The following is a 122155-nucleotide window of genomic DNA, read 5'->3' as shown; positions in this document are numbered from 1 at the left end:
CGTTGCGGACGACAACTAAGAGGATGTCTGTGTTCGCAGAGGCCCAGGCTTGGAGACCCTGGCGTTAAACCCGTACCTGTGAACCCAAGGCCGGGGACGGGTGGGAACTTGGACCGAGTTGGGCCGCTCACCTGCCTGCTGCTTCCCGGGGCCGGTTCTGCCCTCGCCTGACCCCTCAGACACGCTTGGCTCAGCTGGGACCCTCCATCTCTCAGTGCCCACTCCTTGCCCACGAAACGACACCCTGCTTGTGTCCTCCCGCCTCCGCGGCACCTTTCGTCATCTCCGCTCCTCCGTGGCCGAACTGTCCACCCGAGAGGTTGTCCGGGTCCGAAGCCGCTCGGGTTGGCGGACATTTCTCACGCGGGCGTGGGGCGGCCGCACGCACAGTTGCCTTCTAGCGTGGAGGGCTGCTGTGTGTCCTGTCCGCACCCGCGCGTCCTGTCCCACCTCCTGCACGTGCCGCGCCCTCGTGCACAGTCCTCCCTGGACGTTCCACGAGGCTCTCCGGTAGGTTCTGCAAACTAGTTATATTCAGAACCAACTCGTCATCTTTCTCCTCAGACCTGCCCTTCTTTTGCTGGAGCCGGCATGTGGCCTCCAGGAGTCCCCTTGGACGGTGTCTTCTCCCTCAACTCCCACGCCTGGTGCTCACGCCTCGTTGACTCTTCTTGCCAAATATTCCTCAAGTCTCACCAGCTTCTCTCTGTCTCGTACCGTCCCCCTTTTTTCCCATTTGGATAATTGCAGTAGAGTCCCAAAAGGCTGCCTCACTTAAGCTCTACACTGCCCGCCCCCTTTTAAGTTTATCAGTACCATTGGCAAGTATTGCACATACTAAATGTCATGTCCTGCCCCTTACTCACGTCACCTATCAAATCTTTTTAAGTAATCTCTACACCCAACGTGGGGCTTGAACTCACAGTCCCGAGATCAAGAGTCGCTTGCCCTACCAGCTGAGGCAGCCAGGTCCCCTGCCTTTAATTCCCTTTTAATCCATTCTCGGTGCAGCAGTTTGAATGATTTTTTTTTTTAAATTTCAAAGCAGATCACGTGTTTGCCAATTTGAAAAATCCCATGATGGCTTTTCTTGCAGAATTCAAATTTCTAAATATAGCTTACAAAGCCTTGGTTCCCCTATCTCTTTCTCTACTCCTATCTTGTGCCACTCTTTCCTTTCTGTACTTCAGCATTCTTAGCTTTTGAATATGCCAAACTCTTTCCCCAAACTCAGGACTTCTCACCAGCAGTTCTCCATTTGGAAAGCCTCCTGGAGCAACATCGGCTTTCCCCCAACCTTTTTTCTAGCTAACTCATCTTTTATGTCTTAGCTAGAAACTCAGCTTAAATGGCACTCCCCCAGGTAGGCACTCCACAGGCCAGCCTAGATTCGATCTTTTTTTTTTTTTAAGATTTTATTTATTTATTTGACAGAGAGAGAGAGAGACAGCAAGAGAGGGAACACAAGCAGGAGAGTGGGAGAGAGAGAAGCAGGCTTCCCGCTGAGCCGGGAGCCCAGTACAGACTCCATCCCAGGAACCTGGAGTCATAACCCAGCTGAAGGCAGACGCTGAATGACTGATCCCCCCAGGTGCTCCTAGACCCGATCTTATTGCGATGTACGCCCATCAGATAAGCCGGCTCCTTCAAGCAGATGGAACTTGACTCAAGCCTTGAAGAATAGGGCAAACTTGGGTAGGAAAAGGATCTAATTAATTTCCCACAGATATGCTTAAATGTGTTTCTATTGTAGTTTTTCTCTTCCCACAGCTATACATTCCTTCTGGTCACATACTCACCCTTACAAAGCCAGTACTGATCTGTGATAGCAATGACCCTTGGTACCAAAGTAGCTGCCTTCTGTAAGAAAAGATGCCAGGCCACCATAAAATGCCCTTCCCTCCTACTCACCTGCATTAAGGGCCCAGACAGTGTTTGAGAAAATCTGACTCCAAGAAAAGTCAGAACTTGTTATCAAGTTCTATGGATACCTCCTTCCCTCTGTCTCTATCCTCCTTTGTTGTACCGTCATTGACCATACTTTCCCGTAGCTCGCATCACTTCAGAACCGGAATGCTAGAGACCAGGGAGACTACCTTCCTCCATCCCTTTCCTCTCCACTGTATTTGCCAAATTAATTTCTCTAAAACCTTAACCCCATTGATACACTCAGTACCTGCTCAAGAGCCTTGACAACTCTCATTGCATTTATGATAAAAACAAACTCTGTCTGTGAGTCTGGGTCCTCCGCAGAATGCCCTTACCCTTCTCTCCAACCTTGTCTCCCACTGCCCCGTTACCTGACGAAACTCTATCCTCTGTTTTCCCTCCATCCCCAAGCTTTTCATTTCCCTGTTTCTGTCCCTTTGCTCGTACCACTGGCAAGCATTGCACATACTAAATGTCATGTCCTGCCCCTTACTCACTTCACCTATCAAATCTTGACCCAATCTTGTTAAAACTAAGCCCAAATCCTATATTCCCCTTCTGGAACCACCTCACCCCGTGATCATTAATCTTGTCTCTGAAATAATATGATACACAAGTGTCTCCATTTTTGTCAATAATCACCACACACTCCCTATATTATGGTTTTGAAAGTGTCCGAGCCTTATTCCCTCCAAGATTCCAAGTTCCAGGGGGGGGCAAGCTTATGTATTTTGTAAGTGTGTCTAACATACTGACCATTGGAAAAGCAATTCAATAAAAAACCAAACTGACAGAAAAACGAGAGATCCAGAAGTGAAAAACCCAAAATGTGTGAAGGCCCCCTTAGAACGGCCAGTTTAGGAAACTGTATTTCTATACCAACCGTGTCAACGTTGCAAAAGACACAAATCTGGAAAAAATAACTAACACCATGTTTGGTAGATTGTGTTATTTTTCCATTCTTTTTTCTTTCCCTTCCCACTCCTTGCCTCCGTTCACTCTGGCCACGCCATGGAATAGAAGCAGATGGGAGGTCCTCAGGTCTAACCAACCTGGGACTGCGAAGGTTCGGTGGATCCACTGGTCCCGTATGCTCCTTCTCTGCACTGGGAGAGGGCAGGCTCAAGCAGCCGCGGCTCCTCCAGCCTGAGTCCCAGAAGCAGAGATGTGAGGACCCCCCCCCAGCACCTACCCCCCCGGGACAGAACTGCTGCAGCCTACCCACACACCGTGAGTGAGAGGTGTTTGTTTGTGGTCAGTGCTGTAAGGCCCTGAGATTCCCCCCGCCGGCTGAAATAGCCCCCTAATTCACAGACGGAATCAAAAGTCTAAGTTATCGTCGGGTAGAATGGTGTTGTGTGGACACCAACTGGGTAATACTTAAGAGAGTAAATGCAAAGACCTGTATTTGGGTTAAAAAAAAAAAAAGGCAACAAAGGACAGGTACTCTCTGGTGCCAGTAACAGGCTTGGGAATACTTTTCAACAGTGTATGTGGTAAGTCACTAGCGCTCAGTCGGAGATGGCAGGTAAGACGAATACCCCTCGTCCGGTGTGTATTTAAAGGAGAGTCAGGATGGTGAGGAGGCTAGAAACCACATTTCATGATGAGAAGTTGAAAGCGCTGGAGTAACTCACCAGTTCGCATGATGTCACAGTTCTAGGAATCTTTCCATTCCTGGTTTTCTGCGTTTTCGATATTCATATGCTAGAATATGAACGTTATGCTTTCAAAGACTAGTTATTGGGAAATATCCACGTATAAAATTAAATTGAATGCAGGAAAGCAAACAATATCCTATTACTGTAAGGATATATAGAAATGTAGATCATGGAACACTCAGAAAGGGAAAGCGGGAGAGACAGGGAAAATATCTGAAAATGTTCACGTTTCTGGCGGTGGGTTACTATATAGTTTTCTTCTCCTGTTTTCACAAGTGCTTGTACGGAGCACATTTCACTTCATGGTCCGAACACCGTCGTGAGCACCTGCGGAGCGCGGCGCCCCAGGCGGCGGCCCCCGGGGAGGTGCAGGCTGTCCGCGGCTGGAAACGCCTCCGAGGCCGCCGGCCGGCGCGCGGCGGGAGGGGCGCCGCTGCTCGGAAGAGCCGCCCCACGTGCTTTCGGGGAAACGGCCCTGGAGCGAGAAGGAGCAGGATTGGGAGGAAACCGAAAAGCGAAAGTGAATAGAGTCGGGGCGCAGTGCGCAGGCGCGGGCCCGGGGATTTTCCCACGGACGGGCCGCGGGTCAGGGTCCCCCCCGGGCCGAGCCTGCGGGGGTGCGACGGGGGTCGGAGCCGGGGGCGGGACGCGAACGCCAGCGCCGGGCCGGCGGCACCTGCCTGCGCCCGCCAGCGGGCTGAGTCTGAGGGGGGAGGCCCGACGGGACGGAAGGCGGGGGCCGGGCCGGGCCGGGGTGGCGCCCGGTAACTTTGGAAGGAGCGAGGGGATGTGTTCTAACCCCTTAAGGCGCTGGAAACCGTAGCCGGCCCGCTTTCACCTTTTCTTTCTTCCTCGGCCCGGAGGCCGCCCTTGCCCTGCGTCGGGTCCGTCTCCGCCGTCGGTGGACGGGCTAACTCGTGCGGGCCCCGCGTCCTTCGGGTCGGACCCCCCCAGCTGCGGTGGAGGGGGAGGGCGGGGCTGGCTGCTGCCTCCGGGGCCCTTTTGCTGTATCTGTCAGAGGGGCTTTTCCCCTCCTGGAGTCGTCTTGCCCCCTGCCTTCCCCCTCGGGGTGCTTACACCGAGGAAGTGGGGGAGGGGCACAATGGGGGAGTGGTTTGGTCTCCGCACCGCGACTTCGGAATTTTGACGGACCCGGAGAGATAGTCTGGGTCCCGCCAGCCGTCTGTGCGGCTCACTGAATGGCTGTGGGAGGCACGGACGGGGCCGGCTCGGCTCCGTCACTAGCGAAGGACACCAGCGACTTGGGGTGACCGGGTCCCAACCTCGGACTCCAGTGTGCGAAGGGACCCATCGCGCCGTGCCACAGCCCTCGGCGTCATGTGAGAGTGAGCGCCGGTCCCGGGGCTGCGACAAACGCCCCAGCAAGTGCTCCTCACCTGATTCCCGCAACGCAAAGGGATGTTTGTTCTCCCGTTTGAAGGACAGGACAGGCTATATAATTGGCAGAGCCCAGTGCAAAATGAAAATATGGAGTCCTTTATTCGGAACTTACAAGAATTTCAAGAAGGCAAGGTAGGGCATTACACCAAGCATGGAGTCCTTGTGAATGCTGGCCCTGGGCAACTGCTCAGGTTGCACACTACTGAAGTTAGTGTGAAATTGAAGGAAAGGAGAGTTCTCCCATAGAAACATTGTTAGGTATTTACTTAAAACAAACAAACACTTAGATAATTAGGGAACAAAAAATAATAAAAATAATAACAAAAATAACCCAAAAAATAACAAAAATAATAACACCATTTTTTTCCTATAGCACTTGCAATAAAAACCTTCAGCTTTCCCTTTAGAGCCCTACACGATCTGGTCTTGCCCTTGTCTCCTACTGTGTTGTCCCAGTCACTCCATGCCTCACCACGTTTCCCTCCCTGTGGCCTCAAGCACTCAAGATTTTATCAGCCGGGGTCTCGTGTGTGTACTGTTCTTTTAGGATGCTGTGTTCCTGGCTGTGTCCATGGACCTGCTCCTTCTCATCCTTTAGGTCTCAGATCAAGTATCTCCCCAGAGAGACCTTCACTGACCACTCTATTCAACTACTCTATATAGTCTTCATAGTACTTATTAAATTTGTCATTTATTATTTGTCTGTTTCATCTCTCCTCACAACAGGAGGGACTTTGTGCTGTGACAGCCTGCTTCATCCCGGGTTTCATGAAAGGATTAAGCCTAGTGCCTGAGGCATCTGTGCATGAATTATGGTCTCTCTTCTATATATGGTGCTAGGTACCATCCTTGGGACAACTGAGAAAATAGTCAAGCAAATCACTGAGTGTGTCTTATGGTTCAGATGGGAAACCTGAGTTGAGAAAAGTAATCAGTCCCTGATACACAACGTGATTTTTTTTTACGAGTGAATCACACCATTGACCAATACTGGAATCAGGAGTCAAAGGTGAATTCAACCATCCAGACCTCAACACTGGCTCTAGACCTGTTGAGCTGGAATTGAGGGGCGGAGAATAACGAGCATGTGTATTCTGAAAAACTCCCCTAAGGATGTGAATGAGAGCACCACTCCTCCACACTCTTCCCGACCGACCACACTCCCATCCCCGCCCTGTCCAGACAGCCTCCAGGCTTCCTCCCATTGGCCGAGCTCCATGAGACATCTGAGGGAATGACTTTGGAGTCTAAGTAAGAGAGTGTTGTGTAAGGTTTCACCCAGGGAGGAGTATAAAGGCGGTGTTAATAAAGGCGGAGTTAATGGGAAATTTCAAGAGCCGTTGGTTCATCTGTGCACAGGCATATGTCTGGGATATTAGGCACATAGAAGGTATCTAAATAAAAGAGAAGTTAGAAGGAACTAATAATCAGACAATCTAATCCAGAGTATTTCTACAGAGTTTGGAGATTACGAGTGAGATGAAGGAGAGGGGAAACAGTGGCAGGCATGTCTGGTTAGTCAGTTTGCATGCAGCAAGTGACTGTCCCATAATTTTAGAATTTGGAGGACTGGAAAGAGAATTCTGGATTAGTCTTGCGGGCAGAAAACAACGAATTGCTGTCCTCTATGTGCTCAAGTATTAAATTATTGACAAATACTTCCCAAGGGGGCCGAGTGTGCTAGGTTTTAGGGCTAGAACTGTGAACAAAGCCTTCTTGGTCCCTGCATGTACAGAGCTTGCTTGGAGTCTAATGAAGACGACAGCTGACAGGCCTGTACGACAACGGTGGTAGGAATGGTGCCGGGGCACCTAGAGCGTCTGGAGGAGGCCCTGAGTCATACAGGTGTCCACATGAAGCGGGGGGGGGGGGGGGGAGAGGGTCAGGCAGAAGGCTTTCTAGAGCCTGAAGGGTGTGTGAATGTTATCCTGGTGGCAGGCCGGATGGGATGGGGCCGGAGAATTGAGAGGATGCGGTGGAGGGATGGGGGAGGGAGCCCGGGCCATCAAAGAAACTGAAAGTAGTTCAGTCTTGTGTGCGGATGTTTTGCAGGGTGAGAAGCCGTTGTTGGGGGAGGTGATGAGAGAGGCCCCGAAGACGAAGAAGAGATGAAAAAATGTCTGACTTCGGAAAGATCTGCTGAGAATTACGGTCACCATCCAGAGCTGGGATTCTTAAGTTTTGTGCCATGGACGCCTTTGGCAGTCTGAGGAAACCTATGAACTCCTTCAAAGAGTAATGTTTTTAGCTGAATAAAATAAAATACCAACTACATGGAAATGCGGATATCAAAATATTAAAACCCACTTTGTGGCATAGTGATAGAAGGGCCTCTTTGTTAAGGGCATTAACTAAGATCTAGCAGCGGGTCTGACGAATGCAATTTCAAAATTGTGCTTAGCATAAGCAGTAGTTTGAGGTAATTGTAACAACTGTAATGTGACAAAAATGTGTGCGTGTCGCCTTTATTCCTAATTGGAAGAAATTCTAAGTTTCAATTAGAAGTCTATGAAAATAGACTGATGTTTGCCATCCAGACTCAGGAACCTCCAGGCTTCTATCCATACAGGCGTGGTAGGAGCTGCTAATCCACAGCGCCGGAAGCCGAACGGAGATTATAAACAGGGTGAGAGGACGTGATTGGTGTTAACTAGAGCCTCTGTCCACATAGGAAGCCCCATAGAATTACTTGGTGTATTTGCTCTAGAGATGATGCAGAGCCTGTACCATCGTGTTTTTACAGCGTCCTCTTTGAGGACTCTGGTGGGCATGTTCTATGTCTTACAGTGCCGGTTGCACAACTGTGTGGGTTTGTCAGAGGAGGGTGAATTTATTATGTGTTTATTGTACTTCCTTCAGCCAGACTTTAAAAACCGTAAGCAGTCAGGGGTGCCTGGGTGGCTCAGACGGTTAAGTGGCCAACTTTTGGTTTCGGTTCAGGTCATGATCTCCCAGGTCCTGGGATGGAGCCTTGCGTCGGGCTCCACACTTGGTGAGGGGTCTGCGCGAAGATTCTTTCCCGCTGCTGCTCCCCCATTCACACACACGCGCGTGCACACACACACACACTCTCTCTCTCTCCTCTCTCTCTTTCTCTCTCTCTAATAAATAGATCTTTAAAAAATGCAGTCAGTCAAATCAATCAGAGCTCATGGTCAATTAGAAAAAAGAAAATTTTGTCAGAAATTGAAGGGTGTGCACAGAGGCATTGCTAAGTCTGACTACGGTTATCTGCTACAGTATAACCGTAACTGGTTTGACCTCTAATTCTGTTGTTCCTTCTTCTTCACGGAGCTCTTGGGCCTCCCGAACACGCAAGCTAAGAAAAATCCCGTGGGTATGCCAGAAGCATACTCATTCCTTATGGGTTTTGGAGAGGCCTTCCTCGCTACCTTAAGACTTTGAGGAATTTCACTGGAAACTGCCTTGTTTCAACATTTATTCCAGATAAAGGCATTGATATTCAGTACAGTTGGTCAAGGGGAGCCTATGTGAAAAAGAATTTGAAAAGGGATTAGCAAAATGGACGTTTTTGATTGGTCTGGGATAGGTGAGGGGAGGAGTGAAAATGTGATTAATATTTGAAAAATAAATCTACATTTTATTTCGTTAAATGCTACTTATTTGCTGCCAGTTGTAAGGAAAAAAAATATTCTGGGGGAGGATTTGGTGGAAATTTGGTGATTAAATTCCCTTCCCACTCACTGCACTTCATCTCATGTGGCACATCTTATCCTCAACTAAACAGGAGTCTCCAGGAATCCCCTGACAAAGTCCCATTACTCTCACAAAGATGATTTCTAGAATTCAAGACTCACACTCTTGGGAACTAACTCTATACTGCGATCAAGAACTTGGTTTCGATTTTCTGAATCTAAGTGCAAACAGCCACATACTGAACTCTTATTCTTACTGCATGGCCCCTGCCTCTCTTAGAGGGAGCGCATTGCAGATGTCCTACTATTGTCTGCCCTCAAATAACAATGGTGGTTGAGATTACACACGAAACCTTAGCATTCTGCTACCAGGCTCTATACTGAGAAGTTTTTAAACATTCTGCTGAATAAGAGTATATCATACTTTTAATACATTCCAGGGAATGAAAAGCTTCTGCAACCTTCTTTGCCTTCTAAATCCCATTATTTGAGTTATCCTGGTAGGAGATTACCTCTTTAAAGAAAAAACTATAATAATCACTTTATAATTCAAAATACCAATCAAGATATAATAACTTTAAACCAGGTTTATGGTTATTTCCTCTACTTTTGCTGCCAATTGATATATTTGAATTGCAGAAAATTGGGCATGTGGAGGAGGGCATTGGGAGAGCGCACCTCAAGTTAGCCTGGTGACAGCCACCTTGACCGTAAGGGTACTATCAGAAGGGCACCTGGGTGACTCAGTTGGTTAAGTGCCTGCCTTTGGCTCAGGTCATGATCTCAGGGTCCTGGGATCGAGCCCCACGTCAGGCTCTCTGCTCGGTGGGGAGTCTGCTTCTCCCTCTCTCTCCCCCTCTTGCTCTCTTTCTCAAATAAATAAAATCTTTAAAAAGAGAGAGAGAGAGAGAGAGAGAGAGAGAGAGAGAGAGAGAGACTACTATCAGGAGCTTGCAAAGGAATAAGGGAACTGGCCTTGGGACAGGTGCAGAGTTTGCCTCTGGGGGAACAACAGAGGATCCAGCTGGGCGCATGTGAGTGGGCATGGAAGATGCCATTGGTAAGATGGCATCTCTCTGAGAAAGCAGGTTATGTTAAGACCTTCTGTTCTTAGAAATCTTTCCCATTAAACATTAGCTTCTGTTTGGCTTGCTTCAGGGACAAAAGAGGGGTGGAGGGAGTTAGAGAGGGTTCTCCAGAGGGAAGAATGTCTGAAGCCCAGGGTGATGGCTTTCACCTGCTAGAACTCAGGATATTAGCTTATTTGGCTTTTCTCTCAGGTCTTCTTGCTGGGTTTCGAGTGATGTAGGTGTGACTTTGTCATTCATGATCTATTCTGAAATCTTAACACTTAATCCTTCTAGAGCCAAAATCATAAGTAACATGTGAGAAACAAAGTCAAGAATGAAACAAATACAAATGAATTTTTTGTTAATGTTATATTAACACTGGTTTCTTAAAGTGTCTTATCTTGCAAGTTTATCTGAAGCTTCGGTTTTTAGCATTTCAGTCAGGACATTCCCAGTTGGTGGTGTCATGCCAGTGAGAGGAGAGCTTCAGACTTAAACAATTTCCTGGAAACTGGTATGTACAAAGCTGAAGAAATAAGTACGATTGTTGGCAAAGATCAGTCTTTAAGCTTTTTCATTTGCTTCCTCCTTTTGAGTGTCCAGAATTTCTCCTGTCATTCAGCAGAATACGGAGACTTCATCTAAAATTGGAAAATGAAAATGACTTTTGAGGAAATTACTGGTTTTTGCAAATAAGTCATAGTTTTTTAGGTAAACACCTTTTTGTCTACTAAATACTTCACAATCTTTCTACCATTTAACTAGTCAGCATTCACAAATTTCATCCCACAAAAATGTGCTGAGAAAATGTGTGAAAAATATAGCAGAAGTTCTCTTATAACTAAATGATTTAAGACAACTAACATCGGAATGAGCTGTCAAAGGGGACTGTGTGTTTCCCCATCCCTGGAAACCTTTGCGAGGACTAAAACTTTATAATCTGTGTAGAGGAACAAAATTTGCCACCCCAAACGTGTCTTTTTAGCATGTAGATTATTTTAGGCTGATTATTTTTAAGAAATAAAAAGCTCAGGAAGAGATTTTGACCTTCCCCCTAATTGGCTAAAAGAATTTAGACAGAGAATCTGGCCCCAGGAAGGGAGTTATCTCCATAGATAACTACAGTATAATATGAATGAGGTGTGGTAGACAGGGAGGAACTCAAAGTTTGTTTGTTAAAATTCTTCTCTGTGCCCCATTGTTTCCGTATGGCCCGACAAACATTTGTTTATGAAATATTTACTCTTTTTCATCTTCCTGTGAATTGTCTTCAATCCCTTTGAAGCCCCAGATCCCAGCCCCTTCTTCTTAGCTCAGAGTGGCGTACAAGCCTCAATTGCTTGTCTGTGGGTGTCATATTCTTACGGCCTCCCTGTTAGTACTTTACTTAGTTATTAATTATTTGATTTTCTCTTATTAATCTGTCTCATGTCAATTTAAATCTTCGATCAGCCAAAGGAACCTTTAAGGGTAAAGTCAAAATTCTCCTCCCCCACACCCAACATACAAATTTCTTGGGGCTCAGGATTCTATTATTCTCATATGTTCATCTGAATGTAAACTGAATCACTTGATGGTATTGAGGAATAATAATAGATAGGATGTATCCTCATCACATTATTTCATTTAAGATTGTGATTAAGTTCTCAGGAGAGTAGTATTATGCTGCTACTGACTGTAATTCACGTGCTACTTGAAGAAGTTCCTGGGACAGGACTAATAATGCAAGTAAAAATTAATAAAGAAAAATTAGAATTTGTGATTCTCGAACTAAAATAAATATTGAACTTTATAGGCTTATAAATATTGACTGATGTATATTGTCTATTAACGTGGGAGAGTAGTGGGGAATGGTGCGGCCAATGGTAGAGGTAGAGACAAAGTGTACATGAGTGAGAAAGAGGAATTCTTTGCCCTTTGATGGAAAGAACTTAAAGCAGCCCAAGTGAATGAAGGTGTCTGTTTTCCATGCCCATATCAGTGACCCACAGGAACATACAGACACACCCAGTGTTATGCTCAGGGATTTGGTCCAACAAAAGCGTTTTTTCACTTCTCAGGCCGAACGTCAACCCCTTTGATGAACGGGGACCACGTGTGCTTGTTAGGGCTGCCCCAGACGAGCAACGGAAAGGAAAGGGAACATACCGCCGTTTCGATTGTGGTGGGACTCAGGTTTTCTCTCAGCACGGCGTAGACGCTTGGAGACATGGGAAGAAGATCTGATGGAGAATGTGGTTCAGTTGAATCACTTCGGCTTAAAGAGATAACAAAGTACATGTTGAAAAGGATTAAAAATGACAGCTTCTGAGAACACTGTCAGGAACTCATTTCTAGGGCTTCATCTATTTGCTTCTTTGAGATGCCTAATTCATTGTTTGAAACCAGATCATTCAGCATACTCTGGGATATACGACATCTAAAAAGGCAACTTTATAATTCCAGTCATGGTAGATCATGGTGCTTCCTGAAAGACTAGCTGTATGTATTAGAGCAAATGGGACACTGAGCATTAAATTGCTTTATCATCAGGTATATCGGTACTCGGCTCTATCCTAACATTTCATGTACAAGTGCTTTTTTTAAAAAAGAAACATTCACTAAGAGATATTTTACATGTGGCTAAGGTTACTTACATTGTTGAGATGGGTATAAAAACAGATGGAACATAACCTTTGTCCCCTCTTTCTGTTGGTCTTGAAACTGGAAAAGAAAGACAGGAAAAATGTTACCAATATTACTCGTAAATTTTTTAAAGTCTAGAAAAATATAAGTAATGTTAAAAAGAAGAGGGAGATTATGATTGTTTAGTGACTCACAAAAATGTGTAGTTGAATAGATGAAACAGTATTTGAGATGAACATAAAATGTGTAAGAAGAGAAAAATCTCCTGGTAGGCCTAACCTGACTTTACACATTATTGTCTCCAAAATGCATGAGAAAAAGTGGGAGTCAACTATATTACCTGTGTTCAATGTTATTTAAGTTTGATTATATTTGATTGATTTGCGTATTGGGGGATTTATTGTAACTCAGTAGAGTAGCAGCAGGTCAGCGTCTCTGAGTGACAATTGTAGGCTATTCCGCGAGATGGGCTCATAGATTTAGTTGCTATGGATGAGCATTTTTAACGGATGATGCACACTTGCATTGGAGATACAGAATGGTAAACTTACATGACAATTATGTAGCTAATTTTAGTTATATTCTTCATGTATTTAACGAATATTTACCAAATGCTTCTTTTGGTCGGATATTATTTTAGCCCCTTAGGATACAACCAGGAAAGGCAGGTGTGTCCAGACTTATGGGCAGGCCAGCAGGTGGGGAAAGAAGCGCTGAGCCCCTCGCCCCCTCCGTGGCAAGCAAACCGCCCAAGCGCAATCGTGAGACTACAGTAAGGCAAAAAATGTAAAGCTTATAAACCTCCGGTTTCCTTTGCAGAAAACAGACTCCCATAAGTCTTTTTTTTTTTTTTTTAGGTTTTATTTATTTATCTGACAGACAGAGATCCCAAGCAGGCAGAGAGGCAGGCAGAGAGAGAGGAGGAAGCTGAGCAGAGAGCCCGATGCGGGGCTCGATCCCGGGAGCCCGGGATGATGACCTGAGCCGAAGGCAGAGGCGTCACCCACGGAGCCCCCCAGGCGCCCCTCCCGGAACTCTCAACAGCTTTCTAATCGTCACCTCCTCCTCCGTTCCCGCTCCCAGTCACGGGTGGGAAGTCAGCCCCGCTCCCGTTCTAGGAGGAGGACGCGGGAGCTCTGCGGGCAGCCGCGAGTGGGCGCCGCGGCCCTGCGACGTCCGGGCACAGCGGCGGGGCCTGACCGCTCGGGGCGGACCGCCCTCCGCCCGTCTTCGGGAACTGTGACACCCCCCTCCGTCGAAGGCCTTGACGGCCACAGACGCCCTATGCCTTAGGACATCAAGTGAACATGCAAAGGGGACCTCCGTTTGCTGCTCTAGGAGGCGGTTTGCCGCGAGCGGACGAAAACCGCAAGAACCTGACCTTCGCAGGGCTGCGAGCTGTAGTGTTTGCCGAAGGCTTTGTCTTTGGGAATGTCAGGATAAAGGTACTTCAGCGGGTTTTCGGGGATGTTTTCAGCCATGATGACCTTGTAGTCCCGGAGGATGTCGGCGAACGGCAGAGCGGACAACCGGCCTTTGTTGTAGGGCTCCACGGAGTGGAATCGCACCTCCCCTGGAGAAACGGAGACGGGGGTCGGGGGGGGGCCGGGGGGGTCGGGCCGGGGGGGGCGGGGGCCGGGGGGACCGGGGGGGGGCGCGCTCAGGCTCCGGCGGGCGTCGGCGGCCGCTCCTCCCGCCCGCACCGCCCGCACGTCCCCGGCACCCAACAAGGCCCGCCCTTCCCTGCCGTGCGGGCGCGCTGCGGGCCACGCGACACGACACGCGCACGGGCCCGGAGAAAGCCGTGGGACTCTCTTCTGGGACACCTGGGACAACCAGCGTTCAGCCCCCTGGACGCGTGAAGAGCAGAACACCAGGCGACACACTTCTGAAAACTGAAACACCCAGAGCCGAACCCAGCACAAATGTCCCAGTGTGAACGGTGCGCAGGTACCGTTCTCCGAATGGTCCACCCAGGTGAAAGTTATCCCTCCGAGGTGGCTTTCACTGAATCGTAACAAAAAGGTTCCAGGCATTTTGTCCTTCAACAAGAGGCGCTCCTTCTCTTTGCTAACAAAGCCCATGACATACCTAAAAGGGGAACAACGCTCAGTTGTATCTGACCGAACACTGTAATTTATTACATTTGCATTTATTTCATTTACAAAGAACAGACCTAAATTCATTCTGAATATGATAAAAAGTCAATGAAATACTCCTGTAAGATTAAAGTAAATATCAGTACTCTGTGAGGAATGTAAAAAACTGAACTATTCCCCACCTCCCATCAATAAACATGCTTAAAAAGAAAAAGAAAGGGAAAAAACCCAACAGCTTAAAAATAAGAACCTAAGGAACTCATACGGAAAATATAGCCTGTAACTCACCCATCTATCCAAAGAGGAAGAATGTGTTTCTTAATTAGATCTAATATTGCTTCAAGCCATGTCCAAAAGGTAAATGATTTACCAGGTAAGTGTTCCTATTGTAATAAACAAACATGTCAGGACAATGATTATTTTAACAGTAATGTTGATACAGTAATTCAAGTTCCACTTTTCTTTTCTTTCTTTCTTTTAAGATTTTATTTATTTATTTGACAGAAATCACAAGTAGGCAGAGAGGCAGGCGGAAGGGGGTGGGGGAAGCAGGCTCCCCGCTGAGCAGAGAGCCAGATGGGGGGCCTGATCCCAGGACTCTGGGATCATGACCCGAGCCAAAGGCAGAGGCTTAACCCACTGAGCTACCCAGGCGCCCCCCAAGTTCCACTTTTCAATGAAATACTTCCTTTAAACTTTTAAAAAATGTTTACGTATTTTAGAGAAAGAAACCCAGAGTGGGGAGGGGCAGAGGGAGAGAGAAAATCCTGAAGCAGACTCCCCACTGAATAGGGAGCCTGATTTGATGCAGGGCTCTATCCCAGGACCCTAAGCTCATGATCGGAGCAAAAACCAAGAGTTGGCTGCCCAACTGACTGAGCCACTCAGGCACCCCAAAATACTTCCTTTAAACATAAGATAATAGTTTAGAGTTTAAAAAAAAAATAACTGTATCCAGGAAACCCTCAAAATCCCAGATTATGATGTGGAGGCTGAAAAGAAACACTACTTAAAAAAATTTTTCGGAATAATATTTTTGTTCCCCTATTTGTACCTTGCAGAACTTGGCCCAGGTGAGATGACCATCATTGTAGCTAGACTGGACTAAAAGAAAAGAAAAGAATGAGATTTTTATTAAACAATTAAGACTTTTCACTTTGGTGCTCAATTTATTTACTTATTTTTAAAATATTTTATTTATGTATTTGACAGAGAAATAGAGAGCACAAGTAGGCAGAGAGGCAGGTAGAGGGAGTGGGAGAAGCAGACTCCCAGCCTAGCAGGGAGCCCAGTGTGGGGCTAGATCCCAGGACCCTGGGATCATGACCTGAGCTGAAGGCAGACGTTTAATCAACTGAGCCACCCAGGCGCCCCAAGGTGCACAATTAGGACTTTACCCAGTCCCTTTCAAAAATTTCTTAAGCACCTGTTATGGGTTTGCAGTGTACTTAATGCTAGCAACAGTAAAAACGTGAAGATACCATGAAATGTATTTTCTAAGAAGAAATTCTTTTCAATGGAGGAGCTAAGATAACTTTGAAAGAGGGTGAGTGTCTAGGGCCAGGCCCCCATGAATAGATATGATATAAATTATCAGAGGAGAAGGAAGAGGAAACCACACTCTAGTAAGAATAATGAAGGATGAAACGTAGTGGACATGAACATAGCTTATATAGGAAACAGCAAGAGCTGCCTCATGTTGGTAAATAAAATAAAATAAATTTATATAAGTTAGATATAGCCAGATCACCAGGAGTCCTAATTACTAATAGAAAAAGAATGAACTCGAGATCCATTGGGCAATAAGAAGCCATTGACTACTTTGATTCAGGGTGACGAAAGGAGTTTCTATCTAAATTTTTAAGGAAATTATACTCATAAGGATAATCTCATAAGGATCTGGAAGGACATAGCTGCTATCTATACTACATATTAAAAAAACTTATATTAAACATATTAAAAACATATTAAAAATATTTAAAAACATATTAAAAAAACTTTATTCACTCAACAAATATGCCTACCATTGCAGTATAAACTAAATAAGTTCAAAGAGCATATTTACATTAACTAAATTTTTTAATATTCCCCAAAGATCTGATTTCTTTAAATACCTGTTGAGCAGGTAGTGGATCCAAGTGGCAACCCAGCCTCACTTGCCAAATTGCACACGAGTTCACTACGGATGCGCAAATGCATCTGTGGCCCTACTTTGTATACAATTCTAGTATATAAATATGCTAGCATACGAATGCCATCTTAACTCTTTTTTGGTGGTAAATATGTTCATCCCAGACTTGTCAAAATACAGATATCTTTTGAAATTCTTTTAGAAAAATCTTACACTATAGTCACTACAGGAAGTACCAATGATTCTATTTTGCAAACTTTAAACATGTTAGTCAAAACTGAAATTTTCTTGATATGGGGAATTAACTATTATCCGGGTGGCTTTTAATTTCTATTAAATTCCCTGGTCCTGGAATCAGCTATTGTGGAGTTGGTTAAGGACCATTGTGATATTAGTAGGAAAGTCAAAGCACCATTAAGGCTTCACATCACACTCAGTGGAAATGGCATCAAACACCCCGGAGACTGGAAAGCGGAATGGAAAGGAAGGGGCTTTGGAACTGGACAGGCCTGGTCTGTGTCTTGGCTTTGCTATGTACTAGCCACGCAGGCATGGTAAGTCACTTGACCTCTGAATTTCAGTATCCCCATCTATAAAATGGATGGAATAATGAGTTACCCTTTCCCAAGAAAGACGACATAACATTTAGCTCTGTGTGTGGCAATACAGTGGGCACTCAATAAGTTGTGACTATCATTATTATTATTAATAGTAGTAATATCACCTGGCTCTTTAAAATGCTTGAGGACCCCAAACAGAGGGCAGTCTCCCGTATCTACCCACTCTCACCTGTAAGTTTCTCTGCTAACATATTGAGCTGATCTGAGTTAAGGCCACGGCCCACGTACGATGAAAACTGCCAGCTCATCACTTCCAGGAGCTGACTCAAAGTGGCAGATGGAGGGTTACTAAAGAAGACCAAGTTCTGAAACAGAGTTGTAACGATGATCATAGTCATTAATCACATTGAACACACTATAATTCAGTATCCAAAATGCCTGTTTTAAACTCTTTAGGCCAATCTAAGTTAATATACGGAATATCACTTCGTCTGTGGTGTGCTTTTTAACGGACTGATTTTGTCTTTTCCTAAAGAGTTCTTAACCCTTGGGTCCAATAAAATATATGGCTTCATCTTATCCTTGAAAGAATCATTGGGCATTTCTTAACTTTCCTTGGATTGTGGGCAATCAATCAATTCATACAAGTACTTAATACTGTCCAACAAATCACTGGGCAAATATTCTTTTCTGAACTATATCAATCTTAAGCAAAACCTAGATTGAGTTATTTAAGTAGTTTATCATGGACTGGCACAAGTTATACTTTGACCAAACAAAGAATCCCAAAGCACAAAACGCTAAGCCTCGGGCTAACGTAGGTGACCCTGCAATGTGCGTTCGTAATTAACCTGACCCTGTTTTACGAACAGTACAGTCGTCTTTCTCTTCTGATCTGGACAAGAGAAGCTTCTGTATGACTAACTGCAGACAAGATTGCTGGCACCAGAAACTGGGTCAACAACAGGGAAAGAGAAGACTTCATTTTAGATTACTGGAAAGCAGAAGGTGTGAAAGCCAAGAAAGAGGTTTTAAAGACAGAGGAGGGAAGAACTGAGTAACGTAGTGCAGTACAGGGAGAAGCATAAGCTACACTGGGCAGCAAGAAAAGGAACCAATCCACGAGATTTCAGGTGGGAGATAGGAAGGGAGGAATGGAGAGAATTTCTACAGAAGCTGTTTCCCCTGAACCAGAGAACTGTGTCTGGATAATGACCAAACGGCCCAGAACCCAACTGAGGTCTGGGGACTTAGGTCTTGAAGCAGAGGAGCGTGAAGAAGAGAAACGAGAGTTCGCTGTTATGTTGGACGCTGTGCATCTCCTCTGTAAGCTGTGCATGGCCTGCTGCCCACATTCCTCATCCGGGAGCAGAGTCTGGGATGGCTCGGTGACAACTCCGGTGGCTTTCTGACAGAAGAAGGATGCTGAGGAAAGCTAAGTGCAACACGGCTGTACTCGGAGGACAGAGAAGTGGCCCATCTTTCCTCCTCCACCTTGAAGGTGAATGAAAAGCTCTGAATATGTGTAGCTCCTGATGGGGAATGGCATTTCATTCCAGGGCTGTAGGCTTTTCTTGGTTTTAAGGCAGGACAACTTCTCTAGCGAGCCCCGCACTCACTGCCGCCTGCGAGGAAGTGACACACCACGCACCCTATGCAGCCTTCCTCTCTGCAATTCATCTGTCTCGGGTGCCAGGTAAGGGGGGATGAGAAGGAATCAGGCCAAGTCATCTTCCATGTTGTTTCCTTATTGGGCACATTTTCAAAGAAGGAAAAACACTCAGACCTAACTCATCATGTCTGTTCTTATTTTGCTAGGACCTAAAGTAAAAAAACATTCCTCCCTGAAGAGTGAATATTTGCTTTGAATTAAGAAGAAATGTTATTTGTATTTGACCTATTTTCTCTAGGTCTTGTGTTTCCAAGACAACGAGATGTTGTAAGAGGAAACAAGGGGAAGGGCTGACTCATCTTTTCTTGTCACTCTCTTCCCCGGGTGTCTTTTGAGAAGAGCATCTGTTTTCAGCTTTGTAACTTGAGGCCAATTTCTGGTCAATGTCTCAAATAACCACCAGATGGCATTAAAACTCAATTTGGGCCTAGAACGGATTAAATCTATAACCAACTTGAGAATTTGCATAGTCAGAGGGTAGTTAGGCAACATTGGGTGATATTCTGGTCATTTATTTGGAAACTAATTTTCTACCTTTGTAGAAAAGTCTGTGTGGAGGTGTGGCCAGAAGTAGTTAAGGAGGTGAACACAGCAGTCAGACGTTGAATTCCAGACCAAGAAGTCTCCCTACAGTCCCGTTAACAGAGCCACCGGGTGGGGCTAGAACTCTCTGTGAGGCACATTGCTGGGAGCAGATCAGACCCACAGAAGTAACAAATACCCGCCTGGCCGTCAGTTTTGCTAGCCGGAATTCTTCCGGCGTCCAAGTACATCAAAACACATCACTTTAAATATAACATGAGAGAGGATTCATGCAACTAAATATTAAATATATTGGAGTTCTGGAAGAAAACAACCTACAAAGACATGCCAAATTTCATACACACACACACACACACACACACACATAAAATATGTATTCAAGATCATATATATATATGTCTTTTGATTCAGATGGGTTTTTTGACAATAAAACAAATCAAATAGAATTAAAGGAGGAGAAATAGGAACAGAGACTCTACCTGCGAATCGCTGGTTGACACATTGTACCAAATGATGGATGCCCAAGCATTAGGTAACTGACTGACATTGGAAATCATCACCACAGGTAATGAGCTGGTCTGGTTTAAAAAAAAAAAAAAAGCACCGTTACTACAGGTAGTTCACCTTGCGCTGACTTTATTCTTGATCCTGTCCCCTAAAGGGCCAGCTCAAGCCAGCTCTACGCCTTTAATCCTGGTGTCTTCCCTGCCCTGGTTACTAAAATGACTTGTGAAGGAACGGGAGTTTTCTGAGCACATGTGAATCAAGGTGTAGGGATGGAAGAAGCCATAAAAACGGGAATCCTCTCTGGGCGCTTGGTCACTTAGCTTCTCCAGTATTTTCCCTCGACATCACACAAATGTTTATACTTATATCACATAGAGCAACTAATTAGACCTTGTATTGATTTTGTGGCTGTACTCTTAATAAGTTACTATAAGGAATTTAATTTTAAATTTATCTATGAAATGGATCAACATATTCAATTTATGATCTGACATCTAATGAACGTCAGTGGTAGACATGGGTGTTTTCACCGCAGAAGATGGGGAGGGAAGCAATGTCGGACGCTTTATGAGAAAGACAGAGGCCTGGTCTGCTATGGAACTCAGCTTAGCAGGGCTGGTACTGTTGTCCTCAGCCTCAGGGAACAAACAGGCTTTCAAAGACCAGGGCGCAAATGCAATCAACCTACGTTAGTCCCTTTCTCAGTAACAGTGGCTGGATTTCTGCGGACAGCGAGATCCCTCAGTTAACAGCTCACGGAAACAGAACACAAGTGTGGGAAGAAGTGATGAGGAAGGCATTTATGGGCAATTTTTACATATTTCCACTCATTACGATGAGAAAGGAAAAGCAGAACTCTAAATAAAACAATACATCCCACAAATAGTATCATATTCAGGGCATGTAAACTCTTCCTTCACGCACGCATCCCTTCACTGATTTAACCTGTGTTGACCCTCTGCTACGGGCCAGGCACCACGTCACGGCTAATGGAGTGACAAAGTCATGATGCCTTGCCTTCAAGGAGCTCATAGTCAGTCATGTTCAATTTAATCCTCAAAATGGCTTTATTCTTCCTTTGAGTACAATGGTGACTGTTACGAGAGGATCAAAACAGTGTATCGTTAATGTTCCTATCATTTGTCTTTACTCATTACATTAAAAAAAGCTTTCCTTCTGAGGGATTTCATGTACAAGTTAAATTTTTGGAAAATATATCGTTAAGTGATGTGGCTTAAGGATACTTATTTCTCTTTAGGCTTTCCACTAACTACTCATGACTCAGAAGATCCCAGAAAATGAACCAACAAACATGCACTCTGGGCAACCAATTATTCAATAGATCTTCAATTGATAATGTCCATGAGATTTGATCATTGTATTTAACCAGAATAGTATACATTCTAATAGTAGAATGTTGACTAATTAGTAACTATCTGACATATCGGTTTCCTAAACTAAAGTTTCTAAACAAAATTCTAAACAAAAATGTTAAATAGGGAATGTACTAAAACCCAGAAAAGACTCAGCTTTCATCTATAAATGCCAGCCAATGACTGAATATATTATTAGTAAATACTTGATTGACGCCTACCTCCAAATCTATGGTCAGGCCATAGAGGCAGATCTGTGTTTCGAAGGTTATAGAATGAAGCTCTTCAGTCACCATGTGACAACCCTAAGAAAGAAAGAAATCAATTGTTATCTTACAAATGTACTCCTGCTATCTATTATTAGGCCTGCTTCTATAAAAATTAACAAAGTCTTAAAGTAAATACCCCAAATATTCTCTATTATGAAATATTCCCTCTTATTATTTAAAAAAGTTATTTAGAGTATATACAGAGTGAGAAATCTTATTTCCACAAAAGAATGATTTTTGTCTCCCTAACAAGGTAATTTCTGGCTTTTAAAATTCCTGCATATTTTCATCAGTTTAAATGCAGACCAATAATTCTTTATTTTTAATTTTAAAAATTAGGCCTTCTGGATTACAGACTATTCATAAAAGCAAGGCATATGTATATGATATAACAGAAACAAGTCAGTGTGATAATGAATTTGTTTAAAAGGTGAAAGGAAGTATTTTTTAAGAACTAAAAAATAAAAAAATAATAATTGTGCAACAGAATCAGAGGCGATCAACCCAAACTATAGGAAGAGACGCAGGGTTCCTAGGGGTTTGTTGCCAAGAAAAAAGGGAAAAACAAAAAACTCAGATTGACCTGTTTGACCATATTGCAAGATGTTTCCAAGTTTCAGGGTGCCTGGGTAGCGCAGCCAGTTAAACATCTGACTCTTGATTTCAGTTCAGGTCATGATCTTAGAGTTGTGAGACTGAGCCCCACACTGGGCTCCCTGCTCAGCACAGAGTCTGATTGTCTCTCTCCCTCTCTTCCTCCCCTCACCGTGCACTCTCTCTTAAATAAATAAATAAATATTTTTAAAAAATCTTATTAAAAAGAAAGAAGAAATTTTCAAGTTTTGAAGAAAAGTTTTGAGCTACATTAGTGACAGTTACATAAAATAAATTGATTGAATAAAATGAAATTAAGGCAACTAATAAATCCAGGGAAAATTGGAAATAATACGAGAATGGAAATGCAATTATACTATGATATAGGGTTCAGCTGTTAATAATTTTTATAAATTCATACTAACATTAACGCTGAATATATTGACTAAACCAAAATATGTTCTATAATTATATTGTGAAGATGGGGGAAATTTATATGTACAGAAAGCTGGTATAAAAGAGCCACAGTTTTCTTTTATAGAAAGAATTCAGGAGCTAAAGATATAAACTTTTTAAAAATCAAGAAACATTAGTGTGATATTAGCATAATATTAGCATGTAAGGCTCAAAAAATGATCATCTCTGGAAAGTAGGTTTGGGATGGGAAGGAGAGGGACAGAAATTGCTGTTTTTCTCTAATGAAGTCTTGCGGCACCTTGCTATGTGCCCAGGACCAGCAGCATTATCAGCATCTAAAAACTGGGTAGAAAAATAGGATCTCTGGTCTCATCCTAAGCCAAGAATGAGTCTGCATTTTAAGAAGAGCTTCGGGTGGAATTTGGAGACAATGAGTGTCCCTGTGCTTTATCCACATTGTGTTTAGTTTCAAAAAAGATGTGGAAAATTTGGAGATGATGCAGAAGAATTAAACAATTTTATTTTTAAATTTATTTATATATAATTTTAAGTAGTCTCCTTGCCCAACAGAGAGCCCAACGTGGGGTTTGAACTAACAACCCTGAGATCAAGATCTGAAATCAAGAGCTGGACACTTAACCAACTGAGCCACCCAGGCACCCTGAAGGCTTAGACAGTGTTAAAAAATAAGGCCTGTGGGAATATATAAATGGAAGAATTATTGAGACTAGAAAAGTCAGTGTGGCATTGGGGGCAACAGAGTCAACCCTAGGAGAAATGATCCAATATTGAGCATGCATTAATATTAAGTTGGAATCTACTTGTATTAAATTTTAAATGATAAAATTGGTTCTAATATGATGATATGAAGGACAATCGTATGAGGACGACTTCGCTGACAATGAGGAATGTTAAACTTAGGGTTTGTTACTGAGAAGGAAGGAGAGAATTAATGAGTCCTCTCTCCCTTGGGTTAGATCACTGTTGGTGTCTTACATTGACTTGAGGTAGCTAGAGTCACTAGAGTGGTAATGCTTCTTACTGGGTTAGTAGAAAGTTATGCTAATGGAAATTTTGCTTGAAATTCCCTTAGACCACCCCTAAAATTATTCCCAGTACATCCAACACATAAAACATCAGGCCCCCCAATGCCTCCCATACTGAAATAAATAAATTGCTGTTTCTTCAGTTAAGCATGAGATGAAGTAGTCAGCTTGGGTTTAGGCACCAAGTTGAGCAAAACCCACATTTTTTAAACAGAAAATCGCACCGCCCTATAGGATGCTTCCACTATGCAAACCCTGAGACAAATGAAGAATCCATAATTTCACGTTCACTAATGAGTGTCTTTCACATTCCCACTAAGTTCGATGGTGCACAGGATGATATAAGTCTGCACAGAATGTTTAAGAGGCCCGAGACAAGCACACAGATGGAAACCTACATACCACGTGTCTAAACATGTAACCATTATAAATCAAGTTAACAATTGTTAAAGTATGGTATAGTCTCCTGCCTTGACATCTAAGCTTTCATATGACCTAACTGGCCAGGTTTTAACTACTCAAAGTTCCAATGGAGCATGGTGGCTTGGAGAGATCAGGGCCATTCTGGACCATTGCCCACCCCCTGTCCTCCACCTCTGTGAGGGGCCTCACTGACCAGTGTGGCCCAGAGGCTTCTGCTTGTGCCTGGAAATGTTTGCATTGATGGTGCTGTGTGTGCTTGGGACTCTGGGAAAGCACACTGCCTTGACCCTACAGACATCACCCTCCGTGGGGAAGTCCACAGCTGGAGGACAGTTGAAGGGAGTCTTTTTGAGTGTGAGGTCCCAGCCATCCCCCATACGAGCCTCTATGGTTCAATTTATACAAATAACAAACATGTAATTATTCATGATGGATAATTTCCTTAGATCTTTGTGTCAGGGCATCTGTGTGTTCCCCACCAAAGTGTGAGAAACCAGGACTCCACAGACAGAGCAATGGCACTCAGAGTTGTCCCTTAACTTTGGAAGAAGACTACGCGCTTTAGTTACACGTCACTGAACTGGACTGTGGATGGGGAGAGGTCTCCTCAATGACACAAACTAATTTCTTTTGTATTTTTAAGATTTTTTATTTATTTGAGAGAGAGCAGGGGAAGGGGCAGAGGGAGAGAATCTTTAAGCAAACTCCCCACTGAGTGTGAAGCCCAATGCGGGGCTCAATCCCAGGACCCCGAGATCATGACCTGAGTGGAAGTCAGATGTCTGACCACCTGAGCCACCCCAGGCGCCCCTCAAACTAATACCTAATGGTTACCTAAAGCCCCTGGTGCAGTTGTGAGGCACATTTAGAATGAACTCCAGCAAGGACGCTGACTATGATACTCATGCCTGGAGAAAAGCAGCTCTGACAAAAGGAAGCGCCATTAACCTTCAAAGCTCACATGGCCATAGGTCGTGGTCTTTATTACTTTTTGAGTGCGGTCCAAGCCAGGGACAATATTCAATTTCTCATTCCCAGGATCCATTCTTTGTAGACTGGGGAAAACATCACAGATAAGATGCACCATTCATGGCTGCGTTTAAAAGCCATCATGTGAGATGATTATGGATTTAAAATACCCATATTTATGATATTTTTATTATATGCCACTGAATAATGTAAATGGATTGACTTCATTATACTTGTAAAGAAAAATGCACATGGGATACTATGCTAAGGAACTGGAAAACTGGCAGAACTACTTGACCAGGCTCCTGGAAAAAAAATGTACACAGTCTTTAAAAGGTAGGTATAGATGTCACCATTCTTTTTTCTTTCCTCTGCTCAATGCCTAATAATATACCCTGGAAATCTAGAATATGTTAACAAATAGTTATGGCTTTTGACTTCAGAGGGAACCTCTGTTAAGAAAATACAACTAGGGGGGGTGCCTGGGTGGCTCAGTGGGTTAAAGCCCCTGCCTTTGGCTCAGGTCATGATCTCGGGTCCTGGGATCAAGCCCCGCATGGGATTCTCTGCTCAGCAGGGAGCCTGCTTCCCCCTCTCTCTCTGCCTGCCTCTCTGCCTACTTGTAATCTCTCTCTGTCAAATAAATAAATAAAATCTTAAAAAAAAAAAAGAAAATACAACTAGGGGGTGGTATCGGGATCAAGCCCCACCTCGGGCTCCCTGCTCCACCGGGAGTCTGCTTCTCCCTCTGACTTTCTCTCCTCTCATGCTCTCCCTTTCTCTCTCTCTCATATAAATGAATAAAACCTTACCAAAAAAGTCTGTTTCCTGGGTTATCTCTCTAAAAAAAAAGAAAAGAAAATACGACCGGGATAAGGCTAATTTTCATCTAAGTTCTTTGCTCACTTTTAATAAAATTAAAAAAAAATATTTATTTATTTGAGAGAGGCGCACACACAAGTGAGGGGAGGAGCAGAGGGAGAGGAACAAGCAGGCTCCCCGCTGAGCGCAGGGCCCCGAGCAGGGCTGGCTCCCAGGACCCCGAGATCATGACCTGAGCTGAAGCCCAGAGCTGGACACTTAATCACCAGAGCCACCCAGGCGCCCCTCCTCGCTCATCTCTTAACAAGCCGGAATCTCTGATAATGTTGCACGGAGTAGAAAACAACTAACAATAGTAACCCAGTCACTGAATGAATATTTGTTGAATACCTATCACGTGCTAGACACTGGGTTAGATGCTGGGAAACAGTGATAAAAGAGGGAAATAGTGGTACAGTCCCATGAGAGATAGACCTCAATCACAGAATCACAGGAAATAAACGGAGATTGACAACGAATTCTCGGAATGAGGGGACCCCATGGGGGGTGTCTCATAAATAGTCTACATTTTTAGTGTTATTCTCGTATCAACATCTCTTTTTAAAGGCACTGCCACTACTTGAACTGTTCAGAAGGAAATCAACTTTCTGCGAAAACGCCTGGGCTAGTCGGCACGTGAGTAGCGTATGTGTGTTTGAGAACAGCGAACCTGGAAAGAACATCTGTTTGGCTATTTTGTTCCGTGAAACCCAAGTCGCCCAGGCTTTACTAATAGCTCCTTTGTGCTTTCATGACTTTCCACCACGTAAGCAAAATTACCCAACCCCGCCGTCTGTGGCGAGAACCGTCGCTGGCCAGTGACCGCCCACTGCCGAGGAGTGAACTCCAGGGGCTGCCGTACCAGTCCGCCTGTTCAAACAGTTTCCACATTTCAACGATGACTCTCCAGCCACCTTTTTGCCAGAGAAGGACCTCTGGGAAAGCCTGCTTCCTGGGAATGTTTATTTTATAGGGACCGCCTGACGCCTTCCAGGTTTGGCCATTTACTAGTGATGGGATTGTGTCTTCGCGGTGGCTCTTTCAAGGAAAGGACAAAGGTGGAACAAAGAGGCAGTAGTGGCTAACCTTGGTTTTGTGACAGCACGTTGACAGATCTCCACGTTGACAACCTCCCATGGGGGGTTGTAAAATGCCAAAGCAAATTATTAGAATTAAATGCCTTAAAAAAAAAAAAGAAGCAAAGAGCATACTCTATGTTGCACTTTCACAGATTACAGAACCTTAGTCAAAAAAGCTTCAGAAACGGTCTAAATCCAGCGGTTTACATATGTTTTTAAACCTTGAAACATATTCTTGAAAAGAAATTCATCACCTGGGTTCCAATCTGTAAAATATATAAAATAAAGCTATCTTGACTGAAACAGGGGTGGGGGGCCCAGAGCTCCACCTTTCACCAACCTCCCGCCCCCAAATCCAGAGACGGCTCCTAGGGCAGATGGGTGGTGGTTCTGGGACAGAATGGGTCTAATGCAACTTCCTGCCTTCATCCAGCCCTACAGCCAGGACTCCCTGCACATCCTGACCGACCACCTCTTTGTGGGTAATGTGAGTCAAACAGCCAGTGCTGTTTGACTCACGTGCTAGGGAGTGCTAGGGAGATTCAAGGAGGTGCCCCTAGGGAAACTATCATTCATGAGATTTTTGTATGTTCTCAATCATCTAGTAAGTATCCAGTCCGAGCTCTGACAGCCACAAAAGCAGAACTAAGCAGGCCAATGTGTGTGTGTGTGTGTGTGTGTGTGTGTGTGTGTGTGTGTGTAACAGATGCGGGTGGGTGGGTGGTAGTAGGAACCCAAGACATGTGATCCTATAAAAAGGGCCTACACATACGTACATGGTGCTTGGAGGTCTCAGGGACCCGGAGCCAGAGGAGGACGTGCTCAGGGGCCCTGGAAAGGGACCACCTCCAGCCAAGCGCTTTGGCAGGTGGGTAGAGAAGGGGGAGCATCAGCACTTTGTCCTACGTCAGGGATCTTTACCGATCTTTCCCCACCTGTGTGAACATGTTTCTTTACGAAGGGTCAGCCCTGGGAAGTGGAGCCACAGCAGACGCCTGCACCGCGCCGCGCGGCCAACTCTCCCACGTACCGTCTCGTCTGATCCTCTAAACGAGGCTGTAAGAGCAGGTCAACCCCATCCCCATTTTGGGGAGTTAGTGAGGGTAAGCGGCTTGCACGAGGTCAGCTGCCTGCAAGAGGCAGCCCCCAACACGGTGCTATTTCCAACCCCCAACTGACACACAGAGGAGACAAGGGAGGGGTCAACAAATTCTCCCGAGAAAGCATTATTTTCAATTTCTCTGGACTCCGTAAGGCTTCTGGTGTGGGAGGGCAACGGGATCTCTGAGTCGGGGGCAAAGTGGTAACAGTACGAGCAGCAGCTGGAGGGCGGGAGAAAGGACAAGACGCCACCCGCACAGTCGCAAAGACCCCCCTTCCAGGAATCCCCGCAAACCGAGGGAGCGCACTGAGGCACGGGGCAGGAGGAGGTCGGGCCCGCGGCTCCCCGCACGGGTTTTATGGTCCCAGACGCAGCACCGCACAGTGGCCAAGAGCACGGACGTGGGAGCGAGACTGCCATGGTTGGAGTCTTGGCCTGACCAGCCTGTGCCTCAGTTTCCCTACCTAAAATAAGCGCACGAACAGTCCCTACTGCATAGCCCTGTCACAAGAATTCCACGTACCAGGGTCAGTGAAGCTCCTGGTGCCCAGCATATGGTTAGTGCCACGGGGGATTTGTTAAATCCATTCGTATTGGGCTGTGAACTCCCGCGGCGGGTGCTCAGATAAGCGACGACGACCATTTGAAATCTGAAAATGAGCTACCACGACCCGGCTTCCTGTTCTGACATTTTGGTTACTACCATCTGTGGCCCCGTGACTTCAGGAACTCTACCTTATCGCTAGATCTTCCCCGAGCTTTTTCTGGACTTTTTTGGATCGCTCCTACTGCCTGGCCAAGCCCCTGATTTCCTTGCTATCTTTCTGAGCCCACTTCATACGTTTTTTGAAACAACTCTCCGGCCTGTGGTGTGTTTTCCGTGTACCTACGCATCATACTACGATTCTATCAGTAGGGGGAGCTCAAGGAACAGCTTAAGATAAAATCGAGCTGGCCAACTTAGGGGGAAAAGGGAAGAATAAAATCATTCTGACACGACTGCACCATTTTGTTATTAATCAGAAAGTAAGAGGAAATACATTCAGAGTAATATAAGCAGACACTGTCGATGAGACATTGCTTGGTTATCATATAGTGGAAGGTGATTTACGGAGAGCTCTGCCCTAGGGAAGCCCCAGTAAAGACTCTGGTTTTACATTCATAAAGAGGACAACGTGTTGGAGAAGCCGAGCTCTTTACATTTATTCCCATTTGATCTGTTTTACTGAGGAACGGCTCAGAAGCACCGTGTTTAGTCTATTCAGACTTAGCAAATATTGTTCGGGGACATGACACTGCATGAAATGTTCGCAGCTCTGGCCAAAATTGCAGTGAGATGCATGAAATGACTTTTTATTTATAATGCGCTAATGTTTCCATTAGGAAATTGGGAAAATCTTTATGGATTTCTATGAGGTGGGAACAGCAATTCCTACTTTTCTGGTTTACGAAAATTTCCTTAAACTCAAAAGCTCTGCCTCCGTGATATTGGGCGGTAGAGACCTGTTTGCTGCTTGGCCCTAAACCAAGGCTGTACCCTGAAAGGAAGGCTTAGCTCATCTTTGCTGCGGCTGTGATATTTGGCAAATGCCCTTTAAGATACAATTAAGGGAATCAAGGATTCTTGGAAGGGGAAATGTAAAGCATTAAATGTTGTGGTTTATCTTTGTGGTTTTGTGGGGGAGGGCTAGATTGATTGCAGTTGAATGCTGGGTTTATAAAGTGCTTTCTCCTTCCAGGTAATTCAAAGAGATTTCTCTTAGCAGCAGTGACTGTAAAGCCAGGAGAATGAATCCATACCAACCACACCAGAAGTAAGTCTCCCTGCTTTATAACAGCCTTGTGTAGATGACCTTACACATACAGCATCTCTGAGCAGAGAGCGTTTGGGCGCTACTACCCTGATCTGTTAGAGGGAAAACATGCAATATTTCTCCAGCAGATCATTTGCAAAGGATCACAATTTCAGTCACTGTCAGAATGGACTCAAACCCAGGTTTTCTAATTCCAAACAGGTCCTAGCTATCTAGGCCAATGAAACATGATCTCCAAGGCCACTTTCCATCCAGGATCTGACTGTTCTATCATTTACTGACTCAAATGCAAACACCTGGACCACATCCGTGTGTGCTATTAAGCAGTTCATCCAGTGGGAGGCAAACCTTACGTATATGGGCAAAGTGATACCATAAATTAATAGGGCTGTTTTTCACCTGCGATTTTCACATCATAGGTCATGAAGGTGCCTCAGATGAGCGATTTTAAGGTGTCTTGTAATAGTGGAGGACTTAAGACTTATGGCACACCTGTAAAATGCAATATGGGCACCACTTTGAGTGCTGCTCTCCAAGAGTATTAAGGTTATGGAAAACTGTTCACCTTACATTGTTATGAGGGGAAAAAAGCAGGTTATGAAACAATCTGTATATATGTATATATAAAAGTAATATATACATAGAAAAAGGTCTAGAATGATGTGAACCAAGATGTTAATAGTTGTTCTTTTAAGAGGGTGTTATTATTATTATTTTTTTTCATTTATTTGAGACAGACAGAGAAACAGAGCATTAAAGCGGGAGGGGGCAGAGGGAGAGGAAGACTCAGACTCCCTCCTCTCCCCCCTGAAGCAGGGAGTCTGATGTGGGGCTCGATCCCAGGAGCCTGGGATCACGACCCAAGCTGAAGGCAGACGCCCAACAACTGAGCCACCCAGGTGCTCCAAGAAGGTCTTTTTATATGCAATTTCTGGTTTTCTCCTTTTTAAGACAAAATTTCTTATCCTGTCTGCAATTCTCAAGCTTTAATTTGTAACCAGAGAAACACAAATGCGACTTTCTATAAAACTATAAAGGGCAGCTTTAAAGCTTTAAAAAAATAAGAGATTATAAGGCTATTTCCTTAAAAAATGATCTTGTAGAAAACTTTCTGTACCTCATTTCCTTTGCCTCCAGCACTGGACTTCATTTCCTTCGGTTGCTTTGCAAAAAAAGAATAACACTGTTTAGACGGAGAAGCGTTATCAGTCCAATATCAAGTTGGTCATACCTATTATAGTGATTTTCTGGGCCACAATTTTGTCTTTTAGAACAGTAACCCGATGTCTTCTAATTCATGGAAACCTAACATAGTTGCCCAGATTCAACAGAAAGAAGCTCTCTGTTTCAGCTCATGGGACGCCCTGCAGAAACTTTCACGGAGGTAAATGAACAAGTTGGAACACTCTTAAGACTATGTTTTTCAGCCAACATTTTGGAAAGAGGAAATCATGCTGCGATGTTTATCATCTACTTAGTGCTCCTTTGTACCTGGAAGGTAGCGTCTGAGCTAAGCTGTGATGATTCTCAGTCCCTGTGAAACCGAGTCCCACACAGAGGACTGAGAAAACCAATGATGGGATAATGCATAAATGCATTAGAGACTTAGTGACACAAGAATGTTCAGGATATAGATTACTTCATTTAAAGAAAAAGGCAGACAACAAGTGTGTATAGTGTGTACAGCCTGATCCCACTTGACAAGTACATACACATGTAGGTATGTAAAAGAATAAACACAAAAATAGTTAATAGTGTTACAAGGTAGTGAGATACAGATGATTCTTAATTTTTAAATTTTTGCCTCTCTGATTTTCTGCATTTAGTTTTGTAAGAAAAATCAATTAAAGTTATTATGCAAAAGATAATACATTTAAAAATGCTTTGCAACTAGAAGAGGACTGTAAAAAGTAAGATTTTGTTAATTTATATATTATACCTGCTGGAAGAAAGACCTAACCACTTTTTCACATGTCCCTTGTTCTTTTCCGCATGACTTTTTTTGAAAGACAGACATCTCTAAGTTAAGGGTCTCTTGCAGCTCTACTTATTAGCAAACATTGCCCATTACTGAAATTTTCTCAAGGATAGAAATGGAATGTAAGCAAAAAGAGAGCTAGTTATAAGGATGTATAACACAGGACTTGTCACGACACTTTATCCGTCTCACACTGGAGGGATTCGGTTAAAAAGAAATGTACTCTTCAATACTAAAGATGAAACAAAAACAAAATCAAAACCAAAAACCAGCATAAATTGGTATATGCAGCTACCTACTAACCTGCATTTTATCTTATAGAAAGACCCTTTCGGGCTGATTCAGTGGTGCCCCGGCACTCAGGTGAGGTACTTCCTAAGTGCTAATAAACCAGAAGTAACATGCATCTGGCAAGAAAGCGGTAGAGGCTTTGGAAATCTAAGAACCATACAAAGAATTAGAAAGAAAGCAGGAAGGGAACTCTAGGTTAAGAGGAAGTGGTAAAAACAAGAGGCAACAGGGTGAGGCTGGGTTAGAAGCTTTCTAGACATGCCAAAGCAGACCGTATGCGACTGCCATACCCAGGAACATCCTACTTCCTCAAGCTACTCCTAAAATGAAAGCACTTTCGGCCAGACACATTGTTGCTGGATATCACGTCTTGAGGAGATTTTAAAAAGTAAAAAATAAATCAGGAATGCCTATCTATTATAAGACCAATTATCTCTGTCATCTTTATCAAAATATACGGACCAATTGTTGTCTAGATACTAGGTCAAGGCACTATATCACCGATGTGGAGAGCTCAGACTTCTGAGTTAAGGTTCCATGTTCTTTCTGCCATTTTTAATTCTTCAGTGATGGCGTGTTTTATTTCTCAATATGGCCCTTAATCACATATAAGAAACCCCCCAGACCCCAAATACATTGAATTATAAGGCCTATTTGTAAAGATGTATCTGATGTGGGGAGGGGGAGAAGCTGGTGTAATTGGAACTCACCAAATGTCGAAATTCTACTGAGAGACTCCCATTGGAAGATTCTTCAATGGACATGGCTTTGACATGAGTTCCACAAAGGACAAATCTTCGATTGCTGCGGGAAAATCTTAGCTATTTACATGGTCTCAGATAAAATATATTTATGAGACCAGCAAAAAAATTCTAAAATAAATTTCTTACCTTAGAGTTGAAACGTTCCTGTAAAACCAAGAAGATTCCTTAAAATAAGCTATTTTATAGATCTAATAAAAACAGTCTTTGATACTTTAGAGGGTAGTATAATAAAGTCACAAATTTTCAAGACTTTATAGTAAAATTTTTTAAAGTAAGTCTTCATTGGAGTTCTGTTAAATGTTTGAACTTCAAAGTCAAATATTTGAAGTACATTGATATGTAATGTTAGAGAAATACATTGAAAAGTTCGAAATCATTCTATAAAAATGAAGTTCTTTTTAAAAAGTCTCACATTTTCATGTTTCAAAATGAAATTAGAAACTTACTTGTCAATTGATGCTTTCACCTTTACCTGATAGTTTAGTTCTGGCAATTTTATTAGTAGTCTGAAAAGACACATAAATAAAGAATCAGAGGCAAAAATGAATAATGTGAAGAGCCTTTTTATATTTAAATATTTAAATATATTTATGTCATATATATAAATAAAGTTTAGGTTATTTTTAGTTATATGTTATTGTGTTTTAAAAATGTCCGACTCATTGTTGCATCACTATGTTGCACACCTGAAACTAATATAACACCGTATACTATCCTGGAATTAAAATACAATGAAAATAATTAAGAACAAAAATGTCCAATCCTTTTTTAGTTTGTCACGTTACTGATACTGACACCAGCCACTTAATATCATCCTGACAGACATCTGAAAAGTATTTTCGGTTGATGTGCGTTGGATAATACATTGGCTAGGTCAGAAAAATAGCTATACATTTTGGTTAAAGCCCACATTTGGGTTAAAGGTAAAAATATAAGAAAAATTCTTTGCAAATTTATTAATATGGCTACATTTTATTCTCATATCATAAAAAATTGTAAGTTTCGAAAAACTAAATATTTTGATGATCACTGTTTTATGGTAAAAATACTGAGAAAGACCAGACCTCTTGCGGAAGGTGAAAAATTCCAATTCAAATGCATTTGCAATCTTTAAATACACAATGAAAGTAACAGCAAAAATGTTCATAACTAAAAAAGATCCAACTTCAAACAAAGAAGTGCCTAAAGATCAGAATAACAATCCCTTAATTTCTTCTTCTGGTGAATAAAGCTCCTCCTTTATTCTTTCGCTTTCCCAGCTCCTTTGATTTGTAGCCTTTGATATACCCTCTTTCTGGGTTCAGTCCAGTTTCAGAGATATTCTTTCAATCACTCATTCACTCATCCCAAGTCTCATTCATTCACTCAGCATGTGTGAGATGCAATTATAGAGGAGAGCCCAAACAAAAGTGTGGGTAGAACGCGACAAAGGTTCCTTAAAAATCCTATACGAAGCACAGGATTGGTTTTAGGGTTTGGAATACCAGGTGTGTAGCTGTTAGCAGTGAGGGGTGAAGAGGTCACATGATTTAGGGCAGGAAGGGTCGTACTTCAGGATCCGAGTCACCAGAAGATGCTGTTGACTAAAGGGAGTTCCGTATCACCCCTCCCTTTGAAATAGGAGATGGAATGCTGTGGTAGGAAGGGGTTTTAGGGGAAATCTGGAATACTGAGTCATCTATCAATGAATACTAAGATCATCTATCAAGACAGTGGAGAACAAGGTACAGAGAAGAAGGACAGAGACCCCACAGACAGGTGGAAGAGGAGAGCAGGAGCACTAAAACGGGGACTAATGGTCAATGCCCCTGGTCATCAGTTCGAAGAACATGCAAGGTGATGCCCATTTGGGGGCCTCTTCCACTCTGAACTCCTGGCTGTTGCAATCTCTGCTCATCTCCTCTTTTATCCCGGAGAGCATCTTAGACTTATTCTATCACCAATGGGGGTGCCTCCAGGAAAAGTAGGATGCCCACCACCCCTCTATCCTATTTCCCTTTAGTGTTACTATCTTCTGGGTTATAGAAAGATGTGGGGATAAAGAATGAACAACTCTTAAAAATCACGAAATTTTAAAAGGGAACCTGGCCTCTGGCTTTTGTTCCTGGTTCTTAAGTCTTGCTGCAGAATTCATGCCAAGGAAATGATTAAGGATTTCATGTGACGTATTTAAAATGCAAACTGAAGGAAAATGCTTTCCCTTTAAAAATGGAGTTCTGAGGTGACGGATGGTAACTGAACTTTTTGTAGTAATCATTTTGCAGTTTATATAAGCCAAGTCATTCCTCTGTACAGCTTTAATTTCTATAGTCCTGTATGTCAATTACATCTCAATAAAATGGAAATGAATAAAATAAAATAAAATAAAAATAAAGTTCTGATAGTGATAGGGGATCAGGATCAGGAACCTATCGTGGGGCCCTAAATCACTATCTACCACAGCATCATCACCTCTTGTCTTGGTCAAAGGTGACTCAGTGATTAGGAATTTAAAGCTTGAGGGCCTTAGAGATTGATGTATGATGAAAATCTTTGAAAGTTCAAGCTCAAATTCATGATTTTGAGTGTCATTAGGGAAAATGATGTGTTTTGGTTACTCATGCTAATGAAAAGGATCAAATGCATAGACAAAGCAACAATCGCACAAAAGTCATAGGTCTTTAAATCCTAGTAGGATACATGGAACATTACAGCATTGAGAGTTTTCATAGAAAATCCTATAAACTAGTTGCTGGGCAATCACAGGCGAAGAATGTGCCACTTTTATTTCCTGCGTGAGACATTCAAAGCCTTCCACATTCTGTCCCCCGTTTACTCAATTCTACTTCGCCCTGTTTCACATCTTGCAAAACAGACCCAGGAAGTCATTATTTCTGTAGTCTCACTCTCCTACAGTCCCACTCCCCTTCCCCTCTCTGTTCCTCCCCGAAGGTCCTTCCTCCCAGGGACCACAAAGACTTCTCCAGACTCTCTAGCCTTCTCCCAAGTTAGTCTTTCCAGCAACTGATCCCATGATGCCCGACACTGCGATTCCATCGTCTCATGCTAATGTCCCTCGTGTCCTCATCTTTACTGTCACATTCTTTACAAGCAGGGCCCTCCGATGAACGTTTCTGAGGGTATCTACCATAGCTCAGCGATGGGCACGCAGGGGGCGCTTAACACAGAAGAGCGGAGTGAAAGGCGCCTCTGTGAGAAACGGGTCTTATTTACGCAGTGGCTGCGGCTCCGCAAAGGAAAGAGAGAGCACATTCCGCCTACCTTAGCTTTACAGTGAACTGAATAAGAGTTTTAAGTACCATCGGTCTCTGGGGGTGGGTTGGCATGCATGGCTGTCGTTCAACCACAAATGAGCTAGATTAAAAGGAAATAAAGCACGTCATTTGAAAGCATTGAAAATATCGACAGGCTGAAAACCACAGAGAAACAGGATGCTGTCCTCTTAAAAAATCCAAATTTTCTACACTTATAAGATACTCAAACCTCCATTAAGCTCAAATCTTCCTAAAGATTTCTCATAAATAATTACCAGGAGATGGAAAAAATGCCTAAAGGTTGTCCCTTAATAAACGACAGTAAGTAATTCTTAATTGTTATACTTGAGCCGAGAATAAAATCTATTTTTATCATACTAAACAGAAAGTAAAAAGTTAATTTCATGCCATCTTTGAACTGGATATTAGAATTTCTGGTACGTGGTACTGTTCTTTTATTTTATTTTTTTTCTTTAGCTGAGCTTATACACATAAACAAGGCCTCTACCCTTCCTTTCTTGGATATGTACTTAAGAAGAAATCACTGAAATCTTCTTTTCTAAAATGTGAAAAATGAACTCCAGCTGGATGTCATCCTTGGCGCATAGAAAACTGAGTCGGTTTTTGGGAGAAGTGCTGAATAAACAGTGAAGAGCAGAAATGTTTCTGGAACTCTCTGAAGCTTTAGTCACTCTGCCGTGAGGCTCACTGTTCAACACGTCCCCACCTTCCTTCCCCTCGACACCGAAACCCCCAAACCCCCGCCAGCGCATCCTTGCAGCTCCGCGGGAACTGAGGCTGCCTTGACGCATTTCAATGGACTTACTTCTTAAAAAGGTTGTAGATCAAGAAGGTGACTCTTTCTAGCAGGTGTGCTCTTTGCATGGGAATGGGGTCCCCTTCGTATGTCATTTTAGTCGACTGTTCCTCTAGTTTCTCCAGTTGCCTTCTGAGCTGAAACAGACTTTCTGCCAACAGTGTAAAGCTATCGAACAGCAAAGAACCATTAGCGGACAGCTTTCCCCCTGACCAACCTACCATTTTAACTGTTAACCACATTAGCAAGCAATACATTATGAAATAATTATTCGATTAAGAGAATCATTCACTTCATTTCATTAAAGGTTAGGGGCAGTTCTGTATGTTTGCTTCCCTAATCCATTTTTCCCTCTAAGATGTATGGCACATAGGAAATGGAAAATATTTCCAATGTTTTGTCATTTATACCCGTAGTTATAGACATCATTCATAAAATTTTGTCAACATCAGGAACCGATCCCTTCTAATGTTTGTTTAAAAGTCTGTTAAGCATATAGATGTTAACGACGTGGTACTTGTTAATTAATGTGACCCTCATTAATGGGTAAAAAAGAACAAATTTAAAACTTTAAAGGTACATGATATGAAGAGTGTTAGGTATAAGAATACTAAAGAAAAAAACCAATAAGAAATGGACTCCCTCCTCCAATGTGTGTTTTACAAATCCTAAGTATTAACCAAAAATGATCTGTCTGGAGAAACGTTTGGGCTCAGAATCTGACTCACTATGTGGTGATATCACCTCAGAAATGGAGGTGGGGGGGCACCTGGGTGGCTCAGTGGGTTAAGCCTCTGCCTTCGGCTCAGGTCCTGATCCCAGGGTCCTGGGATCGAGCCCCGCATCGGGCTCTCTGCTCAGCAGGGAGCCAGCCTCCCCCTCTCTCTCTGTCTGCCTCTCTGCCTACTTGTGATCTCTGTCAAATAAATAAATAAAATCTTTAAAAAAAAAAAAGAAAGAAACGGAGGTGGGGACTTGGGCCCAAAGTCTAGGGAAGAGACAGTCTGTAACGGACACCCAAGCAACCGTCAACCAGAGAGGCGGTGGGATGTCTGGACAGACTTGGTAAGCCCATCGGGCCCTGACAGCAGCTCTTTCTACTTAAAAGTTTACTCTCCACATAGTCCCGTGGGAAGACCTGTCCACTGCCCACTGCCCACTGCTTTTGGTACAAGCACTTTCATAGGCCAAGTTCTTGATTGCTTCCTTCGTTGTTTATTATTTTGATTATTTTATTTTTAGTAGTATATTTTATTTTTATTATGTATATTACTGCTTATTATTACAGTGAGGTTAGAGAATCAAAGCATCTCCCCAAACACAATCAGTAGGTTTTAGGAAGAGCCCAGGTCCTTACTGTTCTAGAGAAGCAGGCCCTGTAGGGCAGAGCTCACATCGCAAGCGGCCCCAGTTGGGACAGATTTCCACCATTGACTTGTACCCTTTGAAAGCATTTTAGATCTCAACTGAACGTTTTCCTTCTTTTTCATTATTTTTCTTCTAAGTGTTCTTCCAATCAAATACTTTTATTTTGCATTGATGAGGAAAACCCTACCCACATTTTCTCTTGCAATACAAGGGATAGTAACCATAGGATTGCACACGTGCACGCATAGGGGATGTCATGAAGTAGAAGCCACTTGAGATTTTTCATTTAAATACAAAAATAAATCACTCTACTGAAAACACAAAACTAATGTTTAACTCCAACTTCTTAAGATACGCCTTTAAAAAAGGAGATATCTTTTCTCAAGCTTTTGGAGCTAGTGTTTCTTATGTCCTTATAGAAAGCTGTGTTCATTGCTGGTTTCAAAAATTCACTGGACTCTTTTAAGGTTAATATATTATGCGAGAGAATTAAGCAATTCGCATGCATGCTATAGATTACTAGAGATGCTTTATTTTTGGCCCCAAGGGAATAAAAGTAAAAATACATGTGCATCTCTTTGTTCTCAACGTAGTTCCCAGCTGCTAATCAACCATGGATAAGCTGAATGAATTGATGTTTTGGTCTCAGCCTGCCTTCTCTGGCTGAGCGACACTGAAGCTTTGTACTTCCTGTGGTTTTCACGAGAAACTAAAGTCAGTTCGTTGTACCAGTTCTGAAGCTGGTCGAGCCCGTTGTGCAGCGGCCCCCCGATGCAGGCGATCTGCTGCCGCCTCTGCCAGTCCTGCAGCTCCTCCAACAGCGCGCTGCTCATCAAAGCGTCGGTCTCGTTGACTATTTGTGTCATCTTACTGAGGGCTTCCTAAAAACAAAGGTGACTACTGAAAAGATTTTCATGAGATGCAACCAAAGTCACTCATAATTCAACCCACGAAACTATTTGTCAGACCTAGGTTAACATTCTCACCAAATATGTTATCAAATACTACCTTCTATTTATCAGAGCACTGCCTTTTCCAACTTTCAACTTGAAATTTTTTTTAAAAGATTTTATTTATTTATTTGATGGACAGAGATCACAAGTAGGCAGAGAGGCAGGCAGAGAGAGAGGGGGAAACAGGCTCCCTGCTGAGCAGAGAGCCTGATGCAGGGCTAGATCACAGGACCCTGAGATCATGACCTGGGCCAAAGGCAGAGGCTTCACCCACTGAGCCACCCAGGCGCCCGTCAATTTGAAATTATTATAATTAAATAATATTATTAAAGGAAGCCGCATGATCACAGCTAACAATCTCATACTATCCCATAATATCATTTAATATCATCTAATGTAAGTTCAAATACATTGAATTTATAACTCCTGTGACAATATTGAATCTTCTAGTCATACAGCCATATCTCCACTTTCCAAAAAGACATAAATTAAATTTATATTCTTAGAAATATATGCATTTATTCTAAAATGTACTGATTAAAATTTGAGCCTTTCTATGTTAGTTTTTTAAGGACTTTATCTGGGAGTGCCTGGGTGACACAGTCGATAAGCATCTGCCTTCAGCTCGGATCATGATCCCAGGGTCCTTGATAGAGCCCCACATCGGGATCCCTACACAGCAAGAAGCCTGCTTCTCCCTCTCCCACTCCCCCTGCTTCTGTTTCCTCTCTCACTGTCTCTCTTTCAAATAAATACATAAAATCCTTTAAAAAAGTAATTTATCTGGGTTGAGGAAGGCATAGTGGAGAAGTTTAATTTGTAAAGGCCTAAGGATTAGAAGGTGTTAATTCTTATCCAGTTTTGTGACAAGCTGTGTGAATTGGGATAAACCACTTAACTTTGCTGGAACTTGGTCTTCTGATCTATACAATGAGGTGACTGGACCAAATAATTTCTGAAGTTCCTTCTGTCTTAAAATCTTATTTCTAAGCATTTCTTAGCATGCACAAAACATAGAGCATAGATTTATTATGCATAAATGCATTAAGCCTATCTTGGATTAATTATTTGCATTTTAGAAACCTGATTTCTAACTGTTGAAGTTTATAATGTAGGGTGAAAATAAATTTTACATTTATTTGTGCTCACACAAATTCTTACACAACAAATGAAGCTGAGCTTCTAGAAATAAACTCTCGACTTATCAGTGACTGCTCAAATTTCAGTTGCATTTATTTCAAGGAGAGATAGAAAGTTGAAATAGAAATGATTCCTCTCTTTCAAAATATTTCATTGAGCCAGAAAAAGCTTTCTCTTCTCCTTGAAAGGAGGTTAGATTGAATATGTTCGGTTGTTGATGAACTATCCTGAAATCTATTCAATTACGTAGCCTCAGGTCATTTTTCAGAGTGGAAACTGGAACACTGATTTTTCTCATAAAATTTTAGTGGCTGCCAAGGAATATTTTAATTCTACATGTAGTAGAACCCCTATCAGCATATTAAGTACAGAAACTAAAATGGTCATGTCTGAAAGAGGGGCAAGTAAAAACTGGGTACGATGTTCGCCTTGAAATTAGCGGTCGCTACAGGGAACGCACCGCATGTACCGCACGAGGCAAGAAGCCCAGCCTCGTAAGCTTGGGAACGGGAACGTGGCACACAGCGTGGCACTTTCTAGAAACACCGCCGTTTATCGTTCCGCTCAAATAGGCCCGAATGAATCCAAGGGCTTGATTCTTTTCAGGGGAAGCAGACATAGGAAAAGAACAGTGGGCAAGGCCAAGTTAACGTTCTTCACTAACCTTTCTCTTGAAGTCGAGACTGTTAAGCATTTCTTGCAGAGTCAAAACTTCCTGATTCATGAGGGCGTTGTTCTTGTCCCCCTGGTCTGTGAAGGAAGAGAGATGAGATTTTGAGCCCTCTCCAAGGCGAAGCTCTCTGCCCCGAAAGCCAAGACTGCTGCAACCCCCATCCGTAAGTCCTACGATGTGAGAGACGAAATGTGGCCCCTGTGGTAGAGCTTGGAATACGTCCCTATTTGCTCATCTGCCAGGACATCTGCCAGGAGGATCACCTCCGAGCAAGCCAGGGAGGAGATCTCTATCTTACAGACCTCGACAGAGGACCAGTCTTCACACCACGCTCCTGTTTGGGGTAGGGAGAGGGCTCAAGAGGTTTCTGAAATGCATTCCTTTTTAGATACTGCTACACGGACAACAATCCTAGCTGGTTGGGCTACATAGGAAAAGGGCCTTCTTTGTGCCCATTATTAAATCATATTTGATTCCTCCGGATCCCTTTACCTACCTGTTCCCGATCTACTTTTTCACCAGGAATTACGGAAAACTGCCTGGAAGGGTTGCAGTTTTATCCGTTGACTCTCATGAACTAATAAAGACTCAATCTTTCGCTCCCCCCCGCTTTTTTTTTTTCTTTTGCAGTATGGGCTTGCCGCACAGTAACACTAGAAGTAGGAAAGAATTGCAAAGACAAATCTCTGACTGAAAAAACCCCAAATGGTGTATCCTCTTAAATAGGAGATGTGGAACAGACGTTGTATATTTTAACTTGAATCTTTAACTTTACTGGTACATAGCAAGTGATTATTTATACCAACCCTCCTGTCTATGAAGAACGAAGGTTGGAAATGCAGGTCTGACTTGAGTGACTGGGAAAGAGAGGCCCCAAACAACACTGGGCCAAACTTCTCCACAAAACAGCCCTGACCTCTGGGAAATCATTCCTGGTTGTATTAATTCACAAATTTGCAAATTCCTGGATCCCACATGTAGTAAAATCTGGCTCATAGAGCCTTTTATAAACTCAAAACTTCATTAGCTAATAATTTTCAGTCTTCACCAGCAAGGTGTAACTTGTTTCCCATGTGTCTTTTATTTCACTTAAAACATTTCATTTCACTTAAAGTCAACAAAATAAATACTTGTTGATGTAAGTGACAGAATGAGCATTTTTATTCTTCGTAATGCTCATGAGCACTGATCATAGTAATGTAACTCTAATTGTCATATGTTAAGTCCAAAGTGATTTTATTGTTTAATGTATTTGTTTATATTTTACTTCTTAAATTAGTGGTTCTCATATGAGATTTGGGGTGAGATGGCTTTCAATGGATTTTAGTGCTTGGTGAAATTGGCAGTTCTAAACCTTTTTAGGATCACGGACCCCTCTAATAACCCGAGGAACCCATGTTGTGCCATTTTTCTGAAGGGAAAAATTCTACACAGAAGCAACTATGAACATTTAAGGATTATTAAAGGATTAAGGATTAAATTATTAATCCTTATTATTATTATTATTTTTTTAAGATTTTATTTATTTATTTGACAACCAGAGATCACAAGCAGACAGAGAGGCAGGCAGAGAGAGAGGGGGAAGCAGGCTCCCCGCTGAGCAGAGAGCCTGATGTGGGACTCGATCCCAGGACCCTGAGATCATGACCTGAGCCGAAGGCAGAGGCTTAACCCACTGAACCACCCAGGCGCCCCTATTAATCCTTATTATTAAGGATTATTATTATTTGAGAGAGAGAGCGGGGGAAGGGAGAGAGGGGAAGGGAGAGGGACAAGCTGACTCTGCTCTGAGTGCTGAGCCCAATGCAGGGCTCAGTCTCATGACCCCGAGATGATGATCTGAGCCAAAATCAAGAGCTGGTCACTTAACTGACTGAGCCACCCAGGTGTTCTGCAACTACGGACATTTTACATATCATTTCACGGGAGTCAGTACATCCTGAAGACGCCAGGAGAGCACATCACCCCTCACCTACGACAAGCAAGATTCCGAACCTAATATCCTCGCTTTTAAATCTGAGGTGAATGTTAAGCACTTGGTCACAATCACCCACACCTCCTTCTGAGTAAATGTTAAGCTAACATTTCAATAGTTAAAGATGCTTCTGAAAATAAAATGTTTCTATCCCAATTGTTTTTAAAAATTATTTTAAAATAAGTTTAGAATTACAAAAGAGTTGCAGAAAGAGTAGAGTTCCCATCTGCCCTTTATCTGGCTTCTCCTAATATCTTACATAAGCATAGAGCAATCGTAGCCAGCAAATGAACATCGGTACAATCCTACTAGCTAATCTCGATCTAATTGGAATTTCTCTGTCCCACGAATGGCAACACACTTCAAAAGATCAATCCTGTTACTTATACATTTTAGACCTTGTAAATATTCTCATTCTTTCTTTCCATTTTTTCTCCTTTTCTTCCCATTTGAAAAAAAACATCTACTTGTAAACGAACTCAATGTCTAATCACAAAGATAGAGTCAAACAATTGCAATTTCCTTATATTTTGACATTTATACAATTACTGAAATTATGTCTTTGGAGATTTTTTATGATATGAGAAAATACTTAAAACTTAAGAATGCAATACACAAAACTAGGTAAAGGATTATTTCAGGGTTTTTTGGGTAAATAAATAGATATGTATGTATTTAAATGTATAGGAAAAAGGATGGAAAGAGATACACTAACATTTTGACTGTTTATCAGCAGATAGTGGAATTTTTCATGATTTTTTACTTTATTTTTTAATTCCCTTTTCTTTTTTCCAAATTTCCTATAGTGAATCACATTTCTACTTATAATTTTTAAAATCTTATTTAAAAGCAGTGTGGGGCTTAAACCCATGAACTGAGATCAAGAGTTGCGGGCTCTATCAACTGAGCCAGCCAGCTGATCTTAAAAATTATATTTAAAAAATCCACGTAAGTATGACGTTAGTGATTTCCTGATTATACTAGGCAACTATCATTACTTTTCTTAGTCATGATAATGATATTTTGATTCTACAGGACAATGTTTTTAGTTTTTGGAGATGTGTGCCCAAGTAGGAATGATTTCTCATGAGCTTTACAGTTTATTTTGAATTGGTTGGTAAAAGAACATACATTTATATGGGGAGAAAAGGAGGAAGCAAAACACTCCTCCCCCACACTCTCTCTTCAGGACGAAAGCAAGAGAACTTCCCTTAGGGAAACAGATCAATTTATCAACTTTGTCAGTATGAAGGGAAATCCCAGTCACGCCGTCTTTATGTCCTAAGTAGAATTAAAGACAAAGTAAAAACTTACCCATTGTCTGAATTGTTTTGTACCTGTAGTCAAATTCATCCTGCAGGTCTTCTAAATACTTGGTGTCTTGTTCTGTCATCTTTTTACAAAAGAAAACACACTCACTCTGTTGTTTCAATTAAGCGTGTCAGCAAAACATCATCCTCAGTCTTTCAAAGGACACTGGTGCTTCTGGCCTCCAGTCATGGGCTGGCCCAAGCTTGCAGAGCCTACATTTCTAAAGGCTAATGGCCATGAAGGCTGAAAAGCCCCGAAGAACAAGAACTAGGCTACATCTGCTTTTCCATTCGCTCTTCCTGGTCATTTGGAAATCTTGCAGCATCTCGCCTGTTAGTTCTCATTTAGTTCCAAATGATGCTACAAACGTCTTTTTTGGCCGGAGACGACGGATACCGTTTCCCTTTTAGTTCCATACAACTCTGCATGAAGGTACCAATTATCTTTTCACTTAAAGTCCCTATTCTAATCTGCTGTGGTTTATGGCAATTCAGTCTACATTTTTATCCCTTCTCTGCTTCTTAGAGAAATATCTATGCTTCCTCTATATGTCCTATTCGTTTTTATTTTGAGATTTCACTTTGCTCTTCTCTCCAAACCTGGTGATGTCTCTCTGCTCCTAACAGGTCCTACGTGCCAAGATCGGGGCTAACGGCTTATCTCACCCTATCCCACGCAGTCCTTCCCAGCATTCTGTGATGGAGGTCATCCTCACGCTCACAGATGAAGACGCAGCGATTTACAGTGTAAAGGTTTAGAGGCTTGGAGCTTGGTGGGTAGGCCCAGTCTCTAGTAAACTGAAGCTGAAAAGCTTCCCCCCAAGAAATATTTTCTCATATGAACACAGTGCATGAGAGAGAGTTATTTTATTATCAGACTGTCCTGTGATTTCTGTAAGAGCTAACTTCGGGCGCAGTTAGATGTCTGGGGGCCACAGCTAGCCTTGCTAGGTTTCTGTGAGATCACTCACCTGTACACTATTTTTAATGGCAGCCACTTTGTGCTCCACATTCCTCTGCCTTTCTGAAACTGAAGAACTTTGTAAGGATTTCTCCAGAGGACCCTGGGGAAAGAATGTCTTGAAATTTCAGTGATGTTAATAAAACAAGCTTATGATAAATGTAGTATATGTGGTACACTTTGAACTGAGGCTTGGATTTATAGGGTATGGAATACTATACAGCCATTAGAAAGAATACTTTAGAAAAAATATTAATGACATTTAAAGTAGCATTAAGTTGTTAAGAAATAGAGCAAGTTATAAAAACACCATGCATTTATGAGCCCTCTTCCTTACACACACACACACACACACACACACACATATATGCATAGACATGTAAACTCAAGTACATATGATTGGAAGAACACACACACCAAAACATTATCAATAGGTAAGTGAAATTACAGATGATTTTATGGCCAAAACCTTATTTCCTGGGGTGCCTGGGTGGCTCAGTGGGTTAAAGCCTCTGCCTTCAGCTCAGGTCATGATCCCAGAGTCCTGGGATCGAGCCCCACATTGGGCTCTCTGCTCTGCGGGAAGCCTGCTTCCTCCTCTCTCTGCCTGCCTCCCTGCCTACTTGCGATCTCTGTCTGTTAAATAAATAAATAAAATCTTAAAAAAAAAAAAACTTTCTTTCCTAATTTTCTATAACAGACCTATGTTACTTTCGAAATTCCCTAAAATGAATACAGGTAATTTAAAAATGAGTATAGTGAAGCTACATTAAATTGGACTTAAATTCAGAATTAGGGATGCTGACTCTGCTGGGATGAGATTTACTTTTACACTGGAACAAAGGTTGTTCACTAAAGAATATCTAAAAATATTAGCCAAGTTAAATAGAAAGGCTAACCAACCTTTCCATGCACCATTTCTTGGCCATTCAAATAATCTAACATTGAGTGTTCCTTAGATATAGAGACACTGATGTGCTCCTTAGATATCAAGCCACATAGATACCGAAGATGAGAGTTAGAATGTCAGCAACCCCTTTGCCTTAGAGTTGGGTGAAGAGCTACGGTTTAGAAAGCCCGATGACTTGACGAAGCAAATCAGTGGTACAACCTCAAGCAGAACCAACGTGCTTGGCTACCAGTCAAGTGTTCTTCCAACTACACCACATTCTTCAGAGAGGAAAAAGAGTTACAACTCCCCCTCGCATATATATGCTCCCATATATTTGTAGATTGGTTTGACGTTTTAAAATTTACACACCAGTGCTTCTCTCGTGGTAGTATGTTGTACTGGCAGATTGTATGTAGTTTCTAATTTGACTGATACCTGATATTTGAAGACAACACCCCCCCCACCACACACACACACACACACACACACTAAAATGCCTGGGGAAAAGAGGGATATAGAAAAGGATAGCTGAGAATATATATATGAGAATATCATATGTTAGTAGTAATAGCATCTTAATTTTTACCCAAAATGTACTGAATCAAACTAAATTTACTTTAGAAACACTATACCTTATATTTTAAACTAAAAATATTATCCTTTATCTAAAAAATAAGAAGAGCAAATTATTAAAATTCCATATTTCTCCAAAAACAGCCATAATGTGAAAATAGCTAAGTCTAAAAATTTTAACAGCTCAAAAAAGATATTTTTCTGGGACCTTTAAAAATAAATATAGTATTGATATACATATAGTATATGATTTACTAAGTTATGGAGAACATCATCTAGAAATTGATTATTTCCATACTCTTCCTTTTTATAAGGACTAACTGAAAAAGTATTCCCAAGGACTTAGTTGATTCCCTCTATTAGTCTTACTTTGATGGGGGCTCTGAATTCATTGAGGATAGTATGACAAAATATAATCTAAAATATGGCAGGGCAAAGTACATTGAAACAATCAACAAGCAAGTACTTATGGAATTTCTATCAGATAAAATTTTGTGTGTATAGCTTCAGAGTGGTGGGGAGTAGAAGTCCAGAGCCATAGAAGGTTTTGACAAAGATCAACCCCTGAGGATAATCATGCTGAGGGAAGCAAAGTCCAAATGGAGCTAGGACTTCAGCTAGGAGGCAGCGAACTTCATTCCTCAACCGACACTGTAAGACCACGGACCAGAATGTAACCAATAGAAACAGAAAAGAATGTATAGATAGGATTCCAGAAACAAACTCCAGAAAGCCTTGGTAATTATCCCAGTATGGAGGCAGAGAAAAGGAATTACTCAAAGACCTTGATTCCAAGTGTATTGAAGGATAGTGGCACATTAACATAGGTAACGGCTGGGAAGAAGATAAGAATTTCTGTTTCAGAAAAGTTGAGTTCAAGGCGATAACAAGACCACAAGTTCAGAAAATATTACCTGAACGGGCATATTGGCTGCAGCCAATATTCTCCTCTCTTCCCTTAAACAGTTTGAAATAACCACAGCTACGTGCATTGGATTGCCATGAAATTTTCCCTAGAAAAAAGCGAGCAAAAACAAACACAAAAGCTTAAATATAAACATCATATGAAAACATCACTACTCATAAAGAAAAAATAATCCCTCAAAAAATATGTGAAATTATTTGGGATTTGTTTCAACAATGTCTTCTAAAGCCACAGAAACTTGTATTGTGAAACTCCTGCAGAGTAAATTAAAAATAATTCTTGAACACCTCTGTAAAAAAAGGCCCTGAGCACACACTCGGGAGGATCCGTTTATTTTAGGCTTAGGATAGGTTTTAGGTAAAAGAGTTACTTCTTTGTAAGTTATTAGGAACCAGGGTGGTCCCAGCTGTTCACTTGTTAACTCTGTACTTGATGGTATACTTAGAGCATTCTTTTGGTCCCTGTTTGGTGTTGCTTATGTCAATTAGCTTATAACAATGCGACTTTACTAGAGCGAGGCTACGCACATTTCAGCAACAATATTTTTCTCACATCTAAGCATATACATTTTTTATTGCCCATGCAAATGGTGCAGACATTGGCAGCCTGTGGGTTTAATTCAGGCGCTAGGTGTGCTGTGTAAGTCACCTATTGTAATCCCTTCAGGAGGAGCAGGTACTGCCCACCGCCGCCATCGTGTCCAGCACTGAGAACCCCAGGCACTAATTTACCTCACCTGCCAAGACCCTGTAGGTGTTTCAGTTGTCTTGGTTTATAGGGCTAATCCCAACACCACCATCCTTTCAGTCAGTAGTGTTAAATGTCTTTGTTAATTGAGCCTTTCCAAGCCGGGGTAAACAGGCAGCTTAGTAAGTGTAGACAAACGCATGTGTTTAGTTTCCCTCCCCTCCCCTGTCCTCTCCTCTCTGAAAGACGTGCTAATAATCTACGAAATGGTCAAACGGGTCAGTAAGAGAAACAATAAAATAACGACCCATAAAGCGGAAAATTAACAATGAATCAAAAGGAAGAGTATATGCAGATTGACAAACCAAAGGGTCTTTCAAGGGAAGAAATGAGGTGGTAAACATTTTTATGACGTTCACTGCTGCCACAATTTTATTCGATGATGCACATTACTTAGGACTTCTATTTGTAAAACGAGGGTATCAACACCAAGTTTCTGAGCTCCTGCTCTTCCATATTCTACAGCCTTCAAAACTCTATTTTCCCTCTTAAATCAGAAAGCTCCAAAAAATGAAAATGAATTGACAGACGCTCATATGGTACAGAAATTAAAACGATCCTTTTTATTAAGCAGAGATACAAAATTTTCCATTTCTGCATGCTGACAGTTTCAGATTCCCTCTAGTTAGAATTTGCTCCTGTTGTGAATTGTCCTATCTACTGATGTTTTCCATATATCTCCCTTTCAACTTCCCAAGAAAAACGATGTCTTCTCATTTTGCCCTTATTTTGTAAATATTTCATTGTTAAAAATAAATAGTTTCTTCTGGGGCTCCTTTGGAGGCTCTGTTACTTGTGTAAATTTGAAAACTCCTCTTCCCTCCCGTCCAAGATCTGGAGTTCCTCTAAGACCCCGAGAATCACCATTATTTGTCCTTGTTTTTCTCACCGTTTTAGGAGCTTTTCCATGATCATTCAGATACCATCCTTCTACAGTTCTCAGCTCCGTTGTGCACATTTTCATTTTCCTTTTCTACTTGCACTATTTACCTTCCCTTTCAGATTCAGCTTCCCCTCACGTCTTAGAAGGTTAAACTATTCATTTGTCTCCCTTGTCCAGAGCACAGAGCACCATCGTGTTCATCTAGGCTATCTTTTTACTTTCTTTGCGCATTTTTCCTAACTTAGTCCCTCCCTTAAATGTATGAGACAAAAACTGCTTACAGAAAATTGATCCTTATAGATTCAAAACCAAATTAGTGCTTTTTATTTTTGTAAATATCAAAGATGTACTCATGTTCACCTTTCAGTTACCACGGATATGAACCTCAAAAAAAAAAAAAAAAAGCAGCTAAAACCAAAACCAAACCTAAACAAAACAAAGCACCCCTGAGTGTGAGTTGGTAGGAGGGCGAGAACACCCAAGAGAGGAAAACTGTACATTTTCTGTTGTGTCTGTCTTGTCTCATGCACGTGTAGTGCTTGTATCTTCTGCCCTGTGGCTTGTCTTTTCCCAAATGGCAATGAGTAGAAGTTTCTATTTTAGTGAAGTCAAATTTATTAGTTCTTCCCTTTATGGTTAGTGCTTTTTATGACTTACGAAATCTTTCCCTAACCTGCAGTCATAGAGGTTTGTGTTTTTTTTCCTGCTAAGTCTTTATAGTGATGTCTTTTGCTGCAACTCACTTGGAGCTTGAGAATAATGAGAGGTCCTTTTCACATTTTCTGTATGGATAACAGCTCTGACAATATTTGTTGAACATTCTGTTTTTTCACCAGGCTCTTTTGGGCCACTTCTTTCATAAGTCAAGGTCCACATGTAGATGGGTTTGCTTCTGGACTCCATTCCATCTTAGAATTCTACCTCTGTTTTGTCAACAGCCTATTTAAATTACTAGACCTTTATAATAAATTTTGATGTCAACTAGAATAAATTTCTTTGCATTTCCATATAAACTTTAAGACAAGCTTGTCAGCCTGCACACATATATAACCATGCTGAGAATCTGAATGGCACTCTATCTTTAGACACATTTGGGGGACTTGGCATCTTTATAATTGCATTCTAATCCATTTATTGGGTCCTCTCTAATCTCTCCCTATTAAGCATTATAATTATCTATGGGGATCTTACACATTTTTTGTTAGGTTTATTTCCATATAATTGGTATTTTGACAACAGAATAAATAGTGTCTTTCTTTCCTAATTGTTTTTGCCGGCATGTAGAAATATATTTGACACCCATATATTGATTTTGAAACTAGAAAGTTTGCTAAACTCTTATTGACTCTAATGTGTTTTTAATATCTCTTAACAACTCTAACAATTTATCTGTAGACGCTCTTGAATTTTCTACATACGCACATCATATCTTGTGTGCATATTGGTAACATTTTCTCCCTTATCTAACATCTAACTTCCATCAGAATTTTAAATTCATCCTAAGTCTTATTTAGAAATGCATGGTTAATGCTCCTGGATTGGAAGAACAAATATTGTGAAAATGTCTATGCTACCTAAAGCAATCTACACATTTAATGCAATCCCTATCAAAATCCCACCCACTTTTTTCAAAGAAATGGAACAAATAATCCTAAAACTTATATGGAACCAGAAAAGACCTCGAATAGCCAAAGGAATATTGAAAAAGAAAGTCAAAGTTGGTGGTATCACAATTCCAGACTTCAAGCTCTATTACAAAGCTGTCGTCATCAAGACAGCATGGTACTGGCACAAAAACAGACACATAGATCAATGGAACAGAATGGAGAGCCCAGAAATAGACCCTCAACTCTATGGTCAACTAATCTTCGACAAAGCAGGAAAGAATGTTCAATGGAAAAAAGACAGCCTCTTCAATAAATGGTGTTGGGAAAATTGGGCAGCCACATGCAGAAAAATGAAATTGGACCATTTCCTTACACCACACACGAAAACAGACTCAAAATGGATGAAGGACCTCAATGTGAGAAAGGAATCCATCAAAATCCTTGAGGAGAACACAGGCAGCAACCTCTTCAACCTCAGCCGCAGCAACTTCTTCCTAGGAACATCGCCAAAGGCAAGGGAAGCAAGGGCAAAAATGAACTATTGGGATTTCATGAAGATCAAAAGCTTTTGCACAGCAAAGGAAACAGTCAACAAAACCAAAAGACAACTGACAGAATGGGAGAAGATATTTGCGAACGACATATCAGATAAAGGGCTAGTATCCAAAATCTATAAAGAGCTTAGCAAACTAAACACCCAAAGAACAAATAATCCAATCAAGAAATGGGCAGAGGACATGAACAGACATTTCTGCAAAGAAGATATCCAGATGTCTTCTTTGCAGAAATGCAGATGGCCAACAGACACATGAAAAAGTGCTCGGCATCAGGGAAATACAAATCAAAACCATAATGAGATAACACCTCACTCACACCAGTCAGAATGGCTAAAATTAACAAGTCAGGAAATGACAGATGCTGGCGAGGATGTGGAGAAAGGGGAACCCTCCTACACTCTTGGTGGGAATGCAAGCTGGTGCAGCCACTCTGGAAAACTGCACGGAGGTTCCTCAAAAAGTTGAAAATAGAACTACCCTATGACTCCGCAATTGCACTACTGGGTATTTACCCTAAGGATACAAACGTAGTGATCTGAAAGGGCACGTGCACCCGAATGTTTATAGCAGCAATGTCTGCAATAGCCAAACTATGGAAAGAACCTAGATGTCCATCAACAGATGAATGGATAAAGAAGATGTGGTATATATACACAATGGAGTACTATGAAGCCATCATAAGAAATGAAATCTTGCCATTTGCGACGACATGGATGGAACTAGAGGGTATCATGCTTAGTGAAATAAGTCAATCAGAGAAAGACAACTATCATATGATCTCCCTGATATGAGGAAGTGGAGATGCAACATGGGGGGTTTGGGAGGGTAGGAAAAGAATAAATGAAACAAGATGGGATCAGGAGGGAGACAAAACATAAGTGACTCTTAATCTCACAAAACAAACTGAGGGTTGCTGGGGGGAGGGGGGTCCAGAGAAGGGGGTGGGGTTATGGACATTGGGGAGGGTATGTGCTGTGGTGAGTGCTGTGAAGTGTGTAAACCTGGCGATTCACAGACCTGTACCCCTGGGGATAAAAATACATTATATGTTTATAAAAAAATAAAATTTAAAAAAATACCATAAAAAAAAAGAAACGCATTGGTTAATTTCCAAACATAGGGGTTTTCTACTTTTCTGTTTTTTTAACCAATTTTTTTAAAGGATTTTATTTTATTTTAGAGAGAAAGAGAGAGAGAGAGTGAGTGCTTGCATGGGGCATTACGGGCAGAGGGAGAGGGAGAGAGAGAACCTTAAGCAGGCTCCACGCCCAGCACGGAGCCTGACATAGGGCTCCATCTTAACGACCCTGAGATCGTGACCTGAGCCAATACCAGAATCAGGTGCTTAGCCGACTGAGCCACCCAGACCCCCCTTAACGGATGTTTTTTAATAGATTTAAACATTCTCATCAGAACAGATGTTCTGAGTGACTTCAACCACTGAGACTTGCTCTGCGGCCCAGGTTCCGGACCTTTCATAAGCTCGTGGAGAACGCAAAGTCTGTTCAGTGCAAACGTCTTATACAGGCTCATTAACCCGTTTGTTCATTGTTTTGTTCAAATTTCTGCATCCTTGTGGATTTTTTTCCTGATTAATTTTATAAGTTATTGAAAGAGGTATATTAAAATCTATCTGTGGATTTTTCTCTTTGTGGTGCTGTCACACACAGACTTATATATTGCTAGTGAGTGAAACCTTCCTTTTCCATGAACTGAACTTTAATGATGCTCTTAGCTTTGAAGCAAAAATATAAACTACGACATAATGCTTTTTATCACTTGGAATTTTTATCTTATACTTACTGAAAGTGTGGGATTTATTTCTAAGGAGATATAAATATTTAAAATCACATAGCAGTACTATGCATATATAAAAAGGGTAAATATATGTGAAGTAAATTGGTGAATGTATTCCTGAAACTCCTGCACATACTTAGAATTCAAATTTTCTGAAACTCTTTTCAAATTAGACTCATTGGAATTCATATTTTTCCATAAAATAATGTCCTCTGGGACATCAAGAATGTCAGTGAGCTAGCATTTCTTTGAAGTGTGCAGATCTACTGTCTCCATCCTGTAAGTTTTGATACTGTTGGTTTCTTGATCTTACCAGAAGTCCTTAATAGGAAGTTCTCAGGCAAGAACCAGGACTCACACTCCTTTTGCAAGTGGTCCTCAAATGGTTTGCTGACAGAAACATGGAGGGACTGTACTGGCCTGGTCATGTCATCATGATTAACAACCATATTACTATGCATTTAGATGAAATTATTATTTAACTGCTCAGAGACATGTCCATAAAGTCACTGAGGACTAGAAAATATGGTAGGTTCTAGATGTCTCTTCCAGAAGCCTTCTAACCAGCCCTCTATCCGTTCAACCATTATCCATACCCTTTTGGTCCACTCCCAATAATATCCTTGAAGAAGTTCCTCTTCTTGGACATTGCTTAAATTAAATTAAATATGGCCGTAACTTCAGCAATTGGCAGGTATAAGATTTCAGTGACACAGTGCTTGTCATAACTCAAACTCATACTCTTGATCCCTTTAAAGATCTGTTTGCATCGACAGTGTAGTTCTAAGTCTCCTCAGAGAAAGCAAATTCCCATCTCAGGCATTTCTTATTTGATTGAACACATATTGAACTTTGTCTGCAATGGCATCATGCTGGAAGTTAAGTGCATTCTGTTCCAAATCAGCAGGAAATTTCTGATAAATGGATATCATACATCTTCAAGATAATTCCTTGCAATGCATGATTCATTTACTCTAGCCTCCTGCCACACTGAGATTTCATTCACCTATTGTGAGGACTTTGGCAATTTCTCTTGCCACTGTTGCTGTGTGTGTGATAGGCAATCCTTTTGCATGAATCTCACTAATCAAATATTACACAACTTCTGCCCATGTGCATCTTTCTTCCTTTCTTACATCCTATTAAGCGCTTCACTGTTATTTTCCATGAAAATATGGAATTTAGGATCATCTATCCAGTGACAAATAATTTGCTTAACAAATATCAAATTTCTACCCTGCTGATCTGTTCCCACCCTGTTCTGCATACATGATAGCTGTTTGTTTCAATCCTAAAGCACTATTATATTGACGACACTTTAAACAGCAATTAAACTCAACATATGCCACGCCAACAGTGCACATCATTCAACTGAAGTGACAACAACACGAAGAGCTGTGACCCAGTTTCACTTTACAGGCAACAACGACATTGTGTTTGCCACAATAAGTAAGAGATGCTATTGATTATATGATGCAATTTCATTTCAGAGATTAAAATACTGAACAAAAAGCTGATTTAGGATTAATAAATATGCTGTTTTGTTCTTGCTGCTGCTTTATGCTAAATTCTCTGGCTTTCCTTCAATTTCCTCTTCTTCTGCCCTTCCATCTAATTTCTAATTTTGACTCATCACTAAAGAGGGACACATTCATCTGCTTTTTTTCTCCCAAATGGTCCAAGGAGTACCAGAATCAGAGGTAAAGGATATGAGAAGTCTTGCTCAAAAGAATCTCCTCCATTCAAGTGGCACAGAATCAGAATTCCCAACTAGACATTCACTCCTTTGAGTTCTTTCTCCAAGGATCCCCTTTAAAATGCAAACACATGAGGAAGCATTAACACTATGTTTAATTAATTTTCTCTGCAATGTGCAAGAATGATCAGATATTGTTTCCTGGCTGCAGTGACTTGGCAGCTGCAGGATGAGAGCAATAGGTCCCTGGACAGATACAGGGAGAAGGTTCTGGGTAGGCTTGAATGAGAGAGGCAGTAGTAATCAGTGGGATTCTAAAGAAACATGCAACCAACAACTGTCTGAGCTTGGGTTCCTCCAGAAGCTGATCCTGAAATAGGAATTCCAGTGCAAAAACACAGTTATGGGAGGGAGGGTAAATGAGACAAAGAAAAAGAGGCATCTGGAAAAGGGGGTGTTATCAAGTCAGTGGCTAAGATGGGCTGGGAGCCGGTAAAAAACATGTGACAGACCTATCTACATAAGGGTTTCGGGAAATGGGGTCGCTTTATTTATTTATTTATTTATTTATTTATTTATTTATGATTTTATGCATTCACTTGGGGGGGGGGGAAGAAAGCACAAGAGGGAGACGTAGACTCCCCACTGAGCTGAGACCTGGACACAGGGCTCGATCCCAGGACCTTGAGATCAGGACCTGAGCCGAAGGCAGACGCTTAACCATCTGAGCCACGCAGGCACCCCAAGGAAATAAGGTATTTCTACACCAGTTCTTGTCTTCATTAGCCCCATTAGCAAAGGAAACGTAAATGCTGACACTCCACCACATTGAACTAAAATGATGAAGCCCAAGGGGATATGGGCAGGGCATCGCCTGCCTCTGCTATATCAGCTCTTCTCCCAACATCAATGAGAGAAATCTTGACTTCTCATTGGTTTTAACTACCTACAACCACACTATGCTCAAATGTTGACATTTCTTCTTCTATGGTATCTCTCAGTTATGAAGCAGTTGTCTCCAATTACGGAGTCAAATGTTTTCGTTCATATTTTTATTGGCAATCTGCAATCTACTACACACTTTTGGTTGCCAATTAGCTCTCTTCCCTTTTATCATCCCAAATACTGCTGTTAAATCATTTTTATCCTTGCTCCATACCAGTGCCAAACACACTGGCCATTTTCTACTTGACATTATGTTCTCAGCTCCAGCCTTTTACTATTTCCTTCCCTTTATTCTGAGCACATGGTTTTTCTTCATGGCTTCTACCTAGTATTTCCTCACTAGAATCATAAGAATGTGTTTATGGTGGGAAAAAAACCCCACTAATTTGAACATGAGCTGATTTAGTTGTCTTAAGGCTGATTTAGATGTAGGAAGATGAGTCTAATAGATTTAAAAAATAACTATCTTTCATGATAATAAAAACCACTGTGAGATAACACTACGAATCTGTTGGAAAGGTTAAATCCAAAACACACTATACCAAATAAAGATGAGGAACTGGCATAGCAGGAACTTTCACGTGGTGTAGCCACTTTGGAAGATAGTTGGACAGCTTCTTTCAAAGTTAAACATACTCCTACCATCTAATCCAGCAATCGTGCTCTTAGGTATTTACCCAAATGAATTAGAAACTTATGCTCACACAAAAACCAGCACACAAAGTTTACAGCCACTTTATTCATAACCATCAAAACCTAGAAGCAACCAAAATATCCTTCAGTAGGTGAATGGATAAAGAAACTGGTCCATCTATATGGTAGAATATTATTCAGTGATAAAATGAAATGAGCTATCAAGCTACACAAAGAGGAAACTTAAAACCATTGCAAAATAAAATAAGCCAACGTTAAAAGGCTATGTACTCTATGGCAAAACTATGGAGATAGAAAAAGGATCAGTGGTTGCCAGAGTGGGGGGCAGGGAGGGAAGAAGGGATGGATAGGTGGAACACAGGGGATTTTAGGGCAGAAAAACTTTTCTAAAGGAGACTGTAATGGTGGATATATGACTGCTTGTAAGACCCACAGAACTGTGTAATACAAAGAGTGAACCCTAATGTACACTATAGACTTTAATGATAAGGTATTATTGATTCATCAGCTGTAACAAACGTGCCACTCTGAATGCAAGATACTAACGACAGGGGAAACTCTCTGGCAGAGGTGAGGGGAGGCTAAGGGAGTAGATGGGAACTCTGTACTTTCCGCTCAGTTTTTCAGTAAACTTAAGACTGCTTTAAAAAAAAAAAAATCAAGCCTATTTTTTAATCATCTTATTGAAGTCACAGTTCTCACATATCCTTATGCTATTTCTCTTGCCAGGAATGAAAAAATTCAAATGAATAGAGTTGCCTGCCTTTCTTGTTCAGTTAGTTTTGAATCCACTCATCACCACAAAGATTGTCTTGATAAAAGAGTAGTGAGGTATACAGTCTCCATGGATAGAAATGATCAATGCCTTATTTCTATTTATGCTGATAATTATACATCCATCTTAAAAAAATCTAGCTAAAAATTAGCTGCAGGTGTATATAGCTTGTCTTAGCTTATTTTTTCAATGAAAAGAAAACACTTAAAGAATCAAGAATGTCCTCTAAAAATTCTGAGTATATTTCTTTTTTTTATAATTAGTTTATTATCTATAGAAATAGGATGAATTATTATTATTTTTAAAGATTTTATTTATTTATTTGACAGACAGATCACAAGTAGGCAGATAGGCAGGCAGAGAGAGAGAAGGGAGGAAGCAGGCTCCCTGCTGAGCAGAGAGCCCGATGCGGGGCTTGATCCCAGAACCCTGGGATCATGACCTGAGCCGAAGGCAAAGGCTTTAACCCACAGAGCCACCCAGGCGCCCCCCCCCCCCGCCCCCGAGTATATTTCTTGAGCCATGTTCTACATCTGTGAAGACTCAACTCATTCTGGACAATTGCTCTGCGGAGGAGCCAGAGAGCTCTCTAATAAACTGAGGGACCTGGGTTTGTGTTGTACTAGCTGTGTGACCTGAGGCAAGTCACTTTTTAACCTTCATTACTTTAATTGTCCTATTAGTCAGTCGGGATAATAATGCTTAACCCTCATCATAGAGTCACCGGAAAAGCATGGCAGATGTTTGAGGAAGAGCTTTGTAACTTGTAAAGCACTCTATAAACATAAGGAGTTTTCTTTGTTGCCTCTTGGGGGTATTAGGAAAGTTTAAAGCTCACAAAAGGTAAGTCAAATAGAAGATAAAAATCTTCCTATTGGTTTCACAGAAATGAACGAAAATTCTGATTATAAAGACAATGAGGACTGCGTTATGCTTGAGAAAATATATTTACATGAATAAAAAACTCCAGAAAAAGGAAGACTATGTATTTGGGGCTTTCAGAACGTTAAAGAGTAGGGACTTTCTTGTCATTTCTTTAGGACTAACTTGTGTAAGAACATAAATACACTAAAAGCTGCTTTGAATAAAAAAAAAACCCACAAGCTAGCGATTAGAAATAATAATATAGTGCTTTCACCTGAGCATAACTCATACAACCTTTGGAAGGAAATAATTAACACTACACTTTCTATGCATAGGAAAAACCTGGAGGAACACATCAAACTCTAATGATTATCCTCAGGGAAATGGGATTGGGGGGAATGGAAATTTTCACTTTTACCTCAATTCTTTGGCATTATTAGAATTTTTGAAAATTTTGAGCATGTGTTACTTTTATGATTAAAACTAAACAAAAAGTGATAAATTACACATACATACTTCATATCAGATCTTTCTCTTTGCTTGATTTATGGAAAGGTTTTTGAAAACGTTGTTGGCTTTGAAACTTTGAAAGGAGGAAAAAAAGTTAGGCGCTTAGATAATTATGATGACTAAAATTCAATGCTCCTTGGGAATTCACAGCCTTGTAATTAAGAGATAAATGAACTGCTTAACTCAAAATGACAGGAAGAACACAAGATAGATGTTAACAAACTCTACTTACCATTTATATGTTTGAACGTAACAATAATAGAACCTGCCATTTACTGAATACCCACTGTACGCAGGGGACTTCATAAGCTTTGTTTTTAATGCTGACGATAACCTGAAAGGTACATAGGAAGCCCAGGGGTTATGTCATTTGTGGAAAGTCATAGAACTGGGAAGTTAGGTAGAAGAAACCCTTCGAATCTAGGTGTGTTTATTCTATAAACGATGACCTTGCCAAATCATTACTGCCTTTCAAAAACTGCATTCCTCCTTTATTTAACCAAACCCCTTGAGCCACAGCTGCATTTAATTTTATTTTCCCTGGAAATTATAATAGCTTCAATGATAAATCTCTTCAAGGACTAACCCTGCTTTATTGAAACCTCAAGGTAGCTAGCCACAGGGGAAAAGTAAACAAACCAATAGAAAGTGAGCATATATTTGATTAGAAAATTATTAAATCGCTTCCTGAGACAACGGGGGTCTTAATACCTCTGGCAGTTACGCTACATGGACCCTGGGTGTCCTTGCATGATCTTGCTGGAAATGGCAAGATGGCAAGACCCCGGCTATTCTTTACTCATCTTTCAGGGTTGTATTTCGGCAAGAAACCTTAGACGAGGTCAAGTCTCTCCCCAGGTAAAGAGCGGGCTTGCTTTGCCTACCTATGAAAACAGGGACTTCCTCAAGTTGGGTGTTCTCCTGTAATACAATCCACTGAGTGTACAGACAACCATGATGGGCCCAGGGCTTCACCCCAGGACTCGGGGCAGGTGGGAGAACCTACGCAAATGAGCATGAAGCGCAGACCACTGCTTTTGCTGTGAATAATCAAGGTGTTGTCTCTGGTCCAGAGACGTGTCTTTTTTTAGCACCTATGAAAACAACAAGCTCACTTGTTAGCTTGAAAGGAGGATAAAATTCCAGACCCTGCACACATCTTGATATCTACTTGTATTGTAAAGCCTCTCACAAGGCAGTTCCGTTATTTAGTTCTGTATCTGGTTCCCCATCTAGACTCTGTATCTTTCAAAAGTAGGGATTGGTCTTCTTCAAGACTAATCCTGAAAGAGGTGTCCCTTTCCAGGAACTTGGTAAATGTATGTTGAATGATCAAATGATGCGGTGAATAAATTAAACTCCTAACTCAGATAATAATAGAAAAAGCCTATTACTCAATCTCTGTGTTGGTAAAGGCCTCTTTCTTTTTTTAAAATTTATTTTTATTTTATTTTATTCATGTATTTTTTTTTTTTTGAAGGGGTGCGAGGGGCAGAGGGAGAGGGAGAGGGAGCCTTAAGCAGGCTCCCTACTGAGCACAAAGCCTGAGGTGGGGCTGGATCTCACGACCCTGAGATCATGACCTGAGCCGAAATCAAGAGTGGGACGTTCAACTGGCTGAGTCACCCAGGCGCCCCTGAGCCTCTGTCTTTAAATCCTCCTGGAGTTTTTATTAGTCATGTGTCCCCAGTAGCCAGGAAGATGAAACCAGAGTCTTGAGAGAACTTAGAAGAGGACAGCAAGTATGAAATACTTCAGGAGATGGCAACTTTGCTTCTCAGAGGTCTGATGGGATCCCTACCCTGGTTGACCAGTGTCATTGGTAGTGAGGCTGCCCTGGGGAGACGTGAACCAGGAGGATTTTCCATGAGTGGGTTCATACCCAAGCTGAATCGCATGCTTTCTGTACGGTAAGACAGATCTCTTATTGACGGTAAAGGAATCAGTGTCCTGGGCTTATGTCTGGTGAGATCCTTCAGTCACCCTGCCGCTTCTCGTGTGATAACAAGGATACATCATTGTCACAATTACAGAGTATTTAGACAAGACTATAAAGACAGGAAAATGGAATATTAAATGTCAATCTTGGTAAAGAAGGTACACACACATCTCTGTGCTGATGATATAACTGTATGTACAGCAAAAACAAGAGACTGTTAAAATATTCTAGAATGAATAAACAAGCTGACATGTTTTTTTCCTACACTGGCAATAACCTTCTAGAACTGGAAATGGGGGAAATGTTACAATCAGAATAATAAGAAAAATAATTTTTAAAACTTAGGAATAAATTTAACAAGAAATGTTCAAGTCATCTGAAATAAACTAGCATCATATTGAAGACTTTAAATGAGATCTAAGGGGTGCCTGGGTAGCTCAGTCGGTTAAATGTCTGCCTTTGACTCAGGTCATGATCCAGGGTCCTGGAATCAAGACCAGATCGGGCTCCTTGCTCAGCAGGGAGCCTGCTTCTCCCTCTCCCTCTGCTGGCTCTTCCCCCTGCATGTGTATGCATTCTCTCTAATAACTAAAATCTTTAAAAAATAAAAATGAAAAAAGATCAATGAGATCTAAGAGTGCATAAATTAAAAACATAACATAGGATAAACATACCAGAATTTCAGGATGTGATACATAGTATCTTAAAAATGTTAATTGTCCCAAAATGTTAGATGTCCCAAAATACATTTAATGCAATTGAAGTTAGACTCACAAGAGTCGCTTTCAGAGGGTCTGGGTTGAAGGGAAGGGCCAATGACGTTCATAGGAAAGAAATGTTGCACAACAGTTAAGAAATTGCAGAGGCTAATTTTTTAGTGCTTAAAATATGTCAGGAAGTTTTCTAAGTGTTTTTTTGTTTTGCTTCATTTAATCCTCATGACAACTGTTTGTAATAAATATTATCATCCCAATTTACAGATAGGTTAACTGAGAGATGTGAAGTAACTTGAAGCCAGGATTCAATCCGACACCAGTGTGTGCTTCCAATCAATTAACCACCAGGTCATTGTCTCCAAGTTGGGGGGAGGAGGACTTCCCATATACTAGGAAGTATGCTGTATTTCTAAATCATAAATATTCATTACAGTCAATAGTATTGACATATAACTGATTAGTAGAACATACCAGAGAGTGGTGGAAAATAATCATGAGAAAATTAACATATGAAAGGTGGTATTTCAGTTCAGTGGGAGAAAAATGATTATTTAAAAAAATCTGTCTGGTATACCTGCCTGTATCGATCCAGAAGAGAAAGTTGGATCTCTCTGAGAAGAATTCTATCTAGATTGAAGGCTTAATTTTTTTTTTAAAATGCTAGAATAAGATTTAGGAAAACATATATAATTGAAGAGTTGGGAGACTTTTAACCACAGTAGGATCCCCAGAAATTATATTTAAAAAGGTGGGTTTTTCAGTACATTTGAATACTTTTTGTTTGGATAAAGATATCATAAAGCCAAAAGACATATGATAGACTGAGGAAAATATCAGTAACTCATACAAAAGAGCTATTTACCCTGAAAGATACTTTCAAAAATACTTAACATTTTTTATTGAAGTATAATTAGCATAATGTTATATTAGTTTCAAGTGTACAGTATAATGTTTCAACGATTCTATGCATTTTTCAACACTCATCACAATAGTATGTGTGTGTATCTATCTATCTATTTCAACCCCATCCCACCCACACACACACCTTTGGCAACCACCAGTTTATTCTCTATTTAATAGTCTGAGGTTTTTTGTCTTTTTTTTTACTTTGTTCATTTGTTTTGTTTCTTCAATTCCACATGTGACTGAAATCATGTGGTATTTATCTTTCTTTCTCTGACTTGTTTCACTTAGCATTATACCCTCTAGGTCCATCCACGTTGTGGCAAATGGCAAGATCTCATTCTTTTTTAATGGCTGCATAATATTCCATTGTCTATTTACACATCTTCTTTATCTGTTCACCTATGGTATGGATGGACACTCCGGTTGCTTCCATATCTTGGCATTTATGACCAATGCTGCAGTACACAGAGGTGCGTACATCCTTTTGAATTAGTGTTGTCATTCTCTTTGTAATTACTGGATTGAATTGTACTTCTCATTTTCATTTTTTGAAGAACCTCCACACTGTTTCCCATTGTGGCTGCACCAAATCACATTCCCACAACACTGCACAAGGCTTCCTTTTTCTCCACATCCTCACCAACACTTGTTTCTTGACAGGTGTGAGGTGATAGCTCATTGGGGTTTTGATTCCATTTCCCTGATAACTAGTGATGTTAAGCATCTTCTCATGCATCTGTTGGCCTTCTCTATGTCTTCTTTGGAAACATGTCTACTAGCGTCCTCTGCCCATTTTCAAATTGGATTTATTTGATTTTTCAGTGTTGAGCTCTGTAAGCCCTTTATATATTTTGGCTGCTAACCCAGTATCAGATTTATCATTTGCAAGTATCTTCTTCCATTCAGTACATTGTCATGTTGAAGGTCTCCTTTGCTGCGAAAAGGCTTTTTATTGTGATGTAGTCCCAATAGTTCAGTTTTGCTTTTGTTTCCCTTGCCTCAGGAGACATAACTAAAAATTTTTTTTACAGTTGATGTCAAAGAAATTACAGCCTATGTTTTCTTCTCAGAATTTTATGGTTTCAGGTCTCACATTTAGGTCTTTCATACATTTTGTATTTTTGTGTATGGTGTAAGAAAGTGGTTCAGTTTCATTCTTTTGTATGCAGCTGTCCAGTTTTCCCAACATTTATTGAAAATACTGTCTTTTCTCCACTGTATATTTTTGCCTCCTTTGTCATAGAGGAATTGACCATATAAGCATGGGTTTATTCCTAATATATCAAGAATCCTTTGAAATTGATGAGAAAGCCCAAGAGAACAAAGTAAATAGGAGAATGATAGAAGAGCACATCCAAATAACCAATAAATGTGAGAAAGAATGCCCAGCCCCAGTCAGAGAGAAGCAAATTTAAGATAGAAAGAGATATATTATTTCTCAGCCATCAGGTAGGCAAAAATGAAAAAAAAAAGAAAAAGAAAATACCTACTGTTAATGGAGATATGGGGCAGAGGGGACTCATACACTGTACTGATGGAAATGGAAATTTTACAATCTATTTGGAAAGCAATCTGACGTGACCTCCTGAAATTTAAACTTATGCCTTTCACTAGCAAGCCCATTTCTAAGAATCTAGCCCACAAAAAGAAGAGCATTAGCCCATAAGAATGCATGCACAAGGTTATTTGTTACAACACCATTTATGATCGAGAAAACCTGCAGGTAAAGTGTTTGCCCCCCTAACAGGAACGGCTCAATAAACTGGGGCACATCCACGCCACAGACAATTTGTTACCACTAAAATGTAGAGATTTCTTTATGTAAGGTTTGAAAAGCAGAGAAATGAGTAATAAAACTTCATTTTTGTAAATGACAAAATCTCAACTTCCCCATCTACAAAATTCCATAGACATACACATGATACAAATGGGAATAAATTATACATTTTCCTGTTTTATTTAAGTAATCAGGGATAGGTATGGAGGAACACCCATTGGTTATCAATGACATCTTTGGAGGTGATGGCATGGATGGAGAAAAGGGGAAAAAAGAAAAAAAGTTTACAATAAAAAAAGCAGCATATATATAATACCTAATTTATGGTAAATAATATGAGTGTGTACTCAGTAAATGTATGAGAAGGCAGTGACCAAAATGATCACTGTGGTTATCTTATTTTGATGGAATTTCAGGGGATTTTTAGTGTCAGACTTTTCATTGTTTGAATATAATTAATTTGTATTATTAAGCAGTTGGAAAAAAATGTAAAAACTATTCTCACAACAAAATTTCCACTGGTAAAAACTTTTATTCATTTACATATTGGGTGAAAATTAGAACTCCTAAAGCAAAAGTGGAAAAATCATTCCAATATGAAGAAATATAACCATTCTCTGAAGATTGTTGACATGTACAAAGCAATCTTCAAAGTGTCCCTGTAAGGTATACATTGAACAAAAATCTGCAATCTACTTTGAACTGCAGCAGAAGTATCAATACAACCTATTCAGCGACTGAGAGAAAGGGAAATTGAGAAATTGCTAGTTGTCCATAAATAATGGAAAGTGAGGACACAAATGACCTATCACTCAACCGTGAACAGGAACCCAGGTCGCAGACCCAGTTCTATAATAATGAATCTTACTTTTGGCTTCCAGGTACCCAGGGTGACACTTCAAATTGGTCTTTAGACTGGCCTAAAATGCAAGCCACACTAACATCTTTATGTGTAGAGTATCTTTTTCTATCAGGGCACCTCTAGAAAAGATGCTAATCAGGTGAAATTTGTCCCTTGGTGACAAAGACTCTGAAGCTGACCAGCTCTGGCTTCCATGACTATTTCCACTTGCGGCTTCCATCAATACGTGGGATCTCATTCCCTTAGTTTCTTGCTCACATAGAGTTAATTAAATACAGCCACTCTCTCCTATCAGCTTGGATGCAAAATCCTATTAAGCTGTATAGGTTTCTCTACTTTATTACCTCGGGATTTCAGTCATTTGACATGCTGAACCAGCAGCATTTGTACAAGGCCTTTTGTGGAGACATGGTTTACCCAGAAGAATGTCCTGGAAAGTCCTCAGAATTTGAGGTTAGAAGTCAGGGTTTTACCCCAGTCCAGCCATTTACTATGACATTTAAAAAAAAAAAAAAAAAAAAGCTACATTACCTCTCTGAGCCTTGATTTCATCCCCTGTAAAATCTGTACCCTTTCTCTCCTAGGTTGTGGGAATCAAGTGGGATGTCTGTAAGATCGCACTCAATCATTAAACAAAGGTCATTTATGTTTTTCTCTGATTACAGAGGAAAAATACCCTTTGAAGAAAATTTTCAAGTGGGAAAAACCAGCAAGAAAATACAATCACCCATAATCACAACATCCGGAGATAACCGATGTCAATATTTTGATGTACCCATTTAGTTTATTTTCTCTGTGTGTACATTTACATACGTTTACACACACCTTAAAAAAATAAAATTCAGAGCACATCCCATTATGTATCTGCTTTACCATTTAATTGATAATAATGTCATTAAACATTTACAATATCTTTTTTTAGCATTTTAACTGTGTAATAACCATGTATAATATCATTTTAATAGCTGTTAAATGGTTATCCTAGTTCTAGTCTGATTCTTTTAATAAATTCTCCACTGTTGGCACTTAGATTATTTGCAATTTTCACCATTAAAATGCTGTGACATATCGTTAAACTGACTTCATTAAATGATAGCACTTAGATCTTGTTCATTTGTTTTTGCCTACTTGGTAAGTCAGAAGTGGAGAAAATTGTCTTAAAGTGTCCCATGACTACTTGACTTATCTCATATTTTGCGTTTATTATAACTTCTGCTTCACCTGTTGATTCAAAATGCTTTGTTGCATACTGATCTGTTAAAATTGTCTCTTACAGTCATATCATATTTGTCCTGATGACTGCTTTTGGACTGGAATTTGACACTGCCTAACAACCTCCTAACCATCGTGAGGATTAAATGAGATGTCATATGTCCTTAATGCTAAAGAAATGTCAGCTATTTGATCTCATTTCTATCTTATAATGTTGTTATCACATCATACATAGTGACCGTGCTTTCCTTTTGTCTGCATTTGCTAGATAGATCTTTGCTTTGCCTCCTACTTTTAACTCTTCTAGAGCCTCATTTTAGGGGTTGCTTGTAAATGGTATGTTATTGAATTTTCTGTTTGGATTCGAAGTGAAAATCTTCTTGTTTTTAAAGAGAGTTTAACCCAGTTGGATTCATTGCTGCATTTAATAGATTTCATTTTACTTTGCCACCTGCCTTTCTACTTCCTTTGCCTGTCTTACACTATGCAATCCATACTTCTTTCCTTTCACCTTCTCCACTATTTTTGGAAGGTGACCAGATAGCTTGACAGGCTTCTAGCAATAACCTTTGATATTATCAGAAGTTGTTTTTGCACATAGTGGTTCTCCACTGTGTTCCCACTGTAGCCACCTGGTGGGTGGGTTCACCTTCAGATCTGTTGTCTCCCTGTGCGCTGCAGCGTCGAGGGTGTGAGCTGGATTATGCCCAATTCCCAGGGGCTGCTTCTCTAATTCTGCCATTTTCACTTGAACTCATCACAAGACACCACGGCTGCATGACATTGTGATTGAGACCTTGTTTCTAGTTCTGGAGTAAAAGGCAAGCTTTTGAAATTCCATGTCAGAATAGGGAATGTAGCATAAATTCTTAAATCTCCCAACTCTACCTCCAGATTTTTTTTTTTTTTGGCAACCCAGAAAAGCATTCTTCTAGAGTATATATATGTATATACACACACACACACACACACACACACACACACACACACTACATCCCATATATATATTTATATGCTGTATTCCATATATATATATACATATATATATTTGTTTTGTTTTAAGTAGTCCCTCTAACCATAGTCCCTCTAAACTCATAGCCCTGAGATCAAGAGATCAAGAGTTGCACGTCCTACCGACTGAGCCAGCCAGATGCCTCTGGAATATATTTTTGATTGTTATTTTTGTTCCATTTGTTTTGGTATCTTTAATTATATATGTGTTGGGCCTTCTGCCTCTGATTTCCATATACTATTTTCCTGCACTTCCCTACATGTTGTGCTTCATGTGTGCCTTCCACGTTGCCCATTTATTATTTGTGGTATCAATTCTATCCTTTCCTGTGTCCAACACAAATTTAATTCTACCCCAGTTTCTCTTTTTCTCTCCGGAGAAACACTTCCGATCTTAGGTACCATCTCCTTCTTTTCATATTATGCTTTTGAATTTTTAATTTCAATCTATTTGCCTTGATGAATCTTTGAAATCCATAGTCTGAAACCTTGGCTACTCTCCGTGGAGACAGAGCAACTGTTAGTAGGGAGCAGGTATCAGAAAAGGAAAGGTAAAACAGACTTGGTTTATAAAATATATATATATATATATATATATATATATAAAAGACATATTTAAATCGCCACATAATAAAGAATAGTTGTGGGAAAACACTTTTTAAAATCTAAGATCTAACACAGTAATTATAACTAGCTGAAATCCCACTCGTCTCACTACCTTGTCTACCACTACCATCCTCAATCGGCCCGGCTAAACATGGCAACCGAAGCAACCTTGTTAAAATCTAAGTTGGGTCAAGACACTCATCTACTGAAGCTGTCCAGTGGTTCTCATTTCAAAATAAAAGCCAAAGCCTTCACACTTTCCTCCCCAAGCCAAAGTTATGAGTGGATGGCACATATATTATGCATCGCATCCATGCTGACATATTCTTTAAAAAAAAAAAAAGCATAGTTTGTACAGCTCCCTTCTTCCAGTTGGATATGAATACAATGGCTTGCTTAAGATAGCACTCTTCATCTTCCAGATTATAAATATAACCGTATCCAATGAATAAAATATATAAAACACAGGAAAAGTATACATAGAAATATAAAAATCCCAAATTTTACCCACTAAAGATAAGCATCATTAACGTTTTTATGTTTTTCCTTCCAGATTTTTAAAATTATTTAAAAAATATGTATAGTACGATGTAAAATTTAGATGTAAGTGTGTATTCTACAATTTTCACTTAGTAGGTAACACACCAGGATTATTTTTCCATGTCATTAAATAGTCTTCAAAAACATGGTGTTAAATAAGGTTAAACTACTAGATTATCTCCCCAGGCAAAATATGAGGAACCATTTCCCTCTTACAGACATTTAGGTTGTTCCTCGTTTCTAAATATAGTATTTAGTGAACTTCGCTAGTGGACATGAATGGACAATAAATCTCTGCTAACTTCTGGAGAGGGGTAGTGCTGGCATCAGCATGGGGGGCTTGTGATGGTCTGAGTCTGTGGGTGCGTCATTGGTGTTTCCTGTGAAAATTGTGGGAGAAAGAACAGGAGGAAGATGATCACTTGATCGGCTTTCTGTTACTGGGAGAGGGTTTCAGCCAGGTCACTGTGGCCTCAATGGAATCATTGGTAACATTCGGAGCTGGATTAAATGGCGTTAGAATGCTAGCTCTCTTAATTTTTGTTTTGCTATCAACCTGTCTCAAGCCAAAAGTAATTAGCCATCCATCAGAACACAGATATTACAAAAGAACTCATAACCCCTGGGGTCTCATTTGTGCTTTTGCGGTTTTGTTGGCAAATAAATCACTTGGTACTGGGAACTCTTCCAACTTGGCAGAGCAGAAGACAAATCAAAACACGTGCCTAATTCTGTTTAAATTTCATGGTTTACTGGCTGCTTAGAAAAAAAATTAAAATGTGTCCAATTCAAGGAGCTTTCTGAAAAAAAGTACACACGAGTCAACAAATCATTTTAGGCAAAGCACACACACATCCTTCAAGGCCAGAGCGAAACTGCACCCCTGTGACAGTGCGCCTGTGCCCAGCTTTCGAATTAGGCCAGATCCTGCGAAGCACGCACAGTATGTGGAAAACTCTCATTTTTCTGTGGGGGCACTCCTGGAACCCTCCGGGTGAGAAAGATCAAGAGAACCGAACTGCGCGAGGATGTTGCGGTCTGAAAAGCTGACATGTCCGTGCTCGGGGACATACCCAACGTGTCGGCCAAGCGATCCTGGAGTTGATACTGATCGGTGCATTTACTGAATTCAAATACTTCTCTACATTTAACCTCATCAGTAGAAACTTGCGATTGGACAAAATAGGCGCTTTTTTAATGTAGCGTCCAGGGAGGTCACTAAGATGAAAAATGTTTAAAAGCTTCAGAGATTCACCTTCTCGTTCTTTTGATCTCTTTGGTGTGACGGTCATCCTCTTACCCCCAGGGCTAAACCTGGTGTGTTGGCCTCAATATGTGCTGGAAACCAGTTTATGGGCTGAAACCCATCAAATCATCCTTATTCTTTATAATTTTCCTGCCTGCTACCAATCTTTTTTTTTTTAATTTATTTATTTGAGAGAAAGAGAATGAGAGAGAGAGAGAGAGCATGGGAGGAGAGAGGTGAGCGGGAGAAGCAGACTCCCTGCTGAGCAGGGAGCCCGATGTGGGACTTGATCCTGGGACTCTATCCTGGGACTCCAGGATCATGACCTGAGCCAAAGGCAGTCGCTTAACCAACTGAGCCAGCCAGGTGCCTGCCTGCTCCCGATCTTAAAGAAACACGTCACTTACCCTCAGTTCTAGATGCTGTATGTGAAGGAATATTTCCTGAGGGCTTTCTGAATGCTGGGGACTGTGTCCACAGGCATTTTGTCCTCTAGCGCTCCAACAGTCCGGTGATGAGGGCACAGCACTTCGCTCTCCCATTTGATGGGGAAGAGGAGGACAGCAAGGAGCAGAGGGATGAAGAGGGACTTGGCCGGTCAACCAGAGCCAGGAGGCCGCCGAGGCGACCTGACTCATGCGCGCATGTGCACGTAAACATTATGCTATTACTTTTAAATTCTTTTTCCACATTGTGGTTTTGATGTGGTATTTTTTCTTAAGGTCACTGTGTGTGGCTTCAGTTTACCCAGGCTAAGTAGAAGTATTCAAAACATGATTTCTTTGTTTTTCAAGGTTTTAATCCAGGTGTGACCATCCCTTCCTGCTGTTCTACTGAATGGTCGCAGGAAGAGAATCACAATGACAGCTCCGGTTTTCCAGCAAGTGCTTATTATGTGGGGAAATCCCCCAAATTTCTACAGGCTGAAGAGCCCCAGTTTCTATAGAACGTTTCTTTGTTAATGACCATACTTTACAAAAAGAGGTCATGTCCGTGTTCCCTGAAAAGTAATCCTTCAATTTATGAAGCGATACCAAGGATGAAATAAAGAGATTGTTCATTGCTGAACTTAGAGAGACACAACCAGACATCAGGGAGCTCACGTGGGAAGACGGAGAACACATAGCCATAAATGTATGGTAGTTACAGTATTGTCCTAGATGAATATCCTTTGGGAAATGTATGTTTTTCACTTACGTGTTCCTTTGAGAAACAGGCGCAGAGACTGATTTTGGAGTGTTAGGACAAGTCAGTCATTGTGGAATGAAAAGCAGGAGGCGGTGGGGGACGAAGACCAGGGGCAGGTGAATTATGGTTTGTTTCACTTAAATTCATGCGTGCAAGTTATTTAAAGCTAAGCAGATGAATTTTTCTCACTTAGAAAAAAAAAGGAAATCTTTTGGGCAGCATCAGCAAAATACGGGTGATGAATAGGTTAGAGGGAGAAAACATGTGCCCTGGGACCATGATTCTGTGGTCAGACCTGACAGGTTTCAACCAGCCAAAAGGTCACAGCCCAGACAAGCACGATTCACTGATGGAAACTCCCCTAAAATTCTAAAACAGGGGGTAGTTGCCCTTAAAAATGTGATAGAGACTCGCTAACAAAACCATTTTTCTTAATTGAATTTTCCACGTCTACTAAACTATGTGGAAAAATACATGCATGACCCATCTTTTTCCATTTGGCAAAAACAGAAACCTCTGGGTTTCAAATGGAAAATCACAAAAATATTAGCTTTGTTTACTTTCCTATCTATCAAAGACACTTTACCTCTCTGAGTTATTCACACAGGGACGAGAGGCAGCAACGTGAGAGCGTGTTTCTGTCGCTGAGAAAAGGGGCGCTCTCAGTCGAGCCCTGGAGCCCCCCGGGCCTGCCGGGTCCCTCCACGGCCTGGCCTTCCCGGGGTTCTGCGCTCCCGGGGGGCGTTCCTGGGAGGCAGGGGGACTGTCTCCATCTTATGAATAAAGAACAGAGGCTGAAAGGGCCTTCTCGTAGCTTTGATGAAAATTCTTCGAGCTTTTCATAGAAACATGAAGTATGATTCGGTACTTTTTGAAAGAGCAGGAGGGAAGCCAGAGTATTTCCCGGCGCACGTCGGAGAGGAAGAGGCCGCCTTCAGCCGCTCGCGCCCCAAAGATCCAGGACAACCGCCTTCGTGCGAAGCGCTGGGTCTGGCGGGTCCGTCCTCGCTGGTGCCAGTTAGTTCTCTTCCGAGCGGTTTCTGGTCCGGCCGGTCCGTGCAGCACCCGCTCACGGACGGGAGAACCGCGCGCCCCCGAGGCGGGGCGCTCCCGGGGTCGCCTGGGTCATTGACCCCGTCCCAGCCCGACCCGCGCTCAAACCCGGCCCCCGCGCGCGCCCACAAGTCTCCCCGCGACGGCGGACGGAGACGTTTAAACACATTCTCCGTCGCGTAACTTCTCGAGGCCACCGGCTTCCTCTTCTCCCCGCGGTTCCCGAGGTGCGTCCGTCCCGTCCCTCCCACGTCTCACTGCATCTCTCGAAGCCACCGCCCCGCGGGCCGCGCGGGCCGCTGAGAGTCCCCACTCCGGCTGCTGTCCTCGGCCCCCCGTCCGCGAGGGCGAAGCGCGGCAGAGAGAGCCGAGGGCGGAGGCCCAGGGCACGGCCGCTGCTCGCCCAACGAGCCGCTGGTGGAAAACGGCCCCAGCGCGGACCCGGGAGCCCTGCCGAGGCGAACCTGCTGATGCTGGAAACCACGTTGCCATTTCCTCTCTCTCACTCCACACGGCCAAGGTTCTGGGCATTTCAAGTCTCCCGGGGTCTCTCCATGGACTCCCTGGAAACTCCCTGGGGCTCCTCACAGTGGCAAGGTATTCGGTTTACTAACTGAGGGTGTGCCCATACTCTGGCTACTAAGTGGCCCTTAATAACGTGTGACATCCCCCAAGGGGTCCCATTCACGAAGAAGGCCCACAGTCATCACACCCTTGGTCTCCAGTCTGTGCTGTCACCTCCCACAGAGGATCTAACCCCTGCACCGTCTGACACCAGCCACACCACAGCCTGGGGCCCCCAGGGAGACACTCCTTCACCCTCTCATGGAACAAGGCCGGGACACAATCCCTTCCCTTCCTCAGTCCGCACAGCCACGGATTTGGTTCGACACCAGCGCTAGGAAGAAAAAGCCCCTGCGGGCATTTATTTAACAAACGTCCCAGGGTCTGCTATGTGCCTGACTCTGGGATAGATGCTGGGAAGAAAGTGTATGAAAAGTGCTAAAGCAAACAAACAAAAACCACACACACATAAACCCCCCCCCAAAAAAAAAAAGAAAAGAAAGAAAGTGTTAAAACAGGAATGGGTAAAAGCCCCTATACTTCCTGGAAGCCTAAAGAAGTGTTAAGGAAAAAGGCCTTGCAAGGGGCAGGGAGAGGAAATACCATTTATAAATATCTTCTATGTACCATGTGCTCTCAAATGCTTTCTTACTTAAAAGCCCAACACAGCCCTCCTCCTTGTTCTCATTCGACAAACAGGGAATGTGAGGCTGGGGGAGCCAGACCCCAGCTCACGTGACGTTCACGGGTCTTTCTGCCACACCATCTGGAACCGAGTGTCCTATGGATTTGCAATCTGCAAGTCTGAAAAAAGAGTCGTCTGTCTGTCTTTAAAGTATTTTTTCATGGTATACATGTACCTAAGCTGCAAGAGTTTACTGACCCCTTAAAATGGTACCACTGAAGACAAGACACATGGATGCCACTGGACACAACTCTGAAGCCCCATATCACTGAGTGAGTTTTTATAGTTTATAGCACCAGATTGGGTTACTTTAATTTTAAATATAATATTTCACTTATAGCACTTTACACACAGAATACAAAAATACAGATTTTTATATGCATTCACATAAGAGGAAAATTACAAAATTAACCTATGGTTTAATAAAAAACTGCAGTGAGGGGCGCCTGGGTGGCTCGGTCAGTTAAGCATCTGCCTCCAGCTCAGGTCCTGATCCCAGGGTCCTGGGATCAAGCCCCACAGTCGGATGCACTGCTCAGTTGGGGAGCCTGATTCTCCCTCTGCCTGCTGCCCCACCCCCCACTCATGTGCGCGCACGCTCTCTCTCTCTGTCAAATAAATAAAATCTTTACATATGTAGATCTCTCTCTCTCTCTCTCTATATATATATATATATAAAGACTGCAGTGATATTACATCTGGGATATACTTTTTTTTTTTTATGTGACAGAGAGATCACAAGTAGGCAGAGAGGCAGGCAGAGAGAGAGGGGGAAGCAGGCTCCCCGCTGAGCAGAGAGCCCGATGAGGGGCTCAATCCCAGGACCCTGAGATCACAACCTGAGCCAAAGGCAGAGGCTTCACCCACTGAGCCACCCAGGCGCCCCTGGGATATACTTTTTATCCATCTCCTCATCTCTCCTATCTTAACTGCCTATCTCATTCCTTTTCCATTCAGATACCTACTTAATATTTCAGGAAAATGTGTACAGTAAGTACTAAAATAAATATAAACAAAGTAACAATACTGTTTAAGGAAGTAATTGGTGTTTTTACTTCTTGCACATTCTAGGGTATAGAGAATTAATAAAAATTCTCATAAACAAACAAGTTTCAGTACATCCATACAATGGAACACTACTCAGTAACAAAAAGGAATGAACTGTTGATACATGAAGAAATATGGATAAATCTCCAAAAAATGAAGAGTGAGGGAGCCTGTTATAAAGGTTCCAAAAATGTGGGCTTCTATTTATATTAAAATTCTAGAAAATGCAAACTCATCTTTAATGAGCAAAATGGTGGCCTGGGGGTGGGACACAGGGCAAGGAGGAACGGGAGTGACAGATTACAAAGGGGTCCAAGGAAACTTTAAGGAGTGATGGGTGTGTTCATTATCTTGATTGTGGTAATGGTTTCACGGGTAGATACTTATGTCAAAACTTGTCAACTTGCACACTTTAAATAAGTGTTTACTGTAGATCATTATATCTTGATAAAGTTGTTAAAATGATCATAGACTGTATTTTTTCAGAGAAATATAAAGACAAAGTTTGGAAAAATCATCTACATGTGTAATTCTTGACTTGAGTCAAGACTCAAGACAGAGTCTAGATTCAGAAAAACTGAGATTGTATCTTGTCTCACCTCTTAGCTACGTGACCTTTGTAAGCCTCAATTTTCTCACCTGTAAAATGGAGGAAACAGAAGTAATGACCTCACAGAGTTGTGAGGCTTGAATGACCTAAAGAAAGTAGTGAGCACAGTAAGCCCCGCATGCACTGAGTGCTCACCATTATTCTGAGACATACACATGTATATGTATGGAGATATGTTTTTTACATTAATAGATCATGCGGCTCAATGCATGTACATGTATGATAATGATGAACTCAAAAGAAACAACACATCCATCTATGAAAAATGAAACTTTTGTTATTACTGTTGTCACTTTTCCGTCTTATTTTTAACAACCAGGCAAGGTAAGTCTTATTATTACCTCCATTCTCCAGCTAAGAGAACTGAAGCAGCGGGAGAATGAGGTCAACAGCTAGTGAGGGCAGCATTGAAAGTGGAATGAAGACACTTGGCTTTAGACCTGGCTCTTTGCACAGACCACAGAAGGAACATTTAAGGACATTTCTTAAGAGTAGTTAATAATTACGCTGTAACCCCGATTCAACACACAATTTCTAGTCCCGCAGCAGAATGAAGACTAAGGAAAACAGTCTTTTGCCCTGCACCCCACCGCCAGCTCACTGTGCTCCTCCCAGGCAGGGAACTCCCATGACTCTCCATTGTTCGGCCCGTCTTCCCACGACTCAAGGGAGTGGGCCAAGGATGGCCACAATCACCTGACCCAGGCTTTTATGTGTCCCCCAACTGCTTTCCCATCTCTGTGCCTTTGCATACACGGTTTTGCCCACATGTAACACTTGCCCACACCTGTTTCTGGAGATCCTATCCCAACACTCAACAGCCACCGCTGTCAGATGTTACTGATGCCGCTCATTCATTCATTCGCTTAGTCCATCAGTTCGTCCTGGACAGCAGCTATTGCCAGGCGCTGACCTGGGTGCTGAGAAACAAACCAGCACCATCCCCTCCATCTTTCCTTTTTTTGAACATGAGCTTCTTTTGGAGAACCTCTATTGTCGTTGCTCCTTTACCCTTGAGAACTATGGTAGGGGCCTGAGGCATGGGAGACAAAAACTTATTCGAAATGTATTGAACTTAAGGGAAAATGTTGAATTTGTACAATAAAGAAGGTTTTTAAATATAAACAATATGCAGAAGCTTGCCCAAGGTAGCCAGATCTGAGTGAGGCTGAATTGGTTTAAGAAAAGCTAGGAAACTTTGGGCTCCAAAGGGAGATGGAGGAAGGCAAGAGGTGCCACTTTTGGTATTTTGTTGTTTGCAAAGAGATCAAATAGGTTATAGATAAAATTTACAGAGTGCCCCCAAATTGGAATTTTAGCAAAATGACCAGAGAAATAGTATAGAGAAAAATAATCACAAAAACCTGTATCATGAAAAATCCATGGAAATTTTTAAATTTTTTAGAAAGTAACTTTTTCACAGAGGAAGTTTACTCAAGAGCAGCAGAGAAGGTTACAGGTCTTTCAAAATAGGGAAAGTGATTTATATAGAGAACATGTTGTCATGCATATCATTTCTGACATGCTTCTCCCTTCTGCTCAAAACTACCATAGACAGGAGGAGGTTCCTCTAGAGGTTCTAGTTATCAAATCTGGTGTTTAAAATACATCATTTCTTAAGAAAGCTGTGGTCTGAGTAAAGGTGTGACATACAGAGAGGAAGCTGCTGTTACTGATTTAGTTCGGGCCACAGTTGTTTTACCACTTAGCCCTTCAGACTTCGTTTACCCAACAGAATTACAACAGACATGGGAGAATAGTTCTCAGTGAGTCATTAAAACCTCAAGCCTTAAGTGGTGTTGTGCTCAACGCTGAGCTGCTAATACAATCTTTAAAGCTGAGTAAGACATAAAACTTAGAAAAATGTACGGCCTGAGGTCTTAATCGAAGTCACGGTAATGAGACTATATACCAAGAAGACCTGCCTTTCCCTAAACACAACACAACACAACACACACACACACACACACACATTCATTTTGTCTAAGGTCCTTTCCATATCTAAAGTGTTGCTTCTCTAAGATGCTTAAACACACAATGTAACAAACAGACCATGTAGTAGACTCTGCGGACAGTAGAGATAGTGGGGAGACTAAAAGAAGAAATAATACATCAAAAAAGAAGTATTTAAGAGTAGTTTCTCTCTTACTGGTCTATTCTCACCTCCTCCGTAAAGTTGCACAGGAAATCACAACTTTCAGTTGCATAATTCGTGTTTTCCATCCTCTGCATATTTTTCAGCTGAACATTTATTAGAAATATGAAGTCAGTTCTAGTGAGAACGCCGTCCTGACATACCTCATCACATGTGACGTCATTTCCGTTGGCAGTCAAAGCCCCAGGGCTCTCCCGCCACAGTCTTTCACCCGCCATAGGGTCACTGGCATTAAGGGATACAGACATTAGGGGATTTCTTGGGGGAGACAGCAAATACAAAAATGGAAGAGGATGCAATTCTATTTCCAATTCAGTTGGGCAGCCATACTGTTTTGTTGGGTGGGTGAAATGTAGGTTCCCACCCTCATGGGCTAAATTTCCTGTGTCTCGGTTTCTGTGTTGTCATAGTCGCTACTGTTACTTTGTTACTTTTTTGTTCTCAGAACTGATATGCTGATGTACATTATTAGTCTGTGTGCTTGAAAAGGTAAATTTATTGATTTTTCCCCTTAGACTCCATACTTTGATTTTATTTTTGTCAACAAACATGGAAATGCATTACTTTTATAAAGAGAAAAATATTTATCTGTTTTTCAATTCCACCAACACTTATGGAGCCTCTGCTGTAGGCCAGAGATTATGCTAGGTATTAGGGAGCCGACGTTGAATGAAATAAAATTCTACCTGCAGGTGAATTCATCAAAAATCGGTTCACAAAGAGCCCATTTGTCAAAGTGATTCCCGGCTGCTGGCTCTCAAAAACTCACAGTCTAACACACAACGTAGATGTGTAAGCAGCCATGAGCTGTCTGCTTCATGAGTGGTGTGAACACAACTTTTGTTTAAAGCTCAGGGAAGAAAATGATTCTTCTTCGAGGTTAGGAATTGATTCAATGAGAAAGTGTGATTTGATCTGGGTTCTGAAGGTGGAGTCGGATTTAATCTGTGTCGTGTCCTTCCTTTGTTTTGTTTTGTTTTGTTTTTTTTCATGACTTCAAGCAGGATGACAGAAAGGGTATTTTTTTAAAGGTCAGACTGAACTCTAGATTTCCTGCCAAGCCAAGCACAAAGGAGGTCTTCCTTTTACTTATGTGTTTTCACCTCGTGCTTATTTGAATTCCTAAAAGCATTTGAACACAGCCTCCTCCTCCAGCTGAGGCGCAAACAGCATCTCCAGCTTTCAGTAAGTTGCTGAAGTCATTTCGGAGAGATGCGTACACAGGCCTGCCGTCGGACGGGCTTACGAGTTCCGACCTCAGTGATGCCCTCCGACGGCCTTGGAGTAGCTGCTGGAACACTGGACCCTCCCTTCTCCCAAGCAGTGCCCTCCTAGCTGGTGGCCATGTTGTGCCTCAGGATGGCGGTCAGGTTCATAAACAATCCTGAGCCAAGGGATCAAGAAACTGGATGCATCTCAGCTGAGGCAGGTAGCTTGTTGGGCTCACAGGCAGACAGGAAATTAAAGAAAACCAGGGCAGCGTTAGTCCGTGTACTGACTCAGTGTGACTCCCGGAAAGCAACCTGGGCAGTCTAGAGGCAGGACACAGTTTTCTAAGACGGGGGTCCCCCACACGTCCCTCCGCCTGGTGCATTTGTGCAGGTTGGAACCTGCCCACCCTGCTTCAGCACCTTGGAAGTCCTACTGTTTTTGAAACGCCTGCTTTGGATTTGGGCTTGATGACACTGTATCGGACTCCCCAGAAGCCTACAGGCCATTTCTGTCGTGTCTCATGTGGTCCTTATTCATGTGTGCATGGAACGCTGCTCCCAGTGGAGCAACGGTTCCGTGGCTTCCAGATCCATGTTTCCAACACGGATTTTAGGCCGCATTTAGTCTTTCGGAGTCTGGGGGAGTACATGATCTCAGTCCTCAGAAATAACAACGTCCTACCAATGCACAGAGAACAAAGAAGCTCTTGCTGAATTCGGTGTTTTCTTACATATGTTATGCCAGAAATAGAGTCAGCAATATACACCAGTTCTCGGGGCGGGGGGGGGGGGTCCAAAAACGTCCTCTGATTTTATGCCAGGTCCTGTATTGCTCAGTGAAGCGGCCCTACATGGAAAGGTCAGATGAGATCGCGTCCATTCTCCAGGGCTGTTTCATTCTTACAGGAGTAAGGGATTAGTCCAATGGGACTAATGAACCTGCGTTCATGAAACCTGTGGTTCAAATGAGTATATGGTCATGGCAAAGAGTCTGAATGTTGTTGGATCATCAGAAAAGCTTCATGTGCTTGGAATGTGCTCTGCTCCTCACCCTTCGGTAAGGGCCGTAACTGACAGAATGGAAATCTTTATGTTTTCCTTTCACTGATTTCATTCCCGAGGCGAAGACGACAGGTGCCCATGGTCCAATGGTGCTGACGAGAAGGAAACAGTTTGGTGACGCAACGCTTTTAGACCTGTGACCTGGCACCACCCTTCTCTACAGGATCACAGCACCCATTACGTTCCAAACTGGATTCACAAGCCCCGCGGGAGTCGGTCTTGTTGCCATACGATTACTTTGCGATCTAAAGCTTACGTAAAGAAGAATCAGCTCAGTCTTTATAAAAAGCAGCCTGATAAATTCAGAAATGTTACTTCAGGTTCGAAACAAATACCCCTGAGTAGCCTAGAAAATTATCTTCTAATAAAATGATGGCAGATTTACATTAAATCAGAAGGAATATCCTCATAGGAAAGTTTTTTTCAAGCTCACGGTATTCAACTTAGACAAAGGTGGCATGTTTTAAAAATGGTCCATGATGGTTAACTTTCGTGGTGAAAGCAGAACACCATGGGCGCCTACTCACAGGGCGGGCTCCAGTGTAATTACTTGCAATCACTGAATTTCCACTTGGGTAGATCACACACATCATGAGGGCAGTATCCCCAACATCAGCAGTGCTCTTGGCAGAGAATTCCCTCAGTGCACACTTGCTGAGTGACTGAATGACTGAATAAATGAAAATAAATCTACTCAAACTTCTCACAAACGACAAGAGATTTGAGGGAGATAGTAAATAAGTCTTTGGAAATCCGTTACTTCCTCTAGAAAAGCAACTCCTATAGCCCCTCCTCTTAAAGTGGCAAAGAATGATGAACTTGATGTGAGATCTACACAAGTTTTTTGGTTTTTTTGTTTTTTTGTGGGTTTTTTTTGCATTACTTTGGACAATGAGACTCAGTCTTAGCTACATATTATAATCACCAGAGAAGCTTAAAAAAAAAAAAATCCCAAATGAAACAGAATTTCTGGGATGGGGCTGAGCATGGCTGATTTTTCAACGTCTCATGATTTTATTTATTTACTTATTTGACAGAGAGAAAGAGAGATCACAAGTAGGCAGAGCAGCAGGCAGCAAGAGAGGGGAAGCAGGCTCCCCTCCAAGCAGAGAGCCCGATGCGGGGCTCGATCCCAGGACTCTGAGATCATGACCTGAGCCGAAGGCAGAGGCTCAACCCACTGAGCCACCCAGGCGCCCCCGTGTCTCATGATTCTAATAAGCAACCAAAGCTGAGAACACTGGTGGAGGGGTATTCGTTCCCAAACTGGTCTGATCACAAGAATCACCTGGGTTGCTCAATCCACAACCATCCCTGAGTGGTATCAAAGGTTTTTAATCTCTGCCAGTTTGGAAGATAAAAAGTGACCTCTGCTTTGTTTGACAGAGAAGCACTTGTTTCTAATTCTTTCAGGCTATGCGACTTCAACGACAACTTCTATAGAGTTGCTATTGCTTCTAATTTAGTGTCAACACAAAAGTAATTTATTGTAGGATTATTTTCCAGCCTATCCTGGGGCATTTCTTTCTGTCTTGAAATAATACTTCTCTGGCTTTCATTAGACTGTATCTTTATTACTGTAAGTCGATTCTCATCTATTGAAAGTAATTGCAGCCTGTGATTAAGTGTCAGGATGAGCTGTTTGGACACCCAGGGCTGGGGGAGTGCAAAGGCAGAGAAATCGATGTGAATTTTAATGACACAAAGAGAGAATAGGGCTGGAGCTTGGTGGATGTGGGGAAGTCAGGGGAGCCTAGTCCTGGGCAGAGGGCAGGGCAAGCCACGAGTGAAGGGTCAATTCTAGGGATATGAATCACCCATAGTCTAAGAGCACCATTATTCCCTTTTCTTCTGATGTTCCTGCTTGGGGTGCATCTCTCCTTTGTAAACTCTCTGATCCAAAGTCTCTTGCCCATATTCCCAAACCCTATCCTTGACCTTCTCCATCAGAACTGGAAGTAGGGAGCTCAAAATCTACATTTTTACCAGTTCCCTAAATGACTGTTATAATGAAACATTAATTTATTTATAATGAAACATTAAGACATTAACTTGTGTTAACATTAACACAATTCAAAAGGAAGACAGATGGGATAGCACATCCCCCAAAGAGAACCAAATGCACAAACTAGTGCTTATGTCTAAATAAATCAGATAAACCATTTTTCATTTATCAAACTGGCAAGGGTTAAAACACTTTGTACCACTCAGTGTTGATGATGGAATTAGCTTTTACACACTGCTGGTGGGAATGTGAATCGGTACATTACTAAAGGACAATTTGGCGATTCTTATCAAAGCCTTCACATTTTTCATATCCTTTGACATAGTAATTCCACTTTTAGAAATCTATCCTAAGGCTGTAGTCTGAACCCTGGCAATTAATCAGAATTGCTTGTGAGGCTTTCATGAACTACATACACATTTCTGGGTCCAGTCCTTGGAGATGCCGATTCTGTAGATTTGGGTAAGGTCTGGGAATCTGGGTTTTGAAAATGCTGATGTAATTTGGGCTTATTTTTTTTTTCAATTTCAGGTAATAAAAAAGTTTTAAAAAATTGGTGAGAACTCCCATCCTTCACTTTCTTCCCTCACTCCCTGTGGGCAATCGCACTGGACATATTTTTTGTTTTTCCACTCAATAACATACATTATTGTCAACCTTCCATTTCAGGATATACAGATCAAATGTTTTAATAGTTATTGCATGCATGGAAATAACTCAATGCATTTAACTGCTGTGGACATTTCAAGATGGACATCTGAGATAATTTTCTCATTTTTCTTATTATAAATAACATAAACATAAACATTCTTGTATGGATATCCTTCTCTTTGTCCGTGTGAGAATTTCCGTAGGATAAACACTCAGAAATGAAACTGTTGAGTCCCATCAAACTTTGATATTAACAAACTGCTTTCCAAAATTGTTTTTACCAAATGTAGCAGACAAACCTAACTGTCCACTAAAACTCCTTCTTCTGACAGGATGCAGTAAGCCCTTGGAAGTGAGAAATGGCAGCCTGTTCAGAAATTACACTTTTTACCATTCCTTGCATGTGACAGGAGGCACACATCTAGTTCTCCCAAATGGAAAGCAGATAGAGCCCGTCATTTCTAGACCAAGGAATCCCAGATATGGCCGTGACTTCATGCTCTTTCTCTTTACCTCCTGTCTACCTACAAAGACAGCCAGTCCCCTTTGGAAGAGCCGAGCTACACTATGGAAGGAACTTGGATCCTTGAATCTCAACGAAAAGGGAAAGAATAAGATATTCTTATCCACACAATAATCAAACATTAGACTGTAATCTGCAGGATAAATAAAATCCTGTTGTCTGTTCTTTAATCCGGTAACTAGTGTTCTCCTCACTAACACATCAGTTTACACTCATGTCAACAGCGGATACCAGTACTGAAAGAAGTCTACAGGGTCCCCTTGGTGGCTGAGTCAGTTAGGTGTCCGACTTCAGCTCAGGTCATGGTCTCAGGGTCCTGGGATACAGCCCCAAGGTGGAGCCCCGTGCTGGGCTCCGCATTCAGTGGGGAACCTGCTCCTCCCTCTGCCTCTCTCCCAGCTCATGGTTTCTCTCTGGCTCTCTCTCAAATAAATAAATAAATAAATAAGTAAAATCTTAAACAAAATAAAAACAACTCTATAGGTGATTTTGATGCATGGAGTTAAGACCTAGTGTCCTAAAAAACAACAAAACAAAACAAACAACAACAACAACAACAACAAAACCCCACTGTCCTAACAGAATACTCATAAACATGAATGGGCTTTTGACAAGAGGTAGGTGTCCTTCAATTGTTTATATTAGTGAAAAACTGGAAAAAATAAGTGTCTGATTAATAGGTGAATACAAATCATGTTGAAAAAGAATATTTAATGGCATAGAATGCCATTGCATGGTTGTTTGATCAGTTAAGTGAATGCATTAAGCTTCAGAAGGAGGTGAGTAAAACAATATTAATTTTTAAAATAAGTTAAAATATATATGTAAGTAGAAATATCAGCAGGAAATACAGTGTTAACAGTGGTTAGCAGTTAAAGACGGGATTACAGATGAATTTTTTTCCTTTTTATTTATCTTTGATTTTTTAAACTTTATTAGATCACCTTTGTAGTAAGAAATAAAGTTCCTTAAAAATTGCTTAGTATGGGGCAGCTGGGCGGCTCAATGGGTCGAGCGTCTGAGTCTTGGTTTCGGCTCAGGTCATGATCTCATGGGTGGTGATCTCAGGGTCACGATCTCAGGGTCATGAGATCCAGCCCCAGGGTCAGTCTCTGCCCGCAGTGGGGTCTGCTTGAGAGTCTTTCCCTTTGCCCCTCCCCACTTGCACTTTCTCTCCCTCCAGTAAATAAATAAATCTTTTCAAAAAATTGGTGGGTATGATATTAACCTGCATTAGCAAAAAGACAACCCAAGGAACTCAGAGATAACGATCTGCAGGGCTCTGGATTTGTGTGGTTTGAGGTTCGACAGCCAACGAAAGTTGGCTCTGAGAGGAGATCTGACACAACACTTATTACAAGGTCTTGTATAGAGCAGTTTACCAACCAACACACGCTTATTAATTGATTGGCAAGGTTGGAGATTAGGACCTGTATGTAGAGCTAAAAAGAGTTATAAACAGCCACAGACATAGGATATTAATAGTCCCCCAAATACAGATTTTCTCTTCTAATGCAGGAAGAACTAGTTTTTAAAAATGAGAACCAGATATTCTTCCATTCACTGCGAAGTTCTTCCGTTGGCTGGTACGTGAACAATGGGAAAATGGGTGTAATTAACACCAGAGTGACAGAAGGAGCCCTTTCCTGATGACCACGTTGTTAAGGCTTTGGAAAGACTGAAGTCTGTGCATATAATACCCTTCCCTAGAGATTTTAAATAACAGGAAACAGATTGAGGTGGTTCATCTGTGGTTTCAAAACCCAAAAGATGGGACACTCTGGGGGCCCTTCTTTGCTCTTTGACTTCTTGCTTGTAGATGAGAATGTAGGAGGGGAGAAGGAGTGGTGTTAGATTCCAGCTATAGCACTTAAACATGACAAATAAAAGTTAGATGTGGGGTTTTGAATTTCATTGCGCTTATAAGATGAAATGGAGTAAGCATCGGAAACTAAAGGCCCATGGTTACAGGACTGGTTAAATTATGGTATGCCTCTAAGAAGTGAACGATCTACGTAAGAACACTGTAAAATATCGCCGAGAGAAATTAAAGACCTAAATAAATGGATGTTTCATGTGGTCACCAGAGACTGGGGCATGGCTAACAGGGAATGAGAGATGCTGGTGACTGGTGCGAACTTGCAGCCGCGGGGGATGAACAAGGCTAGAGATCTAATGTGCGGCAGGAGGACTGTAGCTAATAATACTGTACTGAATATTGGAAATATACTAAGAGAGTAGATTTCAGGTGCTCTTGTCACACACGCAAAAATGTTAACTATGCAAGGAAAGGATACATTAATTAGCTTGACATAGAATTTCATTCCATTATGTGCAGGTATATCAAATCATCAGGCTGTACACCTTAAATGTACATAATTTAAAATATATCTACATTTCTTACAATATATAAAGAAAAAAACTAGGTTGTGTTTTGTATCCCATCTGGTAACTTGGCTTTGGAGAACAAAAGAGGTACTACTTCCAACTCTTTTTATAAGGTTAGTGTAACCTTGAAAGCAAAACCAGACAAGGACAGGGAAAAAAAAAAAAGGATGTATTTGCAATTAGATGTGAATCCTATATAAAATATTAACAAGTCATTTGACAGTATATAAAAACCAAAGAGTTTATCTCAGGAACAGAACAATGGTTCAATAGAACAAAATCTATGTCACACACATTAAGTGTAGATTAAAAGAGATAAGTATGTAATTATCTTAATAGATGCAGGAAAATCACTGGATAAAATGTGATATTCATCAAGAGTTCTGAAAATCTCTGTAAACCAGGATTATAAGGGAATTTCCTTAAGATTACAAACCTACAGCAAGCATTACCTTAGTAAAACATTTCACCTGTTGACTGTTTCACTTCAATATTGTAATGGAATTCTTAATTGGTAAGAGAAGAAAAAGAAATAAGCATGAACCTTGGAAGAGAATAAATCTCTCCTTATTGCAGATATGATAGTCTGGAGAAAATAAAAGAGAGTCTGCATGAAGCTGGAATCAATAAGAGAGTTCAGGAAGATCTGTATTCAGACATCAGTAGTATTCCTATTGACAAGCAATAACCATATCGTAAACATAATAGAAAAAATATCTCTCGAAACAGCACTAAAATGCAAAAAGTTTTTTTTACATTATCATGGCTTAATTTATAAGAATTCACATTTATTCATTTATTTTGTAGGAAGTTTCTATCTTTTGACCCCCATTACTGATTTCGTTTTGTTTTGTTTTGTTTTAAAATATTTTTACTTATTTATTTGACAGAGAGAGAGAGATCACAAATAGGCAGAGAGGCAGGCAGAGAGAGAGGAGGAAGCAGGCTCCCTGCCGAGCAGAGAGCCCGATGCGGGACTCGATCCCAGGACGCTGGGATCATGACCTGAGCCGAAGGCAGAGGCTTTAACCCACTGAGCTACCCAGGCGCCCCCCATTACTGATTTTTTAAAAAATTCCAGGATAGTTAACATACAGGGCTATGTTCATGTCAGGTGTACAATGTAGCGATTCAGCAGTTCCATACGTCACCCAGTGCCCACCGCAAGTGTCCTCCTAATCCCGTTCACCTATTTCATCCACTCCCCCTCACCTCCTCTCTGGTAACCATCTGTTTGTTCTCTACAGTTAAGAGTGTGTTTCTGATCTGCCTTTCCCTTTGTTTCCCTTTTGTTTTGTTTTTTAAATTCCACATACGAGTGAAAATCATATGGTTTTCTTTCTCTGACTGGCTTATCTGGCTTAGCATTATACTCTCTAGCTTCATGTATCATGTTGCAAATGGCAAGATTTCATTCTTTTTTATGGCTGCATAATATTTCATTGTGTGTATATAGTATATATTTATACATAATTTATGTAGTGTATATGGTATATATATTAAATTTATATTTATATATTATATATGTTACATATAACATATAAGATATAATATAAATTATTATATATAAATTATATAAACACAGCACATATTTATATAATTTCTATATATTTGCCACATCTTCTTTATTCATTCATCTATCAGTGGACACTGGGGCTGCTTCCATAGTTGGGCTACTTAGAAAATGCTGCAATAAACATAGGGGTGCATATATCTCCGGGATAAATTTAGGGAAAGATACGCTGTAATTTTGTGGGAAGCTTAAAAGCAGCATTGAAGAACATGGAAGACCCGAATAAATGTATCATTGGTCCTTGAAAAACATGAGTTTGAGCTGCATGGGCCCACTTACATGAATTTTTTTCTATAAATATATTGGAAAATTTTTTGGAGATTTGTAGCAATTTGAAAAAACTCACAAATGAACCACATAAACCTAAAAGTATGTGAAAAATTAAGATAAAGTATTTTTAGAAAGTGCTGATTTCAACAAGAAAATCTTACCATCTAAATTTCACGTACGGGCTCTAAATTACATTTCCAATAATGACATGACATTTGTGACATTTCGTTAGGGATACTCATTGCAATAGGCAATAGTCATTTTTCAACGTCAGCTCAACTCTTCATTTATTAAATGAGACGCCGAGCCCTACTATGTCTTGGGCTCTGTGTTGCACTAGAGATGAGAGGATAGATGTGCTTAAGTAGCTCTCAGTCTTGTGGAAGAGGCAGTGAAGGAGGCAGACGCATTACTTCCAGTCACTTCCCATTAACTTCCTACTGCAATCCACTTAGAATTGACCAAACTTATCTTGCTTTCCCAAATCCCTTCCCAAACCCAATCTTCATTACACATCAGTATCCACATAATAACCCAAACTAACACCCCCAGTCATCTCTTATTTCTCACTTATTTCATATCTGTTTCATATCTGTTCACTCATTACCTGTCAGTTCTTTGGCCAAATGACCTCACAACTCCAGCTCATTTTCTTTCTGTCACAGCCCAGCAGCCTGTTTCACTGGCTGCAATAATGTCTAAATGTCCCCATGCCCCTGTCTCCACCTCCCCCACACTATCCTCCACATTGTTCCCATCAAGTCTCTCTCGCTCTCTCTCTGTGTCTCTATCTCTACCTCTTTCTCTGGAAAGACTTTTTATTGTCCAGGGAAAGAAATACAAGGATCTAAAGGACATGATGTGATGAATTGATGGTGTGTTGAGCCACAGAGAACCAATGAGATATTAATTTTTTTCCCGAAGTAAACCCCACAGATATGAGACAAGTTATAAGAACCTGGTAAGTATGAAAGGCTGCCAACTATTTCTGTTTCTCACTCCCATATCTTTCCACTGAGGCGGAGATCACAGATTAGATGAAAGAAAATAGGAACTTTCTTGAAACCAGACAAAGACTCTTCTCATTTTTTAGCCACCAACATACTTCTTGGCTATCCGTACCACGTTAGTTCTTCATGGTACACTTAGGAGCCCACTCAGCAGCTGAGAGTAAGATCTATGTTCTCGTTGAAAGTAGCCAACCAGAAGATTACGGTAAGAGAGTGCTGAAGACCAACCATGTGCCAGTACTTGGCTTTGGATCCTCATTTTTGGGAAAAAAATAGAGGGAGAGATAGGTATCATTTGGGCAAATCATTTGTCTTTCAGTCATCTCTGGAAAAGGCAGTAATGGAAGCCTGGACGGTGTGTGGTGGCTTAGTGTGAAAACCAACTTCTTTTCCAATTATGAACATCTCATTGGTAAGTTAAAATGGATGCCTGTGAGGTGGTTTGGATCAGTTAAAGACAATCACTCGATGTCTATGAACTAAAATGAGTTATCTACTAAGTTCAGATATCTACTTGATCATTACTCAAACCACAACTTAACATACAAACATGAATTGGTTTCAAGCTGACAATTGGTGTCTAACTGTTGATAAGTGGATTTGTTTTGTCCCAATCTGCATGCTTTTGTTTATTACACCATCTTCCGCAGAATGTACGTAAAAGTGTTTCAAAAAGCAAATGTTTGCAGTGCAAGTTTTATGAACTGTCTTGGTTTTGGTTAAGTATCTTTTTGGAAAGCTTCCAGGTCACAATGGATTTAGACCAGAAGAGACAGCTTTCCTGTGGGCATTCATCTTCATGTGATAGGGACAACTAACTAAAATAGAAAACTTAAAAAAACAAAGCAAAACACAAAACCTGTTGGCAGAATGACACAATTCTCCTACTTTTAAAATGAATATCTGCCCAATTTTTTTCTTCACAACCACCACGACACTCCCAGCAAACCATGGGATAATTAAAGTCAACATGTGACTCAAGACATCCTCATATCCTCTTTCTCAGCTAACATCTGTGTCTCTACCACTTTCCCAGTGGCATGGTTAGTCATCACACTATAGGCTGTAGGAATCCATTTTCCTTCCCGGTCATGGCTGCTTACTCTGGGATTGGCAGCTCCTCTCTAAACTGCTATCGTCCATCAGGCCAGTGGAGTCACAAGCCACGTGGAGTTCCCATGTCAGCTCCTGGACATGGAAGATTATGTGGACTTCCAGTTTCCCAAACCAAGCATTGGACTTGACCTCTCATCATCTAAATAGTTTAGTTTTTGTTTACCTTTGACACATGACAGCTAGTTTGTGTCTTAAGAAAAATAAAATGTTTCCCGTCTCTGGCTCAGTTCTCTACATTCAAATGATTTGAGGAAAGGAAATATAGGGGCAGGAATGAGAAAAGAAAATACTTTCAACCTTAGGAGAATTATCTAATATTTCTTTGCCTATATTAGATAAGGGGCAGGTCATCCTAGACAGAAAACTAGCTCTGGATATGTTTTCAGTGAAAACATATATTTACGCCACATTTTGGCTTAAAAACCTTGGATTGCGCCCCACTGCAGAAGTCCAAAAAGCTCAGCATGGCTCTCAAGACCCTCATATAACCTCCTCTTAATGCTTTGAATGTCTAGCTAGTTTGAAAATAGGCATTCTCTCATGTTCCTACGTGGGTTTTTTTTTTCCTTCTCCATATATGATTCCCTTTCTTCCCTTCTCTTCTCTTCACAGTCCTGAATCATCCTTCTAGAAACAGCTTAAATGTTCCCAACTTTGCCAATTATGACTGTAGATACTTCTCTCATGGTGCTTACCCCACTGCATTATAAATATTTATTTGTACTTTTGTCTCCATTCTAAACTGCAAGCTTTTTGAACATCTATGCCCTCCTCACCTTGTATGTTCAGCAATCAATAGAGTCTGATGTTAAAATTCATAAGACAAAGCCAATATTCAGTCAACAAACATCTATGGAATAGATACAGTATACCCCAAAGCAAATTATATGAACCTCACTCTCAAAAACCCAAATTGTCATTCGGAATTAAAAAAAACAAACCCATATATGCACTAGACACAAAGTCATTATTACATAAAGAAGCTCTGGAATACACTTCAAAGAGAAGTAGAATTCAGAGAAAGGACGAATCACTATGGACTCAAGTAATAAACTGGTAGAGAAGACAGTAAGGAGGGAGACCAATCCGGGCAGCCTTGGATAAGAGAAGAGAAAGGCTTGGAGGAACACACACAAAAGGATTCATGAATGGACTTTCAGTGGGTGGGATCTTGGGTTGATCATGCTGGATTCCATTTTAGTGTCAACCTCAAGGGACAAGGGATGGCAACGCACACCATCCACCTTCTGTTGTCTATTTCAACTTCCGCAACCAACAAAACCTCGACAAATAATTCCCTCTCCATCTTCAACAGCACAATCTGCAGGTCTCCAAGTTTCTGAGATAGAAGCATTGTAACACTGGCACATGGTCATCAGCTCAGATGAAAACAGAGCTGGGTGTGTGTCCAGGGGGCTTGGGGAAAGAACTGTGAGTGAATGCCAAACTGGCTCCCGCCATGGGCAGCAGATGACGTGCATGGTTGAACCCTCCACTCAGCTCTTTCAGAGTTAACACCAACTGGCGACACCGGGTTGTTTTCAGGTCAGAGGTTGAGGTCACCCCTTCACGTCTCTTTACATGTGGTATACAGAGGGGAAGGAAGAGGAGTGAACTGAGAAAGTAGCAGGAGTGAGAAGGTAAGATCTGGCAAATACAGAGCAGATCAGCAATTAAAGCAGTTTTTTTCCCCCTCTCTTCCTACTGCAAAAACTTTTCTAATCCTCTACCTTGTCATGTCAAAAATCTCACTTCACCTGATACTCGGGGCCAACTATAGGATTTTTGCAGCCTGGGTGAGAAGGAGCTCACCATCCTCTCAACTTTCGAGGAGCTTTCAGCTCTAGCCCATATTTTTGCTCAGGCAAACCCAAACGAGTTTCTTCTTTGAGGAAGAGGCCATGGCGAAGCAGAGAGCAGAAGTTGTGAGATGTGGCTACACTTGCAAGCGCCCCCTCACCCGCGGGGCCTAAAACACTTATTAACAGAATAGTTACCCTGGTCGGTGAAAAATGCCTCGTGGGTTGTGGGATTGTTAACCACAGAGTTAACGCCAAAACCCTGAACACAGCCTTCTAATTGATGGAGAATTTTTTTCTATTATCAGACAAGCTTGCTGATGCCTGCTTCCCCTTACTTCCCAAACACTAGTTTTGAGGAATGGCCACAGAAGTTCCTCTAAGTTAAAAACCAGAACATAGGAGGTGTGAATTGTTTAGACTGTAAGCTTCATGACTTCCTCCAATAACATCACTAGTGCTTAAAATGTGACCAGTAACAGAGCAAGGACTTATTCAATATTTGCTGACCGAATAATAAGATTGCTATATAATATTTATAAACGACAAGCCCAGCACAAAGTGACACAAAAAGTATGAAAATGAATAGATGAATTAATGTACCACTTGGAAAATGGTATAACAAAAGAAAACCACACCACACCACACATTTCAAGATGAAAAACAGTAAGTGGATTGAAGAAGGATATTTTAAATTGGGTTTTTAAAATTTGGTTCACCAACATTGTCTTGCATCCATACTCCCCTCGATACAGTAAATATTTATTTATTTATTTGACAGAGAGAGAAATCACAAGTAGGCAGAAGTAGGCAGAGAGGCAGGCAGAGAGAGAGGGAGAAGCAGGCTCCCTGCCAAGCAGAGCGCCCAATGTGGGGCTTGATTCCAGGACCCCAGGATCATGACCCAAGCCAAAGGCAGAGGGCCCAACCCACTGAGCCACCCAGGTGCCCCTGGAGTGAGCTTTTTAAATCAGAGAGAAGTTGATGTTATACCCCTGCTCAAACCTGTCAATGGCTTCCCGTTACACTCAGAATAAGATTTGGATTCCTTACCAAGGCTCCCCCAAGCTTCTCTACAAGACAGCTCTCACAGACCTCTTTGATCCATCATCTCTTGTTATTTCATATTTTAGATGTAATCCACAATTTGTCTAATAACTGTTGAGTTTTGTCCACTTAGTAGACATTATTTGGATTTTTTTCTGATACCTCGTTTTCATGCTTTCAATTTTTTTTTACAGATTCTAATTGTTTTTATTCTTTTAATTTCTTCTGTACTCTATTTTCACTTGTAGTGGTACTTTTGAAATTTTACCATGCATGCATAACATCTGTGTTCAATTTCCTTCAGTAGCATCTATGTGGTGAATTTTCAATTTTGCATAATAGTTTAGCTGGGTATAGAATTTTAAGTTGAGGAATATTTTATGCCAGCTCTGTGAAGAAATTTATTCTACTCTTCTCTCGTTTCTGTTTTAAATTTGGCTTTGTTTCCCTCTCATTTCTGTGTAGGTAATAAATTTATTCTCTCTTGTTACTTTTGGGATCTTTTCTTTCCTTCTGGTGTCCTTCATGCTTGAGATCTGTATTTCTAGAATCCAAGAATGTATGACAGTCCCCAGTGCAGCTCCTACTTGCAGTTAAAAAAATTTTTTTTGGTTCTATAATTTCTTCTAATGTGATGTGCTTACATATGCAATTAAAAGTCTGTTCTATTTTATCTGGCATTTCTATGCATTTTTGTTTGAAGTTTTTAAATTTATCTAGAAATTAAAAGTCAATACTGAAATTATGGACTATTTCAAAATGAACAGTAAAAAGACTACATATTAAAGTACATAAAGTACTTCTCAAAAGTATATAAATTCATTTATAAGAAAAAAAGAGAAAGGCTCAAAATAAATAAAGCACTTGAATAAAGTAGTTAGAAAAAGAAGAAAAAATTAAACTGAAGAAGTAAGACAGATACACCCCCAGATTGGTATGTGATATATGACCACTACAAGTATGTACAAAGATATGGAGCCAGGGCTCTTACCCAAATAGGAGAGTGTAAACTGGTATCACCATTTTGGAAAACAATCTTGGCATTACCTAGTGCAAGTAGAGATGTACATACTCCATGATTCAGCAATTCCACTCTTAGGTATTGATCCTAGAGAATTTCATGCATGTTTCATGCACCACGCAGCACACACAAGAACGTTCATTCCAACATCAGTCCAACATTGTTTGAAATAGTGAATGAATACTAGAAGTAACCCACATGCACATTGACAGTACAATGGATAAGTCATGATATCTTCACACAATGGAATACTATATAGCAATGAAAATGAATAAACTGCAGCTGTACACACCAACCCGGATCAATATTAGGAACAAGATTAAGTGAAAGAAAATTATCAAGAATAAATATACTTTAATCCCATTTATGTAAGATTCAGTAACTTGCAAATGTATACACCATGTTTACTAAGGATACCACATATGTGGTAAAACTATAACAAAAAGGAAGAGATGGATAAATGCAAAAATTAGATTAGTGGTTACTCTGGATGGGAAGAAAGCAGAGTGGAGTTGGAGAGGGGGCACGGGAAACTCTAAGATTCTGGTAACCACTGAGTATGAAGTGTCAACAGCCAGTCTTCTATTTGCATATGTATGTATAGATATCTGGAATGACACTCACCAAATATTAATGTTGTTATATGTAGGCAGTAGATTTTGGATTATCTCATATGGTCTTTGCCTTTTTTTTCTGTATTACTTTAATTTTTTATTATGAATATGTGCCGTTTTAATTCTTCTTCTTATTTTTTTTTTTAGAGAGAGTGCCCACATACATACAAGGGGAGGGAGGAACAGAGAGAGAAGAGAGAAAATTTTAAGCAGGCTCCACAACACAGGGCTCAAGCCCATGACCCTGAGATCATGACCTGAACCAAAATCAAGAGTCAGACGCTTAACCAGCTGAGCCACCCAGGTGCCCCCATTTTAATTTTTTAAATGTCATTCTGAGGGAGAAAGGAGAAAGTTCTTATAAACTGCATATTTGTGTCTCCTTAATTCATATGTTGAAGTCCTAACCCCTAATGTGATGCTATTAGGAGGTGAAACCTCTGGGAGGTGATTAAGTCAAAAGGGTAGAGCCCTCATGAATGGGATTAACATCTTTACAGAAGATAACCTAGAGAGTTGCCTCCCCACTGTGCCCCATGAGGCCCTGTGAAAAGACAGCTGTCTCTGAACCAGAAAGCTGAATCAGACACCGAATCCCGCCAGCACCTTGAACTTCCTTGCCTCCAGAACTGTGAGAAGTAAATGTCTCTTATTTCAAATCCACCTAATCAATTGTATTTACAGCAGCCTCAGCAGGGAACGATACAGTGAGGAAGATGAATAAGGAGGAGTCTTGTGATAGAAAGCCCCAAAACAAAGATCTAGCAATCAAGCCCCTAGGTATTTACCCAAATGGGTTGAAAACTCATGCCCATCCAAAAATCTGCACATGAATGTTAATATCAGTTTTATTCATGATTGCTAAAAATGGATCAACAAACTATAGTACATACATACAGGAGAATATTGTTCAGTGATAATAAGTTAATAAGTTATAAGTTAATAAGTGATAATAAGTTACAAGTTACAAATCTCAAGTTACAAAGAGACATGCTTAAAAGCATATTATTAAGTGAAAAAGGCCAATCTGAAAAGTCTCTAGACTGTATGGTTCCAACTATATGACAGTCTGGAAAAAGCAGAATAGAGAAAAACTAAAAAGATCTGTGGTTGCCAGGAGTTTGGGGTAAGGAAGAGAAGGATGAACTAGTAGAGCAGAGGAGATTTTAGGGCAGTAAACCTGAAATGGTGGATATATGACATCATGCATTTGTCAAAACCCATAGAAGTGGACAGCACCAAGAGAAAGCCTTCATGTAATAAGTTAATAATAATGAATCACAACAGGTTCATCAATTGTAACAGATGTACTACAGTAATGCAAGATGTTTCTAATAGGGGACACTGGGGAGAGGCACGTAGAGTGGGAGTATAAGGAAACTTTCTGTACCTTTGCTCAACTTTTCTATAAATCCAAAACTGCTCTAAAAAAATAGTCTATTGGTTTAGGGGCACCTGGGTGGCTCAGTCGGTAAGCATCTGCCTTCAGCTCAGGTCATGATCCCAGGGTCCTGGGAATGAGCCCCACATCGGGCTCCCTGCTCGGCAGGAAGCCTGCTTCTCCCTCTCCCACTCTCCCTACTTGTGTTTCCTCCCTCTCTGTGTCTCTCTCTATCCAAAAAAAAAGAATCTTTAAAAAAAAGAAAAATAGTCTATTGGTTTAAAAAAGAAAAAAAAAAAAGCCCAAGAATAAGGCATAGCATTCTTGCAATATCTAGGGCAGGTGTTTCTTTTTAGTAAATCCTAAGCTTACCACATTCTTTAGAATTTTTTAATGCTTCTAACACCCCTTGGGTAATAGACGAGTGTGATTCTCCTCCCACTGCTGAGGAAACTGAGGCAAGAGAGTGTACACATCTTGCCCTGGGCTGTAGGGCAAGTGCTTCCGGGAGTCAGGATTCAGCCTGAAGCAGTCCTTTCTCCTGGCCTTGACCTGACCCTGCCTCCCCTTAAAGGGGCAAAGGTGAGCTGGACATCAGTGTTCAACTGGATGTTGAAACTGAAGACCTCAGCTGCTCTGTAAAGAACTAAAACAAATCTGCTTTACGCTGGTTTAATTCTCCTGGAACTTTATTGTTTGCTCTTCTGTGCTGTAATAGTTAACACGGATTGCACTTAAAATCTCAGAGGATGGAAACGTTCAAACCAGACAAGCACAGTGTCAACAGTCTTTTGATAGGAGGTTTTTTTCTCTTTTAATTCTTGGGGAAGCGGGAGATGTTGTTTTATCAAAAAGACATTAAAAAAACAAAATAAACAATAGTGGGAATATGATATATTAAAAAGAAACATAAAATGCAGGTTTGTTTAGGTCTACAACCATGGTTGACAATGTTCTCTATTACTATTTTTTATTGTATTCTGAATTAATACAAATACCCGAGAAACATAGCTTACAAAATGAAGGAAAGAGCAACTCTTCGGTCAGTTCAAAATATCTTAAGCAACCAAACTGTTTTTTTGAGTTCCTCGTTGGCAGGAGAACCACAGTGGGTACCGGAGGGAGTAGGAGGTCAAAAAAGGAGGTCAGGCTTTCACTTCAAAGAGCCCATGACCTGCTTAGATATATCCAGCACAAAGGAGATGCTGGTTATCTTGCAACCCACGCTCCGTGAAGGAGGGTGAAGATTTCCTTGAGGCACTGGGACATCCACAGGTCCTCCAGGAAAGACTGGGAGCTGGGCTGGCGTGAGAGGGATGGCATTGCATCCTTAGCCATGGAGAGAGGCTCAGAGCCTTTGAAGAGTGAATTTGGTAGTTTGGGACTAGGAGGTCTATTCTTCTGGGGCAAGGATGTCGAGGAGCTTGGGGCAGTTTGTTGGGAAGGGTCTACAGAGATAAGATGCTGGAGAGCCAGTGACAAACACAGAAGAGCTTTCGCTTGAGCCAAAATGTGAATGAAAGTTACTGCACGTTCTTGAACTCCCTCAAAATCTTATCTCCAACCCCCCCAACCAAAATGGGCTGTAAGTTTACCCTTGATTTCACCTAAGAAAATCCTTTTCTTTTACCCATCAACAACAAAAACCATTTATTGGAAGCCTACTATTTTTTTTTTCCAGAATAAAAACTCCAGCCTTCCTTAGAATCCCAAAAAATAAATAAGATTCATTCCCACTTACACGAGAAGATGTGAGCATTGAGAAAGATTAAGTAATTGCCCAAGGTCACATTTTGAGAATTTTAAACTTCAGAATTTCCAGATACCATGCGTCATTCATTTTACCCATCTGTGTCCCTCCAGCCAAGTGACCTTAGGACCTTTGCTTCTAGGCCAGATAACTATGACTGATATGCACACACACACAACACACAATACACACATACACACACACACACACAAACACACACACGATACACATACACACATTTTTATTTTAGGCTTTGGGGGCCAATCTCTGCCACTAAAGCGCAAAAGCAGCCCGAGTCAATATGTAAATGAAGGGGCGTGGCTGCATTCCGCTAAAATACAAAAATTTGAATTTCGTGAAATTTTCATGTCACAAACTGATTTATTTTATTTTTATTCTTTTTCAGCCAGGTAAAACTGTAACAACCATTCTTAGTCACGGGCCCTCGAACAGGCAGGGACTTACTCACATTTGACTTGTGAGGAGCAACGGCCCACCGTTGTTTTTTTTTTTTTTTTTTTAAGTTTATTGATCGGAGCCCTAAGCTAATGAAGCCAAGGTTAAATGTCTTATCTCTGTAAGAGACTGCTTGCTTTATGCTGTGAAAAATCCTCTTTTGTTGGCAACAAGCTATCCTCCTACCTGGGCCACGTGTTTTGTAAATCTGTAGGGGATTACAACAAGGGCAAAGACAGCTCAGTGCAATTCATACAGTAGGAAAAACAACATATATTTCCCTCCCACAAATGCTAGTAACTTCCAGCACACTTCTGTGATAGTCTAGGTAAAACTTTCTAAAAATGTGTTCATTATAACTTTGGGGTTTTAAGAATGCCTCACTGAGAGATGGCACATGCACTTTTCATGTTGTCTAATACACTGGAGAGACACTCAGGAAATAACACAGCAATTCACGTTCAGCTTCAGTATGCATGTTAGCGCCTCTGAGTTTAACTCAGTATCAGGCTGCCCTTAATTCTCTAGATCCTTGTTCCACTCCCATTCATTCATTCATCCCTGTGATCAATGAATATTACATTCTCCTACATATCCAGTCTTGTGGTGGGCTCTGGGAATTCAAAGCTGAATATTAAAGTCCCCAGTTTGGGGGAGAAGACAAACACATAGAAGTTCTACCCATAAAGGCTATACTAAGTGCCATGGTACAGATGTGTTGCAGATGTTGCGAGAACACAGACCGCAGACGAAAGAGCTTTGCCTGGGCGAACTTTTGGAGAGCTAGAGGCGGGAGACCTAGAGCTAGGGGCCAGAGAGTACCCAGGAATCTTTTGGAGGAGGTAAGATGTGACCCAAATCCGGAAGGATACATACAACAGTGAGGCCTCCGTCTAAGATGGGACGATACCAACTAAGTTGTTACTTGAGAGAGAAAGGCAAGAGAGGACGAGCTGTGAACATATAATCTTTGAAATCCTTGTTCCAGCATTGTCAGATTTGAACATAACTAGTCAACGGTCACAAGAAAATCACACATGTCCTCCCGTTCCTCCCATGTACAGTGTATTTCGGTTCAAAATTTCATGAAAAACAAACATGAATTAATAAGATAAAATGGAGCATAAAATGATAAGAGAATTCACATTTTCCCTCTTAAATCTGAACTGAAAATAATATAAGGGTACATATTTGATTTTTTAGCTGAGTTCAAGACACATAAATCAAAACATTTTTGAAAAAATAGAATGCATTCTCACCTGCAGAACTTTCCTAATTCTTTTCAGATTGTGTATCAAGAGCAGGTTTTTCTCTTTGGAAACGCGACCTAACTGTTCATCCAGTTGTATTAGCAAGTTTTGAAGAAGAATTGTTGCCATGGTTTCATTGTTGGAAGCCGCCTCCCTAAAAAGCAAAAGTGTTATTGCACAGCAGGAAACAACCTGGTAAAACGTCTACTGTTTTACCATACAAATTTTAAAAGAGATCTATCTATTCCACAGTGACAAGCATTTAAAGGCTTTTACAAATTAAATTGTACACATCAAAGTAGACTCAACATCACTGATCATTGGGGACATGCAAGTCAAAATGTGAGCTACCACTTCACACCCCTTCAAATGGCTTTTACTGAAAACCCTACACGACAAGTGTTGGTGAGGGTGTGGAGAGACTGGGACCCCTTCCACAGCCACTGTAGAAAACAGGACGGAGATTTTTCAAAATATAAGCAGAAAATTACACACAACAATTCCCCTTCTCGGTAGATCCTCGAAAGAATTAAAGGCAAGGCCTTGAACGGATATTTGTATGTCAGCGTTCATACTAGCTTTATTCACAATAGCCACAAGGTAGGAACGATTCCAATGTTAATTGGCAGATGAATAAACAAAATGTGGCACATCTATAATAGAATATCATTCGGCCTTAAAAAGAGAAGGAAATTCTGATTCATGCCACATGAATGAATCTTGAAAAAACATGGTAAGTGAAATACTTCAGCCACAGAAGCACACATATTGTGTGATTACATTGACGTGAAGTGCCTGGAGTAGTTACAGGCAGAGAGACAGAGAAGAGGATGGTGGTTGCCAGGCCTGGGGTAGAAAGAGTGAAGAGCTCTTGGCTAATGAGGGCAGAGTTTCAGTTTGAGGAGGTGAAAAAGTTCTGGACACAGACGGTGGTGATGGTTGCACAGCAAGGGAAATGTGCATGATGCCCCCAAACTGTACATACTTTATAACAAATGGTTAAAATGGTAAATGTTATGTTATGTATATTTTATCACAGTAGGAGAGAGGACTATTCAAAACAAAAAAATTAATTGTACAAGATAAACAGAGCTTTAAAGAATGATTTTAAAATATAGTAAGAAAAAATATTTACATTGAGACTGTAAATTGGAAATTGAGATAAACAATAGGTTCATTCTGTGGCTTTTTTTTAAAAAAGATTTTATTTATTTATTTGATAGAGATCACAAATAGGCAGAGAGGCAGGCAGAGAGAGAGGGGGAAGCAGGCTCCCTGCCGAGCAGAGAGCCCGATGCGGGGCTTGATCCCAGGACCCTGAGACCATGACCTGAGCCAAAGGCAGAGGCTTAACCCACTGAGCCACCCAGACACCTCATGGCTTTTTAATATTTAGAAATTACTGGGATTTGGGCTTACCAAAAAACCAAAGCCCTAGAAGCATTTAGTTTTCATCTATAACAGATGAAACCAGAAAGAACAATGATTCTCTTCTTTTGAGGAAGTTTTCCAAATGATTGAAGAAAATTCTTTATCTGAAAGAACGCATCTCCGGAGTCAAAAGCAGATGAAAGAATGAATTCACAAAGAGAGAGCATAAAGCATTTATACATCAACCTCTAGAGAAAATACAATAATGCTTGATCCTACCAGTCTTGATTTTCAATCCATTGAGCCAACAGATGTCGAATTTCCATAGGAAAGTTGTCATCATAGAATTGATCTACTTGCTCCAAAAATTTGATTTCTAATTGCTGGACTTGATTCCACTGAGACATGCTATAAATGAAGAGGTAGAATTAGAGTTTAAAAATAATGTAAATAACGGTGGTACATGTTTTTCTCCCATAGATTTTTTTTGGAAGATTTTATTTATTTGACAGAGAGTGAGGGGGGGAGAGAGAGAGAGAGAGAGAGGGCAAGAGTGAGCCCAAGCAGGGGAGAGGCAGAGGGAGAGAGAGAACCAGACTCCCCACTGAGCAGGGAGCCAGATGTGGGGTTTGATCCCAGGAACCTGGGATCATTAGCTGAGCCTGAGGCAGACGCTTGACTGACTAAGCCACCCAGGCACCCCTCCCTTAGGTTTCACACAAAGACAGAGTTGTCCATTAGTTAAGTAACTAAAAAAAATTTCTTTTGTAGTCACCTTATATAAGAAAACAGTAAAGAGAAGAAGTTTTCAACCCAAAGATGAAGCATCCTCAGCTTTTTCCTAAGTCATAACTAATCAAGGGGAAAAAAGTTCTCTATCCCCAAAGCATGTCCTGCTTTGCTCTAACAGGAACTCCAGAACTTTCTCCAGAAAGCGTTCATCCCCCCAACACCTCCGATCTGTCGCACAAATCTGTGTCCTCAACAAACTCCTTTCTTACCCCTTGTTCCCTCTGCAGTCTTGACTTTGAGCAGCCTGAAGGCAAACTGTGCCTTCTCAGACCCTCAGTAGACTTTCTGTGTGAGGAGCACCTCATCCATCCAACTGCCCATCGTTTTTTCTCTATTTCAGAGTTGTCTGGCTTCCTGAGTCGTACTTATAAGCCTAGACCTCCAGTCAAGTTTGGTCTTAGTTATGAAGAGTTTCATGTATGCATTTCTGTGGGCTCTAATTCTTTCAGCTTGAAATCTCTCCGAATCCATACACATTTCTGTTTCTCCGTGTGATGATCCACTATGATTGGGCAGAGCTTTTACGGTCGACTTTTAATTAGTCTCTGGTGTATGACTGACGGTGGTTAAACCCTCAGGTTAACTGAGGAGGAAACCACACTAGGTACATGTTTGGCAGAGGCACTCACAAAAAAACAAAAGTATGTGTTTCCCCACCTTATCCTACTCTCGCCAGTTAGAAGCTTTAGACATTTCCCAACTCAGGGAGATGAATACGACATCTTGAAGTTAGAGTATTTTACTTTTTCCAAAGTCAAAGTTCTGATAGTTTTATCACCAATTTTAGATAAAAGAACAAAACTTTTACATGATGAATCACCAAAATATCTCGGCCTGTCTTGTAGGTAAGTTAAGATTTCCCTTTGCCTACAGAAGGGCATGATAACTGATTTCATGTAGTTCACATCCTCAGGTTTCAAATGGAACCACTCTGGGGCACAGTCTCCGTGATCTAAATCTATAGAGGAACGTTTTGTTAAAAGAAAGAAACCGGGAAAAGAAAGTTTTATTTTCATTTCACTTTGTATCTTGAAGACCTGTTACGCGCCGCATTCTCGGCATATTGTGTCTCTCTCAGCAAGTGCTTGTTAAATGAGGGGCAATTCTGATGTGGCTGTGCGTAGGGCAGGCGGAGAGTTAGTTTTATTCCAAGTTTAAAAATGAGAAAAAATCCGAGGGACAAGCAAAATGACTCGTACCCAAGATGCATCGCTCCTAAGGACCCATCTGAGGTCTCCCGAAACCAGACCCAGCTGTCTTCGCAGATGCTGGACATCTGCATCCACCTGTCTCCATGGGTCTCTGCCTGTACTTGCAGGTCACACAGAATTGGACCATTTGTTCCCATGCTACTGTGACATTGTCCTGCCGTACCCCTGTCCACTTGTTCTCCATACCGGTGAGAGCACATGAGCTGAAAACACCATTACAATCATTATCGCTATTTTTCTTAAATCCTTGCTGTGATTCGGATGAAAATCTGTTTTTCCACTGAGAAGTAACTGGACGGAACCTGTCCCAGAGTTCGGCTCATGACTGGCCGGACCTGGGTCCACCTCCCAGAGAGCGGAACCTGAGGCTGAAGGCGGGGAGGATAAGGCGCGGCCCAGGGCCCTCCTCTCTGCTGAAGCCTCTAGAAAGGCCTTTAGTCCTTCCTCTCCCTTCCTTGCGCTCTGCGGGGCCCGCTGTCCGGGGCCACTTCTCCCACCGCAGGAAGACGACAGCGCGTGTCTCTGGACACCGGGTGCCCGTCTGTCGTCTTTGAACGTCCGGCCCTAGGTAAAGGGGCATTTTGTCCTGCCGTCTGGGAGCTGACAGGGCCGCGCGGGCTCTGTGACTTGCACAGGAGAGGACATGCCCTCGGTGTCCCTCCTCCTCATCCAAGCCGCAGCCACCGGCCGCCCCAGCTCCGGGGTTCCCCGGACCCAGGCGCCCCGTCCGCTGCCCGGCCCGCGGCTCCGAGGAACCGCCTGAGACGCGGGGGTCCCTTCCCGGGGACACGCGTCCGCATCGCCACCGGCGTCCCTCCCGCCGCGCGGATCCGGGGCTGAGCGCCGAGCGTCCCCGACACCTGCGCCGCCTGCGCCGGGGCGTCCGTGACCTCGTGCCCCGGGGCCGCGGAGGACCCGCCGCGCGCAGCCACCCAGGGCGCAGCGACCGTCCCGGCGCGGCCCCGCCGCCCGCACAGCGCGTCCGGCCCGCGGCCGGGGAAGCGACGCCAGGCCGGGGCCGCCCCTTACCTGGCTCCGCGGCCGTCCCGTCGGCGTCCGGCCCCGAGTCGGAGTCGCCCTCACCGTCCCCGGGACGGAGCCGCTGACGCCATGGTCGCGGCGGCATTTGCATGTCCCCTCCCACGGGAGCTTTCCTGTGCGTCAGAGCCAGAGTCCCGGGACTTCACGGGGTCGGGGCCCGTCGCGTCCCGCCCACTCCCCGGGCCGGACGCGCGGGCCAGCGGGGACCGCCGGGCCGAGCCCCTGCGCAGGGCGCGTCCGTCCCGGGCCCGCGGGTGGCCCCGGGGCCGCGGGCGGGGGGCGACGGGGGGACACACACCCCTGTCTTCCGGAGCCGCAGCTGAGACCCCCCGTGGGACTTACGTGCCCGGAGCTTCTCGGCCCCTGGAGGGACCCAAATACCAAAGTCTCCGACCTCGCGGGGCTCCGGGTCCCGCAGGGGCGGCTCGCGCGGAGCAGGACGGCCTCGCGGGAGGCTCGGGCGGGCTGCGGGCGTCACGCCGGCCCCCGCGCACCCCGCACGCTCCGTCCCACGCGCCCGCCGCCGCGTGCCCGGTTGCCGCGGGACCTCGTCTCCCCCTTGTGACACGGGCCCGTTCGAGAACCCCGGAGCCGGAGGGAGCCTTCGTCCCCGTGGTTCCAGCGCCTCTCTCCGACCCGAGGACGCGGAGGCCGGGCTCTGCACGCCCTCGCGGTGGTCTTTTTGTTGTATCTCCTCCGAGCTGGATCCTAACCCGCGACACGAGTTCTCCTCAACGTGCGGGAACATGGAGATAAAAACACAGGACGATAGACTGACGGGGCAGAGCCAATGACCCGACCCGCTTCTGCGTGCGTCCCCAGCAGCAGACCCGGGTGCGGGCCCGCCGCCGCGCGCTCGGACCGGCCGCCTGGCCTGCTCTTCCCCGGGCTCTCCTCCGCTCCGAACATCAGTATCACCATCCCCTGCTTGCATTCCTCGCCCCGGTCCCTCCAGTGCGCAAAAATAAGTCTGTCCACTCCAAAGTCACACTCCGCATCACTCTCCTCCCGGCTCAGGCAGGCCTGGTCTCAGCTGCTTGCTTTCTGGGCAGTTTCCAGGAGCTTCTGCGGCTCTGTCCCTTCCTAAAGAACACGGAGTCTGGTTTTCTCTGGGGAAGCCGTGTGTCCTGAAAAAGTCCAGATTCTCGGCACTCCAACTTGTGTCCAGTCTGGCCCCAACCTATCCTGAAACCTCTCCTCACCACCCGCTCCGCCCACCCCCACTTCCTACCCAGGAGCCCGGATCCCAGGCAGACCCATTTGTCCTGCTCCCTGGAGGATCCTCTCCTACTTCAGTATTGATGCTCCCTTCAACTGCAGGCCCCCCCCCACATTGTCTATTTACTGAAATCCTATCCCTCTTTTTTTCTAAATTGAATTTAATTTCAATTCCAGTGTAGTTAACATACAGCATTACCCTGGTTTCAGGTATAGAATATAGTGAGAGATTCAACATGGCAACAAGTCTGTATATCACTCAGTGCTCAGTGAGATAACTGCACTGTGAATCCCCTTCCTCTGCCCCCCCCCCCACCTTCCTTCTGGTTACTCTGTTTGTTCTCTATAGTTAAGACTCTGTTTTCCAATTTGTCTTTATTTTTTTGAATTCCTTATCCTTGGTGAAGATTTCACGGATGACCCCAACCCACAGCACATTTTCCTTGCTCTGAATTCTCATCACACTTCCCATCCAAACTAGAGCTGTCTGAGAAAAATAAAATGCAAGCCACAGGTCTAAATTTTCCAGCAGCTACATCAAAAAAGGTAAAGGGAACAGGTAAAATTAACTTCAATGCTATCAATAACCCAATGATACAGAATATTAACATTTTGGCATATAGTCAATATAAAAATTCTTAATGAGATGCTTTGCTTTCCTTATTTCATACATAATCTCTGAAGTCCGGTGTGTCGTTGGCACTTTCAGGAAATCTCCACTTGGACTAACCGCATTTCAGGTGCCCAGCAGCCTCATGTGGCTGGTGGCTACCCTACTAGCGCACATCTAGACCACTCATTTAGCACTTTTCACTTCCTGCCTTCTAGTGTTAGTCATACTGGTTTCGCCTGTCTTTGCCATCATTGTACTCAACTGCTGAGAGCCTGTTGTACAAAGTAGAGACCTCCTTCACTTCTTCCTTTTAAGGCCCTCACCTCGGAACTCCCTCAGCAGTGTTCAAACTGATCTCATGACACCTTTATCCTCTTAAAAATTGTTGACAACTCCAAAGAATTTTTGTGTATTATTATTCTATATTAAATTCATATTTACTGTATTAAAACTAAATCTGAAGAAAAGAATGGAAATATTTATTCATTAAAAATTATAATCATAAACCCATTATGTGTTTAAATAAACCTTCTTAAATGAAAAAAAAAACTGTATTTCTAACATAAAAAATTAGTGAGGGGGCACCTGGCCGGCTCTGCTGGTGGAGGACGTGACTTTTGATCTCAGAGTTGTGAGTTTGAGCCCCCTGTTGGATGTAGAGATAACTTAAGTAAATAAATCTTAAACATTTTTTTTGTTAAATTTTTAAAAAAATTTAAAAAGTCAGAACAAGTGGCATAGATTTACATTTTTAAAAATCTCTAATGTATATGTTGAGAAAAGACAGCTGGATTCTTATATCTGCTTCTGCATTTATCTTTTGCAATTGTTTGGTTTTTGAAGAAATATTTGAAGTATTTGAAGAAAATCTGGACTCACACAGATACATAATTGGAAAAGGAGGAGCATTTTAATAGCCTCTGCAGGTAATGTGGATAACCTTCTTCACCACGACAGCAAAATTCAACAAGTGGTAAAGTTTTTTAAGGATTGGTGCACTGTGGAATGTGAAACTCCATCGGCAGACCTTACAGTGTTACATTAAAATCTGTTGGCATATCTTGTATTTTAAATGGAAATTTTACCCACACATGATTTTATAATATCACGCATTGGTTATTTGGAAAACATGAATCCACTAGATTACGCAGATCTTCTAAACGCTGACACCCTTCATCGTACAAATCAGAAAATCCTATCTGCTAATATCACCATGGATCTCATTAGAAAAGTCTTTTTAAGTATTGGGAAATTGTTAAGCTCAGAAGGAGGTTGCAAGTTTTGCAAATTCTGATTTTTGCTTGAAAACTCCAATATTATTATTGAAAACAGACATTGCCAAGTGTTTTCCCTGAAATTACAGTCATACCCTGTTCCTTTTTAGGAAAATGTCTTCCGGATATTCAAACTTGGATAACCACAGTTTGTCAAGGCATTCTTCTAAGTAAGAAGATGCTCTGTGACACTCAATCACACAAGGGTTTTTCTTTGAGACAGTCATCATACCTCAATGTTCTCATTTTCTTCTCATATACTTCTCATTCTCATAACAGAATATTACGGGGACATTAATTTAAATTTTAATAAAATTAATTTCCCTGCTTCATTGAGAACATTAAGTTAAACTGGCATTTAAACAGTTTAACATGTGTGGTGGTGAAGAGTACAGTGACTTCTAGAATAATCTGGCATCACTGCCTTGGTTTATGCTGAGGCACCAACATTACCCATCATGGCTTTGGTAACATCAGTGCAAACGTCAACAGAGTGAAAAGGCAAAACATTATCATAAAAATAGTTTTATTTGCACAGACAGAGGGCCTTTCCTTACAAAAAGTCTTGGAGACTACCCCCCAGAATCTGCATTTTTGTAACCTCTGCTTTGTCTACCATATCCTATCCACCATAATCAGTTTATGCAGTGGTATATCATGAGGGAATTTGTGCCCAAATGAACACTTTTTTTCCTTGGTTGAAGCATCTCCCTTAAACCTCTGCCTACCTTCCTGTTTCTTGAACTAAGTCAGGCTTCTAAGAACAGGTATCTCTATGTCCACTTTACTTTTCTTTTTTAGAATCAAGTCTAAATAGCTAGGTTCCCAATTTCTTGGCCCTACATTGACCTCAGATTCATGAGTCCCGTAGAGTCAAAAACAAAGAAGAAGTGTTGGGGATAGAGAAGAAGGAGGAGGAAGGAGAAGAGAAGGTTGAGGAAGAAAACCAGAGGAAGCACGCTGAGGCGAAATCCCCAGTTTGCCAAACGCAAAAGTCTACAACAGATTCTTCGCCTCCTGTAATTGAGGTCCCATTTGCCCTAGTTAAATCCTTATTTCTAATTTTTTTTGCTTCATCTTAACAGAGAAATATCAGGTTATAGACTGGCAGAAATACAGATTCTAAGTCTGATCATGCCACTTTCTAGCTGTACAAAGTCAGATCAGCTACCTAACCTCTCTGAGCCCCCAATTCTGTCAAAATGGGATATTACATCCTGCATGAAACTGCTGGGAAGATTCCAAGAGCTAAAGTAAGGAATGAGATAAAGGAAAATATTCAGTAATAGCTGCTATTAATAAAATAATAATACCAGTTGTGAGGAACTTTGAAAGTGACCTTCTCTCCTCACTGTACACAGATGGGCCTTCAAGTGGAGACAAAGAGAGTCCCGTGAGATAGGCAGGTTCACGTCTGTGTATCAGACGCAGTGAGGATTCAGGCAGATCTTGACTGTTTTTTCTACCATGTCTAAGCCCAGCTGCTTGTGTGGGAGTCAGCGAGAGAAGAGAAGGGGCTATCACTTTCCCTGATGCCCGTTGTAAGCCAGCTCCACTGTGTCCCAATTCTTGTACGAAGAGTGTAAACGTCTGTTCGTTTTCATTTTTGTGGAAGCACCTTACCTATCCCATCCGAGCTTCCTCTCTAATGTGTCCTACGGAAACTAGGGGGAGTTAGAGTTTGGTGCTGGATGGAGGGAACCTGTCCATACAGAAAGACACACTGAATTTTACAGTAGTGTATGTTAGTTTCTATACTAGAAAGGATAATTGGGACAAGACAGTCTGGGGCGGGTCTTAGCTCATCTGAGTGCGGGTCCCTCCAGCCCAGCAGAACAGGGTCAACGTCTTCTACAAATGGCTCTAAGTATCTAGTTAGTATCCTCAGGTCCAGTTTCCAATGACTGTGCTCCCTCTACTGCCACCTCAGGATAATTGCAATTTATAAAACAACATTCTTCCCAATAACAGTAGCACTTTCCCCCCCTCTAACTCCATGCCAGACGAAGTGCTGGGATTTACGTGCAGTGTTTTACTTACTCCTCACCATGCTCCATAGCATTCAGTATCATTCTTATTTCTAACAGACAGACAAAGAGATTGGGCTTAATGAGGCTAGAGGGACTTGCTGACGGCAATCAGATGGTAAGGAGCAGGTTCAGAGTCAAATTCAGGACCGTCTGGCTCCAGAAACACTTGGAACCTTTGGACTTTACTAAAAATCTTATCTGCTTATATAAGAAAAGCAATAAATGTCTCAAGAGAGCTATGGAATAAGTAAGTTTAATATATAAACATGCATTCCAAAATAGAGAGGCTCCTTGTATAGTCTATTAATTCAAGATGATGATATACTCTGATTCTCCAGCTTTCCCTTGAGACAGTTAGCCATGAATTTAGAAGTCTGACATGTGTTGTGATGGTGGCCACAGGGCCAACAGAGTTCCAGACCATTTAGCAAATTCTGTGGTTTATAGCATCTTGCTTATACTGTGTATAAGACGGCTGTTTCTGCTGAGCCACAAATTAGGAAATGAGGTTCAACAGCAGGCTAGGATATTTGAATTGTAGACTCTTCCAAAAAAATTCCATGTTTCTGGTCAGTTAGCCACCCTATTCCATTTATGTATTTTTCGTACGTTGGTCTCCTTCGGAATTGAATATTTAGTGGATCAGAACTGAATGTTACTTTTCTTTGTATTTCAGTACAATAGCCATTCAAGAAATGTTTGTGGAGAGGGGGAGGAGCAAGATGGTGGAGGGGGAGGAGACCTAAATATTGCGGGGTCCCAGGAGCTCAGCTAGACAGTTATCAAGCCATTCTGAACACCTACAAACACGACAGGAGATCCAAGAGAAGAAGAGCAGCAATTCTAGGAACAGATAAGCGACCACTTTCTGGAGGGTCGGACGTGCGGAGAAGTGAGTCCAAGGTGATAGATGGGAAGAGCGATGGTGGGGGGAGGGGCCGGCTCCTGGCAAGCGGTGGAGCAGCGGAGCACAAAATCGGAACTTACAGAAGTCGCCCCACTGAGGGACGTCCCTCTAGAGGCTAAGTGGGGGGTGGAGCCCTCGCAGGTACAGTGCGGTCTCAGGTTCCTTGGGGTTACAGAAAGACTGGGGGCTTCTGAGCGTGGCAGAGCTCCCAGGTAGCAGAGTGGGAAGCTGGCTCTAAAGACAGAGCCAAGGAGTGGGCTCTCACCTCAGGGTTGCCGTAAACTGTGATCCCCCCCACAGTCGGGCCACTGCTCTTAAAACAGGGACCCCACAAGTGGCAGATCTGGGGAGACTCATCTTCTTCCCCTGGCGGGGGGGGGGGTGGCACAGGAGCATACTACAGGAATCGGCTGTGTCAGGAGACTCAAAACAGGGCCATGCACCAGATATAGAAACACTCGGTCACAGGCTGGGTGAGCTTGGAGCACGGCCAGAGACCAGGGAGAGGGGAGGGATTGACTGCTTTTCTCTGAGGCTGCACTGGGGAGTGAGGCCCCGAGCTCTCAGCTCCTCTAGGGCTGGAGACTGGGGGGCCGCCATCTTCATTCCTGTCCTCCAAAGCTGTATGGAAAACATTCAGGGAACAAAAGCTCGCAATACCCAAACCGAGCAGATGACTTAGCCTGGCCCCTGGCACGGGCCGTGCAATTCCGCCTTGGGCAAAGACATTTGAGAATCGCTGCAACAGGCGCCTCCCCCAGAAGATCAACAAGAAACCCAGCCAAGACCAAGTTCACGGATCAATAGGAACTGAAAAACTTCAGAGCTAGGGGAATATAGCACATAGAATTCACGGCTTTTCCCCCATGATTCTTCAGTCTTTCAAAGTTAAATTTTTTTTAATTTTATTTTTTCTTATTCTATTTTTAAAAATTTTTCCTATTTCCTATTTTAACCATTTTAAAAACTATTTTATCTTATCAATGCCTTTTTAAAAATCTTTTTAAAATTTTCATTGTCATAGTCGTATTCTATCCCTTCATTGTATTTAACCTTATTTTTCTTTGTTTAAAATTCTGGGATAGAGTTTCTTCTAACAGATCAAAATCTGCCCTAAATCTAGCGTATGGCTTTGTTCTAGTCTCCAACCTGATCATAGTCTCTCCTTTATTTTCTCTTTCTTTTTCTTTTCTCAACCAAATTCTTATCAACTTTTTTAAAAAAATCTTTTTAAATTTTTATCTTTACAGTCATATTCCATCCCCCCATCGTGGTTACCCTTATTTTTTAGTATATATAAGTTTTTCTTTTTTTAAAATTTTGGGAGGCAATTTCTTCTAATGGAACAAAATACACCCAGAATCAACTGTGTGTCTCTGTTCTATTCACCAGTCTAATCATCTATATCTATATCTATCTATCTTTTTCCCCTTTCTTCTCCCCTCAGTTTTGGGTTGCTTCTGATTTGGTTACTCTGTAATTTTCTGGGGTTGTTGCTACACTGTAAGTATTTTCTCCTCTCATTCATCAGTTCTTCTCTGGATAAAATGACATGGCTAAAAAACTCACCTCAAAAGAAAAGAACAATACCTAATCAATATGGACATTAGTAAGATGTCAGAACTAGAGTTCAGAATTGGGATCCCAGAATAAAAAAGAGAGAGGGGGCAGAAGGTATATTGGAGCAAATTATAGTAGAGAACTTTCCTATTTCAGGGAAGGGAACAAGTATCAAAATCCAGGAGGCACAGAGAATCCCCCTCAAAATCAATAAAAATAGGTCAACACCCTGTCATCTAATAGTAAAACTTACAAGTCTCAGTGACAAAGAGAAAATCTTGAAAGCAGCTCAGGACAAGAGGTCTGTAACATACAATGGTAGAAATGTTAGATTGTCAGCAGACCTATCCACAGAGACCTGGTGGCCTAGAAAGGACTGGCAAGATATATTCAGAGTACTTAAAGAGAAAAACATGCAGCCACAAATACTATATCCAGCTAGGCTGTCACTGAAAATAGAAGGAGAGATAAAAAAAGCTTCCAGGAGAAACAAAAGCTAAAAAAATTTGCAAACACCAAACCAGCCCTACAGGAAATATTGAAAGGGGTCCTTTAAGCAAAGAGAAAACCTAAAAGCAACATAGACAAGAAAGGAATAGAGTCAATATACAGTAACAGTCACCTTACAGGCAATACAATGGCACTAAATTCATATCTTTCAGTAGTTACCCTGAATGTAAATGGGCTAAATGCCACAATAAAAAAACACAGGGTATCAGAATGGACAAAAAAACAAGACCCATCGACATGCTGTCTGCAAGAAATTCATTTTAGACCCAAAGACACCTCCAGATTTAAAGTGAGGGGGTGGAAAAATATTTACCATGCTAATGGACATCAAAAGAAACCTGGGGTGGCAATCCTTATATCAGATCAATTAGATTTTAAGCCAAAACTATAATAAGAGATGAGGAAGGACACTATATCATACTTAAAGGGTCTGTCTAACAAGAAGATATAACAATTTTAAATATCTATGCCCCTAACATGGGAGCAGTCAACTATAAACCAATTAATAACAAAATCAAAGAAACACATAAACAATAATACAATAATAGTTGGTGACTTTAACATACCCCCCCCTCACTGAAATGCACAGATCATCCAAGCACAAGATCAACAAGGAAATAAAGACTTTAAATGACACACTGGATCAGGTGGACATCACAGATCTATTTAGAACATTCCATCCCAAAGCAACAGAATACACATTCTTCTCTAGTGCTCATGGAACATTCTCCAGAATAAATCACATCCTGGGTCACAAATCAGGTCTCAGCCAGTACCAAAAGATTGGGATCATTCCGTGCATATTTTCAGACCACAATGCTTTGAAACTAGACCTCAACCACAAGAGGAAAGTTGGAAAGAACTCAAATACATGAAGACTAAAGAGCATCTTACTAAAGAATGAATGGGTCAACCAGAAATTAAAGAAGACTTTAAAAAATTCATGAAACAAATGTAAATGAAGACACAACTGTTCACAATCCTTGGGACACAGCAAAGGCGGTCCTGAGAGGAAAGTATATAGCAATAAAAGCTTTCTCAAGAAACAAGAAAGGTCAATACACAACCTAACCCTACACCTAAAGGAGCTGGAGAAAGAACAGCAATGAAAGCCTAAACCCAGCAGGAGAAGAGAATAAAGATCAGAGCAGAAATCAATGAAATAGAAACCAAAAGAACATTAGAACAGATCAACGAAACTAGGAGCTGGTTCTTTGAAAGAATTAATAAGATTGATAACCCCCTGGCCAGACTTATCAAAAGAAAAGAGAAAGGACCCAAATAAATAAATTCATGAATGCAAGAGGAGAGATCACTACCAACACCAAAGAAATACAAACAATTTTAAGAACATATTATGAGCAACTATATGCCAGCAAATTTGACAATCTGGAAGAAATGGATGCATTTCTAGAGACATATAAACTACTAAAACTGAACCAGGAAGAAATAGAAAACCTGAACAGACCCGAAACTGGAATGGAGATTGAAGCAGTCATTAAAAATCTCCCAACAAACAAGAACCCAGGGCCAGATGGCTTCCTAGGGGAATTCTACCAAACATTTAAAGAAGAATTAATACCTGTTCTTCTGAAACTGTTCCAAAAAATGGAAATGGAAGGAAAACTTCCAAACTCATTTTATGAGACCAGCATTACTTTGATCCCAAAATCAGACAAAGACCCCATCAAAAAAAAAAAAAAAAAAAAAAGAATTACAGACCAATATCCCTGATGAACATGGATGCAAAAACTTTCACCAAAATACTAGCCAATAGGATCTAACAATACATTAAGAAGATTCTTCATCATGACCAAGTGGGATTTATTCCTGGGCTTCAAGGTTAGTTCAACATCTACAAATCAATCAATGTGATACAATGATTAATAAAAGAAAGAACAAGAACCATATGATACTCTCAATAGTCACTGAAAAAGCATTTGACAAAGTACAGCATCCTTTCTTGATCAAAACCCTTCAAAGTATAGGGGTAGAGGGTACATACCCCAATATCATTAAAACCATCTATAAAAAACCCACAGCAAATATCATTCTCAATGAGGAAAAACTGAGAGCTTTCCCCCTAAGGTCAGGAACACAGCAGGGATGTCCACGATCACCACTGCTATTCAACATAGTACTAGAAGTCCTAGCCTCAGCAATCAGACAACAAAAAGAAATAAAGATCATCTGAATAGGCAAAACAGAAGTTAACTCTCACTCTTTGCAGATGATATGGTACTTTATGTGGAAAACCCAAAAGACCACACCAAAACTGCAAGAACTCCTACAGGAATTTGGTAAAGCATCAGAATATAAAATCAATGCACAGAAATCAGTTGCATTTCTATACACCAACAAGAAGACAGAAGAAAGAGAAACTAAGGAGTCGATCCCATTTACAATTGCACCCAAAACCATAAGATACTTAGGAATAAACCTAACCAAAGAGGCAAAGAATCTGTACTCAGAAAACTATAAAGTACTCATGAAATAAATTGAGGAAGACACAAGGAAATGGAAAAATGTTCCATGCTCCTGGATTAGAAGAACAAATTGTGAAAATGTCTATGCTACCTAGAGCAATCTATGCATTTAATGTAATCCCTATCAAAATACCATCAACTTTTTTCAAGGAAATGGAACAAATAATCCTAAAATTTATATGGAACCAGAAAAGACACCAAATACCAGAAGAATGTTGAAAAAGAAAACCAAAGTTGGTGACATTACAATTCCAGACTTCAAGCTCTATTACAAAGCTGTCATCATCAAGACAGTATGGTACTGGCACAAAAAGGACACACAGATCAATGGAACAGAATAGAGAGCCCACAAATAGACCCTCAACTCTACGGTCAACTAATCTTCATCAAAGCAGAAAAGAATGTCCAATGGAAAAAAGACAGCCTCTTCAACAAATGGTTTTGGGAAAATTGGACAGCCACATGAAGAAGAATGAAACAGGACCAATTTCTTATACCACCCACAAAAATAGACTCAAAAGGAACGATAGACTCCAATGTGAGACAGGAATCCATCAAAATCCTTGAGGAGAACACAGGCAGCAACCTCTTTGACTTTAGTGGGAGCAACTTCTTCCTAGAAACGTCATCAAAGGAAAGAGAAGCAAGGGCAAAAATGAACTATTGGGACTTCATCAAGATCAAAAGCTTTTGCACAGCAAAGGAAACAGTCAACAAAACCAAAAGATAACAGACAGAATGGGAGAAGATATTTGCAAATGATGTATCTGATAAAGGGCTAGTATCCAAAATCTTTAAAGAACTTACCAAACTCAACACCCAAAGAACAAATAATCCAATCAATAAATGGGCAGAACACATGAATGACATTTCTGCAAAGAAGACATCCAGATGGCCAACAGACACATGAAAAAGTGCTCCACATCACTTGGCATCGGGGAGATACAAATCAAAACCACAGTGACATACCACCTCACACCAGTCAGAATGGCTAAAATTAACCAGTCAAAACGACAGTGGTTGACAAGGATGTGGAGAAAGCAGAACCCTCCTACACTCTGGTGGGAATGCAAGCTGGTGCAGCCACTCTGGAAAACAGCATGGAGGTTCCTCAAAAAGTTGAAAATAGAGCTACCCTATGACCCAGCAATTGCACTACTGGGTATTTACCCTAAAGATACAAATGTAGTGATCTGAAAGGGTACATGCACCTGAATGTTTATAGCGGCAATGTCCACAATAGCCAAACTATGGAAAGAACCTAGATGTACACCAAAGGATGAATGGCTAAAGATGATGTGGTATATATATATATATATATATATATATATATATATATATATATATAACGGAATACTATGCAGCCATAAAAAATGAAATCTTGCCATTTGCAACGATGTGGATGGAACTAGAGGTTATTATGCTAAGAGAAATAAGTCAATCAGAGAAAGAGAACTATCATATGATCTCTCTGATATGAGGAACTTAAGAGGTAGGGCAGGGGGCTGTGTGGGAAAGGGAGGGAAAAATGAAACAAGATGCGACTGAGGAGGGAGACACACCATAAGAGAATCTTAATCTCAGGAAACAAACTGAGGGTTGCTGGAGGAGAGGCAGGTGGGAGGGATAGCATGGCTGGGTGATGGACATTGAGGAGGGTATGTGCTTTGGTGAGTGCTGTGAACTGTGTAAGAGTGATGAATCACAGACCTGGACCCCTGAACAAATAATACATTACATATTAATTAAAAAATGTTTATGGAACTGACAGACGGCTGATAGAGTGCCTCATTACCATATTCAGTACTGAGGAGGGCTCTTTTAGATGACTTGCCTTGTCCAGGCACTTCATTCTCACTAAGATTGTCACTACCCTTGATAATTATAATAATATCTCACATTAATAGATTTATAAATGATTATATGAAGTTGATATAATGATTTAATGTACATCAAGTCTATCTGAACACCAAGTTGAAGAGGGTAAAGGAGATTTTCTTTTCATCTTTCTCCCTTTCTTTCTCTTTTTCTCTCAACTATTTTAGGGAGAGAACTGTCTTTGCTTAGGAAAAAACGTTGGATAAGCTGTTTGAGGTAGTAAGAGAAAGTGAAAAAGACAGCTAAAGGGCTCCACTTAAAGACATATATAGAAACCAGGAATGCGGAGCAGACAGCAGCGAAAAGAAGAATGGAAGGGAAAGAGAGAGTTACAAAGGGAGCTAAAGAGGAGGAGAAAATGGGAGATAGAAAAAAACATGGTACAAAACTTGTGAAGAACAAAGGGGCTCGGTAAAAAATTTCTACTGGTGGACTCAAATGGCCCATGTGTAATGATCTATATCAAATTATCTTTTGTCTCTGTTGTATACCTCCTCTTTCTCAGGCTTCAGAATGAAAGGTATGGTTTTTATTGTGGTCATATTGAAGGAAATGAAAGAAAGAGGTGTGGTATATCTTTCCATTTACTTAGGTCTTCTTTGGTTTCTTTCATTAATGTTTTGTATATAAGTCCTAAATATTTTTGTTAGATCCATATCAAATTACTTTTTATGGTTTTTTTTTTTAAACTGCAAATTCTGATTGTTCGCTGCAATGAACTTTTGTATGTTGACAGTATATTTTGTGACCTTGCTAAACTCCCCTCTTAGTTCCAGAGGATTTTAGTAGATTCTTTGGGATTATCAGCATACATCTGTGAACATGTTTTATTTCTGTGAAACTGTTTTATTTCTTCCTTTCCAGTCTGTATTCCCTTTATTTCTCTTTCTTGTCTTATTACACTAGCTAGGTCTTCCCGTGCAATGTTGAACAGGAGTGATGAGAGAAGACATCTTTGCCTTGTTCTCGATCTTGGGAGGAAAGCATTCAGTCTCTCACCATTAAGTTTTTCAAACTTACCCTTTATTAGGTAAAGGAAGGTCACTTCTATTTCTAACTTTTTGTTTGTTTGTGGGGTTTTTTTAGAATTTTTATCATGAACAAGTATGGAAATACAGGGTTTTTTTGTTTTTTGTTTTTTTACATCTGTTGATATGACCTTATGTTTTTTCTTATTTAGCCTGGTAATATGATGAATTACATTGATTTTCAAGTGTTAAACTAGTCTTAGATTCTTGGAATAAACCCCATTTTGTTGTGGTGTATATTCCTTTGTATGTATTGCCAGATTTAATTTGCTATTATTTTAAAAGGATTTTCAGCTCTATTTTTATGAGAGATACTGGTCTACAGTTTTCTTTTCCTATAATGTCTGTTTCATTTTGTTATAAGAGCAATGCTGGTCTCAGAATGTATTGAGAAGTGTTTCTTCCTCTTCAGTTTTCTAGAAGAGATTGTGTAGAATTAGTATTACTTCTCCCTTAAATTTGAAAGAATTCACCAATAAAGCTCTCTCTGCTTGGAATTTTCTTAATGGGGAATTTTTACCTGGCAAATTCAATTTCTTTTTTCTTACTGAGTTATAATTGACATATAACATTATCTTAGTGTCAGGTATATAACATAATGATTTTATATTTGTATATATTGCTAAAATGATCTTCATAATAAGTCTAGTTAACATCCATCCCCATGCATAGTTATGATTTTTTTTCTTGCAATGAGGACTATTAGGATCTACTCTCTTAATTTCTTTATTTGACAGAAAACTATTCTGGTTACCCATTTCCCCTTGAATGAGCTTGATGGTTTGTTTCATTCAAAGAATTTATCCACTTCATCTAAGTAGTTATATTTGTAGGTATAAAGTTGATAATAATATTCTATTTTTATTATTTTAATTCTTTTTATTCTTTTAATTATCTGTAGTAATGTCAACCCTCTCAGTCTGATACTGGTAATTTGTGGTTTTCTTTTTTCCAGGACAATCTGACTAGAAGTTTATCAATTTTATTGATCTTCTGAAAGAACAAGCTTTTGGTTTCATTGATTTTCTCTATTGTTTTTCTGCTTTTTGTGTCATTGATTTCTGCTCTTGCCTTTGTTATTTCCTTCTGCTAACTTTGGTTTCAGTTTGTTTTTCTTTTTCATGTGGTTTAAGATAGAAGCTTAGGTCATTGATTTTTCTAACATAAGCATGTCTATATTTCCTCTTTAGCATAGAGTTAGCTGTATCCCACAAATTTTGATATATTAGAGTGTAATTTTCATTCATTTTCTTCAAAATCTTTTCTGATTTCCCTTGTGATTCCTTCAATGATGTATGGGTTTAGCTTTTGTTTTAGAAGTGTGTCAATTAGTGTCCAAGTATTTGGAGATTTTCCTAGGTATCTTTTTATTATTTATTTTAACTTAACTCTGTGGTTGGAAAATAAACTTTTTTCCAACTGTGGTTGGAAAATAAACTTTTTTTATTATTTGAATTACTTTATTTTATTATTTTATTTTATTATTTTGTTTATTTTATTTTATTATTTTATTTTATTTATTTTATTATTTTATTTTATTTTATTATTTTATTATTTGAATTACTTTAAATTCAAAGTATTTTATTATTTGAATTACTTTAAATTACTTTAAATTTATTGAGTCTTGTTTTATGGTACAGAATATGGCCTATCCTGGTCAATGTTTATGATGTGCCTAAAAGAATATGTTCTCTCTGGCCATTGGGTAGTGTGTTCTGTCAATATTAATTAGATAAAGTTGGTTGAAAGTGTTATTCAGGTTTTTTGTTTCACTCTGGATTTTTAGGTTATTTATTCAATTATTATTATCAGAGGAGTGTTGAAATCTTCAGCTATGATCCTGAATTTTTCTTCACTTCCATCACTTTTTGTTTCATGTATTTTGAGGCTTTATGTTTAAGTGCATAAACATTAGGATTCTTTTGTCCAATTGATGATTTTTCATCAATGTGTGTGATTATGAAATGACCCTTTTTAACTATGATAACATTTTTTTGTTCTGAAGTCAATTTTGTTTTACATTTATATATCCATTTCAGCTTTCTTTGATTCATGTTAGAATGGTCTATCATTTTCCCAATATTTTACTTTTCACTTTCTCTATTTTATATTTGATGTGGGCTTCCCATAGGAGCATATAATTGGGTCTTACTTTTTCACCCAATTTGATGATTTCTGCCTTCCTTGTGTATAATAAGCTTCCTGTACTCTGGTGGTTGAAAATATGTACTATATTTAGGTCTACGTGAGCTCTAGATGTTCTACCCACTCCTTTCTAGTGGTTTTATCCCCCTAACTTTGGATAGTTCCCTCACACACATGCACTCACTCATCAATACTCAGCAGAAGAATCGAGGGACTCCCCTCGTCTTCCTCTGTCTCTTCTCTGGTGCTCTGCCCTGTGAATTTTAGCCAACGTGGGGTTCCCCAAACTTTCAACTCTGTCTTCTCATCTTGGGACACTGCCAGGCAATGCTTGAGTTCCCTCCTTCTGTGCTGAATCATGGAAACTTTCTCCAGAACGTAAAATGGAGCAGAAAGATGGGCTGATTTCTTTACTTCTCTCAGAGATCATTCTCTTACACTCCCTCTGTTTTCCGATGCCTGAAAACCATTGTTTCATATATTTTTATGTTTTCTTTTTTTAACTTGTTTAATGTAGAAGGGTAAATCCACCCCTGGGAGGGCTGCCAGATTTCAAGAAATAAAACAAGCCTCCCAGTTAAATCTGAACATCGAATCAACAGCAAGTATTTATTAGTATGTGGATGACCCATACTTACAGCATAAATGTGTCTGAAATTCAAATTTAATGGGGCTTCTTGGATTGTATCTGGCAACTCTAATCCCTGTTAAATCCATCATGTTCAAAGCAGAAGTCCCCAGACACTCTTTTAAGTGCCAGAGCTATATATTTGTTTGGAAATCTACTCAATCCAGTATGAAATATTTACCAAACTCGTACCGTGTGCTGATCACAATAAAGATTTAGGGAAGAATCTTCCTGAAGATATACCAAATTGGCAGGGAAGATAAAATAAGCATATGAAACTATAAGTACTCAGTTGACCTATAGTACTAAGTGTAACTGTCACAGGAATTCAGAAGAGTTAAAGGCCAAAATGAGTTGAAGTCAGAAAATAAAGGCGATATGGTTCACAGAAAGAGTAAAAGGTGAAAGAATTGTTTTGGGTAAGGAGAACGGCAAGGATGTTCTGCCTGCCGAAAGAAGCTAAGAAACTGATAGAGAACTAAGACCGGCATCCTTTCAGACATGTAGGAAAATAACCTGAACAAGAGAAAAGATGCCTTGGGCAGGTCATGATAAACAAGGTTAGTTGGTACCAGGACATCTGGGAACAGTTGTTCAGTTTGTTCACTGCACAAAGGTGCCTGGTTGGGAGGATGAGTGAGGAGGGAAGTTTAAACTGCTCCCGTTCCAAGGACATGAGCTCTCCGCAGGGCCTCATCCAATTAGAGGAAGAGATGCTTTCTCCTAATTCTAAGTTGCTTTGTGGGACATTTGAGGTCCTGGGTGGGAGCTTCGTATCTCCCTTCCGAGGAGTCACAATACAATTACTTCTATACCTCTGACTCAAGATTCTGCAGTGTTGGCGTCACTAGGGAAAAAAATCGGGGGAGATCTTAGAAGGTGCAGCATCTGAGCCACAGTCATTGCTCTACTGGGCTGCTGTGGAGAAAAGGCAGGGGAGAGACAGAATGAAATTTAATTTTATGGTTTGGGGGAGCAAAGTAGGTGAGAAAGCCAGAATGGATAGGGCTTTGGATAGAACCTCTCTGAAGTTCAACATCAGCATCAAGTCATCTCTTTGTTAACAGACACCATAGAATGAAGGACGGCTCTAAGCCGGTGCCGGGGACTAGAGGCCTCCTGGGACAGGCAGACAAGCGGCTTGTGGAGAACTTTTCTAACAGGTACCTGAAAATCTTTTTCCTCTGGAAAATCTTTCAGGAGAAGCTGCAAATCAAGATTTTTAAGGAAAAACTGAATCTCAATTGTTGGCATTATTTTAAAATTTAACTCACGTCTCCATCTACATCTCACAAAACACAGTGTCAACTTACACTGCCCTAAGCAAATAATGCCCGTCTGTAGACATGAATGGGCCTCATGTGCCGTCTCGTCCTAGAGCACTACTTCCCAGCCCTAAACCTTGGTATGCGCTAGCTACGTGATCTCTCAGGGACCCCCAAAAAAGGAGAGAAAGAGAAGGGGGAGTCAGAGGGGAATGAAGGCAAAGATTGCTCTATATAGCAAGAGAAGATGAACGCAAGTGTTTTGGAAAGTGTGAACGAAAACAGCTTCTTTCTCTCCTCTTGTCGTTCATCACTTTGATCTTCCTAAAGGAGTGAGGCAACCAGATGCAGACTTAATTGGTTGGAACTTTGGCATCGTGTTTAGTTTTATCACCAACATTTCATCCTAGTATCCTTACCTGGAAACTGGGGGAAGGGGGGACTCTTATGACCCATCTTTACAGAAAAAGTCTCTAGCAGAACGTCCGCAGCTCAGAATTCCTTGTTATAAGGAAAAAAAAAAAAATCCCCAAAGCAAATAACCACCTGTAACGAAAAAATGATTGGTGCAAAAACTGTCATGAGAAGGATAAATCCTTCTTTCTTCCGTAGATTGAAATTACTGAGGCCTGTGCAGCCCCAAAGCCACTAAAGTAAGCTAAACTAAAGGAGACACCCGCATAGACCCACCGAAGGCGAACCTATGTATGTCGCTCCACTGAGCGAAAATAATGAGCTAAGTCTTAAAAATGAAGGGTTTGCCATTTTCTTTCCCTTAAGAATTGTTTGCCTTCTCTAATCGTTGCTGATGAGAGCGAGAAATGCGTGTCTTACCTGTCGGGCTGCTGCCTGCCTGCATCTTTCTGTGTGGACTACCAAATTCCTGCGTAGTTTTATGCTAGGTGAGAGCAAAGGGGGACAGTCCAACACACTAGGAACAACACAGTTTTTAACGGAAAAGTGCCATTCTAAGGATAGTCAGTCCTAGTCCATAAATCTGTCTCGGGTGGTCAAGGTGCAAAGCTCTTCTTCCCCTTGGTTTGGCGGCTGGGCCGCCTGTCGACACCAGAGGGCGCTGTTCTCCCAGGGAGGCCCGCTCGCGGGAGGCGAACGCGGGCTTCTGGGCTCCTTCCTCCCAGCCAGACACGTGGTGTTCCGCAGGCTTTTGTCATTTGGGATTGTATAATGGTCTTGCCCCTGAGAGGTCACAGGTTTACAGAGTTCATAAACTGGACCCTCCTGACTTGCTCTATGGCTCGGCCAGGGTGTTAGATAGCGTTTCACCGCAGGATGGACGCGGGAGAAAGCCGAGGGGAAGGTAACGATCCTACTTAGGTCCAGAGACCACAGGGATCTGCTCGTGGCTTTGCTTAACCTGAATACCTGAATGGTGACCTTGTTAGATGCCTATCTAGGTGAGATCTGAGCCAGGAATTTGGTCAACCGAGATAAAACCTGTCTTTGCACTTTATTTGTTTAGGTTTGTCAAGTTTGCACAGTGCGGGGACGCCAAGGTATCCGGCGTCTCCTGCCTCTCCACAGCCTTCACCCTGTCACCTGCCAACATGTGTCATCTAAATAAAGACGGCGTGCTCCGTCCGCAGATGCACCTTCAAGACAAGTCCTCCGGCTGTCCCTTCCAAACAAGCTGCCCCTTCTAAGTTCTCTCTTTGGGGAAATTCTAGAGTCATTGCTGCTTAGTGGTTGGTTGGCTGGCTGGTTGACTCCGGAGACGTTTCTCTAAAAATCCCATTGATTTTTTTATATAAAGGCGAGGCCTCTGTATTCCCATCCTTATTTGTGACAAGGGGTACAAAAATTCACAAGGAAATTACGAGACGTAGTAATCATTAGCAAGGACTGTTGTGATATAAATAATTCATAATCATTTATTACACAAAATAACTTCCATTCCCATAAACACGGAGGCCCACGGACTGAGGAGCTACTCAACCCCCCCCTTCAGCGGCACTCAGTCTGCAGCACGGGGTGGGGAAGCTTGTGTGTGGCCCCGCGGGATGGAACAGGAAACTGACGCTGACGGGAGCGCAGGGTGGTTGCGCCTACTCTCAGCGCATTGTCCTCTTCTCGCCCACACTCTGCAACACTGCCCCATTGTCAACAGGATGTCTGGCTTACCTGGGCTATCCTCTACGAATGTTTAAACTAAAATAAAAGGGGACATCATAGCAGAAGTCTCTCTTCCCCGTGCATTCCCGGCTTCCTGTGCCGGGCCCGGAGAAA

The 122155-nt window shown here is 41.4% G+C and overlaps 1 protein-coding gene across 1 annotated transcript; it reads right to left on the bottom strand.

Moving 5' to 3' along the window:
• Positions 1 to 10080: 10080 nt before the first annotated feature.
• STAT4 (signal transducer and activator of transcription 4) lies at positions 10081 to 102458 on the bottom strand. The gene is made up of 24 exons (XM_080799159.1): positions 102358 to 102458; positions 99605 to 99733; positions 97964 to 98108; positions 47665 to 47763; positions 45296 to 45388; positions 44329 to 44407; positions 41031 to 41116; positions 39003 to 39154; positions 36915 to 37073; positions 36096 to 36188; positions 33281 to 33340; positions 32961 to 32978; positions 32781 to 32874; positions 30919 to 30963; positions 21449 to 21532; positions 19827 to 19925; positions 17362 to 17497; positions 15496 to 15545; positions 14730 to 14824; positions 14297 to 14433; positions 13724 to 13915; positions 12354 to 12420; positions 11866 to 11974; positions 10081 to 10358 (listed from the first exon to the last, which is right to left on the bottom strand). Exons 2-24 carry the CDS (start codon positions 99730 to 99732, stop codon positions 10332 to 10334), a joined length of 2247 nt encoding a protein of 748 aa, XP_080655285.1. The 5' UTR covers position 99733; positions 102358 to 102458; the 3' UTR covers positions 10081 to 10331.
• Between the last annotated feature and the right edge of the window lie 19697 nt (positions 102459 to 122155).

The sequence above is a fragment of the Martes martes genome (genome assembly GCF_963455335.1).
Source record: "Martes martes genome assembly, chromosome: 3".
Classification (NCBI taxonomy): Eukaryota; Metazoa; Chordata; class Mammalia; order Carnivora; family Mustelidae; genus Martes; species Martes martes.
Note: the sequence above shows the minus strand (reverse complement) of the source record. Positions and strands in the feature narration are given on the sequence as shown.

Excerpts from the sequence above, each read along its gene's own strand:
- STAT4 (XM_080799159.1), bottom strand. The coding sequence starts at position 99,732 with ATGTCTCAGTGGAATCAAGTCCAGCAATTAGAAATCAAATTTTTGGAG. Across the intron at positions 44,408-45,295 it reads CCATTAAAAATAGTGTACAG|ATGACAGAACAAGACACCAA; the intron begins GTGAGTGATCTC and ends TTTTGTAAAAAG. Across the intron at positions 11,975-12,353 it reads TTTATACCCATCTCAACAAT|CCGAAGTGATTCAACTGAAC; the intron begins GTAAGTAACCTT and ends TATCTCTTTAAG.